The following is a 142500-nucleotide window of genomic DNA, read 5'->3' as shown; positions in this document are numbered from 1 at the left end:
GCAGGGGAGAGCAAATGGTCCATTGCACTCAGGCCTTTGACAGCAACGTGTAAATGCAAAGCAATACTGGAAACCTGCATGGCTGAGGAAGAGGGGCTAGGACATCCCTCAGGGCTGCATCACAGTTCGTGCTGGAGGAGATGATGAGCCTGGAAGGGAAGGGGGAGCTTTGGGATGATGATGCATCAGGACAAATCCTTCCAGTAAGCAGTGTTTCCAACCAAACTAGTCCCCTGCATGGTGAATGCATAGGGAAATCAGAGCACTTATCCCTAGCTCTGCATCTGGGAGGGCTCTGGTCGGTCATCAACTGCGCAAGGGTCTCACAGCAAAGACTCCAACAGGCCTCATGGAGACTTCCTTGCTCCCTGCAGCCAAGCCTCTCTCCTCACTGTGGGATCAGTGCTGCTGTATCCCACAGTACAGAGCTCTGCACTTCCCACGGGGCATTTCCTTTCAGCCATCCTTCAGCTTTTATTGTGCTTCGAAACAGAGGCTGGCAGCTGGACAGCCTGGGCTGGTGTTTCTGAGCAGGCTCCAAGCAGATGTTTGTGCTCACAGACAGGGCTGGCGCTCACTGCCTTCCCCGCTGGGCTCAGCTGCGTGTGGGCAGAGCCTGCCTGCAGTGCTGCCTGCTCAGGGCACTGCACCAGGGGTTTGAGATGGGGTCTGGTGCTGGGCACAGGCTGAGCTGGGTCATGGCTCCTCCGAGGGATGAAGTAGTGGATGAGGGCTGTGGGATGAGAGCCCAAAAACAGGCAAAGGGGAGAGGGACATAGCTGAGAGCTGCATTGTGCTTGCTCAGCCAGTGTCACGGTGAGCACGAGGGTCACAGAGAACCTCTTGGGAAGCTCCTCCCAGGCTGGGTCAGCCCACAGCACAGTCACCACTCCCTCTTCTCTCATCCTCACCCCCACTGCAGATCTTGCATGGGGTGAGGGGCTCTCTTATTGCCTAGTGTTTGCCAGTCTGGAGAAGCACGCTGTAGTTGCAGCTGATTAACCATCACCCATGTGAAAAAGGACAGGAAAAGGTCTGACAGGATGGACTGTCCATGGCCTCCCATCCTTCACAGGGGAGGCTTGGGCCCAGCTGGTCCCATGCATGTGCTGGTGGTTGTGGGTTGCTCCAGCCATGGTTCTGGTGTCAGCCACATTTCACAGCTCAGAGCTGTCCCTCTTGTGTTAAAGCCTGACAAGACACCCCTCTCAAAGTAAACATGAGCCAGTTTATTGCTTGGTGGAGTCATTTCCCGGGAAGGTCAGGAGGGCTTTCTTTGGGGCTTGAGACAGCCTGGTAAGTTCCACTGAGCAAAGGTGTTACGAGAGCACCATGTTCTGGGAAGAACAGCACTGGGTCCTAGGGATGACTGCAGTCTCATCTAAACCTTGGAACATAGTCCTGTTTATCTTCTCTTGCTCTTGGGGATGCTGTGCTCTGAGTTCCCCCTCCCACTTGTTTATGGCACTGATGCAGAAATTTGTGATGGCTGTAATTGCCAGCAGTTTGCTGATTGCACATTCACCTGGTTTACTGGGCCAGAGACAAAAAGAGCTAAATCCCCTTCCAAGGTCTGGAACTGTGTCATCCCAATGGGCAGGAAGGAGAAGGGGATTACTTAGGCATTTGCTTCAAGAGCATCTCGATGTAAAATAGGACTGTGCCCCTCAGGGCAAGGGCAGCGCCAGCATCCGTGGGGACTGCCCTGTGACACAGACTCACTGCCCCCATGTGTCTGTCTGCACCAGGGAGGCAGCTGGACACTCCCTCATCCCCTCCAGCCTTCATGTGCGGGAGGCCAACCCCTTCACAGGCTTCCAGATCTGCCACCAATCCCTCTGCAGCCCGGGCAAAGTGTCAGAAAGCTTTCCCCAAGGGCTCAGGCACCACGGACCCCAGTTCTGCACCGGAGCCGGCCCAGCATCGCAGGGGACTGCTCCTGACCGGGACTATGGCCCTGCCTCCAGCCGGATATCGCCAGGAGGCTTTGGAGAAGGGGGAACCCCACCCTGAATGTGAGATCCCAGCAGGAGCTCGGCTGCAGCTGCGGCAGGGCTGAGCAAAGCGATGCAAGATGTCTGGAGACGGCCAGCTACTGGCAGGAGCGTGTGGGAGAGGAGCTGCCCTCCACAGGGCTCTGCCTGCGTGGGAGGGACCACACAGACGCTTCGCTGCCCAGCCCTTCACAGCCTCAGGATGCCTGGAAAGAGAAGCACAGATTTTCCATCCACCCCCAAACTGGGTACTTGCTCCAGAGCTGCTCCATCCTCCCCAAAAAATATGGGAAGGGGACAATCTAGCCCCTGGCAAGGGTCTGGGGGAGCTGTGTGTGTGCTGCTGGGTGCTGGGGTGGCACAGGTATTGGTCTCTGGGGTCACTGTGGCTGAGGAAGTTTTGCACGGGACCCCAGAGATGAGTGAATGAATACTTGGCAGAGCCCATGAGGGCAGCATGGGGAGAAGAGCAGCAGAGCTGAGGTTGGTGTCAGCAGAACTCAGTGATGGGGACACCCTGACACCTCACTGTGTGAGCTGGGAAGTACCAGCAGCTGCAGCCCTGCCAAGCCCCAAGCAGGGAAGGACCCTGTGCACAGCCACGTCAGAGCACGTTCACACAGAAAGAGTAAAACTTCACATACCGGGTGTTGTTTCAACCCCAGAGCCTCCTCAATAGTGAGTTGCCCTCCAGAGGCCTCCCCTCTGGACACAGAATGGAAGTAGCAGCCTCAGCACTTTGTCAGGAGCAGCGAGCTTTCTGCCCTGTTGAATAGCTGCAGAATTCCTTACAGCCCCGTTTCACTTCTCCCTCCAATTATCCCTCTGGACAATGGGCCGGGGCTGCAGCGGACGGTCCCTTTCAGGAGGTGCCGGTGGCAGGACATGCTGCTGGGGCTCGGTCGAAAGCTCCTTTGCTGGGGGGCAGTGACCTGAGTCCTGCAAATGCCACTTTTTGGCTGGGGCAGTAGCATGCACAGGGTGGCAGGGCCAGCGCAGCCCCAGGGACTGGGAGATGCTCCCTGCAGGGCAGGAAGTGCTTGATAACACGAGCTACCCCAGTCTGCAAAACACCTGAGAAATGTATGGTAGGGTATTTCAGTCAAAAGTAAAGTACTGAAGATGAGTTTAATTAAGTGCCAGACTGTCATTTTATCTGTGCAAACACAGTGGTGATTTGGCCCATTTGGCACTTCTCTGCACTGTGAAGCTGTGAAGACCACAGGTGCTGCTTGCACGGTGACTCAAGGGACTGGGCTCCTGCAGGTGACCCCCTTGTATCCAAGGTCCCAGATGTGATCCTTGCTGCACTGGCCGCCCAGGTCACCACTCTGCAGCCAGCCATGTGTAGGCCCATCAGCTTCTGAGGTGAAGAAACAGGCAGCAACCGGCCCCAGAGCCACCGGGGTTCCCTGAGAGCCTGGAGCTGTTGTTGAGGATCATGGGAGGGGTGTGATACCTGGGTAAGGGCTGGCCTTCACTGCTCCCTCCCTGACAGCTTGGAGAGATCCCTCTCTTCCTGAGATGCTGAGCCCCAACCACGCTCATTGCAGCACAGCTCCCCAGAGCCTTCCTCCTGCCCGGCAGAGCAGAACTCGCTGAAGGGAGATTTCAGGGGGGATTATGCTGAGTGAACTTTGGTGTGGGGAAGGGGAAAAGGGGCAGATGCCCAAAGTCTTCAGGCTTTGTGGGGGGATTTGCAGCTGTGCAGTCAGGGAAGTTTGTGCAGCCTGTTTGTTCCTTCCACTGCTGGCTTTGCAAGATTGAAGAGTCGTTTTGGAGGAGCTGACACAGGAGAGCGACTTTGCACCAACAGGTCCAATCCTGACACACTTGAAGCCGTTGCCAAACAGGCTGTGCCCAGGCTGGAGAGCCTGCAGAGAAGCCCTGGGAGAGCGAGACAAGGACTGAGGACGTTTCCGATGGAGGCAGACAGGACACTCAGCCTACTTAGTTTATCAGGAAGAAGATCAAGAGGTGGCTTGATTACAGTCCCAAGGACCTTAGTGCGAAAGTATCCTGGCAGAAATAACGAACCAGGTACTTAAGAGCTCTTTAATCTAGCAGGGAAAGGCAAAACAAGGGCAAATTGCTCCACATTTCCAAGCAGCCCAGGTGATTAACTCCAGAGGGAGAGGCAGGAACACAGGCTGCCCTCCCCAGGCTGCTGCAGGGCTGGCTGGGAACTCACACCTCAGTGTCACCTGAAGCAACATATTTTACTTAAAATAAGCTACAAGAAACTTTTGGGGATGGCAGAAAGGCTCAGAGCTTGGGACAGCATTGGGTCCCCTCTGCTTGGGCTACAGAGAGCACATCTTGTCTAGTGAGGTGGTCACCAGTGGTGCTTGGGACACTGCCGAGGACATGTGGCACTGTTCAGGGGCAGTGGATAGGGTGACATGGGGTGTGTGGTTCTGGCCAGGGGATCTGCAAAATGGTGTTTCCGTTGAGATTGCAACTCTTGGTGCCCAGGGGATCTCCAGGTGCTGATCTTTCGACTCCTGAGCAGAGGGACAATTGATCCTCTCTCTGCAAGCTCACAAACCTGACCAAAAACTCCTGAGGCCACAGAGGAGCTGGATCACCCAGCAATCAGCAGCACCCAGGGCAGATCCTGATAATATACCCCTGGGATCTCCCAGTGGACACAGATAACAGGGGCAGATAACTGAGCAGCCCCATCTCCATCATGCCACAAGTATGGTGAAGCAGGAGGAACAGAGCCCTTATCTCATGAAGCCATTCGTATTTCTATTTAAGTCCTATTATCCCCTCATTTTTGCAATTTTTCTAGTTAAAAACCAACAGCCTGGCCAAAGCCTTGTTGCAAAGCACTGGGAAGAGCCCTGGCCCGAGGCGGTGGCGTGGGGACCCTGATGCCCGGCGTGCTGCCAGTGGGGCTAACAAAAGGCCAGCAGCGGGGCCAGCCCGTGCTGGGAAGGCAGCGGTGCCGCTGTTGAATAGCTCTTCCCGCACAGAGGAAGGCATGAAGAGGCGTAATCAAATAAGGGTATCAGCGTGGTGCTCCTTGAACGGCGCTCCCAGCGTGAGCCGGCGGCGGGGCCGGGTGGAGGTGACAGGTATCTTTATCCCACCACGCAGGAGAGCTCCAACGTCCCGCTGGCAGGAATTTGTCTGCAAATTTTCCCCCATTGAAAGAAGAGAGGGGGCCAGCGAGGCACGGGCTGAGATGATCGCTTGATTAAGGCCAGGGCAGACGAGGTGGAGAGACGGGGCAGCTCCCAGGGAGCCGTGCTCCCAGTCCTTAACCTCTCCTCGGGAGACCGCAAATTATATCTGTTAATGTATCAGCCCCCTGGTATCCTACAAATAAGTCGTCTGGCTAAGTGTGTGTCAGAGGTTCACAGGAGGAGTTGTTACCTTTTCATCACTTAATCATTTTCATCATCATCATCTTTTAATTTATTTTTCAATAAGCTTTAACCCAGTGAGTCCCGGGGAAGGTAGGTGAAGAGGTTTAGCAGCCCAGCTGGACCGTAAACACAAGCAGGAGGCACTGGTTGCAAAGAGAGTGTGAAGAACAGAGGGAAACAGTTTTATCAGCTCTCCCGTGAAAACGGGAAACCTTTTGCCATGGAGATAGGAGTGTTCTCAGCCCTGTTTCCCAGCTTGCGACGTGGGAATGATGCGCAGAGCTGAGCTCCACTCTGCCAGGGACCAGAGCGGCCGGAGGGAGGATGCTCCCGGGTGTACTGGGACTGGGGAGGGAGGGGGCACGTCACGCACTCCCCTGGGTGCCAGAAGTGATTTACACAGTGCACCCGAGAGCAGAGTCAATTAAGGTCACATTTCTGTGTTGCTAAACAACAGGCGGCTCTGGGTTCAGGCCCGCTGAAAAGGAAACAAAAGCCACCCCTTGAAACGGGGGCTTTGAGCGGTTTCAAAGGAGCACGGAACAAAAGGCGGGCTTTGTGGCTGCCCTCGCCCGCGCCTTCCCGGGCCCTTCCGCCACCAGAGACACCGTTCATGTGGCAAGGGGGAGCTTTTAATTGTCCACCACAAACAATGCTGGCATATTTAGGCCGGCCTCATTACAGAGCCATCCGAAATGCTTGAGAAGCATTCCCACCGCTTAGCATAAATAGCAGAAACGCTCTTTCACCAGCAGAGCAGGTCCCATCTGCTCCCAGCCCGGCCTCACCTTGACTTGCAGTGCTGAGCCCTCAGGGTCGGCCCCTCTGCCCCGCTGCTCCAGACTGGTGCAGAAACCTGCCTCCCTGCCTGCGAACTGCTGCCACAGGGTGCTGCCACAGGAGCAGAGGGCAGGATCTCCAGGGATCTACAGAAAGGGGTGCTCACCTGAATTGGCTGCTGGGGCAGCCCTGTCTGGGGTTTGCTCTGCCCACCTGTCTCCAGCAGCTTGGCTATGGCTGCTGGGAGCTCGAGGGGCATCATTCACATCTCCTGACTGGACAAGGCAGTTTGGCCCCACTGGGTGCTGGCTGATGTCCTCCGTGGGGAATGAGACAGGGAAGGTCTTGGAGACCTACCCCAGCTGGGCTGAGAATAACACAGATGTTTCCCAGAGAGACCCAAACCTGACTGAATGAGAGGTTTACACCCCACTGCACTGATCAGAGCTGCCTACTAGCTCCCAGCTGGTGTGTGGGTGCCCTGGAGTGAGCTGCCCCAGCAGCCGTGGCTCCCAGCACAGGACAGCCAGGGCAGGTAGCCTGTTTCCACAGCATGGGTGCTGGCACAGAGCCTTGTCAGCCCACAGAGATCAAAGTGAGCAGCCTTTCCCGACCGATACCTGATCCCGGTGCTGGAAGAGAGCTGGGAGACTGCCGAGTGCCTCCTTCACTCTTCCTTCCCACCACCACACAGCACCAAGCACACCGTGGGCTCCGCACCTCTGGGCTGCATTTTATGGTACCATGGTTTCTGCCAGCTCCCTCTTCCTCCGCCTTTGCCTCCCCTATCTTGTAGGCAACCAGCTCTCCACACCCCACAGTTTATTAAAATCCTGGGTACCTTGGAAGAGACAACACAATAGTGTACTTGTTACAGCTGCCTGGTATTAATGGACTGCCCCTTTTGATTTTAGAGTGGAACTTTTGGCAGAAAACCAGCATCCAAAAGGGAAAATTGCTGTAAAGCTCAGCAAAAAGAGGGTGGGGAGGGAGGAGAAACAGCCTGTAGCTTTGATCAGAAAAGCTTGAAGATGAATCATGATGATGCCCAAAGCAGATTTGCTGAAGTTTGATTGCAAAGAGGGGAGCCAGGACTGGTGTGGAGAGGGGTGGCCGGAGTGGTGATGGGGCTGGGGTGGAAGGGAGCCCTGGCAGCCAGAGGTTCAAAGGCCTCTGCAGCAAAGAGCAGAATTGGAGGATTATTCACTTTCTATATTTCCACTTCTGCAGCACACATGGGAATCTAATTGGCCAGGATGAGAAATACAGCTAGACAGCTTACAAGTGGACTTGGGAAGACAAAAATATTTGCAGCTGCAAGCCATTAAAGGCAAACCCAGCCTCGCTCTTACACTTTAATTACCCTGCTGTACACTTTCCTCTGTGTACCAGGGCTAGTGTCAGCCCAAAAACCTTTCTGATCTTAAAAAGACAAGCACAACGCCTGGCTGCACCAGGGCAGCAGCACTCCAGCACAGCAGGACTCCAGAGCAGCAAGGGCTGAACACCTCTCAGGGCATCAGGCATCAGCTCTCACCCACTGTCACAGTGCAGACCCCAACACTGTCCCTGCAAGGCTGATGGCAGTTCTGAGTCTCATCAAAGAGATTAGCTTGGCTTTTTGTGGAGGGAGGGCATCTAGCCTTGTAGATTTGGAGCTTCCCGTGTACCCTGTGCTCTGCAAGGTCCACCCAAGCCCATCCCAGCATCGCCTTGCTGTGACAGCAAGTGGCAAAAGCCTTGGCAGTGATCACCCCTGTCCTATACCCTCCCCACTTCTCCATGCTGCTGCTGTATTTCGGTTGAGATGCTCATTTTTCGGGGTTCAAAAGCACTGGCAGGGAGATTTCCCCTTTATCGGCACCTGGACGGACCCCGATGGCTGGAGGCAAAGGGTGACGGGATGATCCCATCTCCTCATCTCCGCCACCACAGCGACATGTCCAGGTGCCTCTTGGCAGTGCTCTGGGCACTGCAGGCTGCCCAGAGGGCCACGCTGTCCCTGGCAGCAGTGCAGCCACCCTGAGGCAGCACAGCACTGCCTGCAGGGGCTCTGAATTTGGTGAGGGGTGATGCAATGGCCATCGCAGCCCAGCCCGCCTGGCCACCACTGTGCTGCTCCCAGCTCTTTGACTGCTCATTTCCTTTTCTGCTCCTGCACCAACACCAAAAATGTTATTCCAGGTGCTGGCCCCAGCCATGCTCACTCCCCCACATGCTTCACCCTGCTTCTCCTGAAACCTGAGGAGAGTTGAACTCCTTTTATGCCACTTTATTTCAATGCTCTGAGGGTTAGCCTTGTGCCAGGCATTTCTAGTTCTGCGATAAACACAAAAGAGGACAGGGCCCACAACTTTGCTTAATGAGCAATTTTTTTACTGACTATTTTGAAGCTTTGATGTTATTCCTTTCAAATGCGTGAGCTTGTGGGGAGAGGATGTTTGAGTCTGGACTAATTTTAAATTGAGCTTAAAGTTGCTTTGCAGCACTGAAGGGGCATTGCAGGACATAGGCAAGGAACCCCAGAAGACAGGGAAGAGCCCTCAGGGAGGAGATCTGAAATTAATATATGTTGTACTAGTTTGAGATGTTAAACCCAGGTGCATGCATGGGACAAGGAGAAGACCTGCCTGGAAATGCTGGTGCTGGGACTGTGCACCAGGGTGTCAGTGGGGATCTCCCTGGTCCTGAGACCCCACAACACCTGTGCTGGGGGACTGAGAGAGCTGCCCTGCTCCCATGGGAGATGTTTCTGGGGAAAGCAAAGTACAGCAAGGAACTGCTGGAGCAGAGGGGCTCAGGAACCCATCACTGCCCTGGGACATCTCTGCTGGAGCCATCGTGAGAGGGGTGCGTGGGGTGATGCTGTGTTCCCAGCACTGCCAAGGGCTGATGGGCACAGCACAGCAGAGCCAGGATAGAGCAGGGACAGGGGTCAGCCCTGGTGGCAGCCAGCAGGACTCAGCTTATCTCTCTATTGCCCCAAGCCCTGCCTCCCTGGCAGGACAGCGGTGTGTGCCCGCAGAGCCCACCTGTGCCCAAGGACACGAGGGGGCAACTACAGCAGTGAACAACAGAACGACAGCTGGGGAGGGTGAAGAGAAGGCTAAATTAGGATGCTGGGCACTGCTGGCTGCCAGCCCAGTGCCGCCTGCCAAAAGCCCTTTGGCAGATGAAAATCAAATCCCAGTGGGAAGATGATGCCTGGGGCTGGGCTAAGGGCAAAGGAGTGATGTTAGTCCCTCCACAGGGTGCAGGCTAGTGAGGACCATTCCGGACATTGTGTCCCCAGCAGGAATTTTCTGTGAACTTCTCTCACACCCTTGTGGAGGTTCCCTGTGACTCCCAGGAGGGAAGTGGCTGGGGGACTCATCCTGGGGCCAGGGAGCCAAGGAGGCTGCTGTGTGCCCAGGCCAGCACTGGGCTGCTCCCGGCTCTGCCCTGCGCGGCTGCTCCCGGCCCCTGCCGAGCCCTGGGGGGCAGCACGGGGGGAGCAGGGGCTCCAGATTGGAACCACATGGAAGCACATTTGCAATGAATTAGGCTGGAAGCCAGCAGCTCTTGCTTGGCTGGGTGTGCAGCCAATCTTTGGGGATTGTCAGCTCCTCCCAGGTTTCCACAGCGGATGTTCCCTGGCCAGAGTGCAGCTGGGCTCTGCGCAGAGCTGCGGCCAAGGCAGCCCAGAAGGAGATGAGGACACGCGCAGGCAGGAACCTCTGCCCACACACACAGCCCTTCTGGCCCAAGTGGGCCCCCACATGCTCCTGGCCTGGGCTGGACAGGATTCAGGGGCTGGTGATGCTCTGGGGCAAGGCAGTGGTGGTGCACAGGAGGAATTATTTGGCCACTTCCCAGCCTGGCAGTCCCTGGGTGAGCACCATGTCTCCCTGCCTGCCCTGGCTCACCAGCCTCTCAAGCTGCACCCAAGATTAAACAGATGGGGAGCTCTTGCTCAGGCATTGGTGTGAAATCACATCTCAGTGTACCTAAGACAAGGACAAGATCCAAAAGGCGGGGAAGAAAAGCTCCAACCTGGCAGACTTCTCGAGGGGTGAGAGGGTTAAGGCACTGGTGCAGAAAGGCTTTGAGTGTGCATGTCAAAGAATGACACTAACAACTCATGTGACAACCTGCCAGGAAAACTTTTCAGATCATAATTCGCATAGCGTTTGTATCATGTTCCCTTCCTGTTTAAAAAGGCAATATGGAAACCGTGCAAGGGGTTATTTGCTGGTCAGGCCGATCTGCTGGTTATGCTCCCTGTCACGCGCGTCCTTTAAGGAAGTGATGCCACCACGACAGACATAATTTCTAAAAATAACACCAATCCCACACATTAGTCTCTAGTACCATTTGTTCTAATTATTCCTTCCCAACTAAAGAATAATGTCTAATCATTAGCACTGGGTACATACTAAGCCCCTGCCAGAGCAAGAAGTTGGGCTTCCAGCCACATGCCATCTGAGCATCTTCCTTGGTGGCATATCCTACTGATGGCAGAAAACACAGAGGGCATGCTGCTTTCCTGTGCCCAGCCCAGCCATTTCAGCCCTCACAAACCAGACAGGAGTATTCCACTGACCCTGCTCCACTTCTACAAATCCTGGGGGCACCCAGAGTGCACCTCAAAGGCACAGCGCAGTGCTCAGCTGGGTGTGTGTGGGCCCCAGCAGCACTGTGGCTCTCTGATAAGGCCACGTCTGTCTCTTGTTTCATGGGTGAGGGTATTTATGAAATGACAGGCTGCAGTGTTAATCTCTGGTTGGCAAGGCAGCATGCCAGCAGCGTGGCAGCCGGGTGCAGCCGGTGAAAGCCTTTTGGGGCAGGGAGGTGCTCAGGCAGGTTCTGGAGATCAGCCCATCTGCCAGTTGCTTTCACCTTCTGCACTTTGGACAGCCCCTGCTCCCTGACACCTGTGTTGCTTGTGCCCAGCTCCCGGTTCAGAGGGGTTGAGGTCTGTGTGTGGGCATCCCCACTGGGTTAACTGACCTGCAAGCCCCCCCAGTGTGCTCCTAGAATGGCCCTGGAACACTAGTCAAAATGCAACTCCCCCTCGGATTTTTTTATCACCCACATAACACTGGTGAAGGAAGGGAGGCCACCGCCAGGGAACATCTGGGCTCCATTGCTCATTGTCTGAGCAATGAGTGCTCAGACACTCCTTAATTGATGTCAGTGCTGAAGACAGAAGGGACGTCAGATATTAAATAAACACGACCGCACTCTGCAGACCAAGCCAGTCCCCCGGGGAAGGCGCACATGCATCCGCACCCACACGCTCCCCCAGCACGGCCCCAGCCAGGGCCGGGACACAGGCGGCTCACCACACACACGTGTGAGCACAGCCACACGCTCGCCCGCTCCCACACAGCTCCGGTTTCATGTCAGCGAAGGCAGAGCAGGGTAAAAAATAGTCCTCCTTTTCCTTTTTGGTTTTCCAGCAGGCAGATTATCTGCAAGTGCAGAAACCACCAAAAACTCTGTCCCATGAAAGAGGGGGATGTGTGGAAGGTGGTCAGAGCCCTCCAGGGTCTGGGCTGGCTGATATTGCCAATCCAAACTTGCTGCTTGGGGTCCCACCTCTAACCTGGACACATGCCTCTGGCAAGGAGCAGCGGCATGCCAGTCCCCATGGGTGTGCACAGCCGCATGTGGGGCTGTGTCCTGCCTGTACTGGTGCACCCAGCCCCTCCTGCTGCCCCCAGAGCCCAGCATCTCACAGGTGCATCCTGTCAGTCCAGCCAGCAGGAATGGACACTCACACCCTTGCTTCCACCGAACTGTGAAAGGCTGTGTTTCTCTCACTCCAACTTCTATCGTCTCCCGGAGTTTTTTCTCCTGCCCTTCCCCTGCCTGTGCTCTGAGGAAGAGCAAGTGTGGGAGCAGCCTGACCCCCAGAGAGCAGCGAGGCTGCCTGGCCACTGCACTGTGACAGACACACGCTGCAGGGCTGCTCCAGTGACTGCCAGCCCGGGGGCTGAGCGAGCCCGTGCCCTGTTCCGTTCACAGGCAGGGCAGCTCTGCCCCACAGCCTGCCTGGATGCACAGGATGCACAGCTGGGCTACTGGTCCAGCCCCAGGGCCGGGTCTGGAGTAGGGCTTGGGTACACTATTACCCTGGGGCAGCGTTATCCCTGGGGGCAGGCTGTGGCACTAAGCTGCTATGATGTGTTTTAGTCACACCACAGCACCCAGATAAAGCACCCCATGCTGGTGTGAAGGATACTCCTGACCTATGTCCACTGCTGCTCCTTTTGCTGCATTGCTGGAGCCAAGTTTCCTCCATCCTATGGCATTTTCCACTGAACAGGACACATTTCAGCAAGATGCATTCACGCTGACAAGTGCAGGGGGACAGGCAGCCCCAGCAGGCTGGTAAGTGCCCAGGCTCAGGCAGTGTGATCTCCCATCCCTCATGAGGTTGAACCTGTGGGTCCTGTAAAGGGCAGTGAGGACAGGGACGGTCAGTGAGACGTGTCCTGTCACACAGGAGCACAGCACCAGCCAAGGGCAGCTTCCTGCTCCTGCGTGTGGTGGGGACTCATTAGCTCAGGGCTGGCTGTGCCTACTTTATTCTTTGGCAGCTTTTGTTCCTTTACAGAAATGTAGTCTCTCTCTCCCTCGCCCTTAGCCCCTTTTAATATTAAGGTCAATAGGTTGACGATTAAGCAGGAAAAGGGCATGAAGAATCAACCAAATTAAATCTTGTGTGCAAACAGGTGGGTGTGAAATTTCAATCAATGGCTGGTGTTAGCAGGGACCTCTGGAATCACGATTTCCCAGGGGAAGACTGGGAAGCCCCAAAGGGATTTGGGTACAAAAACTCCAGACATGGGAGAATAGAAAAAAAGTCTTCTCAAAAACCAATATTGACAAGGCTCCTGTGTTTGCACCCCGGCTTTGCCCGGCAGCACAAAGGGAGATGATTATCCCGGGTCCACCGGGGAGGGGATGACGGCAGCTCAAAGGTGAGCCGGGCCCCCACTCCCCGGCTCCCCTGGCCCCAGCTCCTCCACTTAATCCCCCTCTCGCCCAGGCTTTGAAGTCGCCAGAGGTCGAATATGGGATGTAAATCACGTTAGACGCAGTGTGTGATCACAACGCCGCTGCGAGACAATGCCGTGCTTCCCCCGGTGCCCGGGCATCCCGCCGAGCCGCGGCCGGCCCTGGCTATAAACATCCCCAGCACCGCCGGGCTGCGGGCGGCAGCGGGGACCGAGGGTGGGCTGCGGCAGCGGGGACCGAGGGTGGGCTGCGGCAGCGGGGACCGAGGGTGGGCTGCGGCCGGGACCCGTTCCGGCGGGACGGAGCCGGGAGCCGCGCCGGGCACCGGCGCCCAGCGGCCGCGGGGCTGCCGGGGGCACCGGGCTCGTCCCTGGGATTAATCAGCCGAGGCTGCGGCCGCGGAGCAATGTAAAACACGCTGGGAGTTGGTTCCCGGGGCCGTCCCGCAGCGCTGCACATCTTGTAAGCATTAGCATCACGTAAGGGGAGCCTGCACAGAAGGACCTGGGGTTTATTGGGCTGTAAACTGCGTTGTTCCCGTTACAGTAACGGCGCTGCCGGTGAAGAGATGTGCCTTCAGCGCATGAGGCTCGGGAACCAGGTGTGCCGGAAGGAAACAGAGCAGGGTTTGGAGGCTCTGCTGTCACCAGTGGGATAATAGAGAAACAAAGCAGACGTGCGAGGAAGCAGGGGGCGGCACCAAGGATATGCCGCCCCAGCCCCCAGGGCTGCTGTGCTTTTCAGCCCTTTGCATTTATCTGCCCCAGACCCGACTTGCCAATGCTCGGCCCCCCTGCTCCCTGACATGAGGCTGCACACGCTGCCCTCCGCCTGCAAGTTCAGACCCGGGTGCAAGGGGTGGCAGGGAAACGGCGAGTGACTGCTGCCTCCTCGGCTCTGTCTTATGGACTTTGCTCTGCCTTGCTCCAGCACTTCCTCTGCCTCCTGTGGCACCTGGGAAGATGTGACACATGGAGTTTTCTGCCCACAGCAGAGCAGGGGCACTGTTGCCCAAAGGAGCAGCCCTAAGGACCAAGATCTTCCTTGCCCTGTGGGAAAGCCACCCATGTTTAATTTTGCCCTAGTTACAGACACAGCCTCTGAAAAGAAGGTGGTAACGGACTGTAACAATTAACACATTTCCTATTTTCCCATTATCAAAAATGTATCTATGTTCTGCAGGCAGCAGGTTGGCTGGTTTAAGTCTTTTTTCACCAGTTCACACCTAAACCAGGACTCATTTTTGAAGACCAGCACCAGAGCTTACTAGCCTCACCGTCTGGCTGCGCAGACCTGGATGAACTGCATTATAGGCATGTTCCCACTAATCTGCTTCCAAATGCCCCAGTTTTCTGCCTGGTGCTGCCACCTGTCTTGGTGGCCCTGGCAGACCCTCCCAAGCAGGTGCCTGGTGGGAAACACAGAACCCATCATACTCCCCACCCGGTGACAAGTGACAGAGAGGGTGATGGTTGATGCCAGGGACCTGTACCCCATGGCATCAAACCTCTGCACATACCCACTAACAGAGCCAGGCACAGGTACCAACCCACCTCACCCTCCCACTCCCAGGCTCCCCTCCACTGCTGAGCTCCATCCCTGCTCACGCTGCACTGCCCAAGCACAGGACCCTGGCAGTCAGAAACTATCTGCTTTCAAAGCCTTTTCCCCTTTCTTCTTAATTGAGAGAACAGAGGGTGTTTTTTTTTAAGCAAAAATATGTTGTTATTGTGGAAAATATCTGCTCTCCACAGAACATGCCTCGCATTTGCTGTACACATTGTGGACCATACCAGAAAACATCTGATGTGCTTCCAAAATAGACGGGTATTTTCTTATTAGAGTGGAAATTTTCTTCAGGAAATAGGTTTTACCTAGTTTGCACTGACATTTGCTGCAGCAGAAAGCAAGCAGCCCTGTCCCCATCTCACCCCTTCATTTCCAGGAGGTGGCATCATATGGGCATCGTGGCAAAAACTTGTGGCACAAACCCTGGCATTGATTCAAGATTTGACCCAAGTCCTGTGAGCCACCAAGAAACAACCACCAGCACCCACCCAGGCTGGCCCAAGAGGGAACCATATTTTCCTGGGGCAAGATGATATCTGCGTGCAAAAAACACAATATGTTACTGGTTTCTGACTTTCAGTTAAGTGTTGATGCTGTACAGTCATACTGGCTAACGTTAAATAGATGTTTATCAAGCAAAGTCAAACCCAAATATTGCCATTTCAGTTTAGTATTTTCTATGATTAATCTATATAACAGGAAAAAGAAAGAGAAAAAACATGCAACATTTTGTTCATGTCTTTCAAATTCATCTGTGATTGATGTAGATGTTCAGATGGTGATTACAACAACTCCACCCATCGGTTTTCCCGCTGAGTCTGTAGCACAAGGTGGGATGCACCTGAGGACAACTGTTTTGATCCCTCCACAACGGCTCTGGCTGGGTTTGAGTCTGACTCTGTCAGCAACATTTCCAGTTGGGGACTATTCCTTAGCTCTGTTTCCCCCAGCAAAGCTTCTGGACACAGCAAACAAAATTGCCTGTGCCCCCTCACCTGAAACTTGCCTTACCAAGAGCTCCCCACCAAGTGTTTTTAGGTTCAACCCTCAGTGGTTCCTCTTGCACTCCGGAGAGCCTGGGGGCTCCTTAGGCAAGGGCTGCCTTCTCCAGAGACCAACCCAGGAAGCTGCTGAGGTGCCATGTGACACAGCCAGCCAGGACACTACCATATTCTCTATTTCTTTCTCTCTTTTTCAAACAGATTTCTGAAAAAACATCTGCTGTGCCCCAAGCCCACACTGGATCTGAAGATCAAAATAAAAGACTTTTGTCTTTTTATTAAGCATTTTAGCAAACGAGACTATTACATTCATATTATATTTCCCTGTTTTGTACAAACACGTTTAAGTCAGCACTAAGAGGATTACGTTTATGGCGCACCAATCTCTGCTCAAATGGGTTGACTAAGGAAACTCTTGTTAAACAGTATTTTCTCTAATGCCTGTTGCTTTTCTTCCTTGCTTTAGTGCTCAGACATCTATCCAGGCTCCCTAAATCCACCCTCCCCATAAGCTTTCAGATCAAGACTCTTCCCCCCTCTGCCCCCCTCCACACTCTTTAATACAACTGAAGATGAACATTAGTGCTTGGTTCAACTGCACTGGAAAGGGAAAGGGCAGATTCATCAAAATCTTTATACCTCCATAGAAAAATGTAGCCTTTTGCCTTTCCTCGAGTGAATGTCTTTTCTAGAGGGTATTCATTAGGGGTTTGGTCTGTTTTTGCAGACAGCTCCACAGATGTTGACATTTTTTTTCTTCACTGGGTTAAGACGCCTTCTATAGGCTTTCAGTCTTCATTTGTTACTTCTTTATTATCCAAGAGGGGTTTTTCTTTTTTTTTTCTTTTTTTTTTTTTTTCCGCTTCTTTTTTTTTTTTCCTTTCTTCCCAAGGAGTTGACTCAGTTCTCTGAAGAGAGCAGTGGTAGTCAGGCTCATTATTATCTCGGGCCCTTTTTCATCGGCCCGGCAGGCCGGCGGGGGCCGCGGGGCCATTGTGGCAGAGCAGCAGGTAGCTGTGGCACAGCGGGGTCAGCGCTCCGGCCGGCGCAGCGCCTTTGTGCGCCCGCCTCGTGCTGCTGGCTCCGTTTGTCCGGCGGTGGGAAAGGTCAGGAGCACGCTGCTGCTCCGTACCTGAGGTTTTGTCTCCGGCCGCTGCTGAGAACTTATGTAAATAATTCATTGGAAAGCAATCGCCGGACCTAGGGGGGAGCAGAGGGAAGGGGTGGAGATGTGCTGGCAGGGTGGTACCAGACGTACCTGGTCTATCAATGCTTGCCAGAGTCTTGGCCAGAGCTGTGATGTTCTCAGCAAGCCACGGGCTTGCCACATTCCATATCATCACTTCTGTACACCAAGATAGCTGGTTTCCCACTGCAAACTTTGCCAAGAGAGCCATTTGTGTGTGGAGGCTCATTGTGGTGCAGGCAGCAACCTGCACCAAAATCCCCATCTCCGAGATTGAACGCACTGCAGTTAGCCCAGGACCCATTACCCTTGCCTGCAGACATACACCATCCAAATACTCATCTCAGTGCCAGTACCTCTACCTCAGCTCCCACAGAAACTTTACTGTGTATCTTGAGATTTTTCCACAATAAAGGTTGGCGGCACGGACATGGGAACTGGCAAAGGCATCATAATTCAAGTGGTGCCTCAGGACCTGCCGTAACAGAAACCCGAGGTAAAGACTCCAGCTAACTCACAGCTGGGCTCATTGCATCAACCTCTCTGCAAGCCATACATTATCTCAAGGCAAACTAAAGCCCTTCTGCACTTCCTGAGAGCCTTCCCAGCCCATTCCCACAGTGCCTGGAGTCACCAGCCCTGTGGAGAGCATGGGCCTCCCCAGCTGTGCTCCCAGCATGAGCTGGTGTTGGGGACAGGGCAGAGGTGACAGGTATCTTTATCCCACCACACAGGAGAGCTCAAAAGTCCTGCTGGCAGGAATTTGTTTGCAAATTTTTCCCCATTGAAAGGAGTGAAGGGACTGATAAGACTGCTTGATTATGGCAGGGGCAGGCAAGGCAGAGGGATGGGGCAGCTCCAGGGGAGCCATGCTCCTAGTCCTTAACCTCTCCTCCACAACCAGATGATTTAGTACCTTAGTGGGGCATGTTGGCTCCAGCCACAGGGCAGGGGGTGGACATTAAGGGTGATGTTGTCCCAGTTAGCAGTCACTATCTGAGAGAAACTGCCTGTGATTGGGGAGAGAAGGTTCCTGGCCAGCAGGCATGGCTCCCTCCTGCCCTGCAGAGCTGCAGGACCGTGCCAAAGTTAGGTGCCCACATTGGGTGCCTAAGTACGCCCCAGCTGTCCTTGCCCAGCCAAAAGTGGAGCAGGAGGGGAGCAGCTCCTCCCTGCCTGCTGCAGCCCTGTGCTCAGCCTCGGACACTGAACTTGACTGGAGTCCACATGAGAATATTGATGGGGAGGCCAAAATCCATCACATTCAGCCCCCACCAGTATGCTAAAAGCTCTTGCCATTTTCTCTTTTTATCACAGCTTTAGCAGGAGAGCTCCCATTAGCTTTCCACATCATCCCTGGGGAGATAGTGCTGATAGATGTGTGAGATCAGGCAGGTGGATTTTCTTTTCATCACATACACTGGAAAAGCCTTCCACTGCTAAAAGCAAGAGGAGACTGAGCCAGCTCTTGAAGACTGCTAATGATTCAGCTGGAGGTTCCTGCCTGGATTTCTCGCTCTTCTCTGGTTCCTGGGTGCTGCCTGGCCCAGCAGACAGGGCAGGATCTGGCCTAGAATCAGAAGGACTTTCCTTTGGGCTGTACCCCTCATTTTCCCCTGAATGGAAACTGGTCCTCTCCCAGCACACCATTTCACCCCAGCAAATTCCCAGCACAACCACGGGCAGAAAGTAGCTTTTCTGTAAACACTGGAGTGATGGCTGTGGCTGCCCTTCGTCGCTCTGCTGTGTTTGTGCTGGCCATTGCTCCCCTGAGCACACCAGTCTCAGTGGTGCTCACACACACTGACCAGCATGAGGGATAGGAAGGAACGCTGGGCACAGGATGCACAGCAGCTCCTGCATGAACATTACAAGTTCTGGGGTTTATAGCCCAGAAAATCTGGCTCTGAAGGGCTCTATCTGGCGGGGTGGGAGGCGTGCCGCCCTGCCCAGAGCCACTTTTATGCCATTGTGCCTTTTCAGCACTGCATTAAGGCAGCCAAAGAAGGGTGATTTTTAATGGTTCCAGGGAAACAAAGCGGAAACATTCGACCCAACTTCATTACAGAATCATCTGAAACACTTGAGGAACGTTTCCCACTAATTATCATAAATAGCCGAAAAAAATCTTTCCCTCCCAAAGCAGGTTCCAGCTGCCCCTCTGTGTTTTCTCACCTCCACTTCCAATAGCCTGACCCTGCCCCACACAAAGGGGAGACCCCATCTCCACTCCCCCCACACTCAGGGGCTCTAAAGAAATACAAACAGGCAGCAGATTACCAGCACTTGTTTGCACCTTAAACAAACAGGAACTTCCGCCCCTCCGGGCTCTCTCACTGCCCAAGGGAGGATGCACCAGCTTGTTTTTCTTGCCCTTGCTCTCATGCCCTGCCCAAACTCTGGATAAAAGCCTGGACAGCCCAAGGCATGAGGCAGAGAGGATGAGAATGCCAGGGTGTCAGCCCCCATCTGCTTGAGCCTCGTGTCCTGCTGCCCCACTGCCCCTGGGGAAGCCAGGCTCCTGCTGCAGTAGGGCTGTGAGATGCCAAGGGCAAAGCAAATGCAGGAATGTCCCAGTTCAGCTCTTGTCCCGTGTGTCTCACAGGGCTCCTTGCAAGAGGCAGCCTGACCTGGCTGGATGGGTGCTGTGAGTGGGTGTGGAGAGGGTTGCTGAATGTGAAGGGTGGAGAGGGAGAGACAAACTGTCCAGCAGACACACAGAGGAGTGGTGCTGGTGTTCAAAACCATCACCAGCATCGAGGAGGCACAGCAGCACACTAAGCAATGACTGGCAGCCCACAGGCCATCTCTGCTGACTGCAGTAGGGAATGGATGAGTGCTGCACATGCCTGTGCAACCGGGCATGAGGCAGATCCCAGCAGCTGCCTCCTCTGCCAGGGAGCTGCCCCAAATTGTGTCCTCAACCTGCAGGTCTTATGGTGCCCATCCCACCTCTCCAGTGGCATTGCCAGCATCTCCCTGCTCCTTCAGGAACAAGTGTTAAACCAGCTCCTTCCTCCTCTGCCCACAGCACACAGACAAGTCAGCCCCCGGCTCCCCATGCCTCTCGAACCACACCAGCAGCTCTTGAGACACTGCTCCCAGCACAGCTTGGCACATGTCTGGCACCAGCACATGAGGCAGGCGTGCAGGGAGGAAGCTGTGGCAGCATGGCCACGAGCTGGGACAGGTTCCCATCACAAGCCAGCAGTGAGACTTGCCCAGCAGAGGCCCAGGCTTGCTCCTTGTGCAGGTTATTGTGCAAATCCCCTCATGCAGGTGTTCATTGCCTCCCTTCCCAGGAGCCACAATAAAGAGTTTTGCTTGCGAGCCCCCTTCCTTCCCATGGGGTGCCCCAGGGACAGGAAAGGGAACTGAGGCAGGTGGTAGGGACAGGCCACCACACCCGCAGCATGGGTGGCTGCCAGCAGGGCTGACATGCAGAGGGCTACAGTCCTGCAGCATGACTGACAGGGCAGTGGGACCCACTTCTCACCTGCAGGTGAAGGTGGAAGAAGGGCAGGAAGAGAGCCAGCAGCAGCTGCAAGAGTCCCAGGCCATGCTGGAGACCCCTGGTCCCAGCGCCACCCAAGGACACACATGTATGGTGTGTCCTGTCTCTGCTTCTAACAGCTGGTCACCTGAAGCTGTGAGGGACTCAGGCAGTCACAGCAACTGGGAAGAGGTGTAGAGTGTCACGAGCAGCCTGGAGATGCCACACGGGGATGCTCAACTTTTTTTTTTTCCAAAGCAAGAACCAGGGGCATCCTGTGCAAGGAGCAGCAAGCAGAGGAAGAGCAAAGCAAGGTGATGCCTTGTTCAGTTCATGGGCAATCTTGGGCAGTCCTCAGCACATGGTGCTGTGAATGCTAAAATCTTACTTGAGTTCAGGGAAACCAGAGAAATTCTGAGATTAGAAACTATCAACCACTGCCCAGTGCAGTGGCATGCTGCAAAGAGATGCCTGGGCTGCCCACAGCAGAGTGGAGAGGGTGTGCTAGGGACCCTGCATTCCACAGAGTGGAGAGGGTGTGCTGGGGACCCTGCACTCCACAGCACTGCCCCAGCCACACACCTTCATTGCAGTGAGCTGTAGCCCTGAAGCAGCAAACACTGATCTCCCTGGTGCAGATCCCCCTGCTCTGCCCCTCCCCATGTGCTCCCTGGCTGGTCTTGCTCAGCAAGCAGGAAACCCCAGGGTGCTGCCCCACAGGCTGCTCAGGCACATCACCCCCAGGACACCCTGCATCCATCCCTCTAAGCTCCTTCCCTCCTGGAGTACACTGTTGGCCCCAACAGGGGCAAATGGGAACAGCTGCTAATTCCTCCCAGCCCAGCTGTAACCCTCTGAGGATTGACCCTAAAGTGGTGGAGGGAGCGGAGTCGTGCCTGAGAGCCAGCTGCACCAGCCTGGCCCCGGGAACACGCTCGCTGTATTTTCATTGCAAATTACAAATCAATCATAGCAGCAAATTCCTGTGCTGAGAACACCCTTGGCTGTTATTATTTTACAGCACTCTGAAGCACTTAGAGGTGTTCTGGGCACTTAGAAAGATACAGCCCTTTCAGGGTATTATGGGCCAAATTAGTTTTAAAAGCAGCTGTAGGAACGCTGGCCATTTGGCTTCCAGAGCCGGATGGGCACAGGTGGAGGCTGCAGGGCTTTGTGCTGCTTTTGGATACAGCACCACCCTGCAAAGAGGGAACCGGCACACTCCGGAGCAAACACCTCGTGCCTGACCCCAGCTTTATTAATAACCAGTAATTAATATGAGAGCGGACGTGCCTTGTGTCTCTGAAGACCTTTTAAGATGTGATTATGTTGTGCTAATCTCACCCCGAAGTACTTCCCTGTTTAGACTGCGCTGGGCCATTAAATATCTGAAAAGCCAGCAGAGACCCCCCCCTCATCACCTCGGGAAGTGCTTGGGGTCTGTTCCCCAGCAGCCAGCCCCCGCTTTCAAACCCTCTAAATCAAGTATTAAGCTGAGTCCATCTGGATTGCCAGAAAAAACACTCCCTCCCCCTCATCTGTATCTCATTACCTGCTGTGCCAGCTCTGGCCCCGGAGCCGCTCGCTCCATCCCGCCCAGATGTGCTGCCCCCTCGCCTCCCGTATTTCACAGCCGTCAGCAGGACTTCAAGGAGTAGCTGAAGGGCCTGTAACACTGCACAGGTTCTTAGCAAGGATGTATATCCAGGTCCCTAATGCATAGCTGCAGGCACAAACTCCAGCACAAAGCCCCTTCCCCCTTGCTGGTCTTGTATCAGGCAGGGGAGCTGGGGTGCTCAGGGCTCACTGGCCAGGAGGTTTCTGAGTTGCTTTCCCACTTTTCCTTGTGAAACACACATCCAGACTTTTGCTTTTCAGGGTCTCCTTCCCTGGGACACCTCCAAGCCAGTCAGCCCCTGTGCCACACAATTGGGGAAGGACACCCAAAGGCAGGACAAGATGGAGCAGGCGCCAGCTGCAATGGCAAGACAGACACCTGCACCCCTGTAGAAACTGTGATCAAATTTGGGAGCAGCTTACCTTGCACAGGGCAAAATCAATACTAAACCTAGAGAAAAAAAAGGTCTATAGAGACCCAAATCAAGGGAACCACCCCCATATTAATCAGCTCAAATTCTCCTGAAAGAAATCTTCCCAGAAAAGGTTTCAACACTTTCTGTGATGGCAGAAACCACAGAGGAGCAGCCACTTTTGTTTAAGCTTGGCACTTCCCTAGGCCTGGCAGGAGCCCATGACTCCAGGGGTGAAGGTTCTCATCAACCCCTCCTGCCAAGTTTCCCAAGAGACCTGCTCCCATCCTGCAGCCAGAGCTCAGCACCAGGTGAGGTTATGGTAAAGAAGCCATAGCCAGCCATGCTGAAACATCAGGCTTCCAGAGGGACTGGGCAGGCAGCACCACAAAGGGGTTTTGGAGGACATGAGATTTAAGAGTGGGAAGGAACGCTTGTCTATTGTCTCACAGTGCCACTGCCTGTGGATGGCCAGCCCTGGTCCTACCCCAGCACTGACTGGGGGCCCCACGCTCCAGCAAGCAACAGGAATCCCCCACAGCAGGTCAGGACAAGAAAAGCCCAGGATGAAAACAGTCTTCTCACCAGCCCATCAGACACGCAGAGGAAGCTTTAATATCAGGGAGGAGGAAGGGGAGAAGGGGAAGAGGTCTGAGTGTGACGGTGGTACAGTGACTGACACATCCTGTAACGTGGCACAGGGAAGAAGACAGGCTGCAGGGCAGGAAGCCTTGTGCTATCTCTCTCCAAGGAGCACCTTGCAGGGATGGGAGGAGATCCGGTAGGGGCTCCTGACCCTCCATGGCCCCTGGCCGCGGCATGTGCGCGGCGCGGCGGGTCGCGGCCGGCGGATGCGGAGGCTCCGGCGTGCCGGGGCCGCGGCCAGGCGGTGCGGCCGCTGCCTGTGTCGGGATGCCATCTAGTGTCCCTTGCCAGAAGGGCCGTCAGGCGGGGACACCGCGCCCCGGCATCGCCGGGATCCCAGAACAGCCTTGCTGCTGCGGCCCCCTACACCGGGATCGGCCTGGGTGCCGGGACCCCCATCGCAGGGGCAGCGCACCCTGCGGCCAGCGCGGCTGCAAACCCCCAAGGAGGACAGCTGGCACGACCCGGGCATGCAGGGGCAGCAAAGCTCAAGGTGGTGCCGGGGCTGGCTCGGGGGTCCCCGGAACAGCCAGAGCCTGAAGGCTCAGCAGCCTCACAGGTGGGTCGGGGTGGTGGCGGGTGTCCTGGTGAAGAAGGAAGGCGACCACCCCCCCCAGCAGTGTGCAGGCTGCCTGCAGTGCCAGCACAGCCAGCCCCAAGGCCAGGGACACCTGGCACTGCCATGGGCTGGTCCACAGGGACAAGGCCCAGGCACGATGACTGCTGGGGGTCAGGGGAGGGGAGGCTGGAGAGGGGCTCATGCTGTCTGGTAGTGTGGGGATGGGGGGTGCTGGGAGCAGGACAGTGCCTGCCGGGGCAGGAGTCTGCTGGGGAGCACTGGCGGTGGGCTGGGACAAGTCAAACGTGGTGGAATAGCCCCATTCCCTGCCTGGTGCAGGAGCATGGTGTGATGGTGAATGTGAGGCCAGTGGGACTGTGCCCAGAGCAGCAGTCCTGGGGAATGGCCAGAGGGCCATGGAGGAGGCTGAGACAAGGGGGGTTGTGGGTGCTCCCTGTGGGATGGTGGCTGGCCTCTCCCTGGGCACTGAGAGAGCAGGAGGCTCTTGTCTGGTGGTGGCTGCCAGTGAACTTGTTGGCACCCGTGTGGTGGCAGAAGCTGGAGTGCACGGCACAGGTTCTGGGTGGGTGGCCCCAGGAGACTGTAGCCTTACAATGGCTGAAGATGAAACAGCTGATGATGGGGTGGTGATGGAAGCCTTGGGCATCTCAGCTGATGATGATGGTGTGGCAGTGGAGGCCTTTGGCAGCATGGTTGGTGATGAGGTGGTAATGGAGGTGTCTGGCAGCACAGCTGATGATGAGGTGCTGATGAAGGCATTTGGTAGCACAGCTGGTGATGGTGTGGTGATGAAGGACTTCATCACACTGTTTGTTGATGGCGTGGTGGTGGAGGTCTTGGGCTTATTGGTTGTTGATGGGCTGGTGCTGAAGGCTTTCTGCAGCACAGCTGGTGGTGGGATGGTGACAGAGACCTCAGATGGCTTGGCTGGTGACAGAGTGGTGAAGGCAGCCTCCATTGGCATGGTTGGCATCACAGCAGAGGTGACCACAGGTGAAAGAGTGGTTGGCAGTGTCCTGATGGGAAAGGATGCCAGTGACAGCATGGCTGGTGCTGCTGTGGACATGGGTCCATGTGACAGAAATGTTGACGTCCTTTGTGCAGGTGTGGAGTTAAACGGCAGGGTGCCTGGGCAAATCAGGTGTTCATCCCTCAGCAATGTTACTGCCTGCCCTGCCAGGTGGGGTGGGCTCTTGCAGGAGACTTGGGAGGATAATTTGACCTTCTCCTTGTTGCCCAGGATCCAGCGGTGCAGGTAGCAGAGGTTGCAGTCACATCTCCACGGGTTACCACTCAGATACACTGAGCTGAGCTTCTCCAGAGGGTCTAGGAGCCCTTGAGGAACACTCTCCAGCTGGTTCTTTCGAAGGTTGAGTGTTTTCAGATTTGGGAGAGAAGCAAAGACCTCTTCATCCAGAGCAAAGAGCTGATTGGTGTCCAGCTGGAGGTCCAAGAGCTTGCTGAGCCCTGTGAAAACCCCTCTTGGCAGGGCTGATAGCTGGTTGTGGGACAAGATGATTTTGCCAAGGGATGTGAGGTTGCCAAAAATGCCCTCTGGAAGTGTGGCCAAACTGTTCCTGCCCAGATCCAGCTCCCGCAAGTGTGGCATGGTGTCAAAAAGGCAGCAGGGGAGCTCCATAATATGGTTTGAGCCCAGAGTCAGCAACTTCAGCTTGTTTAAACCAAAAAAGCCCTGAGGTGGGAGAACCCTGATGAGGTTGTTGTCCAAGAGGAGTTTCTCCAGGTGAGGCAGGCTCCTCAGAAGCATGGGTGGCAGTGCCCTGAGCCTGTTCCTCTGGAGGTTGAGTTCCAGCAGCTCCACCTGACTGTCTAGCAGTCCCTCTGGGAGGTCCTGCAGCTCATTCTCATACAGACGGAGGACTTGCAGCTGGGTGAGTTTGCTAAAGGCATTCACAGGAAGAGTTGTGATCCTGTTCCTGGACAGGTCCAAAAAAGTTAGATTGACAAGAGAATCAAAAATGCCTTCTGGAAGAGAAGAGATTGCATTGATGTGCAGAGAGAGCTCTCCCAGACTTTCCAGCCCATCAAACAGGCCTTTGGGGATGGATCTGAGCTGGCTGTCTCTCAGCTCCAGCCTCTGTAAACTTCGGAGGTTTTGGAAAGTGCCCACAGATAGTTTTTCTAATGAGGCACCAGAGATGTCCAGGTCCCTCAACTTGTCCAAATTATCAAAGGCTCCAGGTTCAACAGTCTTGATCTTGTTGCCAATGAACAAAATCTTGATCAGGTTAGGCATGTACCTGAAGGCACCTTTACTTATAGAAGTGATGCTCGTTTGCACAAAGATCATCTCAGAAACAAAGGGCTTTGCAATCTTTGGGATCTCTTTGACATCATTTTTTGTCCCTCTGTAGACCTCCTGGTAGTCTTTGGGCTTTTCGTATGGATCTTCACCCAGGATTTGACCTTGGCATTTATGGGGATTGAAGGAGAGGAGGAAAAGGAAAAGGAAATACTGGTACATTGTCCTGGAAAAAAAAAGTTTCAAAAATCAGTTATGAAGAACAAGAATCCCTGTCCACAGCTCATGAACTGTGGTGTCACACTGTTGTTGAGCTCTCAGGACTCTTCTATTCACATACCATGACTCATTTCATGAGAAAAAGAGATTGGACAAGCAAACATACACTGCATTTACACGAGTTCACTGCTGTTGGTACCAAGGGATGGAGAGGGAAAGCATGCCAGCAAGATGCTCCAGGAGGGACAAGGGCTGGACACTGTTCTCTGGCCCTTCTTCTCACGTGTTTGAACTGTAGGCTCAGTCTGCCTGGGTGAAGAGGGCAAAGTGCTGCTGCCCATTAGTGCTGCCCCAGTGGGTCCAGTTATTCAGCAGGGCAACAGCCCATTCATGCAACAACAGAAGCAGTCAGTCCTGTCCTTGCTAATGAGGGATCAGCAAGGCTCCCAGGAGCCAGCCAAGACCAGAGGACCTTGTGTGCTTAGAATTTCCACACTGTGCTGGGTATACTTGCTATTTCATTGCTGCTTCTCTCAGTTGAGAGGGCTGATTTAAAACATGGCTTCTAAGCACCTCTTTTTCAGAATTCTTGCTAATTGTACTATATTTTTGTTTTGGTCATGCAGCTCTGACAGACAGAAATAGTTAACCTGGGAACAGCAACCAAGCTTTAAAGCAAGGCTCATTAAAACCTTGGAATGTCCACAGATGAACTATTTAACACCTAAGATCTGGGGCTCTGAGCTTGCTGGTAGGAAGTGAAATCACTGATGCACACTTACTAGTAGAGTCCACTTCTTCCATGGAAACATTTGGAAACACTCAGCTAACACATTAACTGGGGTTTAACTGCGATGAGCACCTCACTGGGACCATGTTTCCAACTTTTAATTCACAGCCCTGGGTGGGAGCAGGTAAAAGAGGTATGAGTTTCTTCTTGGGTGACCATCAAAGCTGCCCATGCAAAAAAACTTATTCTGGAAGGGTAAATCTGCCATAAGAAGTTCTTTTTAAAATAATGTTGAGGCATCAGCAAATACTGGAGATGAAAGCCACTGGGTTTGAAGAGAAATGGATGGGAGGTGACATTGGTTGTGCAGCTGCCCCCCAGGGCTCCCAGGGCAGAAGCCACTGCTGATCCCTGCCCATCCTCTCCCCGGGTGGAAGAGCTGGGGCTGAGGCTGTAGAAGTGCCTGCTTCACTTCTGCTGCAGGGACAGTGCAATGTGTGAAATGTGGAAACATGAGTGTGTGGGGATGAAAACAGACAGTTCTGAAACCCCCAAAACCCTTTAAAAACCCTCACTGTGGTTCCGTGCTTGTCCTCTACTCCAGCCAGGCAGAGTCATGGAGACATGGTCCCAGCTCATGGCACTGAAGCCTTCCCTGCTCCTTCCTGCAGAGAAACAACCAGCAGCCCTCCCCACCGCCCCTCCCAGCACATTGTAAAGAGCAAAAAAGAAGCATTTTGCACCACTTACTTGGCTGAGCACTTGCAAACGAGTTCAGCCACCGGAGCCATGCCGTGCTAGGAGTGAGGACACCGGATGGGGGTCTCATCACCTGGCCAGCTCTTTATCCATGTCCCAGACACGGGCTCAGTTTCACGTGAGGTCAGGACACAAGTCTGTGAGGGGAGATAAGGGACGCCAGGGAGCCGGCAGAGGAGCTGTGCCCCCGGTGCAGGAGGCCACGGCAGAAACCCCTTGGAGGGGATGCAGTCACGTACTCCCCAGGCGTTATCTGCTGGCACCACTTGACTCGTCACATCCAGGGAAAGCTGAAGATCTCCAGGCCAGCCTGTTTGCAGGCAATAGTCTCTGTGATCCCGTATCTCCAGCAGGGTAGCTCACTAGTTTCACAAACACCACCCCCATCAACACAACAGACAGCTGTTTCATTCCTCGGGATTATGTAGCTAAAAATGCGGTTCTGAAGCCTTTCTTCATGCTTATAAACAATGAAACATTTGTGGCTCAACAGATACAACAACACCCGAGCCCTGTGCTCAGCCCCACAGCTCCACACCTTGCTGACCCTAGTGCTGTGTGCTGCACCCCAGTGCAAACCAAAACCCTGCCATGGTGAGACCAGAGCCCCTGGCTAGTGCAGGGCATCCCGTGGAATGCTCATTTTGAGGCAAAGACAAACTGACAGGATATGTGTTACTTCCCAGCAAGTAATTGCACTGATTGCATTTAAACTTCTATTGTTACCTGCTTCTTTAAAAGCTCAGCTTCTGCTTGCTGGGTTTCATTACACGTTTCTTGGCAAATTTAAAAACAAACTACTGCACATTTTCCACAGCCTTACCCCTTCCCGACGTCAGCATCCAATGCGTCCGTGTCCCACTGGCGCTCCCCTGGCTCTGCGGGTCCCGATGGCCACGAGATGGTGCCGCAGCACCGCCGTGCACGGACAGACAGACACGGGACACTCAGACACTCGGGGACACTCAGGGACACCCACAGACACTCGCGGGACAGACAGACACTCGCGGACAGGCCCAGGCTGACACGCACAGGGATCTGACACGGGTCACAGACTCAGGGACACTCTGACACGGACACACACACAGTCACCTGTGCACTTAGAGCCTCGTGTGTGCAGCCACACTCGCCCTCCCAGGGGAGCACACGCCTTACCTGTCACCCCCAGGTGGGCAGCACTGCTGGGACTTTGTGCCTCATCTCCACAGGTCACAGAATCAGAATCCCAGGATGGGAGAGGTTGGAAGGGACCAGTGGAAGTCACCCAGTCCAACCTCCCACTGAAGTAGGGTTCCCTGGGTATCCATGGCTCTGTTCAGATGGCTTTTGAGTATATTCAGAGAAGGAGACTCTACAACCTCGCTGGGCAGCCTGTTCCACTCACTCTCACAGCAAAGTTCTTCCTCTCATTTATGTGGAACTTGCCACTTTCCATTTTCAGGCTGCAGGGCTGCAGACCAAGCCCTGACAGGGTAGGGGTGGGACCCTCCTGTGCACACCTGTGCTGGAGCTCACCTGCAGCCAGGCAGCTCATGGCTCTTGCTGGGCAACCAGCAGCACTCACCCACACCTCCCTTGGACAACACAAATCCCTGTCCTCAGGCTTTGCCAGGCTGTAGCTGGGCCTCTCCTGTCTCTGCAGTGCCAAGGGAAGGTGGCTGTAGTGGGCAGACACGAGCACACCATGAGAATGCCAAAGTGGCACCGGGCACCTGCACTATGTCACACCATGCACAGTTCCTGACAAGATCCCAAAGTACCACATCGACCTTCACTGCCTCTCCCAGACACACAGACGGTGGCAGGGAGAACAGAATGATTCTCTGCCATGGGAACTAGTAGCACAGAAATAATAGATACATTTTAATTATATTTGAAATACACAGGAAACACATAGCTGAGAGGATAAATACCACCAGGCCAGCTGTTGCCGAGAGCTCGGCGACAGCTGGGGACCATAGCAGCGGTAGCAGAGCGAGACGGAGAGCTGTTTGTTTCCCAGGCTGGTTCAGAGGTTGCCAGAGCAGAAGCAGACGCCTGCCCAAGCCTTAGGGCCCCGCGGGCAGAGCCGGGGAGGTGGCGTCGCTGCCGCTCTGTGCTGTGACGAGGACACTGACCTGCAGCGTGCCGCAGCGGGAGCGCAGCACCCAGGCACGCCGGTACGCTGCCCCCGGGCCCTGCCCCTGCCCGGGAGGCGGGAGGCGAAGGCTGAGCTGCTGGCAGGCTGTGGCATTGCAGGCCACGCTCACGGTGCCCTCGGGGTCGGTGTAGGTGCACTGCCCCGGAGCATCAGTGTCCCAGCCTTCCTCTGGGGGGACACGGTGCGCTCCTGGGCACTCCAGCTGCCCGCGGGACACCTCCAGCAGGGACTGGCCCTGGAGAGCAGCTGGATTGGCACAGAAGGCTTGGTGGTGGATGAGAGGCTCAGCAAAGCTCTGGAGCCAGCGCAGGAGGTAGGAGAGGTGGCAGTCACAGAGCCAGGGGTTGTCAGCCAGCCCCACGCGCACCAGTTCGTCGTTGGCATCGAAGAGCCCCGGGGGCAGGCGGGCCAGGCGGTTGTGGTCCAGCAGCAGGGCGGTGAGGAGGGGCAGCCCAGCCAGCAGCCCCGCCGGCAGTCTGGAGAGGTTGTTGTGGCTCAGCTGCAGCTCTGTCAGCCCTGCCAGCCCCTGGAAAACCCCGGTGGGCAGGTGATCTATGGCATTGTGTGAGAGCTCCAGGGTTTCCAGCACTGACAGGTTAGCAAAGAGCTCCTGGGGCAGTGTCTCCAGCTGGTTGCGAGCCAGCGAGAGGTGCAGGAGGCCAGGGGTGCCAGTGAACAGGATGGCAGGCACAGTGGCCAGGTTGTTGCCCTCCAGGCTGAGGACAGTGAGGTTGAGGAGACCTGTGAAGATGTCGGGGGCCAGGCTGCCCAGGGCGTTGTGCTGCAGCTGCAGCCGCCGCAGCGCCCCCAGCCCGGAGAAGATGCCGGGGGGCAGCTCCTCCAGCCGGTTGCCATCCAGGTGCAGCTCAGTCAGCTGGCCAAGCGCCCTGAAAGCACCTGGAGGCACCCGTGCCAGCAGGTTGTCACTGAGCTTGAGGACACGAAGGGTGACAAGTGGGGCCAGCAGCCCTTCTGGCAGCTCAGCCAGAGCATTCTGTGAGAGGTCCAGGGCCTGGAGCCTCCGGAGTGGGCGGAAGATGCCTGGGGGCAGTGCCTCAATCCTGTTCCCTGACAAGCTCAGGTCCTGCAGGCGGCAAGAGGCAGTGAAGAGCCCTGGCTGCAGGGTGCGGATGGTGTTGGCACTGAGGGAGAGCTTGCTGAGGCTGGTCAACCCTGCCAGCATCCCGAGGCTGACAGCTGGCAAGGGGTTGCCTGACACCTCCAGCTCAGTGAGGCTGGGCAGCCCCTGAAAGGCACCAGGCTCCAGCTTCTGGATGTTGTTATTGATAAAGACCAGCTTGGTGAGCGTGGTGCTGGAGCCCAAGTCCCCGCTGTGGATGCTGCCCAGGTCTGTTCCCACGAAGAAGAGGTGGGTGGCACTTCCTGGCAAGCCCTCGGGGATCCCCTGCATCTTCTCGTTTGAGCAGAAGACTTTGGAGGTGTCATAGCACTGGCAGGTAGGGGGGCAGGATGGGGACAATGCCCCCACCAGCAGGGGCCCCAGCCCCAGCAACACGTAGATCACCAGCCTGCACTGGAGAAGGAACCAAGCCTTAGCCCATGCACCCACAGGCAGGCACTGCTGGGGAAAGGGCTTCTGCAGCCAGAAATGCAGCAGGATCTAGATCAACCTCTGAGACACCACCAGCATAGGAGCTGCCCTGGCCATGGGGCATCCCACCAGCCCCTGCTGCCAGCACCTCCCCAGCACTCCCCTTGCAGGAACGGGGAGCACTTCCCTCCCAGATGTCTCCCCAGGGTTTTTACTCTGTGCCCCAGCCCACCCTGTGACAACTGGGGTGACGCCACCCTCACCAAAGGTGGTGAGCAGCCACATCCTGCAGAACAGCAGCTGAGGTGGGACCTGTGGGGGTCTGTGGAAGTCTTGGGGGAAACCTGTACCCTCATCAGATGTCTCCACAGGCACAAAGCCAGGTTCTAGGGAGGAGAATATGTGGAACACAGGGTTGTACTGCGCACACTGGGTGATGGGGACAACCCTGCAGGGCTGCTCTGAGCTCAGTGCCAATAGCTATGGGCTGCCCCATTTGTATTTCTAATTGCCTGTCGGGTACTTCTTTTTCCACTAGGAATCAGAGCAGCATCAACCTGCTGCAGGGATATTCAGCCTGACCAAACACCTATTCCCAGTGCACAGAAGCATTTTTTTGAGGCAGTAGCCCCCAGCCCTCTGCCAGCCCCTCCCTAGCTGGGATACATGCCAGTGCTGCCTTGTGATGGGGAATATTGCCCACCCCAGAGCAACGCCCACCTACAGTGGAGCTCTCTGGACTTATTTCGGCACTTGAGAGCAGCACTGGGCTTGGCATTTCCTTTCCTCCATCTCGTTGTGTTCACCAGAGCCAACAGAGGCTCCCACCCATCCCAGGGCCCCAAACTACCCAAGCAGTGTGGGCACCACTTACCAAGTGTGGCATCACGGGGACGGTCACCGAACCTGTGGCAGACTTGCAGGGATGCTGCTTGCTGAGATGGGACAGTGTTTTCTGGGCGGATGGGAGGCCAGGGACTGGCTGTTCCTGCTGGGGCGGAGCTGCCCCTCACTGCTTATCAGCAACAACAACCCGTGTCCTTGGAGCACTTTGAAAAATAACCCGGCCTCGGAGGGAGACTCGAGGGGAGGCCAGAGGCAGCTGCCTGTCAGCATCCTGGCAAGGAAGTGGGGTTCTGGCCCCGGACATCCACTGGTGCAGGGATGGTGGCAGGGTGCTGCCGTCACAGGTGGCTCCAGTCCCACAGCAAGGTCAGCATACTTGCTTCCAGAAGCCCCCTAAGAGAGCCCCAGAACTTCATTACATCTCACTGGGAAATGGTGCTCAGAATATCTCTGCCATGAGAGAAGCGACCAGGTGCAGCTTAGCAAGGCAGATGAAGGTTGTACATGAGGTTAGAGGTTTTTTCCAACCTTATGATTCTTCGGGGAGGGAACCGCTGTGGGACCATCGTGGTGGTCACCAGGGGTTTTACATCCCAGCCAGGAGTGGGATGGTGAGGGACCCATGGATCTGCTGAATTCTCTAGGAGTTTCAACCTGCCTGGAGGAGCAGCACACACTGCCATAAAAGCTGCATTGCAAGGGCCTGGGCTGGCACGGGCTGGGCTGGCAGCAGCCATGGAGACACCCCCAGGGGCAGGAGGAGGGATGCACTCAGTCAGTCTCATGGAGCAGATGGTGACACATGGAAAAAGACAGCTGACACAATCCAGAGGCAGCCAGCTCTGAAAGGAGCCAAGCAAGCTCCCCACCACCCCAGCAGTGCAGTGTGCAGGAGACAGTCAGTGTCTCCATTGAGAAGCTTGCTGAGGTCTCAGCTCACTCTCCAAAAACCCACCCACTGCTGTTGTATGGCTTAGCCCTCCTTGGTCCATCATCCCAGGCTGGAATCCAGGGACCAGCAAGGGCTCTGCAAACACAGCCCACTAACCCTCTCCCAGCCTTACCAGCTCATACAGGCTTTTCCTCAGTGCTGTAAAAATCTCTGAGGAGTGGAGATCAAGTGCAGGCCCTGCTGGGCCATTCCCGTGCTTCCCACCATAAAGGAGTGAATAAACAGCTCTTGGCACTCGGAGTGGACAGTGGCTCTTTAATGAGAAGGTCACACATCAGCACCCAACAGCCCCGTGACACAGTCATGAGTCAGGACTCTGCCCAGAGGGGTGACCCATCACATGCACCAGCTTGCATGGTGGAGATGCTTGCACCAGCACTGGCTGCTGAGGTGTGTGAACAGCCAGCACTGCAGGGTGGACACCAAACACACACCTTGTCCCACAACAGCAGTCCTCAGGCAGGCTGGTGCCACTGCAGCACACATGGAGGTGAGCTCAATCCCCCCATGGGCATGCTACAGCTGGAGAAGGCAGCTGGATGCAGGGGGGGATGGTGTGGCACCCATTTGCAAACCGCAGAGCAGCCAGCACTCTGTGCTGCCAGCATCCCCCTGGCCAAGGGCTGCACCCAGCAGGGGCACTGGGCACACACAGGAGAGCACTCAAGGGAGTTAGAAGAGGATGAAGAAGCTTTGTCAAGCAGAGCAGGACCAGGTTGCTCACTAGCTTGTGGAGGGTGTTAAGGAAATGAGGACCGGGAATGGGATGCAGCAGAAGCAGCCCCAGCATGCTCCAGCAGTCCAGGAGCACAAGCACAGGAGCTTCTCCCAGCCCCTGCGGGACCTTCACACCCATTGTCCCACTCCTCTACCCTCACAGTGCAAGCCCCTGGCACCCTGTGGGGCTGAGGCAGGGCGCTGCAGGCAGGGCCACAGCCACGGCAGGGTCAGCAGTGAGGGCTGGGGGGCTGCTCCTGCCCATCCCTGATGCCAGCACACTGTCCCCTGGCTCTCCTGGCTGCAGGTGCACGAGGGAAGCAGGCAGATGCTGGGAGCAGGAGAGGGTGCTGGCTGTGCATTGGCCTGCCCTGCCAGCAGGCAGGGAGGGCAACTGGGAGGCAGCTGAGACACTCAGGGTGTGCCAGCCTGGCAGCAACCCAGCCCCACGGGGAGCCATGCCCAGGCACAGTGAGTGACGGAGCAGCAGAGGCCATGCAGCTCCCCCGGGGCGAAGGTGCTCGCCCGGCTCCTGGCCCAGCACGATGGCTCACACTGCCTGCCCAGGCAGGGCAAGGGGGAGGCATGGAGGGGGCAGAAGGTGGGGAAGAGGGGCTGGGCAGGGGTGAGGGCAGCAGGCAGTGTGAGGGCAGCAGCACTGCAGGGAATGAGGGGAGGTGAAGGATGGGGAAGTCCTGTTATTTGGGGTAAAGCACCATCATGGCCAGGCTGTGGCTCCTGGCTCTAGGGGTCCCTCTCTGCATCCCACACCTCAGCTGCTGGACCTGGGCAGGGAATGAGCACAGAGGCTGCACTGGAGGCAGGAAGGGCTGGGGATAGTGGGCAGCCATGGGAGGTCACTTGGTGGGAAGGCCCTGCTGCAGAGCAGGGGCAGGGCAAAGCAGAGCAGGACAGTGCTACACACAGCTCACACGGTGGTGTTGTCCCATCCCAGTCAGCAAGGGCAACTGATGCAGAGCGACTGTCATGTCCTTTGACCCCACAAGCACCTCTGCCCTCAGGGTCTGCCAGAGACTCAGGCTTCATTCGGAGCCTTCATCCTCATGAGCACAACGTGGCTCTTCTTCCTACAGCCATAGACAACCAGTGCCACCAGAGCAGCCAGCAGGGCCACACACACCAGCACGATGACTGCTATCACCACGCCACTCTGCAGGCGTGTCAGCCCCCACTTCCCCCTCTCTTCTTCCTCCTTCTTCTCCTCCTCATCCTCCTGTGGGGAGGCGGGCAGCCCTGTGGGGGGCTCCATTGAGGCATCTTCTGCTGCTGAGGCATCATCTGATGCTGCCTCAGAGGTGTCAGCAGGGAGCAGGGTGCTGGGATGAGGAGCAGCAGTGGGGGCCTGGGGGTCGAGGAACTGGTCCTGTGTCAGCCCGGCAATGGGGATGCCCTGCAGGGCGGGAGGCTGGGCACACAGCGGGGGGATCTCACCCACCTTGTGAGGGTTCTCCTCCAGCCAGCCCTGCAGGGGCAGGATGCCCTTGTCGCAGTGCCAGGAGTTGTTGTGCAGCCTCACCTCTCGCAGGGCAGTCAGCGGGGAGAAGATTCCAGCGGGCAGGAACTCCAGGGCATTGGAGTGCAGCTGCAGGTGCCGCAGCCCAGGGGTGGCCTTGAAGAGGCCCCGTGGCAGTGCCTGCAGCTGGTTATGGTGCAGAGAGATGTTCTGCAGCTTGGGCATCCCCTCCAGTGCCCGGGCATCCAGGCGGCGCAGGGCATTGGAGTGCAGCGACAGCTCCAGCAGCTCTCCCAAGCCCTGGAATGCCCCCGGTGCCACCGACCGCAGCCTGTTCTTGCTGAGAACCAGGAGCTGCAGCTGGGTGAGGTTGCTGAAGACGGCAGTGGGGAGGGTGGAGAGCTCATTCTCATAAAGCCAGAGCTCCTGTAGGTTGGGCATAGGCCCAAAGGCACTGGGGGAGATGTCCCGCAGGCGGTTGACGTGCAGGGTGATCTTGGCGAGAGCGTGCAGGGGCAGGAAGATGCCGCTTGGCAGAGTGGTGAGGAAGTTGTTGGACAGGTAGAGCTTCTGCAGGTTGGTGTTGTGCACAAAGAGCTCCGGGGACAGTGTCTCCAGCTGGTTCTGGTGCAGCCCCAGCTCCTGCAGCTCCGGCAGCCCATCAAAGGTGCCCACCGGGATGTGCCGGAGCCGGTTCTCGTAGAGCCTCAGCACCTGCAGCCGCGCCAGCCGCTCGAAGGCCCGGGGCGGCAGGCGGTCGATGTTGTTCCTGGCCAGGTTGAGCTTGGTGAGGCTGGTCAGCTGGTCAAACACCCCCTCCTGCAGCTCCTTCAGGTTGTTCCCGTGCAGCTGCAGCTCCTTGAGGTTGCTCAGATGGGCGAAGTGGGAAGGCTCGACCTGGAGGATCTGGTTGCTGGAGAGGAGCAGAGACTCCAGCTTGTCCAGAGGCTCAAAAACCTGCACAGGGAGCTCCTGCAGCTTGTTGCTGGCCAGGCTGAGGTAGCGCAGGTCGGGCAGGTTCTGGAAGGCCCCTGGGCTGATGCGTGACAGGATGTTCTTCTCGACGCGCAGCCCGATCAGCAGGGAGGCGTTGCCGAAGGCGGCGTCGCCCAGCTCGGCGATGCGCGTGTTGATGATCTGCAGGGTCATGGCGTTGGCAGGGATGGGGCTGGGCACCGTGGTGATGTCGGCACCAAAGCACTCCACCTGGGCGCTGCGGACACACTGGCACTGCTCTGGGCACTGGCTACTGGCCAGCTGGATGCCCACCAGCAGCAGCAGCCATGGCTGCCAGCCTCCCTGCTCCATTGGGCCTGCACACAAAACAAAGGAGAGGGGTTCAATCCCTGCAATTTCCCAGCTCCCAGAGCCACTGCAAGGGATGGGTGCTTCTTTCCCCCTGGAAAAAGCCCACAAGGCTGTGGCCTTCCTGCCCCCAGCATGGCAACGAGGCAGAAAAGGGCAGACAAGGGAGGCTTGGGGTAGGCAAGGTTTGACTCAGCCCAGGCAGGAGCTCAGAGCAAGACAGAGTTGGAAGCCACAATGCCTGGCTGCCATACCACAGCTATTAGTGGCATGCCTGGCGTCCCAGCTCTCTTGGCTCCTCTGGCAGCTGGGAGTGTGGTTTCCTGTTTTACAGAGTGTGGCGACCTGCTACCAGCAGCGCTGGCCTGCTGGCACCACCAAAGAGCCCAGACCTTCACCAGAGCTGGCCCGTGGCACCTGCAGCGGGTCCCAGCATTGCCCCAGCACCCCCAGCACCCTCTGAGCTCTGAGCTCCTGTTGCAAAGCCAAGAACTGTGCCCAGGGATGCTTCAGCCCCAGTCCTGCAGGAGCCTGGGTCAACAGGGCCCTTGCCAGCTCCCCAGCACAGGCTGGGTACAGGCTGGCCCTGTGTTCCCCCATCCCTAGCGAGGTCTCAGCCTGGCCTTTTTTACCATGAGTGGGGTGTCTGCTGTGGGCACGTGTATGCAGGCTGGTGTCAAGGGTGGTGCCCAGCAGAGCTCTCCATTACCCCACGAGCACAGATACCACTGACACCTTCTCCTCTCTCCTGTGGCCTGTGAGCTTCCTCCCTCCCTAGATTAAAGCAGCAGCCTTGTGCCAGGCTGGCATGGAGCAGCTCCCCATTAACAGCTTCATGTGGCACAAGGGAGGAGAAAACTTGCAGCTCCTGCTCTGAGCACAGCTCAGCCAGACAGGCGACTCAGGCAGCACAGGGGTCTGGTCACAGTGCCCCAGCTGGCGCCCAGGGTATTGGGGCACAGCCCCTGCCCTCTTCCCTGCCCTCCCCACAGGCAACAGTCTTGCTCTCAGGCAGGGAGGGAGGAACCCTCCCTCCACAAGCCAGCGTGGTTTATGTTTCTCATATGGAAACAATCTGCATCCAAGAACAGCTATGTTTATAGCAAGATATTTATAAACTTCCCCAAAAGCTCAGCACATCAAAAGCCCTGCTCATGTCCCTCCCTGGTAAGGCAGCACTGAGAGCACCCACACTGGAGCAACCTTCAGGAAGGCAGCTGAAAACAGCTATCTCTTTTTCTTCTAGGGATAAAAAACTTACAGACTAAGAGGCTGAACATTGTCTGCTGCTCAGCCCCTCAGCATCTCACTGCTCCTAACATCAGTCCCCCCCAAACATTACTTTGTCCCCTTTAATTTTCTCTCTTGATCATTGTCTGGGATACATCGCCTATGTAACTCTTTCAGCTCCTACAGCATCTAAGTTTCAGAAGTTTTCGGAGAACCCTTGCAAGATAAACATCTCCATCAAATAAAAAGGTGCTGAATGTGCAGATCCCACCACTCCACCACCAACCCTCAGAGCTGCCCTGGGAGTCCCTGGAATCCGTGTCCACTCAGAGGGGCAGCAGGAGAAGGAGACTTACCCGAGTGTCCTGCAGCCACGAGCACCGAGCGAGCACAGCTCCGTGCTGGCAAGAGAGCAGAGTGTGGTTCATTCTTCCCCTCCCAGTATATAACCCGTCCAAATCAATGAATCAGCACAGGGGCAGTGGCAGGGTTAGGGAAAGCACTGGAGCAGAGCTGCTTCCAACTCCTATTTCCTCAGCAGAGCAAGCATTTCAAGGATGAGTTTTGGGTTTCCCCCTCCTGAACCCCAGTGCTCTTGTAAGCAGACAAGCAGAGGGCCCTGTGAACATGCTGCTCATGTCAGCCAGTGCCCAGACAGTGGCTCATCCCTCGGAGTCCCCCTGGTCTCCAGAGGGACACAGCCACTGATCTGTGGGGGCAGACAAGCAAAGCCAGACCCCTAGGCACAACCCTGTCCTTCCCTGGCACGAGTTCACACCATGGCTGCTCCATGGCACTTCCTTGGCATAGGCACAGCTCTTGCTTCCCTGTCTTTGGCTCCTGTAAGTGCCAGGACCTCCGGCTGTGCCCCAGCCCAGGGCCACCAGGGCAGGCAGACCCCTGGCACACTGACCCTGCCCAGGTCACAGCTCTCATTCCCCCCACAGCCGCAGATGCCAAGGGGCCACAAACCCATGAGCACCCACTGAGGGCTCTGTCCTGTGGGCACCACAAGCAGCACTGCCAGGAAGGGAGAACTGTGCCAGGGCAAGCAGCTCTGTGGGTGCCAGCCACAGGCCAGGCTGCTTCAGAGAGCCCTCAGTAAGCCAGAGCATTGCCCACAAGCCCTGAGGAACACCTTGGTGCCAAGGAACCCCCACTACAGGCATCCCTGGAACCCCAGAGCAGCACAACAGCTGTCTCCCAGTGGCTGCCCCTGCTGTGCCCCCTCAGCAGTCCTGACACACGGGTGATGGAGCCTGGTACCCAGGGGTGTTTGGAAAGCATCCAGCTACTTGTTCAGGGGCACCTGCTGCCACCCCTCCCCACCCCCCCAGCACACACGGGTGCACTGGGGTGCCCATGGGTCCCATCACCCAGCCCAGGTCTCCCCACCTTGCCCACCTCCTCCGGGCAGTCCCAGTCCAGCAGCTACCGGGAACGGATATTCAGGAGGAAGCAGCTAAGGACACTCAGCCTTACGCGGCCCCTTGGGGCTTCCTGGAGAGCCACTGCAGCCCTTGCTAAGCACGGGGCAGCTGGAACTTCCTTGCCTGCCTCTCATCTGTCCCACCCCTCCGCTGGTTGCAGCAGCCTCTGCTCAGGCTCCGGTGGCACTGAGGAGCTGCTCAGGATGGGAACAGCGTGGGGCTGCTGCCGGAGAAGGGGGAGGAAGTGTGTCATGCTGGGAGGGCTGGGAGCGTGCAGGGCAGTGGAAGGGACAGCTGCCCTGCTCAGAGAGGGGACCAGACCAGGACAAACAGCAAACTGCAGGGATGGAGAGCAGAGTTCCCAGACAGTCTCAAAGGAAGGAGACAGGGATCGTGGGAACGTGTTAGGGAATGGGACCTCAGCTGGAGGCCACGGCCACCATGATGTCACATTGCATGGGAGGCCCATCTGCCATAGCACATGCTGGATGGCCGTGGATCCCTCTGGCTGGAAAGTGAGTGCAGAGGCTGAAACTACCCCTGGCCATGCTTCCTGCCTGCCATGAGGCAAAACCCAGGCATTTCGGCACAGAATGGGCATTTTGAAAACACCACCCACCACGTGCTCTAGTTCACACTCTAGTGACACAGCGGATTCCCAGAGCCACATTTCCCAAAACAATCTCCCCACTTCTGGGACAGCAGTGCAGCTGGAGGTCAGGCACTGGGCAGGTCTGGCATGCGAGCAGGGCTCTCACAGCCTTATCGTGGCTCTGTCTGCCCACTGCCAGTGCTGCTGGGCTTCTGCCCACTCTGACTCATCCAGAGGCTCACAGCTTTTCAGCAAGGCAACACAGAAACCAAACCTCAGCACTTCCGATAAACCACCGTCCCAAGCCCAACTCATCAGAGGAATGTGGGACTCTTCTCCTGAGCAGTGCTGCCCCAGGGCAGACCGGGATGGGTACCTTAAACACCCTGCCCCAACAGGAGGGGTCATCAGATTATGGTCCCTAGCACCATGAAAAGTTCAGAGCAGTCCAGGTAACAGCCCTGACAAAAACCCGCCTGCCTCTACCCAGGCCTCAGGAAACTGCCTCTGGCTTCCGGCCGGAACAGATGATTGTTTTCAAGACATCACTAAAAATAAAGCAGGGCTGAGTAACAGATGGCACATGCTGAGCCACTACAGCAGCCACTCCCAGAGGTGAGCACATGGGAGGTTGCCCCAGGCTACTTACAAGGGAGAGGAACAGAGGGTGTGAGAGCACCCTCACCCTGCTTGGGACAGCAGCCCATACCCACCCCGCACATCTGGAGGGGAGAGGCAGCTCCAGAGACAGCCCATGGCTGTGACTGAGGGTGAGATTAGCATTTAGCAGGGAGAGGCTGTTTCATGTAGCCAGGAAATCACACGGAGCTGGATGGAGTGGGTCTCATGCTGCTGGAAAGCATTGCCTGAACCTTTCCCACCTCCAGCTGCGCCAACCAGAGGCCCCCCTGACCAAGCCCTGGACACTGTTGTATCCCTGCACCTTCAAGGAGATGCTGGAGCCCCAGAACAGCAGCATCACTTATTGCTGGAGCTGTCTGCCTTGTACAGGATAGCAGGACAGTCCTGTGTCTATCTGTCCCTGCTGGCACATCTCCAGCACATCCCCACGGCCAGGGTGGCGGATGCAGCAAAGCTGAGTGGCTCTGAATCACCAAGGGACTCGAGACTGCTTGGAAAAATTCATGTAATCGCTAAAATTAGCAGCTTGCAGGCTTGGCTGGGAGAGCACACTGTTCATCTGCCAAGCAGCTGAGCGTGCTCACCCACGCCGTGCAGACGCAGCTCCCCCTCAGCCCCTGCTCACCTCCAGCTGTGCCTGAGCTGGCACCTGGGCAGGGTGGGCCCTGCCCATGGCTGCTGCTCCCTCAGTGCAGTGCTGGGACCCCCCCCAGTAACTCTGTGCTGCTGCAAAGTGCCCACCCTGCTTGAACCCCCCACCCCGGTGGCCCCTGGTGCACGCAGAGACCAGCTGGTCGCAGGCAGCGGGCCAAGCACCGCTGAAGCAGAGGAGCAGGGTGGAGGGCTGGGCTAGGGGCCACAGAGGGAGTCCTCCCCGTGTTCCAGCACAGGGAACACCCCTGAGCCCTGCAGCAGGACCCGCAGGCTCACAGCACAGCTGAGGGGTGAAGGAAGGGGCATTAGTCCCTCAGGGAGTGCTGCTGGGGCCACCTCCACCCTCAGAGAAGCACCGGCAGCCCCTGCCTCACCACGGGCCCACCCGAATCCTTTGAGGAGCCCAAATGAAAGAGTTCCTCCATCGGGCCAGTGATCCAGCCATAGCGACATTTCCCTCGCTGCTTGCGGAATGCAGGGCCCGGGCTGCCTCACTGCTCATGCCATCATCTGTCCCAAGGGAAGGGGATATGCCCTGCCTTCCCTGGGAAAGTGCTTTTGCAAAATGGGAACCCGGGGGGGGCAGCAGCAGCTTTGGTCCGTCGAGGACGGTCAGCAGGGACGGCCATGGGGCTGAACCCCCGTGCAGGCAGCAGCCCCAGGCCCACCGCAGGCCTCCTGCAGCTCCAGGAAATGGCATCCAAGCTCCAGTGGGGCTCACCCCACCAGCAGAACCGTCTCCTCCAGGCTCAGCCCTGGCCCCAGTGATTGCAGCAGCACGCAGGGCTTGGCCCAGGCTCAGGGCAGCGCTAGGCTGGAAGGAATGCGGGGCCGCGGCCAAGTCCGCCTGCAGAGATAATCCGAAGCGGAAGGAGCTTGTCCGACTGCCCGTGAAAGTGAAGGACCAGCTGGAGCAGGAGGTGATGGCATGGGGCTCATACCCTGAGAAATGCTTCCTGGATCAGCTCCCTCTCTGTAAAGCCACCTCTGGCATCGTGAAGTGTCCCAGAGACCTCTTCCCAACACATGAAGGGAGAAGGGGGCCTCATTTCTTCCCAGGAGAAGCCAGCAGAGGAGTGAACAGCAGACTGCAGAGCTGCTGCCAGCCATCACTGGCTCTCTGCCCTGAGCTTTTTCGATGCAGAGAGACACAAAGGCACAGCTGGAAGTTTGGCATGCCAGTCCTACAGCAGCAATTGCCCACGGGCTCAGGGCAGTGGTGGATGGCTCCAGGTGCTGCTGGAACAGAAATTCCTACCATGTAGTGACTCACCCCCCTTGGCCCAAGTAAGAGACTTTACCAGGGCTTATCCACCCACAGATACCCACAGGTGAGTATAAACCCAGATTTTGGCTATAAAAATGGAAGCATAACACCTCCCTAGTTTGTCCCTGGCTGGGACAAAGCAGGAGCTTCGGCCCTTGTCTGGTGGGAACATGCCTTGGGCTGCGTCTCCTCCCAGCTCTTCTGACATCCCTAGGAAATGCTCTGATATTATCAGGGCTGCCAAATCAGCAGCCCTAGGCAAGCTGTGCTGGTTGGAGGCCTAGCGAAGACACAGCCAATGCTCCATAACATCAGGCAGAGGCTCCCAGAGCTCCTGCCTTGCAGCCAGCAGCTGCATGCACTCCTGACCCACAGAGCACTGCTGGGGGCCTTGTCCAAGCACATCTGCCACCACCCTACTTCCCTTTGACATCAGGACAGGGAAGATTTGAGGTGCAGGCTGTGATCTTGCTGCTGTGCATTGGAGGACTGAACTGCATTTCACAGGCAGCTGCCCAAGCTCACTGCCCTCTGCAAGCAGTGACAAGGGCCCTTCTGCAGTTCCTGGTCTCATGGGGCAGAGGTGGTGGGATGGAAAGGACCAGGACACTCGGGACACAAGGAAAGGATATGTGTGCTGGTGGCTTGGAAGTGTTTGCTGCAGTGGATGTGAAACAGGCAGAGCTGCCACTGTTTGTGGCAGCAGTTCATTCAGTTCTGTGCTTTTGGGACTCTGGCTTCAAATCCCAACAAGCAAAGGAGAATGGCATTTGTAGTGACATCAAGGTAGAAACATGATGAATAGTCCCATGGCTTGGTACAGGGCAGGTCAGAGCTCCCACTGCTCCAGGATTTCCTAAACAGAGAGAAGAGGAGCAACTGCTACAGCAGCATTTGAAGGGACAGAGCGAGCTATGACTGGGCTGGCCCAGCTGGCCTGGTGGTGAGATACCCAAGCACTCCCAGCCAGGAAGCAGGTCCTTGACTTGGAGGTCTCGATAACATGCAGGGCTGTTAACCATGACTCTGCACCTCCATCAGGAGCCAAGAGAGTGGAACCAAACCCTTCAGCCACTGTATGCAGATGTGCTTTGCATTCACCTCTTCTCTAATATCAGAGACTCACTGGATCAGGGATTAGGTACCTCCAGTTTCTTACCTCCAGCCTACTGTGTTCCCTTCTAGCCTGGTGGCAAAGGCTGGGCAGTAGATGATGCAAGTGTGGGCTGCAGGGAGTGAGAAAATCCTTGCACACAAAGGAATGGTGTTTTGAGGCAGCAGTGAGGCAGGGCTGCCCAGAGAGGTTCTGGGGACCAGCCTGCTGCCTTCCTGCCTGCCACAGCTGCATCATGCTGACCTGGACAACTATCCCTTCTCCAGGAAAAACAGGAGTGGGGTATGCACGAGGATATCCTTGGATTTCCCAGGCAGGGAGTTTTACAGGAAGGGCTGAGCTCAACTGGGCAAGAAACAATGAATCAGAGGCAGCTCAAAACAGTACACCTCAGAGGAAAGTTAGTAAACCACCCCAGGCACTCATTGCTCCAGCCTTTTGTTGTCTGATGACTTCACTTCCCCGTCTGGTCTGGCTCAAGCGTGGGGAAAGCCCGATGACAGCATGTGAAGAAGAATCATCCTCTCCTAGCACTTGACTGTTCACAGCTCTGTGCCAGAGCCCCCACGTGCCAGAGCTGGAGCTCAGCTCAGCATCGGGAGCCAAGGAGCAGCGTGGGGGCCCAGCTGGCTCCCCTGCAGGGCCAGGGCAGCCAGAGGAGGGTTCAAAGGCAGCAGCTGCTGCTGCCCTGCTGCCCTTGCGTTGGACAGCAAGGTGTCGTAGCCATGCCATGGGCACACACTGCTTTTCCTTAGAAATCAGACACTGCATCCAAGCGCCCGGAGCACACTTCCTTCACTGAGGCAACGATCACCAGCATGGTTTGTAGAACTCAAAACCAGAATTTCCTCACTAGTCCTGATTATACTGCCCTGTCTGCTGTCAGCAGACGCCTGCGTGGCACCATGCAACAGCGCTGGAGTGGCACAGCACTAAGTGGTCATTACAGCTGTCCAACCAAGAACCTAAATTTGCAACAACTCTCTCTTCCTAAACACTACATGCAACCACCCAGAACCACCACTGAGAAAGCTCACTGTTGGGTTTGTGCTTCTCTCAATTATATTGCAGCAAATATTCTTGAGCATCTGTTTATGATTCCAGTCACAGCTTGCTTTGCATCACTTGCAGTGACTTGCATTTCTGCTTCTTTAGAGATAGCTCTAACTCCCATTTAGCCAGGTTTGCTAAATTTTGTTAAACTTCACCAGCAAGACAATGACCATTTAACACTACAGAAGCACATTCTCTCTTTTCAAAGTCTGGAAGAGATATTTAGGCCCAGCAGCAGAGTACCCTGAAACAAAGCAGTCAGAGTTTATTCTCACTACCTAGAGTAACACATGGCAGGGAACCAACCATAACCAACCTGCAGGAAATTCAAGTTTTCTTCACCTCAAGTCTGTTACACATTTAAAGGCCATCCAGGAAACTCCCTAGTAGTGAGAAAGTCACTAAGGTTACAAAATGGAGTAGAGGCTCTCTGGCACAAGGAGTCAGGGATCCACACCCAGAGGTTTTTAAGCACATCAGCATTTTTAAGAGCAAACTAAGTCCCATAATATAGATAAAAGCTGATAGTTAAATCCAAGAGCTAAAGCACAGGCAGTCTGACAGCCACCAGTCTACCTATGAACTAAAATATTCACACAATTCAAAGTATTAATAAAATGTTAGTATAATGACCAAAACCCACACTACTGCCTAGTAATTGCCTTTGCATATCAACACCTGGAAGGACTGGAAGACAGGGAACAGCAATATGTAAAGTAAAAAATAATGAGACTGAAAATGTGTCTGAACACTCCAAGTTGATGAAGCTGTGTACATTCCCCAGCCAGCTTCAAAATGGAGGTGACACTTCATGGCCCTCAGTTCAGGCAGGCTTCCTGCCCCTCAGCTGCATGCTGCTGTTTTGCCAGCCAAGCCCAGGAGAGACCATTCTTTTCTCTCCCAGCTCAGTCGAGATCAGCTCTCAAACCAATTCACCCCTGTGGAGCCCCTTCTCAGTCCTAGGCATCCACCTGGTACATTGGTTTCAATATTCCCTGCATCACACAGCCAGGAACTGGCTGTTTTTGCAGACCACTGGCCAAACTTTAAGGATGAAAGTGTTTACTTAAAATCCAGAGTTGTAGGAACTTTACAGTTTCCAGGAAATCTCCAATCAAACAATAAAATACATCAAGATTATACTTCCTAGCTCAGCATCTTTCTCTGCTGTTAGCTTCAATTGGTACCCCTTCTTCATGCCATGTCCTAGAAAGGGGCTGAGGAAGGAAAGCAAAAGTTAAGACACTTGCACCACACCATTCTGCAAACATCCCCATTGTTTAAAGGTCCTTCCCAGCATCTTCTCCCAAAACCACCATTTGTCTTTTCAGTAAGGAGACAAAAGATTGCAGGCAGTAGAGGAAATAATATTATTGAAGTACGTTGGGTGATCTCTAAAGCACAGTTGAAGCCATGTTCCTTTGTTGTTCCTCCATTGATGGCACTCCACCTGAGCAGTGAACACTCAGCAGGCAGTAGCCTCTGGCAGGGGACAGGGCAGCACTCCAAGGAAACCCATGGCACAGGTGCAGAGGTGACCACAGTACTTCCACCTTGCCCTCTGGGTTTGTGCATTAAGTGCTGTAGCAATTTACAGTGACTAGAGCCGTTCTCGGCAAATGCTGCAAGATGCATAAAGTTAATTTTCATTATGCTATAAAGACAAGGTCCTCATGGTCTTTGCTATGAAGAGCTGTAATCCAGATCTGAATCGAGTATTAACTGCTCAAATGTTCAAAAAGCATCCAAAGCAACACTTCCAGTTCTTTATTGGGCTAGATTTCTCTATCTTCTTAATATTCTTATCAAAACTACAGGCTGAGCAGGATTATTTCTGGAGTGCAAGAGTTGCCTGGTGTTACCTATCACATACAGACTGAGCACAATGACTGCAGACTGGAGTGTTAAAATCAAACAGTGAACACACAAGAATAGCTGGCAATAAGTAACTCTGGTATTAAAATAGGGTTTAGCACTGCTGTGGGCTGGAAACTCATCCCACCAGACAAGAGTAGTTAAATCTGTCCCTCTGACACTGTTGGTTTGTGCTATAATGCTGGGAGAAGCTTGGACAGGAACATCTGAGAAATGTAACCCAGGTTGTCCAACATCTTCAACATGGGAGTAGGTAAAACCTGGAGCTGCAGAAAGAATTGATGTGGGTGTGCTGGTGATTTCCATGTCAGACAGCACTGTTACAGCAGTCTCCCGAGATGATGTGAAGTGCTCTGCCACAGGAGATGTCAAAGTCTGTGAATAAGTTGAGCTGAATGTCTGATAGGTCATAGCTGTGGTTGGCAGGCACTGTGGGTCATCGATGCTTAGAGACACAAGAGAAGTATTCTGCAGTGCCACTGGGCTGTGGCACATCAGAGATGGCACATTTTTAACTATTGCTGTGCTCTTTTGCAGCCATTCTCGGAAGCCAAGAATTTGGCAATCGCATTTCCAAGGGTTGTCATCGAGGACAACTTCTTCCAGCTCAGGTAAAGCAGTAAAGAAGTCTGCAGGGAGAGACTGCAGGTTAGTACTATTCAGGTAAACTTTCTGGAGGTGCTTGAGATTATGAAAGAGGTTTCTAGGAAGAACCTCAAGCTTTGTATCAAAGAGGGAAATGTTCTGCAGTTTCTGAAGACTCAAAAAGATTCCCTCTGGCAAAATGGAAATATTACTTGTATGGAGAGAAAGGCCCCGCAGCTCAGTCAGGCCACTGAATACATTCCTAGGAAGAACCGTAAGCTCTGGGTTAAAACTCAGCACAAGAAGCTCTAAATTTGTCAAGTTACTGAACACAAAATCTGGTATTGTGGAGAGCTTTGTGTGATATAGCCAAAGGCTACCAAGATGCCTCATCTCCCCAAACAGCACTTCTGGAAGAGTCTTCAGTGGGTTCCTGTACAAGGTCAGTTTAGACAGGTCATGTAAGTGCAAAAAAAGGCCAGAAGGCAAAACCTGAAGTCTGTTTCTGGAGAGTGTCAGGGTTCTCAGTTTGTGAAGACAATTAAATGCATCAGGAGCAATGGAATGGATATTATTGGAATGCAGGAAAAGCTCCTGCAGCTCCTTCAGGCTATCAAATATACCAGACTCTATTGAAGACAGCCTATTAATATACAGCATCAGCCTCTCAAGCCTGGCTAATGCACTAAATATATTTCTAGGCAATGCTGCTAAGTAATTTCTTGACAAGTTCAGTACTCTGAGTTTGGTGAGGTTCTTCATCACACCACTGGGAAGTGCTGTTAGTTGGTTTTTGTTCAAATAAAGTTCCTGCAAACCAGCCAGTTTGTCAAACAGATTTTCCACAACAGATTTCAGCCTGTTACTTTCAATGATCAATTGCTGAAGCTGCACCATGTCATCAAATGCTTCTGGGGGAAGTTCAACCAGCTTATTATCTAGCAGTTTGAGAACTTTTAGCCTTCCCAAGCCTTTAAAAGCCATTGGTGAAACCAGAGCTATGTTGTTTGAAGACAGGATGAGATGCTGCAGTTCTGCCATCCTAGCAAAAACATCCTGTAAGTATGATACGTTAGCATTTGTTATGTGAATTTCTGTCATGTTGCAAGGCAGATTTAATAATTCCAGGTCTTTTATGTGGGGGCCAGAGCAATAAATTGCATTTTTTGAAGAGCAGTCACACTTCTCAGGACAAATAGATGCATCCAACTGGAAGAAAAGCTTGATCATCACTGACAAACGGAACACCAACATCCTTGTTGAAGTGCCAGAAACATTAGCTGTTACAAGAGATAAGAGAGAATCAGGATTTGATCATAGGTAACTTAGCAGCTCACAAAGATGTGTGATTGTATCATAAACCTGCAAATGTGTACAACATTTCCTTTGCCTTGAAAGCAAACTTCAAAATCTTTTATTGTCGACTATTTCTGACATGCTCAGCTTACACGGAGAAGTACAGATAAATTAACTTTTGTAAATCAAGTATTCCTTGTCTATCTGTACCAATTAACTATAATAAAAGCAGACAAAAATCAGGATGAAACCCTTAAGTAGTCAAAAGACATGCATTTATTTGAACAGAAAAGCATTACAGAATCACAGAAAGGTTTGGGTCGGAAGGGACCTTAAGGATCATCTCTTTCCATCTGACAGGGACATCTTCCACTAGACAAGGTTTAGTATATTATACTAAATTACATGCCAAAAATATTCTCAAAAATTATCAAAAGGTCCTTCACTCACTGTGTTTTTCCATTGTAAGTTATCTGAGGTTTAAAAATAAAGTTTAGCCTGCAAAAATAGACAATGGAGGTAAAAAGGTTGTCCTGTACTTTAAGTGGTGAAAAGCAAAACAGCACCATCCAGTTAAATCCTGTCTCAGCATTTTCAAGTGATGGCTTCTTGGAACAACCCAGGAACACACAAGAAGGAACAGGCTATTTCTGACACAGCCTGAAATAACACAGAAGACCCCATATGGCACAGGACAGTAGTGAGCCTCTGATAACCAACAAGCCTCATTTCAACAGCTTAACACAATGCCAAGCTATCAGCAGTGGTATCAGAAGTACAATGAAATGAGAGGAAAGACGTGCACAAAATTAGATGGGAAGTTGTAGCAATAAAGGTACATCTGCATGAAACACACAACAAAGTTGGAAAGCTGCATACATTCCCAAACAAACAGGAAAGCAATCATTGTAGGTATAAATAATATTTAAAAGAGCAAAGCAAACAGAAAGCCACAGTCTAGAAATATTTCCTCAATGAAATCAACAAGCCCAAGTGTATCAGAACCTGGATGTCAAGCACTGGCTGAACAGCAGAATAAGCAGCAGCTGGGACCACTGGAATAGATACACAACTTCCACAGATGTAACTGGGATAGCTGACACAATGTCAGTCCTCTGCACTAGGAACATGGGGGGAGAGGAAGGCTCCATCCCCAGATTCTCTTTTTCAGGGGCAAGAATGAAGCTCTCCCATACCAATCCCATAGACAGACTTGGGTACAACCTCCTTCACTTCAAGAGAAGTCAGGAAGAACAGGAGAACTTCTCAGGTACCTGAACTGCTGACATACCACAATGGACCCAAAACAGCTGCATGTCCAAACTAGCTGCTGCATTAAAAAAAAAAAAAAAAAAAAAAAAAAAGAGAGAGAGAGAGAGCAAAAGGGAGTTATTTAAAAAATAAAAATTATTCAGCTTCAGCAGAGTACTGAAGTCTGGTAAAATCTCTAATTCTCCCTCAAGAAGGGAAGGACACAGCATTTAGGGTTCTCAATGACCAGCAACATGGTGCCACAAAGCAAGATTTCAGTGGGTTTTTCACAACTCATTGAATGAGACAGAGGCATCACCAAAAAATAGCAAGAGATTTCACTCCTCCTAAAGTCTTTCACGTGTCAAACAAGAACCTTTCAGAGAATCTCACCCTCCTAGTAATCCTCCCTACCCCAAAACTCTCTGTCATAAGCCAGTGATGCTTTAACCTCAATAAATTTCTAACTCAGCCTGTCCCTGATTCTACCTATCCCAAGCAGAACCCTCCGTCCAGAAACACATTAAAAAATTTCTTTCAAGCCCTGACTGACATCTTAACCTACACCAACAACTCAAGACCACAGAACTACAGGATGTAGTTAGACGAGAGAAGCAAGGATCTAGAGAACCAAATGGATAGAAACCCCCCCCATTTGTTATGCTAGAAACTGCAAATGCAGGTCCCTTGGAAGGTGTGACTACAGGCCACTCTGTAAAATCAGAAACAGACTAACACTAGCCTGTAGGTTTGTGATGACTGCTTTCCTGGTCTTTTAGCAAAAGATAAGAGAGTATACAAGAAGACAATGAGATGCTCAGAAATGCTAGAAAGCACTAGTTTTGACAAACAAACAGCAAAATGGTAGAAATTCTTTGCAAGATATGAAGGTTTTTAGTGCTGCCACAAGAACTGGACAAGCCTACCAATCTCCAACATCTAGAGCTGCTAACAGTCTTTTCTGAAAAAACATTTAAAGATTTTAACAGTACAGATTACAGTAATACCCACAATAAAGATCATAATTATATGTTCCCATGCATTAAAATTCACTCAAACCCTCCTGTGACACCTGGCATTCCAAAAAAGCCTGGCTGCTCATATACCAAGGTCTGGTCTACAGCCTCGTTCCCTTTCAGCCCCCTCTCCCCGCAGTAATATTTCTCAAGACTACAAAAGGATGCCAGAAGCATTAATACATTAATTCTGTTATTGTCTCAGAAGTCTCAAATCAGTTTTGAACATACAGAACACTGAGCACATGTATTTGCTTACAGTGGCGCTTACCTCTTTTAGTGTCTTGCAAGTTCCTAAACTCATACAAGCATGAAAAGGGAATTTTGAGCTGTACCTTAGAAACTTATCTGCTTTTTAAAGGAACTTACTAGGAGCAGAGCAGGCAATCAGGCTTCACCATGACACTGCACTTTAAATGGGAAGTAAAACAGCAAAACGCATCCTCTAGATAACACTGTCACCCGTGTTTGCCCAGTTACTGAGCCAGGCCAAAGGCCAAACAATATTTAAAGCTTCTGAGCAGATTTTTGCCTACAATTGTTCAAGCAACCAACTTCCACAGGTTGTATGTAACTCCAAAAGTAGGGCTTGAAGCCACTCAGGTAACAGGAGAAAGTTTTAAGTCACACACCTGACAGCAGAAAACCCACTTGCAGCTTCTTTGGCAGTGATATTGGAGTATGTGTTTCAGCCAACCCAAAGCAAATCTGAGTGAAGTCCGAAATCTACATTTCAATGTGAGATGTGATCAGAAAGGTCAAATTTGTCACTGGTCTGCTAAATAGAGTTTGAAGGAATGGAAACATCCACTTTAAACCAAGTGCTCCTACATTCATAAAGCTGCTCTGACTTTTAATTTCTTGCAGGATTGGAGTCAAAGCAATTTCAGTAAGGAATGAAGGGGCTTTTTACTTAATGCTTTGGCTAAGCATTCCAAGGTTGACACATTTAGTTTCTGTTTTGCCTCAAAGTCCTCTGGAGTGGCAGGCCAGTAAAACCTAAAACCTGTAAGATTCTGAAAGAGAAAAGCTAAGTTGTAAAAATAGAAGCTTGAAATTGAAAGATTACGTTTTTGTTAAGTAAAAAGGTATTTTAAGTATCTTGTCTTCAAATGTAAAATAATATGCTCTGCCAATGACTGTTTCAACGGAAGGTGAGCCTAGGACAGAAAAGGTGTCTTCATTTCCTCATGATTTTTCTGAAGATGACTGTGACAATGGTGACAGCTCAGATCATGCCTCCCACATGTCCAAAGAGAAGGAACATCTGAATAACCAAAGGTGGAAACAAGCTGCTATCACTTGTACAAGGCTTTAGAATGGCTCTCATAAGCCACCAGGAAGAGCTGCTCAGCGTGATCCCCTGCAGAACACTAACACAGCAGGCACCCTCCCCACCCCTATCTGCAGAAACACAGAGGCACTGAACAACATATCCATGACATCAGAGGGAGTAAGTCTGTGTTCTTCAACAAGATTTGCACCTAATTCTATAAAGAATAATTAAAACAATTCCATGAAACTAATGAGAAGAGTTAAAATATCCGTTCATTTTAATTTTATTTTCAAAGAGCTTCAGTCACAAAAATGATTTACAGGTTTATTTACAATTCTATTGTACAGTTATTTATGTATGCCTTTTGACAACAGGGTACCATTCTAGAGCAGCAATACATATTTTAAATACAAAGATGTAGTATCATTTCAGATTTAAAAATAAAAGGAAGCTGAGCTTCTAGAGAGTGCTGTAATGATGAACATTTTAATCTGTGTTAGGCTTGAGGAATTAATGACAAACTGAGTAGTTTCTGGTTCACATAATTATTAAACAAGCTGCAGTTTGTTGAAAATAGTTTTAAAAACCTGAAGCTTTGCTGTATATAAAATCAACATATTCAAGACTCTAAAAATTGTCAAAAACCCACAGCTTTCCCTTAGACATACAAAACCCTAAGTTTACAGTTCAGAATTTCATGGGAGAAATCCTAGGACTTGAGCTCTCTCATTTTGTGATGACCAACATAAGCATTAAAAATTTGCAGCATAAAAAGGACTCCACATCTGCTTAGTATTATACTGCATATACACATATACAGTACAGGATTATTTACCCAATTTGGGATGACTGTTCAGCACAACCTTCATGAAGAAAGAAGAAAATAAATAGAATTAAAAATCCAACAACTGTTTAAAAAGTGCAAGAGTAAGAGTTTCCAATTTAAAGTTATGATGAATACGGACAGTCAGTTCTGTGGGTTTTTTCAGCCGCTTCTATTCAAGCATAATTTGCAGCATTTTCTTTTTACAGTAGATTTAGCTCTATAGTACATGAAACTAGAGTTACTGCTAATTGAATCTGAAGGGAAAGGAAGGAAAAAAAATCTTTAAAAAACCCTGAGGGATATACAATTTCATGATCTTGTAATTTACTTCTAAAAAGTAATATTTATTATTTAGCAACTGCTTTTCTGGATAGACCAGTCCTTTAAGTATGTGCATAAATAATATTTAAAAATCAGTAATATTTACAAATCCTAATACATCAAAATAAAATACGTACAGATTGAAGTCTGCATACACAAATAATTTAAGAATAAATCAAACTCCTCAACATAAGGCCAAAATATACAGCAGGAAGAAAATGTCTACCCAGTATCTAGTGGAGCTCACTAACTTGGTCTGTTCACCTGAATTTAGATTTCCAAGATGAACACTGAAAGAGATTTTTCACTACAAAATTAATTTCATCTTACTTCAAAACAGAAACTGAATGCGTTAGTCCAGATCTAGTTTGCTGCATTTCTGAAAACCAGAAAAACTAAACTGCTCAAAATGAGAAAAATGATAGGTGGTCAAATTCAGCTCTTGGGCAGGAAGGCATAAATCCCAATAATTGCAGAAAATGCAAAAGCTTATTTTGTGGCTGAACTTGCAATAACAAGACAGATTCTCAGAAAAGCTGATTTATTATTCTCAACTAAGCGTCAGAGCTCAAGCATGCAACCCAGGATCATTTACCAACCCTGAACTCAGACCTGGAGGAAACAAGCTCCCATTTGCAAAACACTCAAGTTTACTGTGCTCATGAGCCATTAGTCACTCAGTTAAGTGGAGACACTTGACAATTTCTGTTTTAGGAAGAGTTCCCTAAAATGTTCTCCAAAGACAAGCCCACCTTAATGAGCTGTTTTCCTCCTCACTTTATAGGTAAGTCTAATAAACTAGAATAAGACTGAAAAACTAGCTTCAGAAACCAAATAAGCCAAGAAAAATTATCAGTATCTAGGAAAGTATTAAGCAAAAGCATATAAAAGGGACAGACAAATATTTCCTTTCAGTTCTCATGAAACAGCAAATCTAAAATGGTCAGTGAAATGGAAAGAAGAAGCTTATGCGCTTAAGGATAAGTCACAGCTCCCAGGTCCAAGATGCATAGCTTCACAATATTTTTCAACTAAAATATTATTTTTGTTTAGATTTGAATACTACTTACGCAGCTAAGAATTATTCTTCATCAGTTATTCCATCCTACAAAGATTTTGTAAAATCAACATTGGCAGAAATTAGCCAACTGACTCAGGTTCACGACTAATTAATGTACCCAATGTCTGCAGACCCTTTAAAAGCCACCATTGTTGTTCAATATTTATGACCTTATGAAGCCAGGATAATAAGAACCTTGCTCTGTTGAATGAATGCTAAGAAAACCACTTCCCCCTTTCCCCCTGCTCCACTCCTCAAAAACAAACAACAACAAGAGAAATCAGGAAAAGAGTTGACAGCTGGACTGGAAGATAGTACACCCATATGCATACTATTTAGGAGGAGCAATAACTTCAACAACCAAGTTCTAGGAAAAGGTCTTCCAAACCATTTAGCACCACTTTTAAATTCCCTGTTGGCACAGTATATTCAACACTGCAGAAACCACAACATGATTGACATTAACATGGTTAATGGTTGATGATTTTGAAGGTCTTTTCCAACCTTAATGATTCTATGAGCAGCAGGGCACACTGTCCATCCTGTTTTATGGAACAGCACAAGGGAATTGGGCCTGATCTGAAAAACTGTGCTTATTAAAACAAGGCTGGAATGGAATTGTCTCCACAGGAATTTAAAAGAACAAAACAAGACAACCCAGAAAAAAAAAAAAAAAAAAAAAAAAAAAAGACAAAGGAAAAAAAGAAAGAAAAAAAATCCCTAACATCAAAACCTCAAAATCCATCATCAGAATGTACACACTTCAAAACAATCCCAGCCAGCCAGTGAGTCTGGGGCCCTCATTCCACAACTACTCTAAAGGACCCCACTTCCTTCTCTAAAGGATCTCTACAGAATCATGACTTCTTCAGACCCCAGATCTCCTAAAGCTTGGAGGTGTCTGGACCAGTTAGTTGCCCTTGTTAAAAAATAGACTGATCAAGACTCAATATTTATCTTCTTCCCAAAGATACTAAGGAAGACTTTTCCAAACCTTTACAAAGTTTACAATGGTTTCAAGATAAGTAATTTATAGTTAAAAAAAAAAAACAACAAACCCAACAAAAAAGTTTTAAGCCTTGCAAGTCAAAGTGCTGTCTGCTTCTACTTCTTTGTAGACCTATTTTTCTAGTGGTCTTGTGTTCTGATACTGCCTCATGGCAAAATGATGTATGGCTACCCCTAGTGCTTAAGCAGCATTAGTGGTGATACAAGCTTTTATTTTTAATTTTTTTAAAATAAATAAAATCTGCATAAGCCTTATAGTTCTGCAGCAAGACAGACTTTAGCTCAATTTTCTCTTAATTTTGTTTCATACAGCTACATGTAGCACCTAAGACACTGGCAGACTCTTTGAAATGCCTGTGCTCTTAATGTGCACAAATCCCACATGTGGGCATGTGACAATACCTCCCCTCCCACTCCCACATCCCTTGCAGCAGTAACTCTGGCCTTACTACTTGAAGGTATATAGGAAAATTATCTTTAGATTTACAAATAAAACATGGTCCACAAAGGGATAATCCAACCCTTCTGCTGGAAAAAGCAAGGTCTGTGGAGAAATGCATAGCTAAATGCAATAAAACATGACATAGAAGAAAGTGTTTAGATTCTCCATCCTTCTTTCACCAAAAATTTTAGAGTGTAGCCAAATGGCTCCTCCCCTGGAGGCCACCTAAGCCTTCCCTGTGGTTAGCTAGAAGAGAAGTCAAGAATCCACATGAAAGCAATGTGCTTATTTCTTAAGGACAGAGCATATTGCTTCTACAGCATTCCCAATTCCTGCTGTGGCAGACTAAAGAATTGAACTTAGAACTCAAACATTACACCTGGAAACACTCCTTACTAATAGAGACAAACTTAGAGGTACACACACACAAACTTTAGAACCGTTCTGAGGCACAAAACTTTTCATCAGTCAAATAAAAACCAACTAAACAAACAAAATTACCCCAACCAATCAAAAAGACAAACACAAAAAAACCCCAAACCATGACAAGGTTATTATGCACCTCTAGTACAGCCATGAAACCATCACATCATAGGGTTTACATGAACACATGCCCAGATAAGCAGGTTAGAACAACTATTAAGATATTCCAGGCATATAATGTGAACCTATTTTAACTGCCCTGCAGTTTAAACCTTCAAATGCATCTCATTTAGGAACAATGAAATCTGAAAGAAGGTGGAAGGAAACACAATTTTTGTTCTGCCTAAGGTAACTTACATTTTTAAAATGTATAGCCATTAAGATGCCTGGCTCTGAATTTTGTATTCAGAGAGACAAAACAGTTGGAAATATCTGCATTAGAATTTGACATTTAGCACACTGCAGTTTCAAATAAAGCCTTAAAATTACATTCTTCTGAATACTACTAAAGAGACATGCCACCAAGATCCACTGCTACGTTACAGAGATGATTTGATATGAACCATTTTCTTGGGATGGTACTTTTGCTTCTGTTGTTGTCCTGGGTTTTGGTGGCCATTCTGGATCTACCAGCAGTTCCTGAGCTAGGTGCATATACTTGGCTTTTGGTGTCTTCTCTCTACAACCAAACAGGGAAGAAAGGAAACAGACTCCACAGCGGTCCCCAGCCTCCTGCACAAGTGAACAGATTTGAAAACTGGATTACCATAACAAAAAAGTCAGTAACAATACAGTAAAAAAAATCTATTATTTCAGTCTTCAATTTACTAGTTCATTATCACATTGGATTGAACCTGTGGTACAGAAACTCTTCTCCTGGGCCATCTCTCCTATACTATGGTAGCAATGACATCCAAAAAACATTATGAAAAAACCAAATATTTCACACTGTTGTAACATTTAAGACCACCAACAGTTTTAATTCCTATTTTATAGTCATTTCAGTAATCACAGATAGAACAGAAAACAATAAATTATTATACTGTTAGAGAATAAAAGTCTGGTCTAGAAAAAGCAAATTCCTAAATTCCCAAAACACTTTTAAAGTCATGAATTGTTAAACTGAAGGCAGCCAGTCAGACAAAAGTAACAGAATTAACTTCTTGGCTTGTGAAATCTATATAGTGCAGGTATTAATAGCTATTAAAAAAGACAAACTACTAAACTTAAGACTTCCTCCCCATGCTTCCTCTCTCAGTCTTAAATGCATGTAATTTAATTAGCTGGGGAGGAGAAACACCATTCCTTATTCTTGAGACTGAATCCCTCTCATGTCTCAGAGAGCACCTGTAGTCTGCAGGGCTGGCATTTTAATGGCAATATATTCCGTAGTTTTCATCATGCTCTAAATGTCTATCAATTGGTGAACTGAAGCAAATGTGAGCCTTGAGCACAGTTTCCATTCTTCAGTGACCACAAAACAATTTGTTCTACAACAGCCTCAAAAGGACAAATGTAAATCTGAAGTGAATATATTTAATAAAATTTAGTGCTGAGAAACAAACCACTATAATTGTAGCAAGCAAGAATGTACAATCAGCCAAAAGTAATAAGCGAACAGGCTTAAAGTAAAGCTGTTTTTTATGTGAGTCATGTAGATTCCCTTCATGCATTAACAGCAGAGGGGCAGACCACACCAAAATTCATGGTCACCTAAAAAACCTTTTAGAAGTAATAGAGTATTTTCATTTGCCATCTTGTTTTGTTTCATTTGTACATGCTGAACATTACTACTCTCAGACAAGGACCTAGAACTCTAAACCAAATTAATTTATTTTAATTGCTTCTAAGTAAATCAAGATGTTCCCAGTCCTAGCATAATAACTTGTGGCATCACAAATAAAATTTACTAATATGGAAACTAAAGATGAAGTGAGAAAAGTCTTAAAGCAATACTCTAGGTTTGCTTCACAGTTCTTGCACACACACTAAATTCTTTAATGTCAATACAGAAAAAAATATAAACCCAGAAGCCTTTACTTTTAATATTCCAATTACAGAAATCTAATTTAAGCAGACTTAAGCTAAAGATAAAGCAACAGACACTTATAGATAAGAGAGAAAACCAAATTAATCCACATGCACTCAAATTATGACAGCAAAATACTCGTCTCCAACCTGAGGCGGCTGGGGTATGGTGAGGCGAGAGTCTCCTTGTTTGTCTCGATTGAACACAACCTTCCAAAGGATCATATCAAGGAGGACATTCTGTGAGACATTACAGTGAGTGGGAAGAGTTAAAGAAACTAATGATCATTTGTTGTTAGTGTGCACATTACAAATAAAATCTGAAACAGTGTGTTAGCCAGAACTAATCCAGTGGCAAGCAACACGGAGAGTTTATGCTACTTGTCGATACTTTTGCGATAAACATTTTCATTTCTAATGTGCTCACACAAAATTTAGGGATATGAACATGTACTCTAAAATTAACAGCAAACAATGACTAAAACCGCATCCATTGATATGGGTAAAAACATAAATATACATGAGTTTCAATATTCTAAAAACCCATGCAGCACCACATGAAGACATGAGTGCTTAGAGCAGCTTCCCCATAAACCATCTTGGAGCTATGCTTTTTATATAGTCTTTTTTAAATCTGGGACATTCTCAGAAAAGTAGCAGTGGGGTGGCAAAGCTGAGCCACCAGCAAGAATGAAGAAATGTAGTACGTATAATTCCAGGTTTTTAAAAGAGGGCAGAACTTGAACAGTATGTTGAGCACATCTGGTTATTCTCATACAAATGCATGGGCAGACTCAGGAGCTTTGAGCAAATCTGACAACACAGGTGTGAACCTATACCTTCCATGACTTTGAGTCTACAGCTCTGGTCCTTGGACAGATTCCATTTCTAACATCTGACTAATTGCTGCCATTGAAAATGGGGAGCTGATTAGTCAGACTTTTGTAACGCTTATGATTTTATAAAATAACGGAATTTGATAGTGCTTTTATAAAGCATCGGCCAACAAATCTTCAGCTTGTTAGATGTTTGTTTTTGAAGCCATTCTGGTTTAAGCATGTCTATATCAGGCATCAGGGGTGAGGAGGAACAGCTGCTAGGATCTGCCTTTGTTGTGCAGTATTTTCTATCATATGGTAGAAAGAACTTAGTCTGGCACCCACATGGAAAGAGCAAAAGCTTTTCAGGGCATTTCAGAAAACAGAAAACAACCACAGTCAGAAACTACTCCTGTTGTAGAAGCAATGACAAAACTACATATGATCATAACGTGACACAAAAGTGTCACACTGGCAAGTGTGAGTAAGGAAGATCCAATTCCTCACGTATCTTGTAATTATGAGACACTTAAAGTGGCAGTTCCTGAGGGATAGCTCTCAGCAGAACAAACTCTAGGTGAAATACAGGGTACCTTGTTAAAAGATGGAAGGAGCTGCCACCAGTGGCCTCTCACAAATATTCAGAATGTGACCTGTGGCACAGGTCTGTAGTGGAGGGAGCAGAAAATCCAGCCAGGCACATAAGGATAGAAAGACAATGAGCTATACTTGAAGTGAAGGAAAGAAATACCCTGGGATTTCTACACTGCACCCAAGGAGCTGGCACCACATGCCAAAGCTTGACAGTGTAGAGTAACACAGCTGGAATTGAGCAAATGCAGTTCAAGAGGTGGGCTCAAGGTATGGAAGGTGAAGTGTGTACTGTAAAACAAGGTTTGGGATTTGAGGATGGCTACACAACAGTTCTGTTGGGACACCTGCTTGTCTGCCATAACAAAGCATTCAACTTGCACTTACAAACTGGGAGAAACTTGGTTTAAGACAACGCATAACGGCCTACAGAATTAGTGCAAAGAAGTAGATACTTCTATTTTATTACCAAAGTACAGGCAACAAGACAAATTTGGAATGCTGTTTAGAAGAAATGTGTCAAATCACCCCCGCAGTTTTGGCAATGGAAGTTAAATGACTGAAGTGTACAAACAAGATGCTAACTCAAATCTCCACAGGAAAGAGTGGGGTGAGGTTTGAAACATTGGGTGAAAGAACACAGTCTGCAGGTAATTATATTAATTAGGTGATGTTTAGTAGAAATTCACAAGTTTTCAGGCTGATGTGACAACCAACAAAGCCCAGAAGTGGAACTTAATGAACAGGTATTTAAACCAGAGGAGAATCATTTGTCCCAGAGCCACATGCTGATACATGGTATGGCAACCTGTACAGATTCCTACTGGAGCCCTTACACATCCAGAACAGAAACAACACCGGATTCTATAAAAGTTAAAGTATAAGATCACCTGCAGAACAAAGGAATTTTCAAGCAGATGGTAAATTTATTTTTCTCAGTAACCTTTATCAATGGACTGAAAATTGAAATTAAAGAAAATATTTCTGTCTAGGCTTGTTTTAATCTTATCAGAAGACAAAAAAAGCTGTAATTCTGAAGCTTCAGAAGAACTGTTTTGTTTCAGTGGTAAAGATGGCAAAATACATAAAATTTGACTTTTCAGAAATAAAAAATGTCAAAAAACCCTAAACTATTAAGCATTCACTAATTAAAAAAAAAAAAAACAAAAACAAAAAAAAAAAAAAAAAAAAAAAAACAAAAAAAAAAAACAAAAAAAAAAAAAACACCACAAAACCGGAATAATTCAAGGCCATAAAGGAAAAACATCACAGGAAGAGCAAGAGGACAACATAAGAAAGGCACAGGAGCTTAAATAGTGGATAAACTTGTTGACAACAAGACAAGAGGCCAAGAAAATTAGTATCTACTGACACATTTTGGGAAAAACAAGTTGTTGCCTACTACATGAAAACATAAAAACATGTTCCAATAGGCAGCAACATAAGACCGTATTTTATAAATTCTATTTGGAACAACATTTTAAGCAAAACCTTGATAATTTTGATTCAAATATCTGAAAAAACAACCTTTGTTTGAGTTAATTTTTACTAGATCACAAATAAAGGGAAAAAATATGTCAATTGGACAGAATATTAATGCTGCAGTTCTCTTTGAAGACCAAAATTATATGATCCAAGCAAGTATTATGCTGGTTACATTGACTGCAATCCCTCACATTGTAATGGAAATACTGATTAGAAGCTGTAGAAAATGCTACACAGTAAAAACAGATAATTGTAGTGTGCACTAGATAATGTTGGAAGACCTTTTCATCTTGCAGGAAAAAAGTGACTCATGACTGCAACCAAAACCCAAACATATTCAGGTTGGAAATCACACGTCAGTTACCAAGGAGAAAAACTAACCACAGAAATAAATAACTGACTGTGAATCCAGACTTCTTCTGGAAGATTTATCTGTCCAGCTTTGATTCTCGGAAACAAAACAAAGAACCTGGATGAAAGGCAGGGCATGTTTCTGCACATATTAACTCTGGAATTACAGCAGAAGAGGTCAACATCCAGAGTGATTGACTTCAGACAAGCTCAGTGATGGAAAAAGCAGATTTGTGTGAACAGCTCTACTTCTGGACTTTGATCATATCAGACAGATCTGCATAACTCTGAACAATAAGCTATGTGTATGATCCAAATGAAGGAAGGGGGGCTCCCCCCAAGGATTTTAGATAGTTCTCTATGTTGTTATTCTGAAGCAGCACAGAAAATAAAAATGGAGTCTTTTAATATGAAATAGTTGAATTATTAAGTCTTTTCACTTCCTCCCAGCCCCCGTCTTTTAATAAAAAAGATTTTGAAATTAAACTTTAGACACATAAAATCTTGACACCTTAAATCTCGCTTACAAGGACATTTGTAGAAATACACACTTAACAAGAAAACAGCAGCCACTCATACTGGCATGCTGTGAAGAGTGACCTAAATAAAAGACAAACATGCACCATGCAAAAAGAAACACTTAAAAGAGAAGCATTTTCCTACCTCTGTCAGCACAGATACAACTGCATTTAGAACAACAATGATGACAATTCTTAGGCGCCACTCCTGTGGCACACACACAAGCTGTGGAAACAAGTTGCCAGAGGTTAGAAACACACGTGTGAAGTAAACACACATCCAAAACAGACTCAGCAGGATAAAGTCTCCCTTCCCCACCCAGTGATGTGAAGCTAAAGATCTACAGGGCTCCCACTTGCCCCAAAGGCAGCCCATCAGCTGCCTGAGGCTGACACGCTCACAGATCTGCTCACTCTCACCTCAAGAAATGCGTCGATAGGTTCAACAGGATGCAACATGATGAAAAATATGAAGACATAAAGAACTATAACAGATAAAACAAACAGAACTGTAAAAGAAGAAAAAAAATATTTTAATTGGACCATCTCACAATCAAGAGTTTTAGACAGTTGTAATATGTATCATGAGTTCATTACTGCCTGTCTCCCCCTAAATCCCTTCCAGGAAAATGGGGGCAATATTACTTGTGCTTATAGCCATAGAGAGAAGGCCTGACTCCTCACAAGCTCACTTGTGGAGCCGAAATATACATACACATGTACGTCTACAAATTAAACAACTATTAACACAAAATTCTCCACACGGTTTAGTATTTCCTTATTTCTAGCTGTGATTATGAGAGAATAACTCCACTATGATATCCTAGCAACACTATTGCTTCTGAAGTGGCACAACAGAATTGTCAACAAGTGCACAGTCACTTAGGAGTTTTATTTGGAACTGTATCTACTAAGAAAGGACTTACAATTTTTGTAGCATGGTTGTCTAAAGGGCTTTCCTTTAGAAAAGACAATTGCCACTATGAGGTACTGAAAGCTGGATATAAAAAACAAAGTTGTGTTTTCATAATTTTTAATGTAATGTTCATCATGAATAGTCTCATTCCCATGGTGTGCAGAGCTGGTGTTCCAGGCATCCAACACATTACATGCACTACAACACAAAAAAATCAAACACTGAGTTATGGAGAAGAAGCAAATAGGGTCCACTTATTTACAAAAATAATGACAGAACAAATTGCTACAGCAGTAAAAAAGCTTAAACTTGAGAACATATTACAGGTAGCAAGAAATAACTCAAAACTGTGGCAGGGAGGTAGCAATTTTTTTGAATTCAGAGCTTCAAATTCTTTTATGCCGCCAGTTAGTAAAATTTCTACATAAACTGTTTAAAAACAGTTGTAAATCATTGTAGACAGACTTCAGAGACAGGTACGGAAATACTGCAATCTAAAAAAAAATTAAAACACTTCTTCATTTTCAAAAATATGAATTTGATTTACTGTAACTCTAACAGGAAAGCAAAACTTTATAATATAAAAGAAATAGAATAAATCTGAATAATTTCCAACTTCTACCTCAACTGTCCCAAAGCTGAAGAGTCATTAGACCAAGCCATCTGACTCTGACCCAATTTTGCTTTTCAGCCATGGGTAGCTCCCATATATTATTAGGCTTTTCACAAAAAATCAGCAGACTATTGCTAATAAGCTGCAATACAGAAGCTTTATTTTCAAAGTCTTCAAAAAAGAAGACAGCATTATTGCTATAACTTTCCAATCACTACTGTATCCTGCAGAGAGCCACTGAAACACTTACTCAGAGTCTGGTGTCCAAGGCTTGTACCAGGACTGCTGTTTGACCCAAAAGAACCCCAAGGTTTGGAAAGCAAGGCAGATGATGATCTGGGACAACACGGAACACAGAAGTGGACCTGAGATAAGACCTGATGGAGGCCTTCGTGCAACAAGCTCTGTCCAAGCAGGGTTCAGACTCACTGCAGAGAGAACAAAAAACAAATGACACATTGCATCATTACGGTTTTCAAGAGTTATCCTGTTCACATTCTGTGGGATGAATGGCTTGCTCATGACATCACTTTAAAATTCAGTCCAGAACTGCAAATGTGAAACCACTTTGAAAAGAGCACAGAGCCCTAGAACAATGCCACAGTGCCTTCTACAGGCTGGTTCCCCAGCAGCACAGCACAGCAGGGGACAGTAGCAGCCATCAGACTTAAGGAATTAGTAGTGTCTGGCCAAATTCCCTTTGTCTGGCACAAGGACTTACAGCTTGCCTCCTCACTTTTGGACTGCCATTGCTTCAATTAAGATGTTTTTATTAAATTTGAAAACTGAATTCTACTGTTAGCTAATGAATTAAATGCTAGGCTTGTATGTGAAATTGAATGTTACACTAGGCAATACTTTGAGTGTAACATTTTGTGGACAGAAGTTCAAAGTAAGAATGCAAGGAATCAAAACATTTGAGCAAGATGATATTGCAGTAACTCCTGTTTTGATTGCAAAATTGGCTTCCTGTACTGTGAAGACTTAGTTCCCCAAGATCAAGCTCACAACCTGCTTCTTGCTTGAGGACATTCCACAAATTTCAGATTAATCTAATTCAGTACTCGGTGGTGGTTTGGGTTTCTGAATGCACAGATGTAATTGTCATAACATCTTCACTGTATGTCACAGTGTTTTCTTAAAACCACATGTAATTAGATATTAAAGAAAATCTGACCAAGCAAAAAGTAGTTCACAGAAGCCACAATGGTAATTCAGTTCAGTACTCACTAGTGAAGACAACCACCAAAATGATTGCCAAATCAATGAAGAGAAACTGGAAGTCTCCCAAATTGCTCAGGATCTGGAGAGAAACAACAAATGAAACATTGGTAATTTCTTCACACCACAAAAAATTTATACTGACACTTTTACAGAATTAATTATTTGAATTTCCTTCTATAAACAAGACAGTGTCGTGTCAAACTGGCCTTTTTTACCTGCTGGGGTTCTGAATACTCTACAATTCACAAAACAATTCCTTAAGTATCACAGTGTGAAACAATTTCCTTTTCAAGATGGACAAGCTATTTGTAGTTCAAATTTGTTTGTAATCAAAATTATATTATTGAATTTTACATACCAATGCAGTAACATCTTAGGCCTACAGTTCTTTAAACACCATAGCCTTACTATGTACTCATAAAGCTGTCAAAATTTCCACCTCAAAGGTCCTTTAATATTTGGCACCTTTAACTTGCTCAGAATACAAATTAAAATACAGGATTTCTATTACATGCCACTATTATAAAACCAATCATATTAACAGGAAATATTCCATTTTGCTTCCTCCCCAAATCAGTAATTCCAGTTTCTTTCAATTCTAACATAAAAGGAATGCATTGCTCTTCAAAATAAGTTAGGCTATTTCAAAATGCTGAAAGTTTTTAAATAATTGAAACCTGTATTTTTGCTTTGTATGCATGCTTATTTGGTCTTCTCACTGTAGAGACTTTTCTTTTCACAGCCACTGGTTATTGCCTTTTCTAAAAAGATATTACCATGTATTTTGTACAGTTAATATGAAAAAAAACCCCAAAATACTAGCAACACTTTCAGTCTAAACATATTTTTGAATGAATATGTTGTACTCAAAGGGACTTGCAATAATTTGTATTAAATATCTATCAACTTTCAAATCTCTGAATTGTGTTGACACTGCATAGGTATTTACAGAATACTTACAGAATACAGCAAAGTAACAGTGATGTACTGGATGATGCTGTATAATGCCATGAATTTAAACACACAGAAGGAAGTTACTAAAGCAGCACGGCCTTCCCTGTCAAAACAGATGCAATCATGTAACTACAAAGCTTTCTGTGCAAGCAGTTAAGTTCTGCCTACCAAAATGTTTGCTGCAATTAAACACACCTAATTTGAGGGACATTAGGCTACAGACATGAGAGAAACGAGTCAGAATGGTACACTTCCCTCAACATCAAAGTTGGCTGTGGCATGTCTTCTGAACTCAGCCACCACCTAACTTCAGTCCTCTTTGGACTTCATGTGGTTTTTCAACAGAGGTTTTAAAATTAAAGTCTTTTTACACAAGCATCTATGAAGCATTAGTTTACTGCATGGACGGAATAAACACACAGTCAGCCACAGAGCTGCTGACCTCAGAAATGTTTCTGATAATGCATTACTTCATTAGCTCCCCACAGACCCCTTGATTCTTCTTTGGCTGAACTTTATCCAAAATCATTACCTAAGTCCCAATTCTAGAGTCAAAAAATAGGGTCAAATGCTATTTAGAGAATTTGTCTTCTACTTTTTATAGTGCTGAGCCATTATCTGAAGATTTTTACTGCTTTCAATTACACACAGCCGTTATGGAAGCTACCAGTGACTAAGACAAAATTAAAGACTAATGTGTAGAAGCTTAGTCATGCTTTGAAAAATTAACTTTAAATGGACAAAAGATTTTACAATAAAATAGTAAATCATGGTATGGCAGGGTTTTACTCAGAGTATCTACAGTAAAGAAACAGAACCACTGAAGTGTATGCATTGTTCTGTAATTTACACCGGTTTCCTGCAGCATCAAATATATACTAAAAGGAAGCATGCAAAATAAGTTACACAGACACATTTAAATCCACAGTCAGTGGCATTACCTGATCAGCTTTGGCACACAGGAAATACTGGGTGTCCTGGAAGTAAATGGTGATGCCACAGAAGCCTCAAGTTCAGACAGAGATATACCACCATGTGCCCTCTTCAGTGCCTGCCAAATAACATTGAAATAGAGATCATTTTAGAACTTTCCTACAGCTGTACAATTTAACTGAATGGTTCTGTATGGAAAATAAAAATATACTTACCCCACAGTCATTTGCTCCATCTCCACACATGCCCACATAGTAACTATAAAAAGCAAACAGATATCAGCATTCTGTACCATTCTCCAACCATGGTCCATTTAGCTTATTTCATTAATTACTTCTATATTACTTTGAGTTATTCAGGGTTTGCATAACAATGGGTGATCATTAATGCTGAAATAAATTACTGTTGCTGTTATACATATAAGGAAGTAGACAGAAAAGTAACACAACAGTAACAGGTCAATCAAAGCAATAATGGTTAATTGCTCTCTATCATCCCAATGTGGTCTAAAGAATCTTTGCTCTAGGCAATGACACTTCTGTAGTATTTTTAAAGCTGCAAGGCCTAACACCAACAGTCACATACTGACCAATGTAAACAGAAGTCATCCTGATAATACTTCTGTAATACACAGAAGACATCTGATGGGTTTGCTTTGTAAGCCAAGCAACTGCATTTATAAAACATGCTAGTCAGTTTATGCACATATTCCTTACTTAAAACTTCATGAAAAGTCTGAACCTTTCTGAACTCGCCAGCAGATGGTACTACTCTCATTCTAGTAGATTAGCTAACAGGCTGACGTACCAACAAAAGGAGTTCTCTCAGCCCAGCATTTTTCTTTAGACAAAACAGCTAGCAGCATACAGAATTTTTGTCTCCTATCCCACCAAAGACATTCAACCCTCTCACTTTCTACACTTAAGCAAATACTTACTCTACGTTTTGTAAAGCTTCCACCAGCTGAGTTTTCTGATCAGGTGCCATGCGAGCAAACACAGTGCCATGTAGCACGAGCTGCAAGACAGAAGAGTTCTTAATGCTCACAGGGCAAAGTCTCTTCACCTTTGAAAGTACCCATACTCAAGTAAAATGCTCACCTTGGGTACCAGGTCCTGAAAATGCTCCAAAATCACTGCAAATGACTTCCCATTCATTGCAAAATGGTATTTTGTCATCTGGAGATCCTCAAGGCTTTCATGGACCAATTTAACTGGAATATCCTATCAAAAGTAGTTTAATGCTCTAGCTGTAATGGATTTACACAGATACCTTGCCATTTCAAGCTAATACTCAGAGGAGTAATCCTAGGGATCCTACACAAGACTACATTTATATGAAGATCACTTGAAAAAAAAAAACCTCATACAATAAAAGCACATATTACTAGGAAAATGTAGTTTAATGTTTCAACTACAAGCAGATAGAGAAATTCTGACAGATTGAAATGTTGGGGAAAAAACCCTGTCAAGTAAAATGTCAAATGTCATATCACAGCTGAAAAACTACCTCCTCCAGCTGCTTTACTAGTCTTTGGGATTTGAAGATCTGAAAGTTAAGCAGAACTGACACTTAACTGAAGATTTACTATTTAATGGAATAACATAAAAAGAACAGTAAAACTAACAGCTTACATTCTAATATATATGCATAATATGGTCATATTACCTCTGAGTTTATGGCTGGTGATGAACTAGTGCATTTTGCGAGGGTATCTGCATAATGCCAGTTGATCCTGGCAGCCTGCCCATCCTTTGGAGGTAGTGCTTCAGCAATAATGACCTTATCCTGAGGTAGAATCATTCCACAGTCTCTGGCCACAGAGATAGCAGTTAACATGTTGTCCCCTGTTAAACAATTGCATTTAAGAGGGTTTCAGTCAGAAAAACATTAAGATCATACGTTGATAGTCCCTGTAAGAGAAAAGCTAACAAGCCTGTAGAGAACTATGAGGAGGACTGCCCACATACCAGTGCCAGCCTCAGAGCAAACCAAGCCTACAGACAACATTCAAAGCCTACCAGGTAAACCCCCTCCTCTAGAAATTTCAGCTATATTGGAGCTATAAAGATATCTTATTGACCAAATCTTCGTGTATATGGAAAATCAGGCAGAAAATAGGCAGCCATTTAAAATACTACTTTTTACAGTCACAGAACATGCAAACACAGAGCTGTATTGTTAGCCTAGCAAAACATTCCAAAATCACAACACCTGTGATTTAAAAAGCAAACACATATTGCAAGTTCAGTTACAAAATTAGACTAGGACTTCCACTTAGCCTCATTTGGAAGACTTCTAAGTGTTTTCATCCTCCAATTCAGTATCAAGTAGCTTATACTTGGAGCTAGGGACTAAAAACTACGAAGCGGAATTAAAACCTCTGCTGGTTTCTCCAACTTACCAAAGCAACGTGCACCCAAAAAGAAAAAGAATTGGAGTCTGAATATTTTCACAAGTTTCTAAACTCCCCTGTTGCTATAAACACAGTGTAAACCCGCCAACACTAAAATTTGACTTCATACACATAATTAAAACAAGACCAGAAGGAGATATATCTTGGAGTATCAATGTTTACATGCTAACCTGTAACCATGACAGTGCGAATGTTGGCTTTATGCAAATCTTCAAGTACAGCAGGGGTTTCTTGCTTTAACTTGTTTTGCATTATAATTAACCCCATAAAATCCATGTTGCTTTCAATAGTATCTCTATGATGAAAAAGAGACAAGGAAGAGAAGATTTTAAGATTTACAATTATTAGATGTAGCTTTAAAAGCCTGATTTTCTACTTATCAAAGTAAAGAGGAATGTGTATTTTTAACCATGAAGTAATTTGCTTTATAAAAAAAGTGATGTGAAAGATATCACAATAATTTATATTTATTTCCCTTTTTTAAACTCAAAATCAGTGTGAGAAAATATTGTTTCCTCTCAAGCACAATTTTCAGTTTCTCCCACCAGAATGCTTTCTAAAAGAAATTATAGTCTCATATAGGTTATGGTTAGAAAACCTGCTCTGGAACTAACTGCATTCACAGGCCAAGTATTAAGATATGTTTAGAGTGCACATCTCTATTTTCCAGATTAGCTGAACCTTAACATAAATGCTACCACATTGTTACAAAGGCATGTAAGATTAACAGGCGCTAGCTAATTAGGAGGAGAAACAAATTCCCTTTGGTTTCCATTAAAAAGTTAGTGTATTTACAGGTCTTGGGTATTCCACTGCTGTTGTAGACTTTCACACCTGAAACTGGAAAACTCATTTCTCTGCTATGCCAAACGTTCACCTTGCACACAGGGCTGATACAAAAGAACACAGTCAAAGCTGGCACTTTCATAGCTGTGCTACACATTCAAGCACTGTGGGAAAGATGACACTATCCACAAAACTAGGCTCAGCTGCAAAATAATTCACAGGGGTTACTACTCTTTGAAGGAAAAAACCTTTCTACCTTTCAAACCTCTGCAATGAGAATAGACATGCTGCCTTTAGGAGACAAAGAAACTGCATCAAACATGCTTAGGAGGATTTCCACTACTTGCCATTATCCTTAATAAAAACAGATGATATAAGGATGTGCAAGTAAAGAAATCAAACGAGGTTTTCCACCACAATAATGTCAATTAGACATCATGAAAATAATATTCCAGTTAATTTACAGCTTAAAGCACATCCTCTGAATTCACTTCACTGCAGAAAAAAACTTCCTTGTCTTGTGTGTCCAGGGCACAACTAAAGGATGTAGAGAACTATGTATGCCAAGACAGAAAAAAAGCTAAAGAAGAACAGTAATTGATTTAAACAAAAATACAAATTACATATTAATTCAAAACATGCAGCTTTTAAAGTCTGTTTCTTAATAAAAAAGTGAAGTCATTCTTACCTGCTAATAGTCTGGACTTTGTGCCATGTAAGCTTAGACTCCAGTTTTCTGTGAGCAAGAGCAATAACTCGGAAACCCTGCTTAGTGTATTCTTCCAGGACATGCTCAAAGTCAACAGGAACTTTAAAAAGATCAAGTTTTCAGTTACTAAAATATTCATATTTCAGCTCAGCTATAGACGAAATAAAAACAATTTGCTCCTTTACCTGTTTCCTGCTTACACAAGCTGGCAATCACTTCTGGGGCACCTTTCATGTAAGCATCCATTCTCTTTTCCCCTAGAACCCTTGCTATTACACACATGCGCTGCAACACTGAGGAAAATGGAAACTGGCGCACGATTCCAATTTCATACCCAGTCTGTGTCATACAGGAAGGAAGAAAGGAAGGAAAAAAAGGGTTACATCCACATGCATCTTAAGAAAAATAGGTATGTGCCAAATGAAAATGTATACTTACCGACAGCTCAAACAATTCCTGAAAAAAAAAAAAGATACAGCCACTCTAAATATCAATTTAAAATATTTGTTCAGCTACAAACTATTTCAACATGAATCAGTAAATTAACCTGTACAGCATTCTTTGTATCAAGACATATTTTATTTTCAATGGATTTCATAAAAGCTGACTGTAAATACACTGCATCTGTTTAGTATCCTTTACTTTAAGTGAGACACAGTAGATTTCTTGATTTCTCAATTAGAATTTCCAAGACCTTTCACAGTCCAAACTGTTTGTTTAGCTTTTGTAAATGGCTAAGTACTATGCTGTTTGAGAATGAGGACATGATTATTAAGTATATCCCTCCAAAAAATAATGTACTAAGTTTCAAGAATGTTCAGATGTCAACTACTGCACAGAAATTACTGTTGTGCACGTACACTGAGCTCTGAACAAAAGAAAGACAGTTCTACCTACTATAAAACACAACTCATACAAATGTCCTGACTTGTTATACCCTCCCACTACCCTACTCTGTGATAATACAGATACTCACATGCTTAAAATTTCCCTTTGTGAAATATTTTTAAATACTTCAAAATATAGCTAGAAGAAACTTTTAATTTGCTAAGTACATTTTGTTATTTTTACTCAGCACTTAATATTATCTCTAAAGTACAAGAGTGGCAAGAATTTCACGCTTCACAGTGACATTAACAAATTATTGTTTTAACTGAAACTGCAAGGTGAGCACACCTAAGCATTTCATTAAGCCCTAAGAATTTGGTATCATACCAATATTAAAAGGCATAAGCTCAAAAAGCATTACTGTACTTCATAACCAATCTGTAAAGGCAATAATGCTGACACTCAGTTTGCTCACCTTGGAAGGAGCATATACTGAATCACTACCTTCAACAACATGGTTTAAACATGTTTGTTATAACTTTGCCATCAAAACCCTCACAGTTCTGATCCCATTTTAATTTTATCAGCCAGAAACTCAGCATACAGTAAAATGTGTTTCTTTAACTCATATCAATTGTTTTGAGTTTTTATACCATTTCTTGATCTGTTGCTTGCTTGGATTCTGGGGAAAGTTGTTTTGAAGGTCGAACCACTGTTGGCATGATTCGATTATGAAGGGCTGTTTCCTCTTCAGTTGCTTCTTCTAAAATCTGTATTGAAAAAAATCAACTAATTTATACATGCATTAACTTTGACTTGCACATAATGCAATATTCAAGGAAAAAAAGGCACTTACCCATCCTATTGCTTCAAACATCTTCAAATCAAGTGGATCCCCAGAAAGCACCCCTTCAATTTTTGTAAGGGAATGACAAGTTGCCATGCAAGCAACAAACTCTGACTTCAGCAAGCTCTCACTGCAAGCCCTCTCTTCCGGCAAAAGGAAACTGAAACAATGAAGTAATAACATACTTAGCACTATAATTATTTATTATGAGCCACTTCAAAAGGTTTGTTTAGATTAACAGAAGAAAATTGACTGCACAAGTCCCTTCACTTGTATTTTCACACATCGCAGAAAATAAATTAAGTCTCTGGGCTGGAATCTTCAGAAGCTATCACAACTTCTTCCTCCTTCAAACACTCAGTGTTCATTTCTTCCATGTCTAGCTTGATCTCTCCTACAAAACCCTCTTATCATTTAATACTTAACTTAATTAGCTAAGCTAATTCATGTTAGCAGCCCGAAAAGTCATCACTTAGGAGGAGAGGATTAAAGAAGCATGCAACAGTATCTGCAACAGTTTTGCAGTATGACCATGATGAGGTCTCAGACTCTAATAAAATTCTATTTCAGCTTTGCTGTGGAGTTGTAACTTCCACTACACCTAAACCACAGTTTAAGTGGCATTACTACAGCACATTACAGAAATGTAAACATATAGCCCTGAGTTCATCCTTACCGAGCATTTTCCACCCGCTGAATTCCCCAAAGATCCAAGCCATCCTCAGTAAGTGTGCCAGTCTGCAAAAGAGACCAACAGCACAGCATGAAGAAAAAGCCTTTGGAAACAAATTATCTTCCAGCAAAGCAAAAATTAACAGCTATTTAAGCAAATTAATATGAACAATATATTTTCTTTTGTTTTCACATACAAATCAAGACTTTGTGACAGAAAATAGATCACCCTTGCTTTTTGCTAGTAATTAAATTCCAAACCTGTTAAATAACTTTCAAAAACATTCAAAGCAGTCACGCTCCTCACTGGAGACAGGACAAATGAAACAGACCCTTAAAATCCAAAGATGACAGCACTTCATCTCAACATACAGGGCCTGGGGACAATGGAAATGGTACTAAATGGTATTAAACCATTAGTACTATCTTACATAGTTAAAACAGCAACTGAAATGTACATACAGCTGAAATAATATGGTTAGCATTACACTTATATTTGATATAAAATCTAAGGAGGAAAATAAATTTTATCTAGGAAATAGCCAAAAGGAAAGAATTCTGGCTAGCAGCATGACTGTCTTTTACTCATGTTTGGTTAACAAATAATAACAAAATACACTTCTCAGCTTTTTATTGAAATGAATGAAAGTGAGAAAAAGTCTGACTTCACGCTTGAGTTTTTCAGAAGCTTGTGTGCTAAAAAAAGTTCTTAATAAGCCTCAACACTCACATTTCCGAGGTGCAGCTAGTAAGTTGGGACTTGGGAGTCTTGAGATAAGAAAGCAGCTCAATTACAACAACTTTTTAGAGAAGATTAAATTAGAGAATTAACAGATGGTAAATACCAAATACCCAGAAGCTAACATATCACAAATCATCTAACTTACATGAAAAATAATGAGTTTTCCCTTTTTGTCTATACAAACTCCCTTTTCTAAGACAATACCCCTCCAGGCAGCAATGTTTCAAAATTCACCTAACCTTATCAAAACACACAAGATTCAGCTGGCCACAAATATTTATCCTTTGTGGGCTGATGCAGAAGATGCCAATTTTTTTCAACCTCCTTTGTGCATAAACGATGCCAGCAGTCATAGCAGCAGGGAGTGCCGGAGGCACCGTGATAGTGATAATGTCAAGAGACTCGATGATGATGGTAGGAGCTGGAACCTGCAACAGAGGTCAGAGTTAATGAACAAGAACTCACTGCTTACAGATTCACTATCCCACTGACGTGTTACCAAGAGCAAAACCCACACGTTGTTTTCCCCAGTACAGTGTGTTCTGGATTGCCCAGAAATTTAGCACAATCTTCACCCACCATCAGCAACCACAATAATCCAGTCCTAAATTATGCAAAACCCTTAACTTCAAATTTGCACTTTTCTCCCTGGAAATATATTACTTTAAAACATTAGCTGAATAATGTAAAAATCTTTGAGAGAAAAAAAAAAAACCACCCAAAAAACTTAACAGCTATCAGGTTATTCCTTGATAAGGATTTTTTTTGCCTGCAGCATGTTTTAGATGTGCTGTATCCTATTTCTTCCACTGTATATAAGTCAGATGGTAACCTAACATATAACAAAGATAAAAATCTAGTAACTGGGTCAAGAGAAACCAAGGTAAACTCAAATTTCTCTGTAAGATATTAAAATTCTGCTTCTGTGCTGAATTTTATCCTCAGTAGCCTTGTCTCATTTCACTATAAAATATAGTGAAATGATATAAAACAGAGCAAAAAAAATTTCACTTTAAAGCAAATAGTTTCTCATCATCTAAAGCGTGGTGGAAGTCATGGTCACCCCTTTTCTAAAATAAGGCAGTTCTGGACCAGAAATGAAAACATACCTCATTTAAGATGCTATTGACAATTGTGTATAGAAACCCAAAGCCTGCCACCACCACCAGAGACAGGAGAAACAAATAGGCATCTCTGTAGAGCTTAAAATCAGTTGGCTTTGGATACAGTATGGAACGAACAAGCTGTCCTTTAGCAGTACTAAAGCCTAGAAATAAAAAAAGTTATTAAAAATACAAACAACAGCAAAGCTATTAAAATATATTAAAAACCTCAATGAAACCCTTAAGCTACTAATTTCATTACAACTGTTTCACAATATCCATAGCAGATGTTTTGCAATACTGTAATTAAGGTGCTTATATATGCACATCATACTAAGGGCTTCTCTCCTATGGCAAGGACATGCAGCTGATGCAAACAAACCCCTCCTCTGCAGCAGCAGCAGCAAATCCTCACATGGTTTGGCCTGGCAGAGCTTGTTGTACTGCATTTTGTCCCTCACAGTGCAGAGCTAGTGGGTATATTTATTGTCTAATTAAGCCAATCCTTACAAAAAAGAAAATTAAGCTATTCAGAGTCCAACATGAAATACCTGAATGTCAGGTCTACTTAAGAGGTCCCTTGAGAGCCAGAACGAAAGATTCAGAATAAAGTGCAGTGCAGGGAGTCATCTTCTGAGAAGGGCATCTCCTGATGGCATTTGGACAGCTAAACAAGGAGACTGTCCTTCTAAAGGTCTTACAGTTAAACAACCAACAGATATCCCAAGGTCGTACTTGAACTTTTGCCTCGATGTTTAAAGAGGCCAACATTAATGCCTGATTTTGTTTGCCCAAAACATCTGTCATCTGCTTAGACTTCAAAGTCTATTACTACAACTTCTATGTCAATGCCAGGTCTTCTGGCATTAGTGACAGCTCCCTGACAGCTTCTCAGTCTGCAAGCCACCACAGCAAAGGCTGAGCCCTCCACCCTGACATTTGGCACAGAGGATTCTACCAAAACAGAGCAATTATGGTATCACTCTTGAAATGGATGAGCTCATCACCAGATGAAAAGCCATGAAACCTCCAGGCTTTGAATTTGCTACTGCAGAATATGAACCATGGGCCTGTTCAGAGAAGTTCACCATGTCTGTATGTATTTGAGTATTTAGCAATGAATGCTTGGTAATTCAACACAGAATTACACAGAATTCAAAAAGCCAGAACTACTTTCTACTTTTCCCTATGTTTTGCAGAAGGTTCTGTAGCTACACAGGATAGAGGACATCAGGGTAAAGCAATAAATGAAAACCTCATGGGGTGTCTTTAGAACACACTGGATATACAGATAACTTTAGTGCACAATTGTGTTTTCTAAAGCAAAATAACCAGTTTTGAATTCTTTTCAATTACAAATAGGAGCCACAATGACATCCATCAACTGAGTTTTAGGAGGAAAGAAATCAGTACAATTTATCTGTATTTCAGCTGTAATATCAAATATGTTAAAGGCTTAACTTGAAGAGTACTGTGAGTATAGCTCCAGCAGATCAGTCTTATATCCTGATTTATGACAAGATTAGGACTACATGTCTTTGCACACATATTTAGTTCTGTTCTTCTAGATCTTTTGAAGACTAAATTTTTAAAGTATTTTCAAGTTTGTGGCATTTCCCTCACTTATATAAAGGGATTCTTATTTGTATCTCACTGTGTGAGAATTACTTTAGATCTTACTATCAGACATTTTAGGAGCAAGAAGCTGCAAGTGCTGTGACATCTATCCTGTTCTGTGGAGAGGGAAATTCCCTCTTGCCCAAAAACTGTTCCTGTGAACCAGAGAGGAGAACAGAGAATTTTCTATCACTTTGCTTTTCTCTATACAAAGCCACAGCAGAAAAACCACATTTGTCCATAGAAAAAAACCTGAATAAAGCCCAGTTGAATTAATCCTGCTTACAACAGGAGCTAACTTGGACCTGCCATTGGCAAAGAACATTTTACAAACACAATTTCTGATGTCAGGGCAGTAAGACTCAGAGTGTTGGGAACAATGGTGATGTTTCTTGAAAGAATTACGGACCATATTATCATACACTTCAAAACAAAAAGTACTATTCTTCCTGCAAAGCAGAAGCAACATGCCTTCAGCAGTTAATTTCTGTTGCTGTTTGGGCTCACCTTACTCTACATGCACACTGGCTGGCACTTGAAATTCATTTAAGAAACAATACAAGTTCAGATGCGTATTATTAAAGGGCTGATGTGTTAAAGGAAAGGAAAATATATATTTGAAAAAAAAGACTAATAAAAGCCTCAAGATAGAGAATAAAACAAAAAATCAGAACTGTTACTGCTAAAGCAGACTAACAGAAGGTGAAAAGAATACATCAGAGTAAGAAGCAGCTAATTAGGATGAAGTTATTTGTTGGAAAACTTGCTTTAAGCAGCAGTCTAGTCAATGCAGTCCAATTTCTTCTACCTAATTCTATTGTACCTTGGATTATAGCTTGCATTCATTTATTTTGTGGCAATTTTCTTAAAATGATCTTTGTAAAGCAAAATCCCACAATTGTACTTGCTTGTGTAATTGGTTTCACAGACTATTATTTAATGCCAGATCTCTAACATATGAATTAGCATTTCTGTAGATAGATGAAACTTATTTTTTCAGTAAATGTTATGTACTTTGAAATAACTATAGGTAAAGAAAAACATTTGGCATTGTGAGTGACTCTGCTAAAAGCAGCTGTTCCTCACTACCCACCCAATCTGCTGTTCTCCACTATCCACCTGAACCTTTTCCAAGAGGCACACGCAGTTCAAGCAAGACACTACCAAAAAACCTCTAAAGGACAAGAAAACACATTCAAATAAGTTTTAAATTGATGCTGAAGGCTGATTCACTTTTGTGCTTGCCAACTGTTAATCTTCAGATCATCATCTAGTTTTATTACTGTTTTAAGATTTTAATCAAGCTATTTGGGGTATATTCCTTTACCCAAGCTTAGCAGCATCAGCCAGCTGACACATACCTACAAATAGGAGTAGTACATTAACAAGGATAAATTTAGCAATCAATACCTGTTCTCACTACCAGAGCTTTGACCAACTCTCCAGTGTAGAACCGGGTCTGAATGACATTGGTTCCACAGAACAGCGTGTGCCGCTTGTGCACCTCGGGACTGTAGATCTCATCTCCCACAGCTTTTGGATACTCCGAAGGATTTGGCAGATTAATCTTTGTGACAGGAACACTTTCACCTTAAAGGAAAGGAAGTCTCTAAGCAAGATCACAGAAGAACGGACTTTTTTCATTCCCAACTACAAGAAATATAATATAATCTCATTTCACCAGCACAGGCAGACTTATGGAAGTTATCTTCCTTTCAGCATGTAATTAGGTGGTCTCTCACCTGCTAGCCTCAGCCCAGCAGATTCTTTACCCAAATGCTATTTAACTCTATTCCTTATAGAGCTTTTATGTCCCTTACTTCAAATCACAGTTTGTGATATAAAACACAGTTCATTAAAAAAACCAAAAAAACAGGACAAGCTTCCTTCTCTTGCTGAAAAGCATCACCCCCATCTTTACTCAAAAAAACTAGAAGCTGAAGAAAATTATTCTCAGCTCCTTTGGTGACCGGGTGCACTCAAGATAGGGTTACAATCAATTTTTATCAGTTGCTAGCAGCAACAAAATCAAGTTTTGTTTCAATTGAGAAAAACTGAACATGATAGAATACAGAATCTCTGAACTAAAATTTTCTAGAGGTTGTCAATTTGATCAATTATCCTAGGAATAACAAAAAGTCCATCCTAGTCATTGAAGCTGTCCTTTAAATACATTAGGTCCCTGATTTTAGCGTATGCAGGCATAACTTGAGATAATAATTTGTGGTTTTAAATAAAGTATGACATTCTACTCACTACCTTCATTTTTGGAAGAAGCTAAAAAGTTTTAGCAAAAATTTTCTGAAGAAGCAGGCTTCAGAGCTCCATCTGCACTGAGAACACCAAGTTAAGAGGCAGGAAGACAAACTATCAAGAAGAAAGTTTTTAACAAGAAACACTCATTTTTGGAGTTTCTAAGCAGTATTAGGTAGCTGTTGCAGATAAGCAGGACAAGTACCTAAGTACTTTAGAACATGTCTAACTGTAAGAACATACACATTTCAAACAAAGTAAACATATCCAGTTCTGCTAAAGCATACTGCAAGTGAGCATGCACACAGGTATAAACTAATAGTTTTAGCCATGCAGCACTGTGTATCAAATTTAGTTTACCTGTTAGCATACTTTCATTTACAATGCAAGTACCACTGAGCAGTACTGCATCACACGGCATAATTGTCCCATTGGATGGAATCAACATGGTATCTCCAGGCACGAGGTCAGTGGAAAGGATTTCTTCTATTTCTGTATATTAGAACACAAACAAGTTTACTTGAAAATAGCCATCATCTATAAAACCTGATAAAGAGCCTCACATTCAAGATCTAGGTGAAATACGACTACTAATAAAATGAAGTATAACTTCATTAAATTAATGACATGAAGAGATTTTAAAAATATACAGAAAAAGCCATTGATAAACTCCAATTCCACCACAGATTAAACTCCAGAGCACATGGATAGAATACATCATGACCAATGAAAAGAATCAAGTTTGTACAAAAGATATTACAAATTATTAGCTACAGTGTAACTTCAGTATAAAGACAAGAGCACAACACAAATGTATGTCTTAAAAACAATATTATGCATCACAACCTTTGGGATACCACACCTTTAACTGCTGTGGTATTCAAATGAGGGGAAATTCAGAAATCACCTTGCAGCCCTTGATGGGTAACAAATTGTAATGGAGACCCAACACAGGCACATCTTTAAGTCAGGAAAAAAATTAGAATGGCAATTACATACGTGAAACGGCAATAGGACAAGTACCTAATCTAGAACAAACCTGATACTCACTGAAAATACCATCTAGAAGGTTCTGAAAATACCATCTAGAAGGTTAACCCTGAACACATTACACTATCTAAATTCCACTTTGAACTTCTTTTCTCATGCAATTTTGCTAAGGAATGCAAGCATTTCAAGCTGATTAAAAAAATAACAGATGCAGACCCACTTTACATTCACACTTCATGAGCAATTTAAATTCAACTTTTCAGGCCAACTGTGAAATTTACCTTGATTTCCTCTGCAGACAGAAACCCTTACAATGCTGTGAGCTGCTACCATGTCATGTAACATAACATATTGCTGCAAAGGGGAGAAAAATTGATTATTCAAAAGCACAGCTTGTCTTCTTCTAAATGCACATTCTACAGTAGAAGTGATGAGATTCTCTACTAACATTCTTTAACAACAAAATGCTACTCAAAATATTCTCTTGAATATAGTTTAGAAAACTTATGGGCAAGTAAAGTTTGAGTGCATCAACCTGTACAGGCTCTTATTTTAATAGCATTTTGGAAGCAAATATATACTGTCAAACAAAATATTAAAAAATAATTTGGCATTAACATACAAAAGTAAAAGCTGCAGTAGTTGTAAGAACTTGAATTAAGGTTGAAGTTTTTTTTTTGTTTGTTTGTTTGGTTTTTTTTTTGTCTCTGGTATGAATTCAGAGATTGCAATTTAAAGATAATTACTACTTTGATTTCCATCAGCTAAGTCTACAGAGCAAACTGAATCACCAGTTTAACAATCTATATGCTTCACTGCTGCTCAGTTTTGTAGGGCTTTTTCAAACAAGGAAACAATGCAAGATGGAATCATTACAGTCAATAAAACTTGGTACACAAACTTTTGTCTGGGTTTTATTTAAGCAAGGTAGTGTTTCTGCTATCTGAGGCCAACCTATTGATTCATTAGTGTGGAAAGTCTGCAAAGGTCTCAAAAAAAACTATAAATCCAAAATTTTTCAGCTCAAAGAGGGAAAATGCATAACAATATTCTATCTGTATAATTTGAAAAGTTCTTAAAGATTTGTAGACAATTTCACAACAAAATAAGGCAATCGGTAAAAAGCCAAAAAGATGCATCAATTTTCTTTGAACTTACCTTTCTAATGGTGTAGAGTGAGCTAACAATGGATATTACAGACATAATCACAATTGCTAATGCATAGTAGTGATACTCATCAGTGATCCACAATATCACACTGAACAACTGGAAAATGTAAAAAGGGTTGAGAACCTAGAAGAGTGACAGAACATTCAAGTTACACCAAAAGGTCACATGGGTTCTCCATTAGAACAAAGCTGAAATTATCCTCCTCCAGGGAGAAGACAATTTCAGTTCTTTATACATAATTCTTGTTTGATTTGCCAAAATTTTTTCACTACCTCCTCAGCCCCTCAAAAGCACAGTTCTCACTCAAATAATACACAGACTTTGAAGACTCCTTGCATTTTCCCCTACACCTCAAAATAAAGTAATGGGAATATTTGATGTACCTTAAGTTATAATTCTTAAACCAATTTGGGTGTTATTTTCTATTTGTTCTTACTCCTTTAGATCAGGTTGGAGAGTTTCTTTGTTCAGAAGTTCTACTGTGCATTATTACAGCACAAGATAACAAACCAGTTATTCAAATCCACCTGATACAAGGCAAACAGAACAAATCCAACAACACGACATTTTATTTGCTGCATATATTGTAATATATAATCCCTGGCCTCCTCATGAAGAACACAAGTAATTTTATGTTTGAAATTAAATACAAAAAATAAGTAAGATGCTGACCCATTCAAAGAATTCTGATGTATTTTCTAATGTCCTCCCTAAGGACTCTGAAGGGTTTATAGTTGAGGCCTCTTTGATCTTTAGCTTTAAGGAGACCTGGAGAGCTTAAAAAAATTGTCCATATGATTTTGTTTTCCAATGTGGGGCTCTAGGGAAAGTTTCCAACCAGTAGTCATTGCACTTGAAACAACTTTCAATTATATACCTCTTTACTTTAATTTGTTGAAGAAAAGATTTTACCTCCTTAACCAGAAGCTTAAAAATGGAAGGCACTTTCACAGCAATTTCATTTACTCCATAGAATGCTTTTCTGCATTAAAAAAAAATAAATAAAAAAAAAGTTAAGTTTTTTTAGGAGTCTTATTGACATCAAAGTAATTTCACTAATCTGCTAAAGTATAACATGTCCCTAAATCTGTGACTCCTTTATCACAGTTTCAGAAAGTGCTTTTCAGAAAATGCTTACCTAGTGAGATGTTCCAATACAAAAATAATTATTTTATACTTCAATTTAAGTTGTATCTTATTTTATAGATTCTTTCATAACAAGATTTCTCTGTAAACTGTGTATGGGTTCCATGTTATTAAATATGTCATTCTGAAAGCCAGTACGTGATTCTCATTAGCTTAAGCTTAAACCAGTGTTAATGCTTACCCTGCAGTAAGACAATGTTTTCAAGTTCCTGTATCTTAGTTTTATCCTCAGCATGAAGAAAGGCAAATCATGAAAGAGGGAGCAAGAAACCAAGCTCTGATGGGATCAGAGCTGGTTAAATGACTGAGACATGAAAAAGCCCTTAAAATTATCTGAGGGGAAAGGCTTTTATTTCAGAAAAAGATACAAACTGCCAGAAGATGAATTGATAAGCAAGCAGATGCTCCCATATTTTAGCCTGTATGAAGGTCTCATTTTCAAAAAAAATCAGACACTGATCACTCAATTGTCTTCTGGGTTTTTTAACACTCTGAGCACAGGTAATGAAACATCAACAATTCTTCCCTCAAACACTACTGCAATATTACCTGTAATCATGCATTCCCTTTGTCAGTCCTGTGCTGTGTTCATTATGAATTGCAGAGCAGAAGGTAGATTCATCTAGACCTCTAAATAAAGGAAAAGTCAATGAGTTATTTAAGAAATCTGATATTTAAAATTAAGTCTTCAGTGACTCAAAAGAGCTAGGTCTTTGTCAAGAGGTATACACCATTTTATAAAACAAAATCTATGGCCTAATGTGTTCTTAGCTGGTTTTGTCACAGCTTCAGATACCAGTGACACATTAAAAGCAGTCGTCTTGCTGATATATCTTACTCTGTAGGATAGTTATACCTATTCCAATCCAAATGGAGACACTTAAAAATGAAGTAGAATACTAGGATAACTAATATTCAAAGGCTTCTAAAAAGTGAGCAAGTTTTATAAAGCATTATATGAAATCAATGTGGATTAACATTTCTTCAGATTACCTTTGTTTGACTCTAAGTAGTAATGGAAGTTTTTTAGAAAAAAATATTAATCAAATTATTAAGTAAAACCATACCACAGCTACTTTACAGCATCTTACTATCACAGTGTTATCCATTACTAGGAAAAAAGCACCCTACATTTTCAGTTCTTCCTTATCACCAGAAGATTCATTTTCACAGGACTTCTCCACATGCTGTGAAAGTTAATGCTGTGCTTTAGGAAATCTACAGATATGCAGAAACACCTAAAACATTGTTACATTTACAGCTATTGGATTGTGTTAACTATCAAACTCAGTAAATCAGATGTATGCTGCCCAATATCCAAGCATTTTTCGTGGATATACTTTGGATGCACAGGAAAATATCATCACCTTCCAAAAGTCTTTCTCAGACATCATGACAAAACCAGCATTATTCCATACTAATGTTTTTTATATCTATTAAGTTATCTGTTAAAAAGGATTCAGAGTTGTCCCAGCAGAAAAAGAGAAAAAACCCAACTCTTTATTGTGCATTTTTCATAACAATTACTTCCATTCTCTGGAACACAGGGAAAGCTTTAAATATCCTCACTACTGCAATGCCTAGGATCACATTTCCACCAACTGCTTGTACAAGAACAGACTTGGCCCTAGGTTTACAAGGTTTCTCTAAACCTGGCTCAGGGATTTAAAAAAATACTATTTTAAATTAAACAATACATAAAACTCTGTTAATAGCTGTGTCTTTCCCCCCACTCTACCATGAACAAGTTTTCTTTTAGTGTAGGAAAAGAAATGTAACAGTGGATTTAAAGAGGGTGCCTAAATTTAGGTGCTCTATATGCAAATATGCATACCTGTGTGTGCAATGTCCATGCAAAGACAGAGCTTCTAGCACAATGTTCTCTGCTTTTTACACTACTGCTACAGACTGAATTCCCAGGGCATTAAAATCCCTGTGTGCAGAGTTTATTATATAAAGCACTCATCAACCCACTCAGATATTCGGCTGACAGTAGCTAAAACAAAACAGACATCCAAGGTCAGAGTTGCATCCTCTTTGGCTATGTGACCAAGTCTGACTTAGTCCAAGAACAATTACACTTGCATTTCCTGTGTTTAAAACAGTGATCTTAATATTATGGTAATATAAAAAGAACAATGATATGAAACTCAAACTCTCATGACTGAATTTGTCACCCAAGAAATCTTAATTTGCCCCCCTTTTGTGTTGTGCTAAGCCTTCCATGATGTGATCAAACTGCTCTGTCTCTGAGTACTTGGTAAGCAGCAGCCCAAAAGCGAATGCTCTCCACGATGCAGTGCTGTGCTTAGATCACAACTACAAGCATGCTGACTGCTTTAATGGTTTTACTATAAATAATTCTGTCTCACAGACTGTCTCTTTGAAAATATTAACTTGAATATCTACCATGTTATTAGGTAATATCAATTTTTGGTTTATACATATAAACTGAAGAGCAGAATAAGATGTATCGTAGAGAAGGACAAAGTTTCCAATACTTCTTTTCAGAGTAATTATCATTCACAAGCTCAGAGATTATTTTGCACATGGTATCTACTACTTCACTATACAACCATACACTTTAGAGGAAAGTTTTAACAAACTGGCCATTTTTATCTGACCTTGTGGAAAAGTGACTTAGTATCCAGTATGCCTCAGTTCCACCTCTTTCTCCTCTTTCTTATTCAATAGCTAAATAATCATGTCCAGCTCAGCTACTGTACCTGACTAAACAAGTGGCCAAGCTCAGTCGTGGCTAATACATCAAACAAATGAAAGTTTGGCTTATCAGCAAGAATGTGATTGAATAAATGCTCACATAACTTCACAGGCATATCTGAGATTTTTCCAGGGCTTATAAATTGGTTAAGTTATCACAAGAACATCAAAAGGCACAGTCAAATAGCTACAAATGCCAAGTTTCAAGTCACTGCTTTAATGCTAAGGAACAACATTTTTTTCTAAACACATGGAGTCACATGGTTTTTTTCCAATACCTGTTCTTAACATACAAGTAGTTTCTTAATCTCATCTGTGGGAACTATTCCCTTTGAACAGTTTAAATTAGGAGCACTATAGGCATGAAAACAGGAGTCTACAATGCAAAATGACGAGTGTCACTACCTGCACAACTGTATTTCATGGGAGGCTTAACACAAAAAATGCATACAAAGCTTTTAATTACTTACTCCTGAGAACTGAGACATTTCCACCCTCCCAGATGAGGACTGCTCCGTTTTGTAGTTGCTTGTATTATAGTAATTTCCTAAAGTTGTTTTCATTGCTGATAACTTTCCATATTATTTGCACACACTTTTTTGGGAAAAAAAAAAAACATCTCCACAGGATAGTCCAATACAGTGAACACTGATTTAAGTTTAAAATAGATTTTATTTGTGGTCTGAATTTATTGTTTTAATGGGCAGTTGCCAAAAACGGAGAAGTCAGCGCTCATTTAACTTGTGGCACTATGAGAATGCCTTGTCACAGAAAGAAAAGCTTTCTTCTTCAACATCATGCAACAGTGTTGCTAGATAAAAGAAAATACAGTGCATCACAAGCTACTGCTACCTACTAAAAGACTTTTTTTATCAGTGCAATAGACCTGTTTTTTGTTACTAAACAGTAACAAAAGACAGATCAGATCCAGCTCAACTGCACTAAAACCTAGAAACAGACCTACACAAAGATGAGCAAAAACGATATTTGGTGAATTCCCCTTCTTCCTAGATACACCTTTTGGTTCTAGCTCAGCAACAAAAAAACGTAAGTTGTTCCATCATAAGCAAAGTTTTTGAGTGTTTATAGAAGTACTACTGTCTATGAACATGTGCTCTGATTCTCAAGTAACACTCCAAGAATAGGCAAAAAAGCCTGCAGAAGCATGCAGCCTGTCACCCTACACAGATCACACTTGATAAAGGCAGATTAAACAAACACCTTCCTTCCAAATTCACAGAATTAAAATCTCCTTGTCCTCACTATAGTTCAAACAAAGACTCAATGCCCTAAAGCAGCTGTCTGAAAATAACACCGATTTTCAGCATGTTCTTTGGCAACCTATTTTATTTTTGTAAAACGCAGTTTGAGGCACAACATGTAAGAAAAATGTATTCTTACCGTACAACATCAAAACTTTGAACTGAATCATTCCAAAAATACTTCACACTGTGATGCGTGAAGTAACGAATCTGTAAGGGCAACAAAACATAGACGTCAAACTGGTACCACTTAACACCTCTCTTCTGACTGACTTCATTCTGAGAGGTGACAGAAACTGAATTTAGAAAAGCTTCAGTAAAAAATGAATACTTTTCTTTCGACATTAATCTTTCAAGCTTTCCATAATTTCCAGAAACAGGTTATTGAGGAGATTTCTGTTCCACTCAAGAATGAGTTAGCCTTTCAAACAAAATAGCAGCTCCATGTGTGTTTATTCTCAATAGTACTTGTGAATTTAGCCAGCATAGTATTGCAAGTTTACTTACAGGCAAATGTTTTCTCGGATCGTTTTTATTCTCTTCTGCAGCAGATTCAGAGAAATGAACAGCATGGCCATTTGAAACCTTGTGCACAATAGGATTTGGATTCTGTAAAGGACTGGCTCCCAAGGAAGGCATAATGCGAACCTTTGCACAGAACCATATCTTGAATTCATCCTTAGAAAGAGGGGGGAAATGAGTTAGCTTAAAGAGCATTTAAACAGCATTTTACTACAACAGCTGCAGCAAAATCACAGATCATAGATTAGCAGAGCCCATATAGAATTAGAGAACATATCTCCATGTTAACATCAGCTACCTTAAGAATAATTTTCTTTCCACAATTCTAAAAGCATATTTTGCACTTGGGTCAGCAGTACACCTCACTTCCACAAATGTATCTTTGCTGAATAAGGGAGGGGAAACCATGTTTCAGCTCATAGGAACAACGTATTTGTTCTGTGGCTGTTGGTGACTACAGCATTAATGTATTTGATTCTTAAAACTCAAATTCAGACTACTCGCTATGCCCACTTCAAACAGCTGTCAGTCTTCCCACAGAGGCACAAAGTTACACACAGGAGCACCATTCTGCAGTGCTGTAAAACACAATCATGTCTACACAGCAAGGCAAGGATTGGTGTACTGCAGCAAGCAGAAGGAACTGCCAGCAGGGAGAAGCACATCCCCTGCACACTTACAGTCGTCCTCAGCAGAACCACCGCACAGTCCTTCAGCGCCGTCCTTTTGCACGTTGCTTTCACACGCCACTGGGGCATCCAGTAGAGGAGGAGGAGAAGAAAGCCACCAGAACAGATCACTCCCACAGCAACTAGCACCAACTTCCAGCGACACAGATCATAGCCATAGATCTCCTGCATGGCAGTAAAACAAGTAATGATGACTCTCTTAATTACTGTGGCTCGGGATGCCAACATTCATTTTTCATAACGTGGAGTATTTAAAGCAAATCAATTTTCAAAGCCATTTCCTCTTTTTTTTTTTTTTTTCTGGGGGAAGGAAACATTTGGAATACTTAATACATGATGGAGTGGAAGCAAAAAGGAACGCTGTTTTGCTTCGTCAGAAATATAAACATCAGTAAAAGTCAGAGGCAGATCATCCACACTGTGTAAAACATTCTATTGCAAGACTGTCTCCTCTCTGCAGTGCTCCCTAAGGAGAGGTTGCAACACAACCTGCCTTAACTCTAAGTGAACAACTACATTTTTGACCATGACAATGCACAAGTCAGTTGAACACTTAAAAGAGCAAAGGCATATGGTTTTGTCAAATGCTGATTTTATAACGTATCGTTTGATTAGCTAGCATTCACAGTTTTGAATTACTACTGTAGGCTGAATTTTATACATTCTAAAAAAGCCCCTGAATATATCAAACATCACTTTCTAGTAGAGAATTTTGCTTATTTTGCCTGCCATTTAACAAGAAATGCTACTTTATAAACTCCAAGCTACACTCAAAGGTTTTGTAACTTGTACCAGTTAGAAAAAACATTTTCCCACGAAAAAAACCCCAAGTATTCAGTGTGCAAGCACTAAGTTAACTTGATGACAGCCAGGAACAGAAAATAACTTAGTGATTTACTGGACACTGTGCTACATTCCTGAGTTTCACATTACATCATTAGATTATATTTCCTGCTGAAAAATGAAGTTTCCCATTGAGTCCCACCCATTGTTCATACTGACATAAACTTCTTGGATTTTTTTTTTTACTTTTCATTCAACAGTGTTAGAAATTGTTTAAACTCCTTTCCTAAGAAAAGGCTTTTCAAAAGTTTAGTTTGCCACCTTCTCTGATGACAAAAAGCAGAAATAAAGCCTATTCTCTCTTACCCCCAAAACACTCTTCAGCAATAAAAATAGAAGAGTTTAAGATGGTGAGAAAACCAAATGCTTATTTTTAGGAGAAAATACAATTATTTCCTCAAAAAAATATTAGTTTTAGTGATCAGGCCATAAGCATCTCCTGTTCTACAATGCATTTGTTTACTTTCTGTATTGGAGCTGTCTAGTGAAGAACTACTTTTCCTAGCAGTGTGGACAAGGACAAAACAAGAACTTCAGTTCACAGAAGCCTATCATTTTTGCAAACAAAAATCCCTGTATGTACCAAATGGACTAGAAAAATCCCTTTGAGCCCCAAGTGGGTTAGAAATTGAAAGATTAGCTGCTAGTACTTTCCTGTCAAAGCTTACAGCCTTGAATTGCATTATGAAGCATTAACCTGTTTTAAAATACAACAAAAAATCTCCAGAATTTGGAGGGAAGAAACTCCAACTAACCAAAGAACAATAAAATAATGGTAATAATAAAAAAAACCAAAACACAGCTCACTTTGTTTCCATTTTCATGTGTAAAAGTAGAAATATTAAGCACAAAAATGTATTATCTATTGGACTACAAAAACCTTTCCTATCCCAAGACAAATTTCTTAATACCAAAAAATATTGCCAGGATAATCTCATAAAATGGCTGAATTGATTTAAACTGAGACAATGCATTTCCCGATGTAATATGCCCCCTTTAAGCAGAAAACCCTGCAAATATGTTTCTTTCATTGTATAAAAAAAGATTAACAGAATTCATTACCATCTCATCTTCCTCTGCTTTATTGACATATTTCTTTTCTTCTTTCTCCATGTTTAGAATGATATGGAACTTCTTGACTTGAGATATGGAAGACCTTCAACAAGACAAGAATTAAAAATGGAAGCAACATTACTGACTTTACACCTAAGTTTTAGGTTGTTCCAAATTACTTTCAGTAAGTGTATATATAAAACACAACACTGACAAAGTATTAATATTTATCTTCAACTTGCACTGTTACTAGTTTCTAGAAGTAACTATCCAAGGAGGTCTACAATTAAATACTGCAGAAACATCAGGCTTTAAAAGAGGAGGAAGAAGAAGCTTGTACAATTTAACTTGGCTACATTCTACATGCAGCAGGAAGTGTAAATTAAACCTGTTTAAAAAAAAAAAAGTAGGTTAATATTACACATTTGTATCACTCTATATGTAATGGGCCCAATCAGATGCTTTCAGAATTCAGGCTATCCTTCAAGAGGAAAGGCACAGTACCCCTGAGATCTACACTTCTTATCTGAGCAGAACAAATACTTGCTCAAAAACATTTAGTCCCCAGTTCATTATTTCTAAATCAAGACATGCTTTTTGGTTAGACTTTCCCCTTCTTACCAACTCCGCTACTATTCAATTTGCATCAAAATCTCTCACAGTTGCTGATCTTGAGAGGTGCTTTGAGGACAGATTATGATCACAACTTCCATGAATAAGAAAAGGCATGGAAAAAATATGGCACTGTCTATGAGATGAATGCAGCACACACAGATCCCTACTCCAAAAGGGGAGAGCTACAATCAAAGGCTAAATACAGTGAGGCTTATCAGAATCTTCATCACATAAGCAAGAAAAATCTGAAGTACCATGTCAAAAAGCCAAATTATTCAAATTAAAACTGTATCTAATCTTCATTTGGGCATCCCCGTACATGTTAATTGTATACAGTTTATAATTAATGCACAGGAACAAACAACTACCACAATTAAAATCACTAAACAGCCAGTGCTCACCTGCCAAGACACAGATTAACTGCAATTCTCGGCACTGCCTTTAATTTTATTTACTGCACATACATAAATCTCTCAGAAGACAGCAGTTACTACCACACCTTATAACCAGTGCTCAAGTATTAAGTCACAGCACAAGCAGCTACTCTAATTGTCCTTTTTCAGGCTGTTATTAGTATTAGATAGCACATTAAGTACAATACTACCATCTTCTCTGTCATTAACTCCCCAACATTTTCACAAACCAAATCACCAGACTACAAGTCAGATCCTCTCAAAGTCAGCCCCTGGATCCATGCACTTACATTCACCAGCAATGCCAGCTTCTAAGGGTCCCTCCTCCCATCTCCTGCAGCTTATCTACAGCATCACATCCACACGTGTTTTCTGCCACCCACAATCTCCTTCCCACTTAACCCAATAAATTAAGCAGGAACCTAACAGGAAAGGTTTCTTTTGCTAACCAAAACTGGATGTCCTCAGAGATCCATTCCCACTGCTGAATAAGGTTCTAGTAGAAAAAACACACACTCAAAGGAGACAACTGCATCACAGCACAAAGCTGAGTCTCAGGTGAGAAGCTCAGTATTTTATAAACTGAGTGCTTGATACAGTTGGCATTTTGTTCTGAATGGAAGGAATATAACTTGGCAACAACTGCCTCCTTTGATTGGAACAACAGCTCACACTTTTCTCCCCTTGTTAAGCTGAAAGTTTTCTATTGCTATACTATAATTTCACTGAAGATTTATTTGGATATCAAGCCACATAAGTCATTAAAGTTCTAAACCACACTTTCATTTAAACTGCCACTTTTCCTAACTAAGGAGCTTTCTATCCTGTGAAAGACATCGATAATACACAGAATCAGTTAAAACTCTGTCCTAAATCTACACAGGACTGCTAAGAAAGCTCCCAAGGACAATCTTAGAATTAATTACCTCAAACAACTTTATGTACACCCTACAAATCACATTTTCAATCAAGAAGGCAAGCAGCCAGAAAAATGTTCCGGGTATTTACAGAATTATATTCCTAATAGAGTTCACAGGTCCAGGAAAGAATTATCAGGTTAATCATACCTGAGCTGCTCTTAAACAAGCACACACTTCCCTGCTCTGATGTACAGTAATATCAAGAAGGGTCCTGCAGGCAGCTCTCCAACCTTGATGGACTTACCAAGTAGGAACTTGAGACAGGAAAGCACCAGGCAGAAAAATAAATGCTAACAGCTTCCAGATCAATGGATCTCAACTGAGATTTCCATTTGGCCAATATGTCAGCACAGGGACCTTATGGGACACCATGGCAGTATGAGAGAGAAGTGCAATTGCCTTCATTTAGGCAATGGGAATGAATGTCAAGTTGTGGGACTGAAGAAGTATGAAAGAAAATCTCAGCACCAGCAATAATTCCTGTGTTTCAGTGAGCTCTTTGAACAGCTGGGTAGAATCAGACAGGGAATACATGAGGAGAATTAGGAGGCTATTTCTGACTCACATCATTAGCTCCATCTGCATTATTTTATACAGACTCATTTACTGAACAACCTTCAACACACATTCTCAACATGGCTCATACTGCTGGTAATTTTCCATATTAAAACTCCAATTCAAATCTCTAAACTTAAAAAGCATTATAGAAATATTTTCTTCCTTGATGGGTCATGAAAATTATTCCTATGCCACAACAAAGAACTGCACTGTCCCTTCTATCATATCTCTTCTGGCACACCATCAGCCCAAGCATGGCACCATGAGTTCATATGGATAAGTTGTTTGGTTTGTCTCCCACTGCCCTGCTGAAAGCTGGGGTTGAACACCACCACATGGACTCCCCAGGACTGCCTCCTTGGGTGACTTCAGGCTGCTGGGTCAGACTGAAAAAACCTTACCGATTCAGAAGAGACTTTAGCAATCTGCATTTGAGTTTTACTTCTTTCCTTCTATAATATGATGGGGAATTAAACATTTCACTACTTTAAACCTTTAATTAAAGATTTAAATATAAACCTTGGTCTTTTCAGACCAAGTGAGAGAGCATGACATTTTACTAGTACTCGAAGTGAGGTGGAAATCCACTTGCAATAACCAGTATGAACATGGGAATATCCAAATATAATGTGCCTCTAATGCAAATCACAGGCTGCCACTCAGCCTCTCTCTCTCTGGTCCTGGAGTGACTAGCCCGAGAAATACTCTGCCCCTTTTAACAAATTGAAAATAGCAATCTTTTAAAGAAAGAAGACTTACAACCAATAGAGATGCTGAAAGTTACTATCACTTTCATAACTTTTACTATCACTCAAAATTTTACTTATTGAGTTGCTATTGTATAGCTAAGCATATTCTAGTCAGAGTAGTAGGAAATACCAAAAAGGTCTGTAAAAGAAAAGGCAGTTTGCCACTGAGATTAAGAGAATGAAACCTCTTGCAACATTTTGTAACAATGTGGGTATAGATTCAACAAATGGTCTAGAGATCAGCTGAAGAGCCTCTGCACTGTAAGTACTGCTAGGAGCATAACTTTGAGTCACAAGCTTTAACAGTAAATCTGCAACTCTGCAAAACACAGTATATAAAAAGTAAGTTGAACAGCATTTCCAATTTGTTACTGTCCTGAAGAGTGTGCAGCTGTGAACAGGACAGCACCTGCAACTTCAGACTTAAACTGATATTATTTTGGAGCTAAAATAAACCACAGATTGGATCACTGAATAAATTACAGCGGTGTACAGAGCTTAAAACTACATGAATCTCTCATAATGAAGAAAATGCTGCACTTTTTCTCAATTACTATACCACTCCGTATTTGTTCATCTATCCTGACTAAACAACCAGGATACCAAACAATTGTACTAAAATATTTGTAAGTAACAAACATTTGTAGCAACAGTATAAGGGGTGCAAGTGAAGTCATGGCATATTTATTACAGAAATTGTTCTAAAAGTACCACAGCTAGTCTCCATCAGTACACCTGAAGACTTCTGCAAGCCACACTTTCAAAGGACTACTGGCTTACCTCAAGTCAGTTTTCTAACAGCTGGCATAATTAGTAAACTACTTCAGTGCAAATTTTACTCCTAGAGTTTGATTTTTGGGGTGGGAAGGCAATCTTCTCTCTGTTGCCCTCAACATTTGTCCCAATTTCACAATCCTTAAAAACTAAATAATATACATGTTGTTGCCATCTGTTTATTCTTCCAGTTTTTCAATATAAATGGAAGTTTCATAGCTTCAAGAGAAATTTTTAAAATTACAGCTCCAAAGAAGAAACTTCTGATATCTCCTGCAACCACTGGGTAATTTAAACCAATTTCTCAGATGAAAATATAATTTTTAAAGCTGATGTCTTTAATAAAATCCAGGTATGGATACATAAAACAAATGATCAAGTTATTAATTTTGCTTATGCTCTTATCATCTGTCTGCTTAAAATAGATGAGTAAACTTCCACATTTGTATCTTAAATGCTCCCTACTTTATTCTTTTCAGATTTTTATAAAAAGTCTGTGATAACTAATAGTTTCTCTTACCAACGAGCAGTCCAGCAGCTGTCTTCTGCACTTGCTTTTGTTACCATGAGTTAGCGAGGCAGTTCTTAATAACGGGGACCCTATCTACAAGGGAAGTCCTGACAAATGAACTATTTTGTCTAAAATCTAAAAAAAGTCTCCAAGGGCTTTTCAAACTGTTATCAAAAGATTAACATATCAAAGAAAATTTGGCACTGCTTGGAATGCTTTTTTTTTTCCCTCTTCCCTCCAGTGTGGCTGAACAATTGCAAGACTGTGGCCGGGCTGGCGCAGAGGCTGCGCTTCCAGGCATCAGCCGCCCGGTCCAGCTCCTTCTATTCAAACAACAAATGCCTCCCCAGGAGCCTGCAGACACTCGCAGGGCTATGCACAAGCCCTGATACTATCTGCCCAGCTAAAAGCATCTATGCTTCTGACCAAACCCTTCCTTGTATTTACAGCGCTTGTGAGTGAAGACAACAACATTCATTTTGAGGAGCTAAAGGCAGCAGGTCAGAAATGCACGCATTTCTCACTCTCGGCATTTTGCAGTTTATCACAGAGCATAGTGAAGCAATCACACCTGAGCAGATGACCTTTAGAGACTGAGTGCAGCAAAGCTAAGAAAGTGAACTTTGTCACTACCTGAACATCACAGAAACTAGGTACTTTTCTGTCAAGGCAAGGCTCAACCAGCTCTGCTTTGGTAAGAATACAAAAAAAAGATCTAGCAAGGCAGACAGAAAAAGCAAGAGACATGTAAGAGGCCAAACTTCAAATTCACCTCTGTGCAGAGATTAATACAAGTAAATCTTCCTCACCATCCTATGTAATTACTCTCAATAAATAAATCAAAGTAAACTAATACAGGAAGAAAATTAAGAATAAAAAAAACCTGGACTGACCTGTCTAGAAAACAATCAAACTCAATTTCTATTCCAGACATCTGAGCTATTGTCCTAGCAAGTGACTTGCCTGACTCTCCTGGGTCCAAATAGGCTACTAAAGGGCTAAAACTACCCTTTCAGAATTTATTTACAACAAGTACATCCTCCACTAAGAACCACCTAACACCACTGTTATAAAAAATTAAGTTTCTAAATAGCCTGATGTCATGAAAAGCCTTTCATATTTCTGAATAAAAAACACCTTGAAAGTCATCATCTTCAACTGTATTCCAACTACCTGCCAAAACACAGGAAAAAAATGAGGCTTTTTTGCAATTTGAAAGCCAAACATTACTTAGTCACTCAGAAATTCAAAATTTCTGCACTTTAGAGCCATATTTTCAACACCAAGAAGAAATCAACCTTACAAGGGAACAGACATAAAACAGCAACATTTACCACTAGGGTTTATTCTTGTTACAGTACCATGAGATTCCCACACACTGAGATCAGTTACCAAACGGTCCATTTTTTCCAAACATTATAGTAAAAGTTTTTGGGATTCATGCAATGGGACTAAAATGGAGGTAATAGAATTGCTACACATACACAAAACACCAGCTCAATCTCTGCTATACTGGCAGTAATGAAATTAAAACTGAAGAAACACTCAAACTGGAAGAGCTGTAACAGGCCAGGAAGAGGAATGAATGTTATCTTCTAAGAAAATATTCCATAAGAAAATACATCTGAATTCTTAGGAAAGATGAAAACTCAACCTGGGCATCAGTTGACCATTAGGAGAAAGGGATGGCACTTCATTTTCCTTGATACGAGGAAATAAATATTTTCCTTGACACAAGGCTAAGAAAATGTAAGGATTAGGGGAAAAAAAGATTATAAAATACTTACAAGCACATTCTTCTCAAAACATATTTCATAATATGCTGCACATGCTAAAAATCAATCAGCAAAAAAGCAAATTCAGACACAACATTTCCAGCTTGTAAGGGATGGAATCAAAATTTCTGCCAACAGTGTCTTGGACATAAGTCCTGTATTTACTTCCCAGTCTTTCTCTTTTACCTAAGATATAAGTGTCTATAAAAATAATTTATTATTTCCTAAAATGTTTCCCCGTCAGCTTTTGAAACAGGACAGGTAGAGAAACTGCAGCCACTGAGAATGAAAGAAGGATTGTTTTAATACACTTGCAATTAAAAATCCTGAAATATATTCAAACGGCTTCAAAGTCCTGCTAAAATGCATGTTATGACAACTTATCACCAAACAGTCTGTAATCAGGATTGATCATTGGCCTCTACTTCCTTTAAGGAAAGAGTTTGAGTTGTTCTTTTTGGATTCTCAGTCTCCAAGGAGCTTCTGTACACAGGTATGCCTGCACTCTACATTTTTGCTTCTCTGATTCTGCTTCACTGTTGTAGGTACCCAGGTCCAGACCATGGTGTGTGCCGGATGGATTTTGCTACACCCTGGACTTGGAAGGATCCATGTCTGAGCAGCAGCACAATGAGACATCTCACACCACCTGGCAATCCTGACACCATCTGAGAGAGCCTCTTTGCCAGTCCCCAAAACATAAAATCCATGCCATGCAAAGACCACCCTGAAACTCAAGCAGGTTACAGAGGATACATGACTTAGCCAAGGCCTGGGGCTATCACACTTTTGTGACTTTAAAAACCAAAAGGTTATGCCTTTACTTCAATATGTATTACCATGACCTTATACACATAATGCTCTTGTAAAGCTTTCAGTATTATTTGAACATATTTGTATTTTTACAAGCATGTGGTTTACAAACACAAGAGATACTCTACTTGAGAGGCAGCCTCATCCTAAGAAATGCACCTTACAGAAATGGGAGCTGATGCAGTTTACAGCTCTCCAGTAACTTGCAGCTGAACCCTTAAATACTAACTTATCCACATAATGTACAACAGATGCTCGGGTAAGACATACAAACTAAAATAACTATGAGAGATCAAAAATCCTTCAACTGCGTTTTGAAAGGAGTTAAGGTTATAGTTTGTACTACAAACAAAGCTTAACACTTTAGTCAACTAACCAAGCTCTAACAATAAGAATGACATAATAGTTTAATGAATACATGGAAATTTTACAAGTACACGAGCTAAATTTTAACAAAGCCCTCCACTCAATACCTATTTTATCACTTCCCATCTTAGGCTTTCTGTTAGAATACAAGCTTTTGTTTCTGTGTTTAGGCTTAAGGAAGACCATTGTATCCAACAATCACCAAACTAAAACTGTATTTACATTTGTAGAGTGTATTCTTTGTAAAGTATACTTTTTGCTGGCTGTAAGAGCAATTGCAATGTTTATAGTAGAGTACAGGCTGCATTAAGGAAAGATAATTCTACATCTAACAATAAACTCAGTATGTCAATTCATCATGATAACAAAGTACTATAGCCCATACTACACTCAAAACTCACTTTCTAACTGGTCATCAGATCATTATTTTCAGACCATTTAGAAATTTGTTATTACTATAGCAACAATGAAGAAGTTGAAGATATGTTGGAAGAGAATTTAGGAAAGCTGTTGGTCATCTCAAGGACAATTAGTCAAGCGTTGTACCACCTAACCTTCCCAGCATCTCATTTATCTTACTTCAAGCAGCAGCTATTCACATTAATGAAATTTTCAAACTGGAAACCAAGCACCAAAAATCACAATCAGCCAAAGCTCGTTCCTACTCTCAGGCTCACAGAAACAGAGTTTTTACCCATTTCCTTTCAGATTTCTGGGTCTCTTACCTAACTGCCATGAGAGAAAGAAGACCTGCCCCACAGCCAGGGAATCCAACAAAGGATACATTTCTTTTGGATGCTTATTAGCTCTTTTATCTCTTGGAAGAGTATACCAGACATTTGGGTTAGAATTCACAGACTATGTTTTGTTTGTTCTCGGAAGAGAAAGTTAAACTAAATATCTTAAACCAAAGGTTCCAAATATCTTGGGTAAGGCATGGCGCCATTACACCCAGCATGAGTTCTCAATAGCTGAGCACTGGGGCTGCTTCCAAAGTTTCTTTCTCACATGAGGTGTGAACTTTACTCAGCCCTTCTATGTGATTAACTAACCAAGACTATTCTGGTTAGATAATGGGGATGGCAAAGATGCCCCATGCCAGCACCAAGAGACCTGCAGCCATTCCAGTGGAGAACTGGGAGTCTGAAGACCCAGACCCAGCAACAATGGGTCCTTTCAAGGAAGCATTTCCCCTCAGGGGCTGTGCCAAGAGCCCAACCTTTCCTGTGTGGCTGCCGCCTTATTGTGCAATGTAGAGTATCTGCTTCCTGGGATATATTTGCTTTTGTAGTATGGATGCTCAATAAAAGGAGGCAATGACTTTTTTTCCTCTTCCTCTTAAATTCTTGGAAAATATTTTTGAGGTTAGCATAAGAACATTTGAATCAAATTTCTCTTCGTCTGCAAGGAGATCATCAAGCACAACTAGACTAATCACAAGAGATGAACTTTCCTCTAAAGTTTAGACATTTAACTTTTGTTTCCTCAGAAGCACATATAGTGGCATGCTATGATTACAGCTGTCATGCTCATCATAAGCAAGCAATTGATTTTCACTCCTTTCCCATCCTAATTATGACTTACTAACTTTCACTGCTTTCAGCAAAGCCTTCTCAGACAAACCAGCAGTATTTCTTCAGTTTCCTAAAGTCAAAATGCAAAAAAATTCCAAAGTTCAACTACGTAACTACTAAAAGTACACGAGAGTATATTCCAGAATAACAGACTGTATTAATTGTAACTAATTTCTAAAAATGTATTCTGTAAAAAAATCTATACATTAAACCAGGGGGTTCTGTTTACTAAAAGTACAATTTTTTTAAAATAGTCATAAAAAATTGAGACAAAGTCTGAAATATGTGGCACATTCACTTAACTTAGATCTGAAACACATCAAGGAAAAAGCTCTTGTGTGCAAACAACTTGTCAATCAATAGAAATACTGTGCATTACAGAAACTGTTAAAACTATCATAACAACACTAAGTATTAATGTTAAAGACTGTATAAAAGAATTAAGTTTAACTTAAGATGTCACATATGACAATTTATTTATTTTGATCTCAAATTACAGTAACTGAAATAATTAAGAGAAAAATCTGCAAACAAGTTCCATTCCAAGATTGAACTGCTGTACAGGACAATTTTTTAATGCACAGGAATTTATAGAACCTGACAGCTTAACTCCTGAAAATTATTAATTTACCCTCAGAACTACCATATGAGGCAAGATAAAAAAATCAAGGGGGAAAAGTTGCACTCTCCATTTCCATGAAAAAAAGTTTGACAAAGACAAGAAGAGAACAGACATACAGGACATTTAACATGTAACATTTAACTGCATGTCTCCATGCCTGTAATGTAAACCTTGGCCCACATCCATCTAGTTACTATGTCCCAGTCATTCAGAACAGTCCTAAACCCCGAAGAGCTTCAGAGATTTAGTAAACAGTTGTATTTCAGAGAAGGACTTCTACAATCCATGAAATTAAATTAACTCCCCACATCCTACTACAATACGTTTCATCATTGCCTTAAATAGCTCTGTTTAAATTACACTATTCAGTGCTTCTGTGCTCCTTGGGAATGACTTCCACATCATCCAGTGGTAGATATCTCCACTGTATAATGGAAACAGACTGCAAAACTCTGACAAGGGATATCCCTTCAACTGCTGTAATCTTCTCAGTCCTAACGACCATCAGCAAAGTTCTTGAATCTTGCTTCTCCCATGAGTAATAACTTTTGCTTATCAATCCATTTATAGCTAACTTTTATCCTGCATGCTTACCTTAAAGGAGAAATTCTGCCTTAACATATCTTGTCTAGAGTTTTTATCTCTGTTTGAAATATCTTTAGAACTTTTCTTTCTTTCCTAGCTATAAAAATTTTTATAACAGTATTAACAGGTGAAACTGTATCCATCTTCTGAGCTGGGAGGAGTACAGTTTCCTTAAAAACAAGATTGAAATGTTTCAAGTAAGTGAAGTGTATCAAGGAGTGCTTTTTCCTCAAGCATTGACCTCACTAACTGAAATATCACCACCATCTAGCCAAATATTCAGAAGTAGCCTCTTCCCAGATAGCTCTAGTCCAGATGCTTGACCCAGCTTCAGCCTTGCTTTTTCATAAATGTTAGGTGAAAACAGAGGTCACCTTCCTAAAGCACCACTGAGGACTGCCAAAATTTCACTTACATTAAATGCCCAAGTAGCTTTAATTCCATACTCTTTTTGTCAGTGCCAGGGAAGAACAGAGAGCAGGGATGAAGGCTAATAGAGCAAAAAAACAATGGGCCAGAAAGGTCAGATGAAATGTGCATTTCCCCTGCAGTCAAGGAGACAGCAGAGGGAGTCACATAACGATGATCCCCAATGCACAATCTCCAGACCCAGGGACTTATAGTTGAAGAGTTTAATGAGCCAAATACTCTGTCATCTTATTTATTACTAGGTGGATTTTTCCTGGGGTTATAAAGATTATTTTGGGGCATATTTTAAGCTTGCCAACGTCCCGCAAAGAACTGCTAAATTCACAGAGGATTCATTCTGCCCTTATTTTGACCCTCACTCTATTAGCTTTATGAACATACTTTAGTTTCTCTTTGCCTATGGCAATCAGAAAAGCAAACTGCCAAACAACTACTTCATCTGAATATAAGCAAAATAATCAAAAATGTTTTGAGAAAGACTGAAGCTCTGGACATACCTCATTTCTATGGGATGTTAAGAAAGGAATCAACCACCAGTTACTATCTTTCGGCTAATGTTATATGTATCTAGCACACTTTCAAAATTGAAAAACACTAACCTAGATAAAATCAAATTAATAACCAAAGAACGAGGATGTTCTCTGATAGAGTGACAGATAGATATAAAACACACTTTTCAAGAATCCAGCAAAAGTAAGATGGGAGGATAGAGCAAAACACCACACAGATGATTCACCATAAAATACGGCCCCACAAACTTAGCAAACTGTCTGGGTATAGCATAATGTCTGTACTACCAAAAATTAGTCTCCAAAGCAAATGAGCTTTACAAAAGGTGAACTACTTCCATTAAGCTAGGCCAACAGAAAGTATTTTCTGAGAGTGCACACCAAAATTTTCTCAACCCAAAACATTCTTCTGTTGACAGTACCTCATCAACCAGCACTACTGTCTTGACTATAAGGTTGCATGAGTTCTGCTACCACACCCATCAATGGTACGTACATACAAGTGTTATCAGACTTCAGCTACACAGACAATTCTGGCATTTAAGATACTATTTCTTCACGGACATTTATGCCAGCAGAGGATGACAGGAAGCGGGAAACTGAGACTACACATTTGTTCCAAATGCAAGGTGCAGACTACACTAATTCAAAATACTCTGCTCTGAAACCAGAGCCAAAGATTTTTATGACCTGCTCTAGCAATGGACTTATGTGGAGCAGCATCTCCAGCAGAGACAGCTGCTATTTAACACACCAGACAGTCACTACTGAAATGACCACGGGATAAGAACTGGGGTTACAAATGCTACCAGCATACCAGTACCAGCTAAAGGCATAAAAGTCCTCCTAATACGTGCTCAGTATGCAATTATGCCAACAGTCTCCCTACTTAAAAAACCTGTACCACTCTGGGGAAGGGATTTTGCTGGGTAATGGAAAAGGTGGCAGAAGGAAGAGTGCTATGAGGACAACTCCATCTGCACGCTACTGAGTATGCACTGTCAGGCTGACAAGACCATAAGTTATTTTCCATTGTGCTCTCACCCTACAAAAGGTATGCAATTTGTGTGTTCTTATTTTTGCCTGTTCATTACTAAAGTTATTTCTGCTGGAGAAGACAAATTCATAAAAAAAGCACAGATTATATTGGTATCAAAAATTAAGATTTGTAGATGAACTAAGAAAAATTAAGAAGTTAGGAGCACAAGACTTTCAACTAACTTAGACTGCACAACAATGGTTTTCCAAGTGCTCCAGTTCACTTAGACACATTACATCTGCCTCTGCTCCAGACACATGCCTTTCATCACAGGTTGATCTTACCCAAGCAGTAGAAAGCCATCACAACAGCACAACTGTAACACAGCAGAAGCTGTGTTTCATCCATACACTGCTGGCATTTGAAGTCTGGCTGTCTGAACAGGACTCAACACCATTACCCCCCACCACAACACAGGTCTTCAATATTGCCAGTATTAAGGCTCAGTAGGCTGCCTCTAGCAATAAAGCATGGCGACAATGCAGGAAAGTAATGTCAGGACTCTCTCTCAAAGCACTACTTAAAGTTTTGAGGTCCTCACTAAATGGATGAACTGAAGACAGGGTTAATCTAAAGAATGCAGTCTGCAAGACTGCACATTTGACAGCTCTTTTATGTTTCTGTTTGAATTACCAGTTGGTCTGAAAAGAACTTTTTGCTGGCTTGTCAGATCTGGAGTACTGCTCTAGTGACAGAAGCACCACTTTCAGACAGCAGTATCCTCAGCCAAAGACCACTCAAGCCAGTGGAACAACCCTTTGAATTCACTGGACGTTGGATCAAGCCTTCACAACTTACTGACAACAGCAGATATGTTAAGAACCCTCCATGCCTGTATGACAAAAATAGATCCCCTGTTTGAGAAACAGAGGTAACAAAAATTACCCCTCTGCTCAGAGAAAAAAATCTCTAGCCAACAGTAATAGGACTTTTCAGGAAACAAACCTGCACCCAAAAGTTAAACAGTTCAATAAATATTATTACAGGGTAAAGGTGAAGTCAGGCAGGTAATGCAACTCAATTGAACAATCTCCCCACTGGAGGCCAACCATTATCCCTGTCATTGACCTTTCAGCTACTGCTCTCTACTAAATGCAGCCTCCAGAAAATAAGCTCTTGCTATTGTTGATGTGAAACACCATAGCAGATCTTAAGGGCAGAGTTCATGAGGGGAACTGTATTTTTCTTCTATGATTTGGAGACATGATATGGCAGCGAAATGTATAGGATTATATGGAATGTTTTCACACAGTTTTCACAGTTACATTACAAATCAATTGCTGAAATACAAGGATTAGCTGGATCGTTTGTTTTGCCATGCAGTCTACTGCAGACAATCAAAAGTGATAATAACAGTGCATAAAAACATTTATATATAAAATAGCATGGATATACTTTCCACTTTGCAAGGGGCCCATCCTCACCTAGGCTCCCTGTAGTGGTGAATATAACACACCAGGGAACTGCAGAGAGATCCTCAAAGCCAAAGGTGACTTTGTAACTATGGATGAGAAACATTGTAAGATTATTACCTGAAGCTAAAGCAGTAATCTGAAAGCTACCAAGACTACTAAAATTAATGGAAATTCATCAGTGCTCTGCTAGGTTTAACTCGCACAGAAATTGCTAACATGCAGTACCTCCACTAAGGATGTTTAAGCATCCTGACAGCACAAGAAACCTCGCTCCATTTGCACGAGGCAGCACGCAGAAGAAGAAAGTAATCCAAAACACTTTATGTTTCCAGACCAATACAAGCACCACAGCTCTAACCATCTGAACCTGTACAAGATCTACACTCACATGACACAACCAAGAGATTGACAAAAAGAATCCTGTCTGTTTCTCCTCACTGGCTCAAAATAAAATGAGATGAAAGGGACAGTAATAGTGAGTTTAGTCTGTTCTCCAACCTAAACCATATTCCATTCTTTCTAAACACTCAAACTTGTTCTTCATGGCCACAAGTAAAGACTTCTTAAAGTTCTATGTTAACTCTGAGAAATGTTAAAAACTTAATAGGCGTTTTCTGTGATGAAAGTTAATCCCACTTCAAACTGCCCATCATGGCCACCGAAAATAGCATCTCCTTCTTACAAATCTTTTAAATACTTGAAATCTCTTACATTCCCACTAAACTCCTCATCTCTTGCCAAAATAACTTGGATTTTCTTCCACATTTATGAAGTTGTTTCCTCGAACTCTGATTACTCTCATTTCTCTACTCTGAACTCCTTCCAAGTGGTCCAAATTCTTCTTGAATCTTGGCACCCAAAACAGATGCTGTCTGCACAGGCTGTACATCAACAGCAAATAAAGCCAATGGATTTAAACTTTACATCTCTCAGACAATACTGCTGTTTAAACATCCCAGTAAGATATTTGCCTTTTCTGCAAAACAGCATGACACTGACTCATGTTCAACTTGTGATCCAGTACACCCCCAGGTCCTTTTTCTAGTAGCTAACCAGTTAATCTTCACCCTGCATTTCAACAGCTGCACTTCCTGCCTAAGTGCAGTACCTGCATTTGACCCTATTGAATGTTGAGCTATTTTTTCAGGTTATTTTGAACTCCCATCATGTCCTCCAAAACAGTCCCTGAGAATTTAATCAGCCAGCTGACTAGTATTTTCATTAAAGGCCAGGACCCAGGACAGAATCCTTCAACACAACTTCTCATTTTAACACCGAATTGTTAATTACAGCTCTCCAGATAGGATCATCTACTCCCAGGTCATACCTCCATTTACTTATGAGGCCATTAAAATGAGGAAAACCTTTCTAAATCAATCAATTCAGGAGACTAAACCTCCATGGCTTCTGCTATAGCTACTGAGCCTTCTGCTCTGCAGTAAAAAGGTATCAAGATTTCAGACACAATTACTTTTCCCACAAATCAGTTCATGGTTCTGTATCTTCCAAGTACTTGAAAATAGAATGTTTGCTTATTAATCTCAACTGATAGAAAAAACTGGGACAAACTGAACTGTCAGACTGTCACTTGTCTTTCTTGGCTCTTCTCCTTTGTAGCTGTCTGAAGACTCATCCTTTGTCATCTTCTAGTACTTCTGAGTAGCTCTAGGTAATATTTTTTAGCTGTTTTGAGAATTGTACAGTGAAACTTATCAGGGGCAGCTGGCACAGAAACATCTAGCAGAAGTACACTGTAGTGTAAAATACTACCTTGTCAAAAATATCCCTAAAATTAAGCACCTGCATGACGCTATGTGAAAGACAAGCAGAACAGGCACTGAGCCCTTCAAATGTTCTGCATCTCCTGCAGACACATGCGCTTCCCACCAAATCAAGTGAGGCACTTCCCAATCTTCCTACTACTTCCCAATCTACTGCTTCCCTACTACATTTCCCAATCTTCCTACTGCTTTTGCAGGTAGCTGACTTTTATGTCTCTTGCTACTTGCCATTCCATTTGCACTGCAGCCTTGGTGATATCTGCCTCTACTAGTCTTTCTCACATGTTATTCACAATGTGACTCAATTTCACATTCTACATAGATTTTCTTCTTGCATCCCAAGTCAGTTAAGCTGCTCTTACTACTGTTTCTCAAAAGCCTTCTCATTACAATGTTCAGCCATTGCCATTTATCACCTTTCATTTTGACATCTTCTAGCTAGAATAAAATCTGAAGGAGCTGCCATTTTTGTTACTGCATATACCCTCTAAACTGAAAATATCACTGTCATATAACTTTGCTAAAGGTCAAAAAAAAAGAGTTGTGTATTTTGATTTTGAAGGATGATCTTTTAGTCTTAAATACCACATAAAAAATCCCAATCCAACTAAAAAGTAACGGACTTGCTACCAGTTCTACTACCACATCCAAAGGGCTGTTTTAAGATGAACAATGTAATGTCACAATTCTAATAAAGCAGAACCATAAAAAAAAGGGCTAAATTTGTTCAAATGAAAACCACACAACGAAAAAATGAAAACACAGAATGAATGCAAATGCAGCTAATTCTACTAAGTTTGATAGGATTATGAAACTGATTGACGCTGCACCACTTCAGAGGAATCAGCAAGATTCCACAGCCACGGAGACCCCTTCCCAATCCCAACCCCCCACAACACTGCATGAAGAAATTAAACATTTTAGAAAAGGGGCAGCAAAACAGAGAACTTCAGCTTTTTGTGCAGATCACATCCATAGCTCCTGAACAGAAATTGTAAATCACCCATCCTTTTTTATTCAAGCCTGCTTTTCAGCTACTAAAAATTAAAGTTTACAGTCTTATTTCAATCAGGAATAAAGGTGTCAGACTTGAAGCTATAATACAGCCACAGTTTACTATAAAATGAACTTTTGTTCTCTGCTATGCAGATTATTTAACAAAGGAAGCAGCTTTTTTATGAATGAAAACTATTTTTAGCTCATTGTGTAAGAGTGAAAGGGCAACACTTTAGCATTACTGTTATTTAAAACATTTTTTTCAATGTTTAATTGTGAAATTAGGATTTTTGAACTAGGATTTCTCTTGTATGCACTTTCTCATGCTAATCATAACCATATCCAAGCACCAGTCAGAATGCTGGGAGGTTTTTCACCACTGCAAGTCCACAAAAACTATTTATCTGTATAACAACATGACTCCAGACCCAAAGCAGGTTTGACCATAGCAGATGTCATGCTGTGGAGACCAATAATTCCTGCCCAAAAAAAACCTGAACTTAAATATAAGCTCTGTTCTCCAAGGCAATTCTTGCACATTGAAAAGATGAGCCTGAACACAAATGGAAGAACCACCTATGTTCACATTACATTGATAAGAGTTTTAGAAGATATAACTAAAGGACTTTGTTTCACAAGGCAATAAAGAATTACACATCTTCTCTCCATGCCAGCTACCATCAGGCTCTGTCCTGGAGTGACTTTATGATGCTGGTATCCATCATCTGTCTACCACACAGACAATAAATAAGGAAGGTGTTGCAACCATACTCCCTGGTCTGCAGTTGAAGATGCTTGAGCACAGCACTCAATAGAGACATTTACCACAACAGAAGTAATAATTTCTACAACAGACCTTGGACAAGCTAAGTCAAAGTAATCCCCTGCTGCAGATTTCATTTGTTTACAGAAATAAAGCAAACACTATGTGAAGGTTTCCAGAAAATGAACAAGGATGCAATGATCAAAATGCTTGATGAAAACCTGACCCTTCCAGTCAGTTCCCAGTTCTACTACTGATTTCCTCTATGACCTGGACACTCAACTTGCACCTGGGTTTAACAATATAAAGGTATTTCACTTCCACAGAATAAATGGAATTTGTCTTCATCCCACAGAAAATCAACATCTTGGCAGCTGTTTTATACTCCACACAGAAAACAGTAGGACAGTACCTCCTCAAGGCAAATGATAAAATATAATCTGAGGGTTCCATGTCAATACATAAATTAATTTCCTTCTTTTTAAATCATTTATTAGCAAAATAGTTTGTCTGATGCGCCATGCCTGTCACATGGCACAGAAGCAGAAGAGGACTGAATCACAAAGTTTCTCAATCACTCAGGCATCATGATGCAACTTCCCTTCCTGCTAGGCAGCCCCCACGCTCCCTTGCAGGCACTGTGAGCTTCCTGACCAGGCAGCTGGGACCTTTCACCCCCCTCTCTCCAGGTTAGGGATGAATTAGTGCCTACCAATGCCATGAGGTGTCCTCCACAGACTAGGAAGAAATGAAAAATAAATACAGGAACAGATGCCTGATCCTAGAAAACAACAAACAAAAAATTTAAGTGGGGAGAGCAAAACATGCTCAAAGTCTAGACAGCACTACAGGAAGACACCAAGCAGAGCTTGGAACAGCCCCACTGCTCCTGGGAGGTATTTGGGAAGGCAGCAGCTGCTGTCCAGCAGCTCTGCTGGAGTCTGCAGAACTGCTCAGACCCCTTTCACTGCTTACACCTCCTTGTGTCACCGACAGTAAGCCTTAGCCAAAACCAGTTAACAAAAAGATCTCTCTTACTCATTTTTAAAGCACTTTAAAAACTGATAACCTTAGAGCACATCAGTTTTTCACAGCTGGCCTAGGTGCTCACACTGGAACACTCAATGTAGCCAGAAGCCACAGTTCTTTCCCACACGTGACTACACCAACAATAGATGACATTTTTGTTCCACTAAGTCATGCTAATCATACACTTCTTAGAAGGGTTAGATCAGTACTAATCAATTTCCAAGTCAATTGTACAGTTCAAAGTTTACACAGCATATTTTCTTTAAACTTTGTGAAACTGTACTTGTAATGAGCCAACAAGTAAAAAGCAGCTAACAAAAGCAGCAGTACATAGCCGTCAGTGTCATGCCAAACACCAAGACAAACATTTCCTCAGTATATGTGTAATAAAGATAAACTGCTGTCACTCATGACACTGATACAGGAACATTAAGTTTATGAGGACCACACTACACCATAAATTTTAAATAATGTCAAAAAAGCTGTTTCTCACAAGATCAAGAAAATCAATATTCTAAAGGATGTGACAACATTGTACAAAATTTTAAGAAAAGGCAAAAGTAGCAATTCTTTCAAACATGATGGACTGATGGCTGAAAAATATTGCTAACCTGTCTGAAGAGCCAGTGTGTGGACAAATCTCATACATACAACAGCTGAGTCACCTACAACAACAACAAAAAAAAAAAGTCAGCGTAATGAATAGGCTAAATGAAACATAATCTTGATTGCCCTTGCTAAGAAAACACCATACAATTGCAGTGAGTGCATACTGCAAAGAAAACACATTAACGAATTTTAACTCAGCAAGCTCAGAGAAGGAAGCAGTCAGCCACCGTGGCCAGACAACTATCAGCACTCACGTTAAAACAGTTTAGAGTAAACCATCTCCCACTGCTGGAGGCTATGCTACCTCAGCTTCCTGAAGACTCCAAAAGTCTCTTCCAACTACAGCACCTGCAGGGATACGCTAATCCCAGCAGGCAAGCCAGAGCACTGACGGTAGCAGCAAGCTTTAAGAGCCAATACTGTAGATACGCAAGTTAATCTTCACCTTCGGTATCAATTCTGCCAAGGGTCTCAGTGTTTAATTCACCTAGTAGCTGTTTATCCCTGAACAGGCATAGCGGGCCTCCTCTTAGGGATGACGCAGTGGCTGTCAGAGGCGCTCGCAGAGAGAGATCCCCGGCTCAGCAGCTCAGCTGCTGGAAAAGTGCTCCACAGCCTTTGTCAGCAGGAGAACGCACTGACTCATGTGCTGAAAAAGGGATGAGCCGCACGGAGTCCTCAGCCTGGACTGCCAAAGTTTCTCCTCGGTACACCATCACCAGCATTCCCCACCGACCCCGCCACTGCAGAGCACGCTGACGTGTGCCCAGGCGGCGGAACGCGCGCTGTTCGGTAACCGGGACCGCGGGCAGAACTGGGGCCGGGCTCGGAGGACGGAGGGAGCCGCACGGGAGAGCCGCCCGAGCTGCCCCGCCAGCCCGGGGTGGCCCTGGGCGGGCGGGGGGCGGCCGGGCCCGCGGGCCGGCGCCGCACGTGTCCGGACACCGGCGGCCGCCGCACGCCCGCGCTCCCGGCCGCGCGCCCAGCCCCGGACCCGCTCCGCGGCACCGGCCCCGCCAGAGCGCCCGCGCCGGGCCGGGCCGCCCCGCGGGGGCTGCCGCGGCCGGAGGAGCGGCCGGCACGGCTGGAGGGCGCTGCGGGCGGCCGTGCCGCGCCCGGCGCGGCGGAGACCGCGGGCGCCGCTGGAGGCCCGCGGACCCTCCCTCACCTGCCGGGCCGTGCCGTGCCGTGCCCGCGGCCCCACTCACCGGCGGCCTCAGCGCAGCCCCATCGCCGGCGGGGCGGGCGCGGGACCGGCGCGGGACCGGCGCTCCCCCCCCACCCCGCCCGCCGCGCGCGGCTGCCTCGCGAGGCGCGAGCGGGTCGGCCGCCAACCGGCTGCACGCGCCGGCCGCGCTGGGCGGGGCGGGGCGGGGCGGCCGCGGAAGTGACGGAGGCGCGGCACGCGCCCGCCCCGCCCCGCGCCGGAAGAGCGGGGGTCGCGCGGGGCCGGGGGCGGGGCCGGAGGGGGCGGGGCCTCGGGGGAGGGGCGGGGCGGCACCTGGGGAGACGGGGGGTGGGGGGGACATGGATGGAGGGATATGGATGGGGGGATATGGATGGGGAACATGGATGGGGATATGGATGGGGGACATGGATGGGGGGATATGGATATGGGGATATGGATGGGGAACATGGATGGGGGGATATGGATAGTGGACATGGCTGTGAGACATGGATGGGGGACATGGATGGAGGGATATGGATATGGGGATATGGATGGGGAACATGGATGGGGGGATATGGATGGGGGGATACAGATGGGGGACATGGATGGGGGACATGGATGGGGGGATATGGATGGGGGGATATGGATGTGGGGATATGGATCTGAGGACATGGATGTGGGGATATGGATGGGGGACATGGATAGGGGGATATGGATAGTGGACATGGCTGTGAGACATGGCTGTGGGGATATGTATGGGGGACATGGCTGTGGGGCCATGGCTGTGGGGATATGGATGGGGAACACGGATGTGGGGACATGGATGGGGGACATGGATGTGGGTATATGGATGTGGGGATATGGATGGGAGGACATGGATATGGGGATATAGATATGGGGATGTGGATGTGGGGATATGGATGTGGGGGACATGGCTGTGGAGGACGTGGATGTCGGGAGGTGGATATGGGGCATTGTCTGTGGCGGGACATGGATGTGGGGGACATGGATATGGGGTACATGGCTGTGTGGGGACATGGCTACACGGGGCTCTGCGGGGCAGGACAAGGCGTCCCCTTGGGACAGGGCTGGCAGTGGGTGTTGGGCTGCAGGACCCCACCTCAGGGTGGGAGCCAGGGTCCCCAGGCCTTGTGTGCTGGCCGTGGGGTGTCCTGCAGGCACTGGAGGCTGGGTGTAGCCCCTAAAAGCTACAGCAGACATCTCTGTGGAGTCAGGTCCAGTGTTACCTCCAGTCCTTCATTGTCACAGGATGGGGAACAACACTGGACCAAGAGCTTTGTGGGGGATTTGGCTCCCAGCCCTGGTGAACATTGCCAGGCAAGCGAGGCGCCAGATGAGCCGCCCTGCACATCTCAGTGTGACCACTGGTTAAGTTAGGCAGAGGTGAGAGAGGCTGGGGATCACCTCAGGGCAATCCCTGTAAGGCACGAGTGCCCTGGGGCTCTGCTGAGGGCTCCATCAAAGACCCCAGCTCAGGTGCTGGACACAACCCCAGCCCCACAGTGGATCACTCAGCTCTTCCTCTCAGCCTGACAGAAGTGACAAGAGATGTTTCCTATTGTCCTGTCTACACCTGCTTTTAATAACCCATCCCTGCTTCTGTAAACTGTCTGCTCAATTTTGAAGAGCACTGCAAACCATTTGGAGGATTTGTAAGCCACAATAGGACCTATATTTATTTTCAGATACTACTTTTTCCAGTAGTTCTCCATTGCAGATGAAGGCAGCCATTGACTGTTACATCTCATTGCATGTAACCCCAGCAGTGATTGAACAGGGGTTACATCCATCTGGCAGAACAGCACATCACCCCAGCACCACTCTGGGCTTCCTGTGACAGCTCCAGTGACCCCACAGTTCTGGGGTGAGTCAGCCCAGCATGGGAATCCAGCAGGAAATTCTGACAGTGGTAGAAAGAAAAGACATAGTTTTTTGTTGGCCTGGTGAGTTGATTTACTTATGTGACCACTGTTTAAGGGAATGAGAGGAAAACAAAATGAGAAAACTGCCACCCACACATAACACTGAGCTGCTCTGACTCAAATCAGATGGACGCCTTCCTCTACCCGAAAAAACCCTAAAAACATCTATTTTCTGTTAATGTGCTAACTCTGCTGTCACCGTTTGATTCTCTGTTGACTGCACACCTCACCGCTCTTGTCAAAGCTGGTGTCAGCCTGGCCAAGCTTCTGTCCCTGCTTACCCGGGCCACACCAGTTACTGGGTTTTATGTAATGACTCAACAGTTACTTCCCCTGATTCTCTGGAAATTCAGTGGTACAGTATTTACTGTAAAAAAAATCAGTACTAAGAGTTAGGTGATGTTCTCAGGCAATTCTTAAAATACTTTTGCGTGACAGTTTTAAAGATGGGTATAAAGCAGTGGTTTTCATTCACTCTGGTTACGTGTGAAAGGCCATGTGAAATACCTCCAATACAGTGACACTAACGTGACAATTTTTTAAACAAAGAACAGAAAAATTAATTAATAATTTCAGGGGTTTTTTTTCAATTAATTGTAAATTTTATTGTCCAATATCCAACCTAAATCACTACTAAGGTTTAATTTGTGCCTCAAGGAAATGCCACTGGTGATCAGTGGTACTGGCCAATATATTTTCATTGAATTTCCCTAGCTAGTTACCCCTTTTACAAACTGCCAAACTACCCATTGCTATCAGTCTGCAAAATTCCCATTTATATATGTCTTTATTATTGCCTATTCTTCCCTTTTGAGCAAGATGTTTTGTTTTAAAACCAGAAAAGCCTCATTTGAAGCCACTGAAATTGTGCACATTTGAGTCACCTAACAACACACTGATTGAGGACTCTCCCAGGTTCCATTTGGATCACACTGAGGTATTTCCTCAGGCTCACTTTTTCACATAACCTCTTTTAGCCTTGCAAACTTGCTAGCAGTGTCCCCAGAAGAGTCATAGGAATGTGGGGAGATTAAAATGGGTACCCTTCTGCCTGGGTGTTGGAAAAACAGAGGTAAAACACATTAGTAAAAAATAGCTTTCTAGGTCATACAGACTTAGAAACTACTATGATGAGAAGCCAAGTAGTTGGTTTTGGTTTTTTTTTTGGATGAAGTACTGAGTGGTAAAAAGAGCCTATCATATGACTCAGAGGAAAAATATTATTAAATTATTAGTGCTATTAAACAGAAGCTCTTACTCTATCATTCCCTTTTAGTATAAGGAGTTAAAAGGTTTGCTTTGATATATATATATTTCTACGTTCTTTGTCAAAATTCCTTTAGTAATTTTCAATTAAAGATTAATTTCTCATCATGTTTTTCAACACATTGTATATTCTAATGTATTATCTTTATACCCATTACAAGGTTTCCCTTAACACCTAATTGCTTTTCTTCTTCAGTCACTGGCAAATTTGAACTCATTTATTGCTTCACAAACCTCAAACCATGCAGGCTTTTATTAACTCAGAGATTAATTTTGTGGTTGGCAAAGTCCCTGCTTTCCAGCTCTCTTGGCATCACTCTGGTTTGTACTGCTGGAAGTGCCTGGCAACCTCAGCTCTCCTGCAGCATTCCTGGCTGCAGCTTCCCTAGGGAAGGGACGGCTCACAGGGCATCACAAGTTATTTCTAGGTGTACACCTAGAAATCACAGCATTCAGTGCTTTTAAAATATCAGGTGTTTAACCTGGTAGAAAAAATAAAATAAATTACAAGAGAAATTACAAGAAAAACAACAATTTTCTCCATTCTGTTCACCCTAGAGGGATTGGTTAGCAGGAGGAAATGAGCCAGAGAATACAATCCAGCATTGTCAGTGCTTCTGGAAATGTTATGGCCATTCACAGACAGTGTAGTTCCTCCAGACTTTGCTCAGTGGGAGGAGGTAAGCAGTTTGGGGCTTGAGGACAGGAGGAGTGGTAAGTCCTGCAGCCTTTCTTAACGGGCTTCCCATTATGATTTTGATTGTGTAGTTACCTATATTCCACCTGAAACCTTAACTGGGTACAAGTCACAATAATAAAACTTAAAAGTCCTTTACATCTTTCTGTGACCAGAACATTTCTCACACGTGACATTTCTCAATTGCTCCCTCCCATCACCTTTTCCCCAGTGTCGAGGGCGTTTGCTGTTTTCCATGTCTGGTTTTGCCCCACCAACCCTGCGCTCTCTCCCAGGTGAGGCACAAATAAGCTAAACAATGCTTATTAAGTGTACAGCATTTAGTGAGTCTCAGACTGACTAATCACATTTTATGTGCTTTCCCAGTCTGACTGTACCCACTGTTATCTCTCATCTGTAACTGTAAATCCTCCAGGGCAGAGATCAGCATTGTTACCTGTTGTATATTACCTAGCTGAAAGGGGCCAAGGATTTTATGTGCTTTGGCAATAAACAGCATAAATATCATTATGTTTTAAGAACATTTGTGAAGTTTTTCTCCTTTGCACATGTTTTCTAAATCAGGCAGGACAAAAACCTATCTGGGGATCAGATTTGTGTATGAAATCTATCTTGTGCCAAAACTAAGATATCCAAGTAGCAGAGAAAATAAATCAGAACCTACTGTTTATTTATTCAGTCTCTTTAATGTGTATATATTAGCGTGTTCCACCCTGCCTTTTCTGTAGGGCTGTATAAATATGTGCCTTAGCTCAGAGGAGTTTATGGGACCCACCTCTGCCGTGCACCAGCAGCCAGCTGGCCACATCTGGTCCCAGATGCTGCAAGCACACCTCTGCTAGCCCTGTACCAACAAGCCCGCCCTGAGGACAGCTGTGGGGCCTCCTGTGGGACACCTCTGGCCCTGCTTGTTTGATTTTCCTGGCAAGTGTGTTACATAGGGGATAAAATCCCCATAGCCCATGTTCTCTAATCCCCATATATCCTTAGGCAAACAAAAAGAGGCTCATAAGAAAAGGGACTGAGAAAGGACACAGGTCCATGCCTTGGCTGTGTATGTGGACATGACATTCCTCTTACTACCTTTGTGTTTTCTCTGACCTCAGTTGCCTGCAGGCTCTGCCAGCTTAGATTTTCAAGTTCAGTAGGTTGGCAACAGCAGTGGCATCCCTCTGGGCTCTTGGACACAGGCATGGGATCTGCATGGGAACATGACTCTTGAACTGAGTGCCAGAGCTCATGAACACAGGTAAGTATATGGTAACTCATTAAATGGAGGTTAGCAATTATAGTTTCACTCTTCAAGATGATTCACATGCAGGGGAAAGCCACAAGTCTTTAAAAGTTTCCTTTGAAAGCTCCTTAAACTACTTTGGCAAGCCTGAGTTGTTGAACAATTTATCACTTCTCTGCCAGATGAGCTTGTGAAACCGCTTTAAGAGGAAATTGTACAAAGTGCCCAAGATTGTCACAGATGAAGATTCTTTTCTCTTGTGCCGCCCAATCCTTTTTCCCCCATTTCCCAGACATCCAGTTCTTCATGGTTTAAAATAGCCTGGCTAGTTAGCTGCTGTTTCCATTAAAACAACAGCCTATCTAATAAGTTGCATGTCTTCAACAGCAGTCAGAGGCAAAGGAAAATTAATTGCTCCATTTACTTGAATAAGATCTTAAAAAGTCACTTTTTATAGTAGATGAAAAAAATAATACTGTGCTTTCCTATTCCTCTCGCTAACCCCATGCCATGGGAAGCAGTAAAGGAGGTCACTCCTGTCTCCACATTACTTCTCAGGTCCTTTGAAGACTATTCCCTCCACAGAATTTACCTTCCACTCTCCTCTTCTGGTTCCCTGCTGCCACAAAGCTGTAATAGAATCACTGTGTAGCTACTTGGTGCATCCTTTTTGTTGGTACTTGTCCCTTTCCCTCTCCCTTCTATTTTTAAAAAAGGCAGAAGTCTTTCAGTCAGTAGGACTGCCAGCCTTTGCCTAGCTCACGTCATACTTAAGGAAAAGTGGGATCTGAGTGCCATTACATGCTTTCACACCTTCACCACAGTATTTCATAAAGCTGCTGTGCAGCACACACACAAAAGCTCCCTGAGGGATTGTCTCCACCAAGGACACCAGTTTCCTGATGGCTTGCACAGGGTTTGTCCCATCCAACCTGCAGACTGGGCTGAAATCCTGGGGCACCACATCAGCACTGGTGATCGTAACAACAGAGGGTTGAGTTTGGAAGCAGTTGTCCCAGCCACAGGAAAAAGTTGCCAAGGGGACCCAGTAGGTACCTGCAACACTGCAGGTAGCTGCTGGGAAATATTCCAGTAAATGGGGGGGAGTTCCACCCTGACCAATGGACAGCACAAACCCCATACTAGGTAACCTACTTACAGCTAAATTACCCCAGGACTGCTAAGAAAAATAAAGCAACTAGCTAAATAGAGCTAAAAGACCCCCACATACATACCTTGAACATGAGATTCTTGAGAAACCATTGCTTCTACCCAGCAAAATACAACAGGCAAAGGGCAAGGTGTGTGTGTTTTTATTATTGAGCTGCAAATATTTTCCTGTGAAATGAATCTGCTGAGTACTGCCCACCCAGCACAGAGGACAGATTCAAGCTCTCTGGCAACCCTCCTAGCTGAAGAAGGTGATACCCTCTCCAGCTGAAGAATGCACACACAATGCTAATGTATCTTGCCATCTAACAGTTCAATGTTTTGATTTCACATTAGAATTGCCTGAAAATAGGACCTTTAATATCTCTATTGTTGTACATTTCTCTCTCAAAGTATGTTTAAAGGACTTAATCAGACTCATTTCCTTAATTTCAAGCATATCTCTGAAAACTTATTATCCCAGGCTGATGGCATCAAAGAGTGAATTAGGAATAAAGCCAAGTGAATAAAACCAAAGACATTTCCTTTCAGTTACTGTGCAGCCTTCACAGGCTGCAGAGCATTAGAGCTGCTGAAATACCACTGTCACATTCTTCAAGATCTGCAAATTGGTGCCTTGCTCTTACACCATTGGCAGGAAAAGAGGACACTGGATCCCTGTTACACTTCACCCAACAAAGCTATGCTGTGATGAGCAGCTTTAGATGTGTAGCACTGGAAAAATGTCTTTGAACTATTTGTTTGAGTTCCCAATTTCTAAGACATATTTATTCCACCAAAGTTACTCTACTAAACAGAAAAAAAACCCAAAAAAACCAAAACCAACAACAACAACAACAAAACAAAAACAAAAACTGGACTTGATTTTATATTATATGAAACCCTTGATTTCATCTTCTGTCCTTCAACATCATTTGCAGAGAAGCAGCAGGTCTTGCAGCTGTTCTGGGCCAGACTGGAGGTCCACACAGGCCATTGTCCCAGTATCTCTGATGGCAGTAAGGAGCTGAAGTGCTCTAAACTCCAGACTGAGGAGACACCAAACCAAGATGCCACCATCCTTCCAGGTTAAGGAGCAACTCTTGTACCTGGAAACAACACAATTTTAGCATGGTCCAGGGCAGATGAAGCAATTATTGCTGAAGTGATTTCTGCAACCTTGTTCTCACAGCACCTCCTGGGAAAGCACTTGGTAGACTGGCAGTCGGTGCTGTCACAACAAAGCAGAGGGCTGGGAAGCCTTTCTTCTGCTTCGTGCTCTCCAAAGGCTCTGCTTTCAGAGAGGACAGAAACCAAAGCCTGTGTGCAGCTCTTCTCCCTGGCATGGCACCTCAGAGAATGAAGAGGTTATGCTGTCTGGTCATTTGACCCACCATCAGTCATCCTCAATAACTTTTTCATCTCTGTTATTTCAACTAAATGGGCAAAGTCCATGAGTTTATTATGACCTGAGACACTGTGCTTCTGCAATGCCCTCTGATGCCCCGGTGGCTCCCCATCTGCCCTGCAGACTGGCGGCATTGCTGCCATCAGGACTGGCGTTCCCTGCCCACATGGCCCGGCACCAGCTGGAGCAGAGGAGGAGCCAAATGTGCTGATGGACAAAGAACATCTTATGCAAGGGCTGGAGAAGGTTGGCTCACCTTCAAGACACTGAGAAGCAAGGCAGGGGAGCATTCACAGTAGGAAGCCCAGTTTCCCCACATCAGGGAGGCTGGGTTTGCTGGTGGGCAGCAGCACCCACAGTGCCAGGCAGGGTGGGCAGCAGGCAGAGTTGCACAACCAGGGAGCCCCCAGGCTATGGCCAGCCCTGTGCACAAACCAGCCTTACAAAGAACAAGGTGAGACCACATTAGAACATCATTTTGCTTTTCTGAAACTATTGACTTTAGAAGTTACCTGTGTTTCCTTTGCCCTCTGCTTTCCAAGCCATACTGCTCAGGTTCCCTCCATCTCTCCAGTCTTTCCTCGGCAAGCACCAGGCCTGGGGCAGTGCTGTGAAGAAGCCAGGAAGGACAGCTGCTGACAGGAGCCAGGGTTTGCATGTGCAGCAGTGGCAGCACCCTGACAGACCGTGCAGGGCTGCAGCCTGACAGTAATGGACAGCTCTGGGCTTTCTCCTTCCCCTGCTCTTGCCAGAAGATGATTTTTGTAGTGTGGCAGCTCCAAAGCCACGACTTCAAAGTAGCAGCTAATGGTGAAAGAGAAACTGCTGGATCCTTTCCACCATTCCTTGCCCTCTGGGGTCCTTTCTCCTCTATCCCTGAGGTTTTAGAGTGAGAAAGGTCTAATTACTTCTACAGCTTGTAATTACTACATTTGCAGCTCCACCCTAAGAAGCAAGCTCGTCTGCTTCCCCAGAACAGGTCATGCCCTGACAAACACCTGGCTGCTTAATTTCTCCAAACAGTGCTTGGGGCTCTGCAGACACACCGGGCTGAGCATGCTGTGGGTGCTCTTGGTGGCTGGGAAACCCAAAGGGAGGACAGTGCAAGGAAGATGACTGCACGTCCCCTTTCACGCAGCTGTGCAAAGGAACTCACCCGTGTGCACTGCAGCTTCTTGCAGCCTTCTCCAGAAGCAGCAGAGCACTTCCCAGGGCACTGTGTCCCTAAAAAGGGTTCTTGGGGCCTTTGATGGCTTCATCCAAGACTGCCTGCCTCCCAGGAATCTGGCTAAATCCTCCTTCCCTACTCTCCACGGCTATAAAACTGGCAAGAGATGATCAACAACAGAGGTGTCTCCTCACTGTCCAAAGGACCTGAACTCCAGTCACCCCACAGAGCAGAGGATACCCAGCAACCACTGAAACTACAAGATCTACCCAAACCTGACCTGGTGCCAGCCCTGTCCCTGGCCAGGCTGGTGACTTTGGCTGAGCACATCACCTCTGACACACCTCTTGGAGATGGGGGGCTGAGCAGGCAGAGCATCTGCAGCACCTCAGGAAAAGCCTCCTCTAAAGCTGCACCCACTCAGAGCATTCCCACCCTGGCCATTGTTTTGGGAACGACTGGAAAATGTCAGCAGGGCACTGGGTGCGGGTGGGGGGTCAGGAAAAAGGAAAAAGAGATGATTAGATTTTTTTAAATCAGCCAATAAATTATATTAACTTTTCCATTGACCTTTTGTGGGGTCACATTATCAGACTAGTGAATGTGGTTCATGAAGATAGGATTATGCTCAGATTTCAAACTGTGCAGAAAGTGCATCCCAAGCAACATGCCAAAATGGAAACGTCAGCTCTGCCAGATGGGTGTGCTTCTCATTATCCTCCCGAGGAAAGCCAGATCCACCACCTACAAATACTGTATATGTTATTGAAAGGGTCTGGTTCCCAGGGAGGCTGGGAATTGTGTAAGGTCTGCCTTTGTCAATGGTGCCTTTTACTCCTTTCCCCTTGAGACTGTGGTGGCACAGGAGCAGCCTGTGGAGGGACTGGTTTGCCACAGGCAGCCAAGAACACTTTTCCCCCCTGCTCGGCCAGCTTGCCATGGAGCAGACAGCTGGGAGTGGGCAGCTTCCCTTGGCCAGGGAATGAACACTGGCCTGGCATCCTGGTGCTGCCTTTAGGGTGGGATAATGTTCAAAGCATGGGGCGGGGGGAAGAGGGTGTGAGGGCGCAGCTACATGTGCTGGGTGCCTGCAAGGGAAGCCCTGCTGCCCACGGCTGCCCCAGACTCTGACAGGGCTTAGTAGGTGTTGGCAGAGCTGCAGCACTGGGCCACATCATATCAGCTCCCTATCATGAAGCCACCAGCAACAGCTCCCTCTGCAGCTATAGAAGCTTGCAGGAGTGCCCCAGGGAGCCGGGGGTGTGCCAGCCCACAGGGACAGTGACCCTGCTGTCCCCAGGGCTGTCCTAGTCCTCGGTGCTTAGAGAGTTGCCCTGTCCCTTGGACTGCAGCCCCGGCAGACAGAAGCCTCGTCTCGGCCCTTGCCAGCCCAGCACGGCCAAAATTAGCTTCCCCTGCGTGTGTGCCGGCTAGAAGAGCCACGATTGTGTCTCAGAAAAGCATTATTGTATTCCTCAAGCCCTATCTTATCAGGGAAAGAGAAACGGGACTTTGACAAATTGCCTCTGCAGCGGCCGGGGTGAGCACATGGTTCTCGGTAATCGCCCACCCTGTGGTCGCCGGGGGCCACTATTGTTCCCAGCCCTGGCTGTGCCCTGAGGAGTCTGGGCAGCTATGACCCTCCCGAAGGCAAGAGAGCAGTGGGCCCTGGCCACCCTCACCTTGGCTGCACCCAGTACATTGTGTTTGCAGGTGGGCATGGGCTGAAGTTAGATTGATCCCTTTATCAGCAGCCTTCAAGTGCTGATAAGGTGACATCGCCTGACTGGAGCGGGGACTTGAACTCTTTTGCAAGGGGAGATGGTTATCAGCAGTCTCTGGCAGGGCTGTGCTGGCTCTGCAGCCTCACAGCTGGAAGCAGAGCTGAGCGCTGAGCCTGGGACAGATAGGAAGGGTTTGTTTTGCTTTGCACAATGGCTGCTCAGATCCTGTCCAACAGTGGAGCACAGCAGGGCACCTCACAGGCACTCAGCCTAGTGCTGTCACCACACAGGGGATCCAGCGTGGCTCTCCTGCCCTGGGATGCTCAGCCTGACCCCAGGGACAGCTTGGCCCATGATATACAGGTTTTGACAGGAGACACATTGTTCCCAGTCCCAGGGCAGAGGCTCATCACCTGGAGAGCTTATGTCATCTCACCAGGAAGCCCAAGATCCACCCATGAACCCATCTCTGCCTGCAAACCACCCAGGCAGGGGAGGAGAGCAGGGCATTCTGTGACCTCTCTGCTCCTTGCTGCTGCAAGGCCATCTGGGGACCCTCCCCAGCAGGGTCATGAGGACCAAAAGCCTGTTCAATGGGTCCACAACCCACATTTCCAGGCAGAGCAGAGAGCTGTGAGCTACAGGGCAGGAGAAGAGCACAGGGTGACTGATGGCTAGTGGGACAGCCAGCATGACCCTGCAATGATGTTCCACAGGGGACCCCTGCCTGACCCGCTGAGCTTACCTGAGAGGGGAACAGCACTGGAACCATGGATACCTGCAGCCAACCTCACTGCTTGTGCAATGCACTGGGAAGCTCTTCATCCCCCTAAGCACAACTGTGGTTGCTGGTGGGGTGATCTCCAACAGAAGTGCTGGTGCCAGTGGTATCTCCCCAAATACCCCAGCAGAAGCAGCCAGTGAGAGCTACTGGGAGCAGGCAGAAGTTACAGCAAACCATGTTGCACAGCTGTACAACACCTACCTGGTGTTTTGGAGCTTTGTGCTCTTTGTTGCTCTGCTGCTGGCTCCTTCTTCCCAGGGCTGGATGAAGGGAGAGATTGACAGGTGTTGCAAGTGTCACAGCCATCCTAGCAGAGATGCTGCATGTCTCCCTCTGCCTACAGCTCAGCTCTCTGCTGTCTAGAGCTGGGTTGTCTGAGTGAAACCAAATGGGAAAACTCCAGGTGGACTGAATACAAGATCTGAAAGGGCTGAGGCCATGGATGTCCACTTGCTGCACCTCAGGGTAGAGGACAAGCACAGCTGATGGAGAATTGCAAACCACAGGAACGTGTGATGTGCTCCAGCCCCTCCTGCATGGCTCCTCCCTTTGCCGGATCCCTGAAATGTCCCTTCCCTCACCCTGACCAAACACCAGTGTGCACCTTCGTGGCTCCCACCCCAGGAGCCCCACGAGAAGGGAGCAGGCACTGCTTGCCGGGCACAGCACCCATCCCTCTGCTTTCTGAAGTGCAGCTGTCCATGATGGAACACCAAGGCAGCTCTCGGGACACGCCTCCGGGGCAGTGCAGAGCAGGTCAGCACAGGGTGACCTGCAGCCCACCCTGCCGCTCCCAGTGCCACAGCCTGGGGCCTTCCTGAGCCAAAGAGCCAGCCCTGGCCTGCCTCCCTGAACTCCTCTCATCATTCATCCCAGTCTTGCTGCCCAAAATAGCCTACAATGATTTCCGCAGTTAAACTGGGCCTGCTCTGAGCCTGCAGTCTGTAATCTGAATTTGGCTCTAGCCAACTTCATTTTAGACTTCCCTGTCCCCTTACTCTGAGACACAGCAGAGGCACTCCTCTTTCCTTTACTCTTCTGTCCCAATGGCACCCACCCCATCACATCTCGTCTTTGGGACAGGACAGTGAGTGCTGCAGGGGCTCACCTCTTCCCTTACTGAGATGCCACCTGTCCCCCTTGTGTCTCTTCTTGTGGCCTGTTTAGCTCAGGGCACTGGGGGATGCTTGGTGCTGTACACACATCAGATCATCTTCCAGCCCTTTCCCAACCAGCTCCCACTCAGCACTGCTCCCATGACCAGCCTCTTCTCTGCTCCCAGTCCTGCCCACATGGACATCACTGTCCCTGACCCCTCCACTCTGAAACATAACCTCTAACATATAGAACATGTCACTCTATCCCTCAGCCACTCAGCAATGCTTCCAACATCTGCCACCAGCTTTGGGATGTTCATAGACCCAACAGAGAAATATGTCACTAGCAAATGTTGTCGCCTCATTTTTCTCAGCTCTTCCAAAATGTTTAAAATAATATTTAAAGCAAGACACCAAGCTACGTGATGCAACTGACACCCTTGAAGGATGGGATGCCATCCAGAGGGAGCTGTACAAGCCCAAGAATTGGGTCCATGGGAGCTTCATGAGGTTGAACAAAGGCAAGTTCAAGGTCCTGCACCTGAGTTGAGGCAAGCCCTGATTTCAACCCAGAACAGATTGAGAGCAGCCCTGCCAGGGACTTGGGGGTGCTGGTGGATGGGAGGCTGGATATGAGCCAACAATGGGCACTGGCAGCTCAGAAAGCCAAACGTGTCCTGGGCTGCGTGCAAAACAGCATGGTAACAAATGAGGGAGGAGATTCTGCCCCTCTGCTCTGGTGAGACCCACCTGCAGTACTGCACCCAGACATGGGGTCCCCAGCATAAGAAGGACATAGACCAGTGGGAGTCAGGGGAGGCCATAAAGACTATCAGAGTCTGAGCACCTCTCCTATAAGGAAATATTGAAAAAGTTGTGGCTGTTCAGCCTGGAGAGAAGAAGGCTTGGGGCAGACCTTAGACTTGCCTTGCAGTACTTGAAAGATGAGGACAAACATTTTAGTAAGGCCTGTTGTGATATGACAAGGGGTAATGGATTTAAGGTGAAGGAGGATTTATTTAGGTTAGGTATAAGGTAGAAATTCTTTACAGTGAGGGGAAACACTGGAACAGGTTGCTCAGAGAGGTGGGAGTTGCCTCATCCCAAGAAACATTCAATGCAGGGTTAGATGGAGCTCTGAACAACCTGATCTAGTTGAAGATGTCCCTGTTCCTTGCAGGAGTGTTGGACTAGAGGGTTGTTGAAGGTCCTTTTCAACCCAAACTATTCTATGATTTCTCTTGCAGGAGTGTAAATGAAGGACACAGATGGTCCCCTGGGATGGAGCAGGAGCAGACGAGGCCAAGGCTGTTGGTCCAAGGCTCACTGAGAAGCTCTGAGAACGCCGTGTGCCCGCTGCACACCCCTGTGACAGCCAGGCCGGCGGCTTGGGAGATCCCGGCTCACACGGACATCCTGCTGAGCTTTCGAAAGCAGCCGAGGTGCCCACCCCAGCGTCTGCAGCAGAGACTTTTGTTTCACTTGAGGTTATCTTATCGCCATAGGAAAGGCAATACAGCAGAAGAATTTCCTTTCCTTTATGTTTCCAGCCTTTCCATTGTCTGGCATCTGGATTTCTGAGCCTTGCCACTCACCAAAATGCTCAGGCCTCTGGAAATGAATGCGAGCCCTTCTTATCAGCAGGAGCTCTGCAAATGCTCTTTTTGCTGCTGCAGGGAAACCAGGCAGGGTCTGGTGGCCCCAGGCTCCATCCTCACCCCATTCATGAGCGGTGCATTTTCCACTACCCAAGTCAGGTGCCAGCTCTGCAGTTCATTCAGAGGGATGGCAGTGCCAGGCAGCAGAGCTTGATGAGAATTACCAAGGCACTGAAACACCACAGTTTTCCATTTCTTTCTTCCATGGCAGAGCATGAGCAATGGGTCAGCTCCCCACACAGAGCACTGAAGACATATTCAACCTGCTGGATGGGTTTCCATCTCACTGGTCCATGTTTCATGGTGCTAAAGCTAGCAGGCAGGGATCACCAGGAAATGTGGTGGCTGTGGCAGGCATATTCTCCTCTCTCAGGATTTTTTCACAGAGGAAAGAAAGAGAAAACAATTTATATTTCTGCTCCTTGTTTTCCCATGTGGAATGTGTTTGGAGAAATGTTTACCTGGGGTGAGTGCTTGATTTGATTCTGGTGAGGATTGATTGAGTCTGATGGACAATCCAATCCACCTGTGTCTGGACTCTCGAGAGGAGGGTCACAAGTTGTGAGTTAGGGTAGTTAGAAAAAGTAGGTATGTAGTTTTAGCATCTCCTTTAAAGGGTATATTAATGTATTATAGCATAGTTATAATAAAGAAATCATTCAGCCCTCTGAACTAGAGTCAGACATCATAATTTCTCCTCACCAGGTTGGCTTGCATTTACAATAGGTGGCCACCAGCAGTGAGCCACAGACTGTCCCTTTCTCCTGCTTTGCTGAGTGCATCAGCTGGCTTCAATTCCACTGGGCATGGCTTGTAAGCCTAAATGCAGGAGGAAACAGCAGCACAATCACAAGAGATTGGTGGGTTTGAATCCATCTGTGAGGCTGCACCTCTCCCAAAGCCCCAGTTCCAGAGAAGGAAGCTGTCAGTGGTGACAAAAGGGGACCCCTATGTCATATCTCAGCAGTAGAGTGAGATATGGACCCTGAGAACTGTCCCTGCTCCACCAGACAGTGCTTCAGGCAAAACATGGCATGGCAGACTGTGGTAGCACCCCAGAGCTTCTCACCTTCCTCCAGAGAGCCCCAAAGAAGCACCTTCTGCTGCTTATTACTTGTTTGATTGAGGTGCTTGGAGATCCTGGAAGGGTTGCAGCTTGTCTGAAGGTGCCTGGGAACAGCACAGAGCAAGGCTGAGCAGCAGGGCTGGGCTGGCTCCACGGCACCATCACATCCTCCAAGCCCCAACTGTGAAGAGAAAGGAGCAGGCAGGTGCCAGGGAGCCCCAGGTGGGTGCCAGGGCAGCACAGGATCTGCACTGCCTCCTTCCAGAAATGAGAACTGGCTGCATTTGAAACTATTACATTTTTGGTATTCCCTTTCTCCATGGCAAAGCAGAATAGTGCTGGTTTCCATTTTTCTCACGCACTTCCCTTGCTGCCCAGACAATGAGGAGAGGGCTCAGGAGCACACTGAGTGGCCAAGATGTGGTGTCAAGAGTAAGAAAATCCCTTTTCCCTGAGAGCACACAGCAGCGGTTCCTGAGCATCCCCCTGCACTGTCCTGAGCACAGCCAGTTCTGAGAAGCTCCAAGCAGACACACTCTTGGCTGAAAACCCTGTGAAATCCCAGATGAGCCTGCACTGGTCTACCAATGCTGACCAAAACAAAGGGGCTCTGTAAATGCTTCCAAGCTTCCCTTTGCTCTGGGCAGGCAGAAAAAGCCTGGCTGGACTGCAGGACCTTCCCTCATGGACGATGTTTCTGTTTCTTTGCCTCAGCTCCCAAGTGACGAAGGGCTGGTGACATTTCCAGAAGGGTAAATTCAAGCCTGCTCCACCCAGCACATGCAGTCCTCTTGCCCTGACACCACCCATGGGACAGACCCTTTTCCCACAGCCACAGCAAGAAAGAACACTGGGGCAGAGTTCCTCTGACTCAGTAGTGGTTTCTTTTCCTCTTGTCCTCACCATGACCTCTCTTTGTGTCTCAAGATGTCTTGGGCACCTCAGGCATTTAGCTTGGAGAGATTTTCTGAGGTATACTGGAGATCTGCTCCCTGCCTCTCTCCCAGCTGCCCCAGGGTATTTTTCCCCAATATTTTTTTTATTTCTGCAGCAAAAAAAGGAAAAACTCAGTAAAAAAGCTGGACTAGAACCACCACACAGGGAAGGGGGACAGCACAATACCGTTCCTCACAGACAAATGGGGTAAAGGATCCTGCAGGGGCCAGGCAATGGCATTAAGCTCCTCACAGATGGGAAGGAGCTGTGACCAGAGAGGAAAAAAGAAAGATTGCTTCTTACTTTAAAGCAAGCGTCCCAAGGCAGTTAGAAAAGAGCTGCTTAACTTTTGTAGAAACATCTTTAAAGGCCCTGGACTCAGCTGCTTGCCCTGCCATGGCCAGAGCCACAATTTCCATTGTGGTCCTCTTGGCCACCTCCTTGCCAGGGCAGCTAACAAGAGCAGCTCGTGAGCCACTCTGCAGGGGTGCAGTGGGGTGGGAGTCCCTGGGGACCCACACCTCTGCTGGGATCCTGAACTGGAACAGGACCCAGCACTGCTGCTGGGGGCAACAGGGCTGCTCCTCTGCCTGGGCAAGGCCGGCCCCTAACGGCAGGAGAGCGGGAGTTCAGCCTCCTGAGACACCAGGGAGGAGTTTTGGTCCAGGCGGTGACAGCAGAAAACCAGCAAGACCCCACATGGCAGTCCCTTGCTGCAGACTCCCTGGTGCAAAAAGCCATCATCCCGCTGATCCCTGACCTGAGACGTTGGGTAAAGATCAGACACCTGACTCTGACAGCCCCACATCTGCAGTGGGTGATGGGCAGAGGACTTGTTTGTGTAGTGCTGGCTCTGCCAAGCCGAGGGGACTGAAGCTCCTCCATCATCTGCCACCAACTACAGTTAGAAGAGCCACAGCAGCCACACCAGAGTGGCTTAGAGATTTACATCCTGGCATCCCCCACCCCTCAAACTGCACACCCATGATGCTGCAGGTTTCAGGAACAGAGTAAAAAATGTTGCTCTTTCTCAAAAAAAGACTGCAAAACACTTTTTTGTAGTAGCTAGATGGCCTAGATGGCAGCTCAGATATGCAATGACAAGTCCTGTGTGTGAAGCAGAGCCCCAGTTCTCTGGACATCCAGGGCAGAGCTGGTGATTCCACCACTGCCTTGGTCAGAGTCACACTGCTGTGCAGGTGTGACACCCAGTGCCACACACAGCACAGACCCACCCATGATCTCCTGGGACACCATGAGCTGTGGGAGAGACTGCAGGCTGGTGTGAGACTCTCCAGACCAGGTAGCAGAGACCTGCAGGGAGAACTTTAGTTCTCAGTGCAAGTACAACTTACCATAAAAGGCTAGTTCAGCTCCAAAACATATTCCCAAACCAATTCTGCATTTCTGCTGCAGGTATTAGTGCAGGAGGTAACAACATCAGCCAGGAAAACAAGCTGCTGGCATTACAAAGCAAAGCTGCTTGCATTACAAAGCAAAGGGGAAACAGCACAGGGGTGCTGGAAGTGCTGTGAATTGCAAAGAGACTGGAGCCAGTTGCAGCCTGCACACTCCCTCTATACACACAAGGCACTTGAAGAAAACAGTACTCCAAAATGGAAACTGGCCTTCTCCAGACAGCAGTGGAGCAGCAGAAGCTCATTCACAGGTGGCCAGGGCAGAGCACATTGTCTCCTTTGTGCTGGCTCTAACAAGTGAGCAGCGCCTGCATGGCCTCACGCCTGCCAGCTGCTGCCATGTGCTGTGCTGAGCTGTCAGCAAGGCCCAGCTGGCACTGCCCAGTGAGGGATGTGGTTCAGCAAGACACCAAACCACCACAGGAAAGCATTAATTTGCGTCTTACCTATTTTGCCCACTGCTCAGTAACAGCATGAAATATTAACAGGTCTTTAAGTCCTTCCCCTGTTGAGGCAAGAGTACTTTAGCACAGCAAAGAGCAGTTTGCATTTAACACCTGGGCACACAGTACTTGCTTGGTCATATTTACATTATCCTCCATTCACTCATGCAAACACTGCAAGTTGCTCAGCAGGTCTCAGGGCAAAAGGTTTCTGCAAACAACAAGCAGTCATCCCAAGTCTCAGGCCCTAGGGATTTCTGTCACTCAGTAGATTTGGAAGGGTCTACAGAAGGACAAAGCCTGTCCAGCAAGGTGGCCCATGGAGCTAACAGGAAAGGGCAGACAATGCAAAAGAAGAGAACTTGGGTACACGCAACATGGGCTAACAATTCAAAATGCTTCAAAAGGAGAAAAACAGAATAGAAGAAAATGTTTTACATCTTCAATAAAACATTTTCCAGTTTCACAGGTAGTAGCTTCACACAAAACAGGACAAAAATAAAGGAATGCTTCTGAGCAATCAAGTCCTTAAAGCATTTTAAGGGACAAAAGCAGATACCTTTCCTGCAAGGAGGGTGGAGAAGTCAGATCAGAGTGATTTGGTCATGCCACAACCTTTTCAGGAAACAAAGGCAAAGATCACCTTCTCCAGGAGAGCTAGATTACCCAGTCTCTCCTGAGAATTTACTTTCTGCTACGGTACACTGACTTAAAATACCATTGACCATATTAACTCACTGTAATTATATTTTAACTTTACAGACAGCAGGGAACTATCTTCCCTCCAGTGAGGTAATTAGGAACTCGAGAGCAGGCACTCTAGGGTAAGCAGGAGCTGAGATGAGAGCTCTGCTGTCAGGGGACCCTCTGCATACACAGTGCAAACTGGCTGTACAGGACACACACAAAGGATCACAAAGCCAAAACTGGCTTGGTTGCACACCCCACATTTGCTGTGGCTTTGCCCACCAATTGCTTTCATCTCTCCATCCACATTGAAAGCCTGGAAAGTACAGAATTACAAGACAGCAATCCCTTTTTATAGTATCAAGAGACTGACATCATGTGTTATTTCTTCCACTACCTAAAAACAAAGTATGACTTGTCTTTGTGAGCTTTTCCAGTCCTATCATTACTCCCTGTGCTGAACAAGGAATGAAGAGCTCTGACCAGGTGCATAAACGTTTTCTCAGTAGGGCAGCTGAGAAGTAAATCTCACTAATCTGACACAGGTAAGTAAAGTCTTTTTGGCACCAAATACTCATGTCCTCAATTAAAATCTGCTAATAGAATGAGACAGAACATGACACACATACAGGAAGTAAAATCTCAGGTATATTTAAGGACAAATTAGCACCAGATTTTTAGCCAGTCATATGGAGCCAGTGTTTTAAAATACCAGTGGGAAGTCACACAAAAACAACTGATACCAGCTCAGTGTAAAGGATAAAAAAGCAACATTTTCCTTGCATGGTGTGCTGTGCTCTGCTCAAGCTGGGAAATAGGGAGTGGTTACAGATTCTACAAAATAGGACTGAGAATAGCAGAGAAGAAAGAGGGCAATAAAGATCATTCTACCTCATTTGTCAACACACTGAAGTATTTTGTCAAATCAACAAACAAGCCTTAAAGACCAGAAAAAAAAAAAAAAAAAAAAAAAAGAGCAATAGTGTCTCAAAATGTAACAAACATCACTCATTGAAATTCAACTGTTTAAAGATTTTAGTCAGTTTTACAGGGCTTGCTTTGATTGCAACAGCTATAAAATACATCCTTTATGGAAGGAAAAAACATTCCTGCACAGCTCCATCTGCTCCAATTGAAAGGATGTTTCAGCAGCAGTCAAATGTCTGGGCTGGCTTCCAGATAACTCGAACAGCCAGGTCTCTTTTGTTCTCAGAAGGGATGAATTCCAGTCACCAGAGCACACTCATCCCCTGCCAGGCCAATCCACTGCAGAGAGCTCCCAGGTGAACTAGTGATGCCCACTTATTATCTGCTTTTTCCCCCTCAATTAAGGCCTGTAAGACAGTGCAGTCCCTGCCCTGAAAAGGCAAGATACTGGTGCCACAGCTAAGCCTCCAGGTGCTTTGTGATCCTGCGGATTTTCTCCTTCCTGTTCCTGTTTCCATGTTTTTTCCAGGGCTTTCCTACCACATTGGCAGGATTGGATGCAGTCACAGGCACGAGGCCGCTGCCAGGCCGGTAGCCCATGGCAGCCCGGACCCCTTTCATCAGGGCACGAACGTTCTCCTGGAAAAGGAGACACAACCAAGGAGAAGATACTCAGGCACTGCAGTTTGTCAGTAAAACCAGACACAGGCAAGCTCAAAGGCAGCAGGGCCCGCTCAGCCCCTGCTCCAGAGCTGCAGGAAGGTCGCAGCAGGAGCCAAAGCCTGCCAGCAGCTCCAGTCCTGCCAAGCTGTGCCGGGTCCCCGGCGTCTGCCACTGACGTGACACCATGTCCCAGCCAGCATCAGCTCCAGCACCAGGATGGATCCTCACAGCCTCTGCTCTGTGCACAACAAATTGTCTTCACAAATAAATCTGGCGCCCAGGAAAGCCACAGACCAAAATAAGTTGCTCAAGTCTGGAGCGTGGGCAGCACTGACGGGGCTTGCAGCTTGTGCCAGTGCTTTGGGCAGACAGAGCAACAGTCTGGTAATCCCAAAAATTCTTTTCAGGTCACAGTTTTCTGAAATAGCTCACTTTTTTTTTTTAAAGAGCCTGAGTTCTTATTTTTAAAATGCGTAATTAGCTGTGCTAAACAAATGGTGCTCACATCCAGCTAACCACACAGAATGGAACATTCTATCTATGACCCAGATGCCTGTGGGATCTAACAAGAATCATACAGGTTAAGAAAAATTCCCATTTTCCACTTAATTGTGAGATTTCTTGACCGGATTTTAAATCAGTTTTTATTCTTTTCATCTGATTTCAGGTTCCGAGTCAAAACCTCGAGGTAGTACTAAATCAATTGTGTTAAAAAAGCTTATCACATCCTCTAAATACATCAGCTCAGAAAAGGAATGCCAGTTTGAAGGACCTGTTAGCTTAAAACCATGTTCTGGGTCAGTTGCCAAGTCATTCCTCCTTGTCTTTCTTCCCAGTCACCTTCCTGGTTGCTCAAGACTGATGTCTGATTCCTAATGACAAGGTTCACCCTGCTGACTTCTGAAAAATCATCTGTGCACACCTCATTAGCAATCTTTCTGTCACCTAGGACATTTCCAGTGATTTAGGAGATAGTAAAAAGAACAGTGAGCTCTTGGGTAGAAATTACATACAGATCCCACAGCATTAAACACCGTTAACTCAACCCAGCTTTCCCCCACTAACTACAGATGAGTGCTGCAGCAAAAATTCCTAGGACACATCTTTTCCAGAATTTACCTGATGGAAAAAAGTTTTGTCCACCACATTTTCAATTTGTTTTGCTTTGGTATTTTTCTCAGGCTTCACCTGTCCAGTGGCCTGCACAGTTGTACTGTCAGGGCATCTTTGATGTTGGTGCTGAAAATCAGTTGGGTCAATACCAGGAGGTGGGTGGCAATATAACAGCTTCCCCTGTGAAAGCAATGGGACTCAGTTATTACAAAAGAAACTCGGAGAGGAAAGAAAACAACTCCAGCCCTAAGAAGGTCCATAAGTTTAGGGGCTCACACTGGCAGACTATCAGTACAATTTATTTCTTTTCCCAGGCAACAACTGGCTTGACTCCTAGGTTAAAGTACTGTTCCACCTCTACATCAAAGCAGCATTTGCAGCTGCAATGCCCAGCTGCAAACAACACAGAGCAAAACTCTCAGGAGCACCAGAGGATTCTATTAAATTATCAACAATAAGTTGTCAAGAGGTGCTAAAGAAGCATGCAGTATTACAACACTCAGAGCAAAAGTCCTTAGTGCCAAATATTGGTCCAGCTGTACATTATGGGCTCATTTCTTGAGTATCTGCTAGCTATTTTGGAGACATGATTATTTATTTAGCTGCTACCATATTTTTAAGCAATCACCTTTCTAAGATAAGGCAGCTTGAGAAATTCAATTTATTCTTTTAAAACAGAAAAGCAGCCCAATTTCAATAATATTTTGATACATGGTGATTTTATCCAGAGAAATAGAGTTGACTTTATTTACTCCAGTACAACCTCTAATTCACCTCTGAGAAGAAAACCCAGACAAAGGAAGCACTTACACTGACATAATCTTTTAACACATATCGAGCCGATCTCGGCTGGTCTGGCTGTCCATGAGCTGTCATAAAGCCTCTCATATCTGGAAGAGAAATCCAAAGTATATTCTTTGTAAGTACAAGAGAATGTTAATATGCTCATCTCTGCTGCCTAACCACCATTTGTGTTCTTTCTCAAAAATACTCCCTTAGAAAGAGGCTTCTCTTGGGGAAAGCAGGGGAAAAAAAAGGGAAGAACTTTGGTGACTGTGAAGGTACTGCAGAGGCATCCTGACATGAAAGAAATTGTGAGAGCTGACATCTCCCTACTAGCACAAAACTTTTTGTTCTAAAGGCAGAGAATGAGAATTCATGGTATTCTTCAAAGTCTAATTCAGACACAGATGGTTGGAGGTATCAAAGGATAAGAGCACCACACTATAGACTGGCAGGGCATTTCACCAGTATCTTCCACACTACCACTACCTCTGTCAGATGAGTCTGGCAAAGCACTACTCCAACCCACACAGGAGATGAGCCATTAACAATGACCGTTCCTGAGGAGGGCAAGTCCTATCAAAGAGGCCCAATGCACAACAAACCCAAGCTGGGCCTAATTTTACTATGTTATGCTAAGACCACGTTCAGGACCATGCACACAGTAAAGGTAACAAGTTTTATAAGGATCATCACTCACATCCATATGCTGTTAGCAGCTCTTCAGCTGTTGGTTTTCGATCTGGGTCCTCATCTTCCCTTGGCCTTATGATATTTATTCCATAGGTTGCTTCCAAAATATTTCGTGGGATATGCTGGCAAACATAAGCTAGTGAAGGAAACCACTTTGTGATTTACAGCTACACAAGTAATCTTGCCCTTGTCACTCTAAGAGCACACACAAAAGCATGACTTTTGGATTTTGTTGCAAACCAGAAAAATAGCACAAGTCTGACAACAACTCAGTTGAAATGGGACAGGAAAAGACCAACACAGCAGGACTGTGTTATCCAGTATGTCCCACCTCCCTCAAAGCATGAGCACGTGTGCTGCTAGCAGGGCTGGAACATCATGCTACTTGGCATACTCCAGATCCAACCCTTGCATGCACTCTCACAAACCCCATGCAAAGGATATTAGAGAGACAGGTGGAACATGGTCCCTCATTTGATCTATAGGCAGAATTCCAGAACAAATCATTTCTGCCTTGGTAGAGACGAAAGATGGCATCACCAGACCAGGGCAATCACAAAGGCACAGGCCAGGCTCCACATACAGGGTCTACATGATAAATAACCCATTAGTTCACTATGGCAAGTCAGTGTCCACAGAGAAAAAAGGAACAAAAAATCCAAAAATCAAATGCATAGATGAAACATGGATACAAATAACAATAAGCAGAAATACTACGAACAGAGACACCTGCCCTGCTCATCCCAGTCAATGAATTAAGGAGATCAGATGTAGAAGACAGCACCATTTTTCGAAGTTCCTAAATAAGGTGTCCAGATAGGGGCAGCAAGATCTTCAGCTTGCCAGTCTGATGGGAGAGGAGAAAGCACTCCAGAAGCCTTTAAGTGTATTGGACCTTCTGAAACAGCTAGGAGTTTGAAAAGTACAAATCCCACAATGGTCCCACACTATAGCACTGGAGTTGCTACCTCAAAATCAAAGCTTGATCAATATGAAACTATCAGCAAAACTATTTATTCACAGCAATGATGTTGATGAGGATAGTTTGAAGCCTTGACCTTGAGCTACTTGGAGGAACACTCACTTTAAAAAGCTTCTCTCTTCATGACTGGTATCAGGAAAAAAAGGGACAAAGTAACTAAATAAAATCAGGAGATGGAAAACACGCTCCATTGCACAGCAGCTGTCATGAGTGACTCAAAATCAAGCACAAGTTTAGAAACAAGAATTAAAGTTCCAAAATTACATACATGCAGGCCACCCCTCTCAACCTACACTGAACTGGCCACAGTTCAGGCTGGCAGCGTTCTCAGTAAGTGCATGTGGTTGCAACTAGGTCATAATGAAGGTCTCTTCCACTAGGGAGAAGAAATTATAAAAAAGACTGATGTTATTTGTTAGCAATACCTGGAAGTGTTTTGTACGGCCTGGTGTAGCAGACACTGACACCTTTTTATTTCCAAGGATTGTGTTGATGGTTGAACTTTTGCCAACATTAGGGTAACCCACCTAGATGGCAAAGAAATGAAATGTTACTAGGCAGGGTGATGCCAAAAGACTGACAAAGCTCTGACACAAAAGTTCCTCAATAAAATGTATAAAAAAACAAACAAACAAACAAACAAAAAAAACTAGGGCAAGCAAAGGGGCACACTGAACTCTAGGAACTTCAGTATTAATCTTTGCACAAAATCCACAGTGGCGAGACTGCAGGATGAATTTTTCTCACAGAGGGCACATGGAATTAGAATTTACATTAAGTAAGTTCCATTTAAGCACAAAGTCCAACTCACCAGCCCAACATTTACTTCCCCATCCTTCACCCTTGGTCCATTGTGCATAGTTTTGAATATCTCCAGCAGCTCATTTCTCTGTACCAGATGGCTGAAGTTCCTGATGTTCCTGTTCCGCTCCTGCACTCTGTGCTGCACTGCAGCACCATCAGTCCTGTTTTCCATCCTCCTCGGACCAACTGCATTTATGTTGTCACCAGCTTCATCTTCAGAACAGGTTTGCCAGTCCTCCTCTTCATCGTCTTCACAGTCTTCATATTCATCACTGCTGTTATCATCACTCACCAGAACCTGGTTTGCACTTTGCCAAGTGCTGCCTGTGGACACTCCTTCTGCACTACCTTGTGCTGTGTTATCGTCTTCCTTACTGGAGCCTTCATCCTCAGAACTGCCCGGGTGCTCTGCTCCCCCCTCAGCGCCCAGTTCCTGTGGGAACAGCAGTTCAGAGCTGAAATGCAAAGGCAACCCCAAGCCTTGCTGCTGGCTCAGTGAGCTGTCATCAGCCAGATCCCAAGAGCTGACAACTCTGTTTACATCAACTGGGGTTTTTTAGAGGTCTTCAGTAGGATGTAGGAAAAACTATCATTTCAAGAGAATGACAAAAGTATTCCAAGAGGGACTGTTCACAGCTCCTCTGTGAAGTCATTAAGAAGTTCCTCTCAATAATGAAAGTGCACACCCACACTAGTTATTTTACATTATTAAGTGCTCAGAGTAAAAGGAATGAACGTTGTTTTTTCAAAATGTACAGAACACAAAGCCCTTTTGTTTCACGTCTAAATATTTCATTAAAATAATTTCAAGCTTTTGTTTTCAGTCAACTCTACATTTCTTCCCTGCAAAGAGTTTACATTCAAATATGAAGATATTTTCACAAAAATACTATTTTGACCTCTCTTCCCAAAAAAGAGAAGAGCGCTAACACCTTCAGTCTCACTTTTAAACCAGTCCGTAAAAACATTTTAAGGAATGTAAACCCGATGAACAGAGTAGGTATTTTTGGAAGGATATATGGGATATTCCATAGCTGAATGGCCATACAAAAGGAAGCAGTATTTACTGATAACATGTAATTTGCAGCACCAGCTCATTTTATTCCACTGGGTAAATGGCCTTCAGGTACTTTGTATTCTCCAAGAAACACCTCCCCTCCCTAGGAAAGAAAAAAAAACTCTGTACAGATAACCCCATCCCTCACAGCATCCATCTCAGAAAGGTTTCCAATTCTTTCAACGAGTTAAGAGTTTGCAAGCAGGTCTACAAGGGCTGTTTCTGTCTTCTGCACTTTGTTCACCATTTTACTCTCCTCACTTTTGCCTCTGAATTGAGCCTTCAAATGCTGTTTTACAGCTGCACAGGTCTTTAAAATAATCCTTTTGTGCTCAGGTATATCACAAGAATAGCTGCAAAGCAATTACCAGCTGCAGCCAGCACAGACCTGGTTTGAACTGGTCACCTGCAGTACCTTTGATTCTCCGCACAGCCGTTCACACTCTGCCAAAGCTGACCAGAACACCACCTTGATACCCTCGTTCTCAAAGAACTGTGCCCAAGCAGCACGTTGCTCCTCACTCAGCAAATCTGCTTTGTTGATCAGGATCATGTTCTCCTTGTCATTGCTGACTTCCTTAACATAACTTTCCTAAAGAAAACAAGACAAGGATCAGTTTGTACTCTGGTTTCAACTCCTTCCACTCCAAGACAATACAAGAGCAGCAAGACAAATTACTCCATGCAGCTCCACACGACTGTAGCCAAGCTTACCATCCCTAGGTTAGTGGAAGTGCTGTTAAGCAGACAGCTACAAGAACAGACTGGAGCATACAACTACCACAACACAGCTTGTTGCTGGCCATGTGTGCAAACACCTTGTCTGCTTAGAGCTGGGACAAGATATTAATCAGCACCTGCAGCAGGAGCTCCTAAGATAACTATTTAGGCAATTTCATGTCCCCCGATGCAGTGTTCTATAGCCTATCATTACAAATTTGTCATTTCAATAATTCTTCATCCTTTGTAATCCTCACCCACTTTTATTCCACTATGCTTTTACATAAAACAATTCCTTCATGTAAGGACACTTCTAATGGGTAATGAGGAATAAAATAATATCTGCAATGTAGCATCTGAAGAAGAGCCTCTAAACTCACAACATTCTGTGTGAAATACCAACATACAAAGAAAAATAAATTTCATACCAGAATACTTGCATCAATTAGTAAGATATCCACTCAGGCACAATAGCAAAACAGCTTTAAGGCAGCTGAATGCATTGAGCAAAAAATATACAACATAAACATTAAGATATAAAATGAAGACAACATTCAAGCAAGTAGTTTACTTACCAGGTCTTGACATCTAAACAGGAGGGGGTTTCTGGCATCTACTATCTGGACTACAATATCACTGCAAAAGTAAAGGGAAGCCAAATAAAGTACTCCTCCTTACCTTGCCTCAAAGAAATTATTGACTTCTAGGTTTTCCTTGGAATTTTGATAGCTTCAACTATATTATCCCACTAAATATCTTTACTGAAGAACAGAGCATCTCAGCAGCCCACCTGCGCAACAGAGCCATGCTTGTGCTACAAGCCAGTACTGCCATACAGTGTTTCCTCCTCACTTGGCTCATTCTCCTGCACAACTGTACAGCAAGGGGGAGAAAACATGCCAGTTTTGCCAACCCATCTACCCTTCAGAAATGCTCAGCAGGCAAGAACCACATAATGGTACTCCATCTTTTAGAACAGTACTAAAAACTGTGATAACACAACTTTGTTTCTGTCTATTTTCATTCTCAACTGTGGCAGAGTGGTTATGGAGAGAAAGAAAAGGTAGTTTTCCTACAAAGCGAGATATTCTGGAACATTGTTGTCCTCCTTGCATGAAACAAGATGTGCAAAGCCTCCCACATACAGATTCTAAGTCTTTGATACTGGGTATTTTCAAAAGTTCCTCTATGCTCTTTTTGTCACAAAAAGCATAAAACAATGAAAAAATAACACTGGACTTCAGTAAAACATGTTGCTCCCCCATGCAAGCAAGGCCTTGCAACACACTTTTAGGAAACACCTTCCAAACCCAGAGACCAGGTTGCCACCACATACACGAGCAGGACTCATTAGTTCCACACAGGAATTAAAGTCAATGGCTTCAGATCCCAAAGGCATTTGTGCTTCTTTTGTCAAAAGGAGGGGAAAATTTAACTACAGCCTCTTCCACTAGAACTTCTCCAGGCAAGTAATTTAAAAATAATTTAAATGCCATGTATTATCACATGCTAATTTGATTTGTTTGACAGTGATTTCTGTTAAGTTAGGACAACTTCAAAACACCACAGGTCGAATGGAAGAATTTCAAGCTTCACTAGGCAGTTCATTATGTATGTTAAAAAAAAAATCAATAATCCCCCCAAGGGAATAATTTAATAAGCCCCATGGGTACAAAGAGGACTGCACAGTTACAGACATTCAAACATCAATACAAGGGAAAGATGACACCATCGTACTGGGATGGGATACAGACAAGTTACTGAACCACACTGCTGGGAACTAGTTTGAAGCAAATATATGGAAAAGGCTGATAACAGTTCAAATTATCTGGAAAGGTTAAAGAACTGAGTGACTTTTCCATTCACTTCTGAGACAGCATCCTCCCTCTACATGAAATAAAAAGTTTTAACAGCAGCAGAAAGGCATTAATGACACATTCCAGTCACCTCAAAACATCCTGCACACTCACAGTGCACATCATGATACCCTACAATGGATGCTCCTGACCAGCACTCTCCCAGCCAAAGGCCCAGCAGCACTCAGTACAAAGCCCTTTCTGTGAAAGGACCAGCTCACCATGACCTCACTGGTGAAGTATTTTTCAATTTTAGGAAAATTAGATGAGATGATCTTAAACCTAATTACTAGTGAAATTAAATGCCCCTGTTAGATTAATGTAGCAGATAGCACTCTTATTGTATTACTGCTCAGCAGAGTAAACAAAGCTATTCCTGTGGTATGACAGCCCGTTGTCTTCTGCACACTGCTGCAACCTCTCTGTGTGGCAAAGAGACAAGGGGTTCCTTTTTTCCCAACATTACTTACTCCTTGCCTCCTGCTCCTGGATATTAGCTGCTGCAGTTTGGTTGGGAAGGAGAGGAAGGGGTTAATCCTGGCAAGAGACCTCAGAGGCACTTTCTCAAAGGAAGCCTCCAGCACAGAGTTACTGGGGAAGGCCAAGAGACTCACAGTGAACCACTGCACATCGCAGTGTTGAGAGCTAGCAGGCACCACAAAAACAAAACCACTGCAGTGCTGATAATAAAACATTACTAACTTAATAATTTTTCCTGTGCTGAGACAATTGAAGCTTGTCTCAAAAGCTGCAATTCATAAAAATACATTCAACATCCCTTTTTAAAAAGTGGATAGCAAAATACTTTACCTTCTTTCAATGACTCTCCAAAGCTGACGCCAAAATTCCAAGTTTCTTTCAAATGGGGTTAGAATTAACTTTTTCTCTTCCTCGAGGCTAAGGCAAAACAGAAAAAACAATGTCACATTTAGTCTATGGCAGGCTGTAAGCTCACTATCAATTCTTCCCTAGATCAGGAGGCCTTAGTTTTGCAGAGTAATCAAACCAAACTCATATAGAGGTACTATTTCTGATTTTTTTTCAAACAGATTAAGTGCTCAGGTACACTGCTGTCAGTGGCACTGGTTTAGTGGTGACACAATGGCTTCTGATCTTGTCAATGGAGAAGTGGTAAAAGATGGAAAGAACAAGAACTCATCAGGAGTCTCCCTGTGAAATTTGAGAGCCATGATAATAAATGAGAGACGTTATCCCAAGTGCCAGTAGTTTTTTTCTTAATTGAGTACCACTTGGAAAAAATAACAAAATCTGGGGATACTACCTCAAATACCTCTATACAACCTTTAACTTGGTGTTACCACCCCCTGAACAACTTTATTCAGGATAAGGATGGGTCTGCATGATGTGAGCAGATACCACCCAATTCTCCAAGGCAGAGGATGCAGCACCAGACCAGCACAAGCTGCTGGATGCAGCAGGCTGGCAGCACTGCCTTCTATTCACAGCAGCACTACTGCTCTTAAAAGACACATCCAGTAACCCTCTACTTCACAGGCAAATGAAGAACATCACATGCCATCCTGAATTATTTTTAAAGAACATGCACACACAAGACAGCTTTGCAGAGCTGACCACAAAGGCATGCTGGACTGTGGCTGGAATGTCCAACCTTCCAGGACAAGTACAGAGAGCTACCAAGTAGACATCAGTTTTATTGGTCCAACCAGGATAAGTACAACCCGCTGCTTCTCGTGTCACTAAATGCCACCAGCTACTTACCCAGCCACAAGCTGCATACTCACTGGGCAAGCTGTCGCCTCCACTCGAGAAAGCTCTCTCTCTCCGCTTGCTTCAAGTCCTCTGCACTGGTTGTCCTATCCCAGTGTGGCCTATAACAAGCACATTTTGGGTTGGTCAGAAACAGCAGTCAGTCCAGCTCCATTACTTCAGTAAACATAAAGAACATAAACACCATACATTCAGCTATGCTAAAGTAATGTTTCCGATGTGCATGCATCTATTTTCAGCTGTTTTAAGTACACCTTCTTTGCTTGATCCTTCCAAACTCCATTAGCATAGAGTATGTAGACCATATACCACAGAGCTGTTTTCTTGAGCTAAGTTTTGCAGGGTCCTTAAGATGTAAATTAATCTCTCTGTTCACCACTCACAGAGCTCTGAAAAGTCTCACCAGGCAGCCTGGATGCACCTGCTACAGCAGTGCCAAGCTTTGGGCAAGAAACCCACACCATGAGGCCAGAGAGGCTGGCTCTGGCAGCACTCACATGGGACACAGGCAGCTGTGCTGTGGGTCACAGCCTGCTCCTGTGGGTTAGCGAGTGGCTTCTCCAAAAGGAGAGCCTTGCCAGCCTGAGGGCTGCAGCCACAGAGCTCCAGACAGCCAAGGGGCGCCCAGGCAGCCCTGCAGAACTCACCTCCGTGGGATGCGCAGGAGCTCCTGATTCTCCTGGTGCAGCTGCCGAACGCGCTGGGCCTCCTGCGCTGTGAGCAGGCCCGTGCAGCTCTGGGCAGACACGATCTGGGCGTTCAGGCGCTCTGAAAGGAGAGACAGTCACCCAAAGCCACCCGTCCCCAGCGCTGCCACCCCAGCCTGTGTCCCTGCTGACCCCAGCCCTGGCTCGGGGCCGGCCACCTGCCCCGGCTCCCGCCAGCCAGACCCGCTGCCAGCCCCCACTCGCACCCACTCATCCCGGTCCCGCCCCGGGGTCCGCTCCTCGCCCCGGCCCGTCCCAGCTGCTCACCGGCCATGAAGCGGGTGCCGGCCAGCTCGGCCGTGGCCAGGAACTCCTCCAGCGGGCTCTGCTCGGGCGCCGACCGCAGCTCCGGGCCGCGCTCGGCGACCAGCTCGCTGGCGTGCAGCTGCGGGGACAGGACAGGACACCAGCGTCAGCCCGGGCCGCCCGGCCTCTGCCCCGCGCCCCGGCCCCCGGCTCACCCATGAGGAGGCGCCGCGCCGCTCCAGCCCGCGCTGCCGCTGCAGGCAGCGCCCGAGCCCCGAGCCCCGCTTCTTGCCCATGTGCTGCCGCGCCGCGCCGCCGACGGAAGGGGCGGCCCGGCCACCGCGTTGCACCGCCCCTTCCCCGGCCCGGCCCGGCCCCTTCCGCAGCCCGGCCCGGCCCCTTCCCCGGCCCGGCCCCTTCCCCGGCCCGGCCCCTTCCCCGGCCCGGCCCCTTCCCCGGCCCGGCCCCTTCCCCGGCCCGGCCCGTTCCGCCGCCTCCGCCGCGCCCGGCCCGCGTTGTCCCGGCGGCTGCCACCAGGCGGCGCCACCGCACCGGCCCCGGCCCGCGCCAGCCATGACGCTCGGACACAGCTAGAGCCGTACAAGGCGAGGCTTAGGTGGGACATGAAGGAGAATTTCTTAACTGAAAGGGTGATTAGACGCTGGACTGGACTGCGCAGGGAGTTGGTGGAGTCACCATCCCTGGAGCTGTTTAAGAATGTGGTACTTAATGCCATGGTCTAGTTGATACGGTGTTGGACTCTGTATCAGAGGTCTTTTCTAACCCAGTTGGTTCTGTGACCATCCATCCATCCATCCATCCATCCATCCATCCATCCATCCATCCATCCATCCATCCATCCATCCATCCATCCCACCCTATGGTGCTCAGTATGGACACACATCTCTCTGGGTCTCCCCTCCTCAGGATCAGCTCTAACCCCTTTCCTCCCATAGCAGCCACCAGCCCACCAGTAATGAGCCTGGGGGCACGGTTCACTCCCACCCCAAGGTTGGTGCTGCAGCTGGAGGCCCTGGCAGCGGGGTGGCACAAAGGGCTGCCAGCCCCAGCCCAGCCCGTGGCAGTGCCGGCAGCACTGGGGCCACTTTCTTTTGCTGGTTTGTCCTGGTGTAGATTCTATTAAACCACATTGTACAAAACCCTGCTGGGCAGCAAGCCATGGGGGCAGGACTTTTTGTCTCCCTCCGGGGAAAGCCATCAGCTCCTGTAGCCAAGGTTGTGCCCTGTAACACAGCCAGGCCAGTGCAGGTTCCCCTTCCCTAGTGTCCACCATCCCAGTACAGCAAACAGTGCATGCGAGGAATGATGGTGGCAAAGTGGGATCCTGGATGCAGCTGTGGGAGGCACACTCTGAGGTTGCTGGCAGATTCTAGCCAGAGTCTGGGCATCTTTGCCAGATGGACATTGCATGACCAGCCAGGGAACCACTGAATGGATTTCAGCACCAGCCATTGTGACTGGTCCGGGTCAAGATGGGAGAGCAGGTTAAATTAATAAACAACTTGACCTGTACTTGCTCACTGAACTGATTTATGAAGGATTTGTCCTTTATGGGTGTTGGGTCAAGGCCAGATTGTTTTCACTACAACTCTGTAATGTGTATCAGTTGTAACTGGAGAATAACTTGTCTAATCCCTGAAAAACAGAAGCAGACAAAGCTTAACTTCAGGAGCTGGCCACCAACAGCATGGCAGCATGCACAACCCCCTGGGTGGGAACAGTCTTTTCTCTCTTCTTTTTTCTTTCTTGTCTCTTTTCTTTTGCTCCATGATAAACGCCCATTAGGAAGACACAGCTTTCTTTTCTTCTTCTTTTCAAAAGCCAGTAACTGCATGGCATAAATTTCCCAAGGACGTCTGATCCTTTGCCATGCTCATCCCAGGCTCTGCCGCCACCACCAGCCTGGTCTGGCCCCTCCTTTGCTTCCTAAAGGCAAATAAGAGAGATGAAAGGGGACTCAGCAGTCGCCTTTTCATTTAGGTGAGGTGCTTCAATGGAAGGCTGGTGGGCTGCAGACAGCAGGCAGACATTTAGTAAAATAATTTCTAATCAAGTAATCTTAAATAAAACCGTCTCAAGTCTTTATGTGGGCACTGAAGCAGTAATATAAGTGCTCATTATTGTCTTTCTTTTGTACTTCAGTTAAAAGTTACCTTCCCTCTACAATGCATAATCACCAGCCAGAGCAGGCAGCCAGCCTGGCTGATCCCCACGCCTCGGGTCTGGCAGCACTTCTAACCCCACAGCTGAGGCACGTGCAGTGCCATTCCAGGCTGCCCAACCACAGGAAAAATGCTCTAATAATCCCATTGGCACAGCCCTGGCAGAACAGCCTCGGCACCACCGGGGTCTGGAGACTGTCAGTACAGAGTGCAGAGCTCAATGGACCTCCATGGGACACTTACAGCTGTGTTCAGTTGCATGAAACAGAAACTTGACAATGGGCAGAAGGGCTGGTGCAGTGGGAAAAGGAGGAAACTGGAAACAAACACTCGAGGACGGGCAGAAGGGCTGGTGCAGTGGGAAAAGGAGGCTTGCTCTGCCACCTGCAACCCATCCTGGGGCAGGGAGGTTCGAGGGTAACCTGAAGAACAAAGATCTCTGTATTTAGATTGGGATGTTTTTCCCACATGTTGCCCTTCTGCCCCTCGCCCCTCCCCACCCCCCCACCTTTCCCCATTTCTAGACTGAAGTGCTTCAGGGAACAGTT

General features: G+C 46.1%; 5 protein-coding genes and 1 long non-coding RNA gene across 10 annotated transcripts; all 6 read right to left on the bottom strand.

The window, feature by feature from the left end:
- Positions 1 to 23568: 23568 nt before the first annotated feature.
- LOC144246821 (uncharacterized) lies at positions 23569 to 27796 on the bottom strand. Its single transcript, XM_077785786.1, has 2 exons — positions 27623 to 27796; positions 23569 to 26149 (listed from the first exon to the last, which is right to left on the bottom strand). The coding sequence occupies exons 1-2, from the start codon at positions 27661 to 27663 to the stop codon at positions 23569 to 23571; spliced, it is 2622 nt and encodes an 873-aa protein (XP_077641912.1). The 5' UTR covers positions 27664 to 27796.
- A 1670-nt stretch (positions 27797 to 29466) lies between these two features.
- On the bottom strand, positions 29467 to 39406 carry LRRC15 (leucine rich repeat containing 15). The gene is made up of 6 exons (XM_077785785.1): positions 39252 to 39406; positions 38204 to 38248; positions 34931 to 36625; positions 33462 to 33529; positions 32198 to 32278; positions 29467 to 31305 (listed from the first exon to the last, which is right to left on the bottom strand). Exons 3-6 carry the CDS (start codon positions 36618 to 36620, stop codon positions 29680 to 29682), a joined length of 3465 nt encoding a protein of 1154 aa, XP_077641911.1. The 5' UTR covers positions 36621 to 36625; positions 38204 to 38248; positions 39252 to 39406; the 3' UTR covers positions 29467 to 29679.
- Positions 39407 to 46384: 6978 nt separating this feature from the next.
- On the bottom strand, positions 46385 to 51034 carry GP5 (glycoprotein V platelet). The gene is made up of 2 exons (XM_021536789.3): positions 50992 to 51034; positions 46385 to 48339 (listed from the first exon to the last, which is right to left on the bottom strand). Exon 2 carries the CDS (start codon positions 48311 to 48313, stop codon positions 46385 to 46387), a length of 1929 nt encoding a protein of 642 aa, XP_021392464.2. The 5' UTR covers positions 48314 to 48339; positions 50992 to 51034.
- A 1131-nt stretch (positions 51035 to 52165) lies between these two features.
- Positions 52166 to 108901, bottom strand: ATP13A3 (ATPase 13A3). Of its 5 annotated transcripts, none has more exons than XM_021536867.2 (35): positions 108832 to 108859; positions 107626 to 107679; positions 106698 to 106766; positions 88788 to 88881; positions 86874 to 87047; positions 86179 to 86349; positions 85811 to 85881; positions 82238 to 82318; positions 81455 to 81524; positions 80531 to 80665; positions 79654 to 79726; positions 78743 to 78874; positions 77540 to 77719; positions 74519 to 74676; positions 73649 to 73837; positions 72672 to 72733; positions 72005 to 72155; positions 71802 to 71918; positions 70759 to 70776; positions 70506 to 70659; positions 70300 to 70420; positions 68996 to 69120; positions 68078 to 68256; positions 67510 to 67632; positions 67347 to 67426; positions 66625 to 66667; positions 66418 to 66527; positions 65483 to 65579; positions 64529 to 64601; positions 63549 to 63726; positions 62696 to 62883; positions 62190 to 62278; positions 61915 to 61995; positions 58157 to 58246; positions 52166 to 56710 (listed from the first exon to the last, which is right to left on the bottom strand). In XM_021536867.2, the coding sequence occupies exons 4-35, from the start codon at positions 88836 to 88838 to the stop codon at positions 56513 to 56515; spliced, it is 3762 nt and encodes a 1253-aa protein (XP_021392542.1). In that variant the 5' UTR covers positions 88839 to 88881; positions 106698 to 106766; positions 107626 to 107679; positions 108832 to 108859; the 3' UTR covers positions 52166 to 56512. The 5 variants fall into 5 exon arrangements, with proteins under 5 accessions (XP_021392542.1, XP_021392543.1, XP_021392539.1 ...); XM_021536868.3 differs by lacking the exon at positions 108832 to 108859 and adding an exon at positions 108792 to 108809; XM_021536864.2 differs by lacking the exon at positions 106698 to 106766 and having other exon boundaries at positions 108832 to 108901.
- Positions 108902 to 128097: 19196 nt separating this feature from the next.
- LSG1 (large 60S subunit nuclear export GTPase 1) lies at positions 128098 to 140078 on the bottom strand. Its single transcript, XM_021536873.3, has 14 exons — positions 139985 to 140078; positions 139791 to 139908; positions 139464 to 139584; positions 138831 to 138917; positions 137878 to 137964; positions 135787 to 135847; positions 134907 to 135083; positions 133442 to 133867; positions 133056 to 133157; positions 132093 to 132236; positions 131656 to 131779; positions 130983 to 131062; positions 130179 to 130352; positions 128098 to 129035 (listed from the first exon to the last, which is right to left on the bottom strand). The coding sequence occupies exons 1-14, from the start codon at positions 140063 to 140065 to the stop codon at positions 128856 to 128858; spliced, it is 1962 nt and encodes a 653-aa protein (XP_021392548.2). The 5' UTR covers positions 140066 to 140078; the 3' UTR covers positions 128098 to 128855.
- A 1225-nt stretch (positions 140079 to 141303) lies between these two features.
- Positions 141304 to 142271, bottom strand: LOC144246804 (uncharacterized). Its single transcript, XR_013340524.1, has 2 exons — positions 142196 to 142271; positions 141304 to 141716 (listed from the first exon to the last, which is right to left on the bottom strand). It is a non-coding gene; the product is annotated as an uncharacterized LOC144246804 (long non-coding RNA).
- Between the last annotated feature and the right edge of the window lie 229 nt (positions 142272 to 142500).

The sequence above is a fragment of the Lonchura striata genome, chromosome 10, assembly GCF_046129695.1.
Source record: "Lonchura striata isolate bLonStr1 chromosome 10, bLonStr1.mat, whole genome shotgun sequence".
Classification (NCBI taxonomy): domain Eukaryota; kingdom Metazoa; phylum Chordata; class Aves; order Passeriformes; family Estrildidae; genus Lonchura; species Lonchura striata.
The sequence above is the reverse complement of the archived record's forward strand: the minus strand, read 5'-3'. Positions and strand labels throughout refer to the sequence as shown.

What these genes read in the sequence shown, in the direction of transcription:
- LOC144246821 (XM_077785786.1), bottom strand. Translation starts at nt 27,663, where the DNA reads ATGGCTCCGGTGGCTGAACTCGTTTGCAAGTGCTCAGCCAA. An exon ending in GTTTGCAAGTGCTCAGCCAA is followed by an intron (nt 26,150 to 27,622) that starts GTAAGTGGTGCA and finishes TTTTTTTTCCAG; the next exon opens with GACAATGTACCAGTATTTCC.
- ATP13A3 (XM_021536864.2), bottom strand. Translation starts at nt 107,663, where the DNA reads ATGTATGAGATTTGTCCACACACTGGCTCTTCAGACAG. An exon ending in GAAGCTTTACAAAACGTAGA is followed by an intron (nt 66,668 to 67,346) that starts GTAAGTATTTGC and finishes TGCTTTTTATAG; the next exon opens with TTACTATGTGGGCATGTGTG. An exon ending in TGTGTGCCAAAGCTGATCAG is followed by an intron (nt 65,580 to 66,417) that starts GTAATGCCACTG and finishes CTGTTTTGACAG; the next exon opens with GGAAGGCCGTGCTGCTTTAG.
- LSG1 (XM_021536873.3), bottom strand. Translation starts at nt 140,065, where the DNA reads ATGGGCAAGAAGCGGGGCTCGGGGCTCGGGCGCTGCCTGCAGCGGCAG. An exon ending in TGTTTAGATGTCAAGACCTG is followed by an intron (nt 135,084 to 135,786) that starts GTAAGTAAACTA and finishes TGTTTTCTTTAG; the next exon opens with GAAAGTTATGTTAAGGAAGT. An exon ending in ACAAAACTTTTTTCCATCAG is followed by an intron (nt 129,036 to 130,178) that starts GTAAATTCTGGA and finishes CTCCTTTTCCAG; the next exon opens with GAGAACGTTCGTGCCCTGAT.
- LRRC15 (XM_077785785.1), bottom strand. Translation starts at nt 36,620, where the DNA reads ATGGAGCAGGGAGGCTGGCAGCCATGGCTGCTGCTGCTGGTGGGCATC. An exon ending in GGCACTGGTTGTCTATGGCT is followed by an intron (nt 33,530 to 34,930) that starts GTAGGAAGAAGA and finishes TCCACCCTGCAG; the next exon opens with TGCTGGCTGTTCACACACCT. An exon ending in TCCCCGTGATGCCACACTTG is followed by an intron (nt 31,306 to 32,197) that starts GTAAGTGGTGCC and finishes TTCCTTCTCCAG; the next exon opens with TGCAGGCTGGTGATCTACGT.
- GP5 (XM_021536789.3), bottom strand. Translation starts at nt 48,313, where the DNA reads ATGTTGGTGTTCCGTTTGTCAGTGATGATCAAGCTTTTCTTCCAGTTG.